General features: G+C 43.0%; 1 protein-coding gene across 3 annotated transcripts; it reads left to right on the forward strand.

Annotated features, from left to right (window-relative positions):
- Nucleotides 1-7,763: 7,763 nt before the first annotated feature.
- Nucleotides 7,764-92,592, forward strand: MAP9 (microtubule associated protein 9). Of its 3 annotated transcripts, none has more exons than XM_069977868.1 (14): nucleotides 7,764-7,866; nucleotides 13,244-13,375; nucleotides 20,718-20,814; nucleotides 29,790-30,098; nucleotides 32,342-32,559; nucleotides 48,610-48,724; nucleotides 56,431-56,645; nucleotides 60,600-60,658; nucleotides 64,904-65,063; nucleotides 79,854-79,943; nucleotides 82,163-82,324; nucleotides 85,232-85,377; nucleotides 88,380-88,512; nucleotides 92,416-92,592. In XM_069977868.1, exons 2-14 carry the CDS (start codon nucleotides 13,295-13,297, stop codon nucleotides 92,533-92,535), a joined length of 1,905 nt encoding a protein of 634 aa, XP_069833969.1. In that variant the 5' UTR covers nucleotides 7,764-7,866; nucleotides 13,244-13,294; the 3' UTR covers nucleotides 92,536-92,592. The 3 variants fall into 3 exon arrangements, with proteins under 3 accessions (XP_069833969.1, XP_069833970.1, XP_069833968.1); XM_069977867.1 differs by having other exon boundaries at nucleotides 7,767-7,945; XM_069977869.1 differs by lacking the exon at nucleotides 82,163-82,324 and having other exon boundaries at nucleotides 7,766-7,945.
- The last annotated feature ends 51,587 nt before the right edge of the window (nucleotides 92,593-144,179 follow it).

Consider the following 144,179-nt stretch of genomic DNA (forward strand, 5'->3'; position numbering starts at 1 on the left):
TCTGATTTTACACTGTAAGGGTGCATTCACACCTACAGGATCTGCAGCAGATTTGATGCTGTGTTCAGTTATTTAAATGAAATCTGCTGCAGAAAATCAGCTGCAGATCCTGTAGGTGTGAACGCACCATAAAACACAGAGATACAGCGTTTCACACAGTTTTATGTTGGAATGCCATAAAGAAATAGTATGTCCCAAATACAAATTTTACTTATTAAAAAAACTTAGGGGTAGTTCAGCAAAAAAATCAACTGGAGCCAGAAAGTGTCAAATATTTGTAATTTACTATTGAAACTCTCTTCCATTTCTTATGAGCTGCTGTATGTCCTGCAGGAAGTGATATTTTGGTGTTTGGGCAAGGGTTGCATGGACATTGCTAACGATGTCCATGCAGCCTTTACTGCCTGATCATCAAGCCGTGTAATAGGTCCAGTAAACTGCTAGTTTGGCGCCAGCCTACTGAAATAATCGGGCCCTATTACCCTGAGCGATTATCATCCATATTCGGCCAAGTATTGGCCGATGATTGTCTGGTGTAATAGCTGTGATGCGCGATGTCGACTGATCCTTATCTTTCAACACGTTGAAAATTTTTAGAATGAAAATGATGGTCTGCTGGCTGTGGCTCTGTGCAATTGGAGCGGCAGCAGCAGACTGCTGCTATCTCACGCAGGTCCCAGCACTTACCCCCCGCTGACAGCTAGCGGGGAATGAGGAGCAGACGAGCGGTGATCTGACAGGTCTGTGCTTGCTTGCTTCTAACCATCGGTGTCTTAGAGCAGTGATTTTCAACCTTTTTTGAGCCGCGGCACACTTTTTATATTTAAAAAATCCAACCAAAAATCCAACCAAAATAGCACAAAATCACACTAAAACAGTACATATTATACACATAGTTAATAATATAGATTCTAAATGTATTTATACTCACTCAGTGTGAAACCTGGGCCTGTTTTCTTCTCCCCCCTGTGCTTCTCTCCCCTACTTCTCTCCTGTGCTTCTCTCCACCATACTTCTCCCCCCTGCTTCTCTCCACCATACTTCTCCCCCCTGCTTCTCCGCCCTACTTCTCTCCTGTGCTTCTCTCCCCCATGCTTCTCTCCTGTGCTTCTCTCCCCCATGCTTCTCTCCACCATACTTCTCTCCCCCATACTTCTCCGCCCTACTTCTCTCCTGTGCTTCTCTCCCCCATGCTTCTCTCCTGTGCTTCTCTCCCCCATGCTTCTCTCCTGTGCTTCTCTCCCCCATGCTTCTCTCCTGTGCTTCTCTCCCCCCTACTTCTCTCCTGTGCTTCTCTCCACCATACTTCTCCCCCCTTCTTCTCTCCTGTGCTTCTCTCCACCATACTTCTCCCCCCTGCTTCTCTCCCCCATGCTTCTCTCCACCATACTTCTCTCCCCCCTGCTTCTCTCCACCAAACTTCTCTCCGCTGTTTCTCTCCCCCATCCCCATGTTTCTCTCCCCCCTGCTTCTCTCCCGTTTCTCCCTCATCCCCAGGTTTCTCTCCCCCATTGTTTTCTCCTGTTTCACAGGGGCACCATAGTTTGGGGAACTTTCCCCACGGCACACCCGAAGCATGGGGGAGAGAAGCACAGGAGAGAAGTAGGGCGGAGAAGTATGGGGGAGAGAAGCACAGGAGAGAAGTATGGTGGAGAGAAGCAGGGGAGAGAAGCCACGGCACACTGGTTGAAAATCACTGTTTTAGAGGGTGTGTCTGGATCTTGTCTCCTAGGTTTACCCCCTCCTGATGATGTCACTTCCTCTTTTAGCCCATACAGCCTTGTCATATACACATATGCATATACTGTATATCTGTTTCCACTTGCGGGAAGAAAATTTAACTTTATTTGGACATTTAGAGAGGTACGTTTACAGCAAGCTGACTTGTGCTGAACAATGCCACAGTCAGAAGGGCAGACAATAGCTGCTGGCTAACTATTCAAACATGGCAGATTTGTTTGCAGAAGTTTTCATTTTCTCGGGTATAAAGCCGCTGCCGCGGAAAATACATGCTGCGGGCTGCACAGGAGCTTTATATAGTGCTCCAGGGAACCAAATAAGCCAAATTGGGCTGATTTGTTCCCTTTAAAAATACAGCTCTATTACATGGGGGGGGGGTCAATTATATCTGTGAAGTCAGGCTGAATGCTTGTTCATGGGTCGATTGGTTATTTCTGATATGTTTAAAAATCTTCAGCCACACATCTCCTCTGTGTAATATGGGATGCTGTAAGATTATCGAGCTGTGTAATAATCTAAGTAAACAAATTCTAATCAATGAGATCAGAGCTTGTTTACCAGGCCTCTCAGGCTATGTAACATGGCCCTTAGTCCCATTTTTTTTTACCAGAATACCCCTATTAATGATATTATATTTAAGTGTGCTTCATTTGTAATATTATACATTATTTTAAGGCTGACCATTTTAAATGAATTAGAGGCTTTATAGGTGTATATTTTAATTACCTTAGAAGTCCTATTAAAGACTAGCAATATAAAAATGTGCAATATTGCACCTCCTTCACATCTATGAAATGCCCATTTAACAGAAAAAACATTTTCAAAAGGAAACAGCAATTTTAGAGTATTACTGCCACTACACTTGTTTTTTTTCTGTACTACTTGTGCCATCTAGTGTTAGTATTCACCAGTGATTTTTTATTTTTTTTTGTTTTATAGCAAAAAAAAAGTTATTTTTAGAATTTTTTAAAACATAAGGTACAAAATTGTGAACCATAAATTTCTGTAAATATATAGAAATAGCATTCTACTATAAATTTGAATAATATTTTATGTCCTTTTAGAGCAAAGATACTAGCTAACCTGCTCTACCTGTTCACTGCAGCGTCAACAGCCATGGAATCGTGAATACTCTGCACAGTCTGCTTGAATAAAGTATCCAGTACCTGCCCCATTCCTGCTGCCACTACCGATTCCCGGGCTGCCCATTCTAAGCCACTGTCAGTGTTTACATTACATTCAATGGCATTACGTTCCCATGGGAAATGGCCGCCATTTCCAGTCAGAGAAGCACATCATTGCATGTTTTCAAAACACGGACAGCATTTCCCAGATCTGGATCCTACTTTTCCAGGCACCTGGAGCAATACAGCACAGACTTCGAAGGCAGCTGAGCCGATGGCCGAGTCTAGCTAAACGCTTCGACGTACCATAAATTCGCTCATCCCTAGTCCCAAGTATTGGTAAATTCCATGCACAAGCCCTAATCTTAATTGGGCTCATGCACAGAACTCACAGATGCGTCGGAAGTTTCCACAATAACCTGATCTTTAGTGGGCACTTTATCTGCATGAAAGTTTAAAGCCAGAAAGAATAAAAAAAAAAAAAAAAAAAAAAGTATGACTAAACAGGGGGCACAAAGGAATGGGGGGGGGGGGGGGCTGGGAGGTGGTGCACATAGGGATACAGATGTAAGACTTAAGGGGCGCACATAGGGATAGGGGTGTAAGACTATACAGGGGGGCACATAAGGATAGGGTGTATGACTGTACAAGGGGCACATAGGGATTGGGGTGTATGACTATATAGGGAGCACATAGAGTTAGAGGTGTATGCAGGGGTGCACATAAGGATGGGTGTATGACTATACAGGGGGGGCACATAGGCATACAGATGTATGACTATACGGTGGGGACATAGGGAAAGGGGTGTATGACTACAGGGGGGCACATACACTACTGTTCAAAAGTTTGGGGTCACATTGAAATGTCCTTTTTTGAAGGAAAAGCACTGTACTTTTCAATGAAGATAACTTTAAACTAGTCCTAACTTTAAACAAATACACTCTATACATTGCTGATGTGGTAAATGACTATTCTAGCTGCAAATGTCTGGTTTTGGTGCAATATCTACATAGGTGTATAGAGGCCCATTTCCAGCAACTATCACTCCAGTGTTCTAATGGTACAATGTGTTTGCTCATTGGCTCAGAAGGCTAATTGATGATTAGAAAACCCTTGTGCAATCATGTTCACACATCTGAAAACAGTCTAGCTCGTTACAGAAGCTACAAAACTGACCTTCCTTTGAGCAGATTGTGTTTCTGGAGCATCACATTTGTGGGGTCAATTAAACGCTCAAAATGGCCAGAAAAAAGAGAAATTTCATCTGAAACTCGACAGTCTGTTCTTGTTCTTAGAAATGAAGGCTATTCCATACGAGAAATTGCTAAGAAATTGAAGATTTCCTACAACGCTGTGCACTACTCCCTTCAGAGGACAGCGCAAACAGGCTCTAACCAGAGTATAAAAAGAAGTGGGAGGCCGTGTTGCACAACTAAGCAAGAAGATAAGCACATTAGAGTCTCTAGTTTGAGAAACAGACGCCTCACAGGTCCCCAACTGGCATCTTTATTAAATAGTACCCGCAAAACACCAGTGTCAACATCTACAGTGAAGAGGCGGCTGCGGGATTTTGGCCTTCAGGGCAGAGTGGCAAAGAAAAAGCCATATCTGAGACTGGCCAATAAAAGAAAAAGATTAAGATGGGCAAAAGAACAGACATTGGACAGAGGAAGACTGGAAAAAAGTGTTGTGGACGGATGAATCCAAGTTTGAGGTGTTTGGATCACAAAGAAGAATGTTTGTGAGACTCAGAACAAATGAAAAGATGCTGGAAGAATGCCTGACGCCATCTGTTAAGCATGGTGGAGGGAATGTGATGGTCTGGGGTTGCTTTGGTGCTGGTAAGGTGGGAGACTTGTACAGGGTAAAAGGGATTCTGAATAAGGAAGGCTATCACTCAATTATGCAACGCCATGCCATACCCAGGGGATAGGGGTGTATGACTATACAGGGGGTCACATAGGGATAGAGGTGTATGACAGTACAGGGGGGCACATAGGAATAGGAGTGTATGACTATTTGAGGGGCACATAGGGATGGAGGTGTATGACTATATAGGGGGCACACAGGAATACGGGTGTATGACTATACAGAAAGTAAATCACAGGCATCTTATATAGCTAGGTACAGATATGTGAAAAACATTTCTGGTTCAGACCTCACTGCCACCAAAGTTGCATTAAAGGTTTATAACTAATAAAATTTTTTTTTTTTTTTTTTTTTTTAATATTAGTTATGAACCTGTAATGCGACTTTGGTGGCAGTGAGATCCGAACCAGAAATGTTTTTCTGTACCTGGCTATATAAGGGTCTATTCACACGTCAGTATATTTTTCCAATCCGCAAATTTCAGTCAGTATACAATCCGCAAATTCAGTCCGTATTGCATCCGTATTGCATCCGTATTGCTTCAGTAAAATACAGACCCCATAGAGTTGTATTGGATGTGTCAGTTACTGTCCGTACTAGGGTCTGTCCTTTTTTTTTTGCGGAACGGATTGCAGCCCAGTACACAACACGGATGTGTGTATAGGTCCATTGAAATACATTGGTCCTATATTATTGCGGATCCGCAATTGCGGACAGGAACAGGATGTGTGAATAGGGCCTAAGATGGTCTTTTGTAATGCGATGGTTAACCCCTTTCCGAAAGCAATCTGTATATATACGTTTCTACTGCACATACCCTGTGCAGTAGGAATGTATATATACATTCCTGACTGACGGGGCTTTCTGATGTGAGCGGGAGCGCTGCAGAGAGAGCGATCCCGCTCACATCAGTCTCCGGGGCCGCAGGTAATGAGAGTCAGCTGCAATCCTGTAGCCTACTCATTAACCCCTTAAATGCAGTGATCTATAGCGATTGCGGCGTTTAAAGTGCTCAGTGACAGATCAAGCATCTGTCACTGAGTGATCGGGACCCTCGCAGCCGTGCTGCGGTGGTCCCGATCGCATGTGCCGACATGCGGGGGTAAGCTCCTTACCTCCGTCCTGTCAGATCAGCGATCTGTGTGTAGAGTCTGGCTCTATACATAGATCGCCGATAACACTGATCTATGCTATGCTATGGCATAGCATAGATCAGTATATGCAATCTAATGATTGCATATTTTACAGTGAATTAAAGTGTAAAAAAAAAAAAATTTAATAAAAAAAGTTAACAGTATTTAAAAAAAAAAACACTTATAAACCCCTACCGATAAAAGTTAAAAAGACCCATTTGCCAATTATAAAAATAAAATAAATAAACATATTACATATAGCAGGGTGCGGAATTGTACTATTAAAATATATTTTTCCCGCACGGTGACGGTATTGGTATTTTCCCTGTATATTGCCCAACTCTAGTCAGGCATGATGGATTTTCACTGACCACCGTCCTGGACTAAAAATGAGCAAATCTACAAAAGGCTTCAAAGCAGACTGCAAAGCCCCCCAGCCACATGAGCAGAGTGCAGATAGGAACAAAGCCATTTGCTTCGTTTTGTAGATTGGCTCATCCCTTGTCTGGATAAGCCAGCACCAGAGAGATAACTGTTCGGCCACAGGCATTGGAGGTATAGAGGCTCTTTTAACCATCATAGTTACTGGCTACAGGATTATTATGGTGCACGCTGGGTTTTAGTTGGCTAGTCTCTGCTGCCTGATCTGTCTGTTCTGCCCTAAGTGATTTTGTGTTTTTCTGGATGTTTCCTCAATTCCCATTCCCTGCAGGACTACTACTTTCATCAGCCTCCGATACCTATAAAGAGTTGCTGGTTTTTGCTTCAGACATTTAAAGTGAATGTACCAATAGTACTTTATTATTTTATGTATAAACCGATGCCCTGGACCTTTTTTTGAACCACGGCCCAGTTCCAAAGCGCAGCACCAGTTTATTCCAGCTGGGCACAAATCACTGGAAGCAGCTAGCTGGCCCCTAGTCTGCCCTCGCCACTGTGACACGGCTCCATTAGAACCAATGGAGCTGCACCGCAGAGGGGAGATACCAAGTTACATTTTTTTGACCTGGTGAAAGGGGATTGCTAACAACTGTTAGAGCATATTCACACAGCAAAAATCAATGCAGAAAATTCTGTGTATCCCAGAAAGGACCCAGATTTTTTTTAAAGGATCCTGTCATAGAAATCAATGGGATCCGCTATTTTTTTCAGATTGTATCCTGTTTGGCTTCCGTATTTCCATAAAAAAAATACAGATGAGTTGTAATTGACATGTTGAAAAAAAGGATTTACATAAATACGGATACACTACATAAGCCCAGTCCGTATTTTTTTGCAGATTGTAGAGGGAATCTACGGACTTGAAAAAAATACTGAACGTGTCCATAAGGCCTTAAAGGGTATGTGCACACTGAGGAACCCGGGCGGATCACCTGCACAGATTCCGCAGCTCGCATCTCCGCTCATGCCACAGGCAGGCAGATTCCGCCGTCCACCTGAACGGGTTCATTCTTCAGGCAGATGGCGGAATCTGCCTGACCATAGAATGGAGTCTGTGCCAGGAATGAAGATTTGTGCAGCTGGAGTGCGGAATCCGCAGCGGGTGATCCTCTGTGTGCACAGTCCCCAAGAGCAATGTGACTGCTGTAGTGTCAGTACGATACAGAGCGGAGGCCATTACTCACTGACCAATATCTAATATCAGAACAATACTCCGCCGCTCTAGTCAGTGACTATGTCAGCACCTACAGCAGCCAAGTACACCGCACTGGTTTATGTGCACTGCTGCTGCACCATGCATGCTGCCCTGGAGGCCACAGGGCGATCTAGGAGAAGATACCGGAAACATCTCCACAACAGTCAGCTTCAGCGTGCACATACGGAGCCGATTACAGTCCACACAGCAGTGACAACCCAGGAGCGCCACAATACATGACGCAATAACGCGAGGCTCCGCCCACACGCAGGGACACGTGCTTCTTCCGTTACCTTGCGTCGTTGCCTAGTAACCACTACAGCTTCTCCTGTCTTGCCCCGAAAAAGATACCAGCTATAATCAGGTACCGGAAAATCACTAGCTATCTACCTGCCTCAGGGACCGTTCACGTGAGCAGCAGAGGGGCCTCAGTGCTATCAGAGGTAGGAAAGCACCGCACTGTTATAGCAGGGGACATGTAACACCTGAGCGCTGCGTGTAAACAGGCTCAGATCCCACAGATGGCAGTAAGCGCAGTATCTCCATCTGTACACGGCTGATGCCGCTCGGTGCCACATTACAGGATAGCAGTGCCCCCATGGGAGGCTTTTCAGCTGTTTCCACCATGTCACAGCCAGCCATAGGCTTTCATGGGAGTTGTAGAGAGACACAGGCTGGGGATCTAGACCTAGACTTCTATTACTATTATTATTATTATTGTTATTATTATTGTTATTATTATTGCATCTGATTTTAGGAGTGGCCACTTTATTAGAGCCCGCTGCCTTTTCCCAGTTGGCGCTTTCCAGTTCTGCAATCCTTCCTGTGACCCTGGGGGGCAGCGTCATATCTAGTGAGGACCTGTACTGTGGGTCAGTTGCAGGTTATCTTCACACACAGTAAAACACAAGCAAATACTGTACACCTCCCATAATGTACACCTCCCTCTCCCCTCTGTAGTTTTCCCCCCTATAATGTACACCTCCCTCTCCCCTCTGTAGTTCTTCCCCCTATAATGTACACCTCCCTCTCCCCTCTGCAGATAGTCCCCATACTGTATACATCCCCCTTTGCAGATAGTCCCCATACTGTATACATCCCCCTTTGCAGATAGTCCCCATACTGTATACCTCTCTTCACCATCTTTAGTTTTTCCCCATACTGTATACACTCCCCACTCTACAGTAAGCCCCCCATACTGTATATGTTCCACCTTCCTCTGTAGTTCTTCCCCCCATAATGTACACCTCCCTTTCCCCTCTGCAGATAGTCCCCATACTGTATACCTCTCTTCACCATCTTTAGTTTTTAACCACACTCCCCCCTCTACAATAAGCCCCCCCCCATACTGTATACGTTCCACCTCCCCTTTGTAATTGTTCCCCCATACTGTATACATCCCCCTCTGCAGATAGTCCCCATACTGTATACTTTCCTCCCCCCTTTGTTGTGTTCCCCCATACTATATACATCCCCCTCTGCAGGTAGTCCCCATACTGTATACTTTTTTACCATCTATAGTTTTTCGCCCATACTGTATACATCCCCCTCTGCAGATAGTCCCCATACTGTATATTTCTCTTCACCATCTTTAGTTTTTTTCCCTGATACTGTATACATCCCTTTCTGCAAGTAGTCCCTATACTGTATATGTCCCTCCCTCTCTGTAGTTCTTTCCCCATACCGTATACATCCTCCTATGCAAGTAGTCCCCATACTGTATACCTCCTTTACCCCTCTATAGTTGGCCCATGTACCCTCCATCCCCCCAGATTCATTGTACCTTACTGTGCATCTTCTTACCACTCCTGCCTTCCCTACAGTCTGTGTTTAGCAGGTTGGGGCGGAGCTAAACAAATCTGGCACTGATTGGCTGATCTATCAGGGATCTGATCCAAAAAATCCAAAAATCCTGCAAATTGAAGCTAGTTCTTATTTTTGGAGCAACATAGTAGTTCATACATGAAAGAAAAAAATTGACATTATTTTATACATTTTTGTTTCTTTTATTTTCTTCCAGTTTGGGGCAAACAAAGGGAAATAGGACAGCAAGATTCCAATGAATCCAGATCTCTGTTGCACCATATACTGATGTGCAGGTCAAAATATGGTGTAAGCAGCATGAATCAATGATCTCTTCATGCATCAATAGTAAGGGTCCATTCACATGTATAGGATCTGCAGCAGATCTGATGGTGCCGATTTGAAGCTACAGATATCATTGTAACTAAAAGAATGAACACGGCAAATCTGCAGCTTTATATCTGCACCAATAAATCTGCTGCAGATCCTATACATGTAACTAGACCCTTAAAGGGAATTTCTCAAGGCTTATGCTACCCAAATTGAAGGCAGCATAAACTAGTGACAGAAATGTTGAACAGAATGACTACTTATTGCTTACAGACAATGGACTTTGTGTCGCACCACTCCTTCCACCCAACGGCTAAATGACAACTGTCTGCCTATACACAGAATATATACACAGCATAGACAACTGCCAGTCAGCGGCTGGTAGGTAGAGAAAGCTGGTGCTCATGAATATCGAGGACTACTAAGCACACGCACATAATGGTGAAAACTAGTGTGCATTGCTTGTTAATCAGTAGAATATCTCCAGATCAGCTGCACAGAACAATGTAAGTGATACATCATTCTCTTCAACTTTCCTGTCAATAGTTTATGCTTCCCTTACATAAGACAGCATAAACCTACTGACAGAGTCTCTTCAAAGTAAATATTCTGACACTCTTAAGGTGGCCAGACACGCTTTAATAACTAATGGCCATGTGTTCAGCCTTCAGCTCTCTTTCCCATCTATGGGGAGGTGACGGGTTAGCTGCAACCAGAGTGCTATTGGGCAATGATTTTCCATCATGTCTATCCCCTGTCACCACCAACATCTGTTGGCGGTCATTCAGGAGAGCCCCATACACCGTATATTCATGGCCAAACCCACCGCAACCAACAAAAGTCCAAGGTGGGGAACTTATCATTGTTTTACATATTTCTTTGATGTATAAAAGTCACATTTTTTTTGCACAATTGCTTCATTGCGCAACTTTTCTAATGTTTATACCCCTCACAACTTTCATCGGAATATTTCTATTGGTATGTACATTTATTAGTGTAACATCTAATTCAATAAACTCAATTTTATTGAGCCACTCTGATCCGGCTTACACTTACATACTCACATCAGGTCATACTGCCTACCCAAGCCAGAGCTGCATTCACAATTCTTCTGGAATTCAGAGCTGCACTCGCAGTTCTGCTGAAATCCAGAGCTGCACTCACAGTTCTGCCCAAATCCAGAGCTGCACTCACAGTTCTGCCCAAATCCAGAGCTGCACTCACAGTTCTGCCGGAATGCAGAGCTGCACTCACAGTTCTGCCGGAATCCAGAGCTGCACTCACAGTTCTGCTGAAATCCAGAGCTGCTTTTACCATTTTGGGAAATACTAGGAATAGCTGCAGTAATTTCCCCATAATGTGCTGCTTTGTAACTTTCTACCAAGTTTTTAATAGGCAAATTGGACAAAAATCTTACCCATGGTTTTCAGAGAAACAGCTTTTCTGCCCCTTCTTCTCACAATGTTTCCCCATCTTGACATATTTTAGCGAGTGAGGGGGGATCATGTGAATGAAAATGGTGTAAATTATGCTCTAAAACGGTGCAACTGTGAAGATACACCATTTTTACAGGTGAAATGGCACATTTCCCATTTAGAACAATTATAAAGGGGTACTCTGGAGAGAATATTTTTCTTTCAGATCGATCGGTTTCAGAAAGTTATATAGCTTTGTCATTTACTTCTATTTTGAAATCTAAAGTCTTTCAGTACTTATCAGATGCTGTATGTCCTGCAGGAAGTGGTGTTTTCTTTTCTGTCTGACACAGTGCTCTCTGCTGCACCCCTGTTTGAGTCAGGAACTGTCCAGAGCAGGAGAGGTTTTCTCTGAGGGTTTACTGGTGAGTTCCTGTCACGGGCAGAGATGTCAGCAGAGAGCACTGTGTCAGACTGGAAAGTACTATAGAAAAAAACTGAAAAACAACATTTGGGAGCAGACCCGTTTCTGCAATGGGAACTGTTTCTAAACCAAAAGTCTCCCTTACACTCTGTGTGAAATCCACCACTTTCTTTTTAAACAACATCCAAGTAGTCTCAGGCCATGTTCACTTGGCTTAAGACACTGGTCGTTCTGTTCCCCGGCTGGGTCACAGAACGGCCGGTGCCAGAGAAGATAATCCTGGCTGGTATAACAGATGATCTTAATTTCTGATGAATTGGGATGCGAGCGCATTTGTGCGCCCGCGTGTGGCCGAGCCGTACGATCTATTTTGTGAACTGACAGGTTCTCTGCGGCCGCTGTTCAATGTCAGTTTATTGCAGCGCCACTAGGGATTCCGGCCGGAGTGTATACTATGTGGGAGATAAACACGGTGTAAAGTAGAACTGTCTCAGTTGCCCCTAGCAACCAGATTCCACTTTTTATTCCTCACAGACTCTTTGGAAAATGAAAGGTGGAATCCTATTGGTTGCTAGGGGCGACTGAGCCAGTTTCACTTTACACTATGTTTGATAAATCTCCCCCTTTGTGTATACACTCCGTCTGGGATTCCCTCAGCTGCAGCACAATGTAGGTATAGTATTAATCACGGTTAATACTTTACTTACATTGTGTGAACATAGCCTCACACTTAAAATCTGCTGCATTACCTGATAGCTCGCTGTGATGGCGGAAAAGATGCTGGTGTTCTTAGAGATCTACTCGGTATAAGGAGTTCCAGGCCCGGAGGAACTTGACTCCCGTCCTCAGTGAGTACCCGCTTAACATTGGACTATAGTAGAATGAATAACCTGTTATGATCAGAGTCCGTTCTTTTTATGTGATTTTCTTTTTGATTAGACAAAAAAGAAAACACCATTTTCTGCAGGACATACAGTAGCTGATAAGTACAGGACGACTTGAGATTTTTAAATAGAAGTAAATTACAAAAGTATATAACTTTATGAAACCTGTTGATTTGAAAGAAAACAATCGGAGTACCCCTTTAATAAATCCCCCCCCCCAAGGTCTTTGGGATGCTTTAGATAGCTTTTAGGACAAGGACACACATGGTACCTTGGATATATCCAGCTGAGCTTCCAGGATATAAAACAATGCATTTATTCCCTGAACAAAGAGTCAGAGAGGCTTTCCTAAGCTCCTGAATTGCTGAGAACTGAAACAAATCCCCCCTCCTTCTCCCATCTTAGTCTGCTTGATTGTTAGAGAGACGTATCCGCCAGCGGGTGCGAGCTTCTGAATCCGTGGAGGGTGTTCCGTTGAGCTTTCGTAGTGAGCACATACCCTTAGGCTATGTTCACACAATGTTTATGTTGGAGAAATCACGGCCGTTGTTGCAAATTGCAATTCTGATGCGGGCGTGCACGGATGCGCCAGCATCAGAATTCAGCGGTGGTAAAGATCATCCGGCCGGTACTGCAGTACCAGCCATGATGATCTGTTCTGACACCGGCCGTTCCGTGTCAGACAACATGTGAACATAGCCTTATACTGCCCAGCAAAGAAGAATGGAAGTCCGAAACTAAATGATGGCATCTGTAAAGCTATCTGGATTGTATTCCTGTTTCAGTGTGTATGGCATATTCACAGGATGTGTCCCACTCAGGAGTTATGGAAACAATGTAGATTGCTGTATATGTAAATCCTGGCTATATCTCTTATTATTACAGGAAGGGACCTAAGGCCACTCGCCACAAGAAAGCCTTTGTCTACCGTGAAATATGGACGATGAAGATGAAAACCTCACCACTTTCCTAGCCTACACAAAGAGCCCTAAGATAACAAAAAGAACTTCCTTTCAGGTATAGTAATTGTTATTTTTACCGCTTGCTTTCCAGATAGCAATGGTTTGTCCTCACTGATACGTCTGACACAGTGAAAGCATTCAGTATGTCTGCTGGATATACAATAGAGGCTGCCTTGTATCTTGTCGTTTCACTAGGATGCTGAACACTGGTTCCTATTGTGCTGATAGGCGGAATTGCCATAAGTAATGTTTTATTAGAAATGTTTATCTGTAGAGCCCGGAAAAACAATTTCTCATGTTCCCGTCAACAAATGTCCTGAGTGGGTTTGTTTTTCTAACAATCCTGAAATGAAAAAGAGAATGGAGGATGAAGGAGGATAAAAGCTATTAAATATGGCTATGGCTACAATGTTAGAGCTACAGAGCATACAAGGACATCACTCATGGGATTCTGATTAGGGGATTTCTGGCTAATAAAACACTATTTCAAGTACTCTAGTACAGCATTCTGAATTAAATGGATGCTACCATATTAAAGGGAATCTGTCAGCCCCCGGACACTACCTATGCTGCTGACAGTGTCCTGTAGCTGGCAGCCCCCTAGTAAGCATGGTGCCTTTTGGTAATTTTCCATTCCCTGGATTATGTACAGTCCTACTGTAATGAAGAGTCAAAGAGGAGTTGTTTGTGCCGTACTCTGGCAGCGTCACCACTCCTTCCTCCTCCCTCTTCTTCATGAATAATCAATGCTGCCTGGCCTCCTGCTCGCTCAGAGATTCAACTATATCTGAGTGTTTCCTTCAGACATAAACTGCCTCAGAGACACTGGGTGAAAGCTGAGCCAGCAGGAGGCCGAGCAGCATTGATTACTCATGAAGAAGAGGGAGGAGGAAGGAGTGGTGAGGTGTTCCAGAGTGTGGCACAAACAACAACTCTTCAGTACAGTAGAAGACATGAGATTGTACATAATCCACTGCACGGAAAATTGACAAAAAGCACCATGCTCACTAGGGGACTGCCAGCTACAGCAAATAGGACCCAGGAGCTGACAGATTGTCAAAAATGCAGTACAATTTAGAGGTAGCAAGTTACAGGGCAGATGGAACTAATCAGATTACATAGAGTTATATGCAATCACTAGAAGATGCCCAGGAACCAATCAAAGTAGACACTTATCTGTGATTGCTACGATTGGTCAGTCAGTGCGACTTGCAAAATTTTGAAACTTTCTAAGGTCCTAAAGAAATAAAAAAGGGTTTTTTTCGGGTATATTCACACGGACGGGCAGGTCCTGGCACCCGGAAGGTCCTGGCAGTTCCCATACACTACATACTTGCTGCGGTCTAAACGACCGCAGCGAGTATGTAATTATACCGCCCTTAACCCCTTCTGCTCCCGGCCGGCTCCCCCGCTGTGTATATACTTTACCTGTCCTCGCTGCACGGGTCCGGCGTCCTTCTCTCCCCCCCGGCCAATCAGTGGCTGCGGCTGGGCAACACACTGATTGGCCAGGAGAGCAGGACGCCGGACCCGTGCAGCGAGGACAGGTAAAGTATATACACAGCGGGGGAGCAGAAGGGGTTAAGGGCGGTATAATTACATACTCGCTGCGGTCGTTTAGACCGCAGCAAGTATGTAGTGTATGGGAACTGCCAGGACCTGCCGGGCCCGCCCGTGTGAATATACCCTTAGTGTATTACAAGCAGAATATTGAAAACTTTGAAAAATGCTAATTTTACTAAATTTTCATTACGCTTCACATTTTTTACTAAAGAAATGCATAGCCTATCACTCAACATTTACCACAAACATAACAGACAATATGTCACACAAAAAATCTCAGAATTAAATGGATAGGGAGACCGAGTCTTAAGTGGCTGCGTCGTCAAAGGATTAAAAAATTACCCCAACATATTCAGTAGATGACTGCATTCAGGAAATTAAGGTCAGGAGCATTATTTTAATATTTTGCCAACAAATGTGTGAAATGAATGGCCGAATTGTCATGCAGCCTGAGGATGAATGTGATTATAGTCACTGCCATTCATGGGAATCAGAAGCTTGAAAAAAATATTTGTATGGAGTCTTATAGTAAAAGTATTCAGAGATGCGTTTGTCCAGAACAAAGCAGTCTCTCTAGAAACACCTATTGATAGCTATGGAGAGGGAGAGTGTATCCAGGGGCCCCTAGTTCTTGGCAATGGTGAGATTCCTCGAGGGTGGACCCTGCCCAACCCCCTCCTCCCCTTATAACTTATTTAGTAATGAAAAGTAAACAAGAGTTGCTTTGTAAACTTAGATGGATAGTCTTCATATATGCCAGATTTATCAGAGTGTATACTGGTAAATGGTAAATCTTGCATATATGAAGACTGCCTAATCTAAGTGTAGAAGAGAAAATAGAACAGCGCTCCATAGCACAGATCAGGAGGTATGAACGAGTGGTGGGAGGATAGTATATGAGACTCTCACCTGATGCGGTTGTGCAATGGAGAGGCACAACACTCAACAAACGCATGGACTTAGACCGCTGCCACTCCCAGGTAAACCATCCAAGATGGGTATTTAGAAGCAAGATAAACGACCTTTCCCTGATGATCCAGTTTTCACCAGGGAGTGGGAATCTTTGATGGTGACGTGCTCTGCAGAGATGATGAAAACTTTAGCAGTAAAAAGGACTACGATTGCGAATCAAGCATTAATAGATGCTAAAGTTGTTATGGGTGAATTAAGTAAATATAGCAATTACTCGGAATATAGGAAGTTAGATAGATCCACTATGGATAGACTTAATTCTTTGGAACTTGATCTTATTAATCGTAAGGTCTCTAAGTTTGGTCGACACAGGGAGGATTATGCGACTGGTCAGGCACGTAAACAACGAAAAAAATTTATACGCACAGAAGGTTTAAATGAAGAAAACAAAAAACAGAGTTCTAAATCAGACAACAATATTCCTACACCCAATAGTCACAATAATTTTAAAAAACATTCTTTCCAGAGAGAGATACATCACAATCACTCTAGGTCAGAGCAGAAAAAATATGGGACTAATACCCGTACATTTGTTAACTCATACAGATATCCCAGAGAGTCTACATCTGACCCCTCCAGGCACGAGCAAACATTGTCCCTTGGGGGTATAAATAATAATCAAAAAAGATTCACTCATATGAACAATAAACCATCTAACTTCTTTAACAATCCAGAGCCCGAAATCGAAGATCCCAGGGAGACCATAGAAACACCTACAACTATCACTCCAAGTTCATCCAAGGAAACACTAGATGCGCAAACTGTATCTAGTGTGAACACCATATCTCATCCTCTCACCCTTTCCACTTCCCACACAATTCTTGATGTGGTGACCTCGGCCCCGGGTGCAATCGAAACTGAGGTCATGATCACCAACTCAGGTACCTTCGCGTTTTCCCAGATTTCAGTACATGATAATTCATTCGATGAATCTCTTGAGGGTGCGGTTGGAGGTGGTGAATCGGACATGTCCACCTCATTGTCTTTTTTAGGCTCCCGTCTCCCATGTGTAGACGTGGGGCCAACACACACCAAACAGTTGAAAACCATCACCTCACTCCCTGTTCACACAGAAGTAATAGCACTCATACCTTCCATCACGAGTCCCAAAGTCCAGAGAATCACCAACTACTTTCAGAAGATTCAGAAGGATCCCCTCCAGATACATACAGGAGGAGGAGGCGCAAAAAGAAAAATGTATTCAGAGGTTGTAAAGGGGGAAAGAGGGAGCAAAAAAGAAAAAACAGAACGAAAAACTACACTGTAACTTATACCAATACAGAAGAAGTAATAAATAAGTCTATAACAAATAAGTCTGAAACAATACAGATATTTAATTTATCCAAACACGTACTTAACTTTAATGAACAACGTCTGCTGGGAAGGGGTCTATCATTCTGCCCGGTATCCTTCCCTGATAACTATAACATATTTTTGGATATCAATAATTTTGTGAGGAAACTCACACTAAAACACCATTTTCTGCTGAAAGAGAAGGACAAGACCCTCCAGGAAGATACTAGTAATATAACCACTAACCCTAACTGCCTCGCAAATAGTAGCGATGAGTACAAACATGTAGATGTGAAAACTAGGTCTAATTTTTACCCTATTCAGAGTCGTGGCCATCATGTAGAAACCTTTTTATCCCTAATGTTAAATGATTTGAGAGACATTAATAAGGAAGTGATAATGGGTGACTACACAGATAATCTCACCAAAGGGGAACGTACAGCCTTAAAAAACTTAAAAAAGAATACAGATATTATTATCCGCCCCGCCGACAAGGGGGGGGGGGTACAGTATTACTTAATAGGGATGACTATCTATGTGAAGCATGGCGTATTTTATCAGATATACTTTACTATGAAAAGCTAGAGACGGATCCATCAGTAGAATATAAAGAATTGTATCACTCTCTAATACAAAGCGCAATTGATGCAAACATTCTGAATAGGAGAGAAAAAGATTTTTTAACTGCTTCTGATACCAACTTGGCTTATTTTTACTATCTACCGAAGATTCACAAATCACTCACTAATCCACCTGGTCGTCCTATTATTTCTGGTATTGGTTCTCTCACTTCTAATTTATCGCACTATGTGGATTTATTTTTGCAAAAATATGTGTGGAAATGACCTTCTTTTTTAAAAGATTCGTCTCAATTAATTTCTGAACTACAAACACTACAATTACCTTCTTATTATAATTTTGTCACTTTAGATGTATCTTCTTTATATTCAAATATTGATATCACTTTAGGACTCAAATCAACTCTTCACTACCTTGAAAATGATCCTGAATTGGATGAAAAGCAAATCAAATTTATTTATGATAGTATGAGTTTTATATTGGAACATAATGTATTTAATTTTGAAGATGTTATTTATCAACAGGTTCGTGGCTGTGCGATGGGCACTCGCTTCGCACCCAGCTTTACTAACCTCTTCATGGGGAGGTTCGAGGCGAGTGTCCTCGCGCAGTCTAGTGATTTTAAGAAATGTATTTTTTATCGGCGTTTCATAGACGACTTGTTCTTAATCTGGGTGGGATCGAAATCTGAAGCCCAATCCTTCGTAGAAAACCTAAACTGTAACCAGTGGGGCATAGAATTCACTCTTAATTTTGGAGCTGATGCCATTGATTTTTTAGACCTAGAGGTTTTTAAAACAGATGAACTTCATATTGCTACAAAAACTCATTTTAAAAGTGTTGATGTAAACAGTTTTTTAGATTTTAGTAGCTGTCACCTACCCTTATGGTTGAAAAATCTCCCCTTTGGTCAGTATCAAAGAATAAGAAAAAACTGTAGTTCGGAGAGCGACTATATACAGCAATCAAAAATTTTGGAAGAAAGGTTTATTAAGAAAGGTTACCCCAAAAGAATTTTAAAAAATGCATATAATCTAAATAAGTCCACAACACAAGGAAATATACTGAAAAAAATGAAGGAAAAAAGTAACACAAATATAAAGAAAAAGAAAACATTTAATAATGAATTTGGACTCCATTTTACGACCGAGTATAATTGTGGGGCTATGCAGATTAAGAAATATCTACAAAAAAAACTGGTCAATAGGGATGATCCTATTTTAAAATCTAGTATCCCAAAAAATCCCAATATAATTTTTCGAAGAACAAAGAGTCTACGTAATTACCTTGCCCCAAGTAGAATACCCAAAAGGGATACAAACAACGTCATACAGGCCAGAGATAAGAGGGATGGAGATAGAACACTAGGAACCGTGAAATGTTTCAATGCAAGGTGTCTCTGTTGTGATTGGATACCCCGAAATCCAGGTACTACTTTTACATCTCAGAGTACTGGAGAAATTTTTTCTGCCACAGGCCTTTCTAATTGCTCCACACAATTTGTAGTTTATCTTTTGGAGTGCTCATGTAGACTACAATATGTGGGACGCACTGTTCAGACACATCAAACATCGGTCAAATATCCGAAAAGGACATTTATTACATAGTGTCTCGAAACATTTTTTTCTAAAACATAACAGGGACCCCAAGCACCTTACTTTAACAATTTTAGAACACATCCCGGAGACACGCTGCAATAGATACAGGCACCTTATCAATCGTGAATCGTATTGGATCTTCAAATTATGCACTTTATCACCTTATGGTTTGAACGAAACTATTGAGAATGTCCGTTAAAAAAAAAAAAAATGAATGGTTGTTATATATATATATATATTTATTTTTATGGGTTTATGTATTCCATACTCGATTGTATATGTGTTTTTGTAATTGAAAGCTACCATCCCTTTGGTTCACTAGGGGTTAAAGTGTTCAACCTATCACTAAATGCTGATGTCATCAAGAAGGTGGATATATATGTAGGTAAAGTGGGTTGTGAGGCAGATGACACTTGAGAAAGAAACCAGTTCGGTTTGGAAACGCGTTGTGTCGCCATGAATGTTTTTATACAATAAATGTATTTTAATTAACTTCTTATGTCCATCTGGATCTGCGCCCGTACTTACCCTGGTTTGGAGAGGAGGTCATTTATCTTTAATCTAAGTGTAGACCAGATATTAGTCCACTTACTTTAAACCAGAATCAAGCCCCAAATTTTCGATTTTTTTGGCACATATTTGTCACGTACCTTTAACACATGCCTTTTTGACAACCCGCTGTGAAAGTGTCTAAAACGCCAGTCACGTGAGCAAGTTTTTGGCTTAGTATTTCTGAAACTGAGCAGTTTGTGAACTGTCTACGTACTGCCATGGTGAAAGTGTATCGGAAATGTACAAATGGCACTGTATTGAAATTGTGTCAGGTTTTCTTCTTTATCGACTGGATAGATGTGGGTGTGTTACCGGAAAAACACAAGTTGGTGTTGACACTTTTGTAGTCTGCGGAATGTTTTTTCCTGCCATTATCTGGGCCCTCTCATCTATATGGAAGAATCTCTCAACCAATTTGGGTATGAATTCATCCTGGCAGATCACCCACGCCCATACATGCTGAATGTCTTCACTGGGGTTGATTGGATCTTCCAGCAGAACATTGCGACATGTTACAGAGCTAAAAATGTCTGACATTGGTTGGAAGAGGATGTACAAGACTTCCAAGCACTTCACTGGTCCCCTAACTTCCCAGACTGGAACCCAATTGGGCTTCTTTGGAGCCACCTTGGTCATCATATCCTCCCCTTTCCAGCAGCTGTGGGATGCTCTGCCGCCATCATGGCTCTGGCTCCCTGCCTGTCTAGCTACTGTCTGTGCTGCATACGTTGGATTCTCTGCATATTAGATGGTGGTCATATTGATAGACTTGACTGTATAGTTTATTGATTAGAATGGATTTGTTCTTTTCTTCACATGATGTAACATTATCTGTTGTAGGACGAGCTAAAGAAAGCAGTTAGTGCTCGAGTGTCACGGCAGCAAGCTGTGGAAGAAGCTGAGTATTCGGATTACTCTGAAGAGTTTGAAAGCGACGGTATGTCAGGTTATGGGATTATTTCATGGGACAGCTGTTTTGTCTGCATTGATGGTGAAGGTTATTTAAATAGAAATATAGTAGAAACTTATACAGTTGTACCTTGGTTTAAGAGTAACTTGGATTAAGAGCGTTTTGGTTTAAGAGCTCACAGTTTTTCTGAATTTTGACTTGGTTTAACCCCTTAAGGACCGGGCCTGAAATGGCCTTAAGGACCAGAGCAAATTTTATGAATTTGACCAGTGTCACTTTATTCATTAATAACTTCGGGATGCTTTTACCTATCCGGCTGATTCTGAGATTGTTTTCTCGTGACATATTGTACTTCACATTTCTTGTAAATTGGAGTCGATACTTATAACGAATCTTTATGAAAAAACCCAAAATAGCGTGAAAAATTGTGAAAAAATGCATTTTTCCAACTTTAAAACTTTTCTGCTTATACAGAAAATGGTTATACCACATAAATTATATATTAAATAGCATTAGCAACATGTCTACTTTATGTTGGCGGCATTTATTAAACTATATTTCATTTTTTTTAGACAATAGGAAGCTTAAAACATTAGCAGCAAATTTCCAAATTTTCAGTAAAATTTCAAAATCAGATATTTTTAGGGAACTGTTCAGGTTTAAAGTGTATTTGAGGGGACTGTGTGTTAGAAAGCCCCACGAAGCACCCCATTTCAGAAACTGCACCCCCTAAACTCTGCAAAAGCACATCCAGAAAGTTTTTTAACCCTTTAGGGGAGTCACAGAAATAAAAGCTAAGTGTGTAAGAAATTTGAAAATTTTAATTTTCTGTGCAGAGATTTTATTGTAATCCAATATTTTTCATAATTATAAACCTATTACCAGAGAAATGCACCCCAATATTGATTGCCCCGTTTCTGCAGTTTATAGAAATACCCCATATGTGGCCCTATTGCGCTATTTGACGCAACCACAAGCCTCAGATATAAGGGAGCGCCTAGTGAATTTCAATGGCTCCGTTATTTTTGGTCATTTTTGACTGTACCACTTCAGGTTGGCAGAGGCTCTGGGGTGCCAAAACCTAAAAAACACCCCTAAAGGGACACCATTTAGAAAACTACACCCCTCAAGGAATGTAACAAGGGGTGCGGTGAGCATCTGGACCCCACAGGTGCTTCACAGATTTTCCAAACAATATGGCTTGAAAAAAGACTAAAGTATTTTTTACACTAAAATGTTGTTCTAGCCTTCAATTTTTCATTTTCACAAAGGGATAAAAGGAAAAAAAAAAACACAAAACATGTAGCGCAGTTTCTCCCGAGTACGGAAATACCCCACATGTGGACATAAAGTGCCAAGCGGGCGCAGGACGAGCCTCCAAAGGGAAGGAGCGCCAATTGGCTTTTGGAAGCTGGATTTCACTGGAATGGATTTCAAGGGCCATGTCGCATTTACAGAGCGCTCGTGCTGCCAAGACACTGGAAACCCCCCACAAGTGACCCCATTCTGGAAACTACACCCCTCAAGGAATCTAACAAGGGGTGCAGTGAGCATATGGACCCCACTGGTGACGGGCACAAATGTGGAACAATGTGACGTGAAAGGGAAAAATTTCATTTTTTCACTTTCATGGCACAAATGTGCCCGTCATCAAGGGGTTCATATCCTCACTGCACCCCTTGTTAGATTCCTTGAGGGGTGTAGTTTCCAGAATGGGGTCACTTGTGGGGGGTTTCCACTGTCCTGGCAGCACGAGGGCTCTGTAAATGCGACATGGCGTTCATCATCCATTCTAGCCAAATCCAACCTCCAAAATCCAAATGGTGCTCCTTCCCTTCGGAGGCTTGCCCTGCGCCCACATGACGCTTTATGTCTACATGTGGGGTATTTACGGACTCGGGGGAAATTGCTCTACATATATTGTGTGTTTTTTTCTCTTTTAACCCCTTGTGAAAATGATAAATTCAAGGCTAAACCAACATTATAGTGTAAAAAATGTAATATTTCATTTTCACGCCACATTGTTCCACATTTGTGCCCGTCACCAGTGGGGTCCATATGCTCACTACACCCCTTGTTACATTCCTTGAGGGGTGTAGTTTCCCTAATGGGGTCACTTGTGGGGGGTTTCAACTGTCTTGGCAACACAGAGGCCTTTTGAATGCAACATGGCCCCTCGAAATCCATTCCATCCAAATCCAGCCTTCAAAAACCAAATGGCGCACCTTCCCTTTGGAGGCTTACCCTGCATCGGCATGGCGCTTTATGTCCACATGTGGGGTATTTCCGTACTCAGGGGAAATTGCTCTACACATTGTGTTTTTTTTTATCTTTTAACCCCTTGTGAAAATGAAAAAATCAAGACAAGATCAATGATTTAGAGTAAAAATTAAAAAAAAAATTACACTAAATGTTGGTCTAGCCTTGATTTTTTTCCATTTCCACAAGGGGTTAAAAAAGAAAATGAACACAAAACGTGTAGGGTAGTTTCCCCTGAGTACGAAAATACCCCACATGTGGACATAATTTGCCATATGGGCACAGGGCAAGTCACTAAAAGGACAGAGCGCCATTTAGAGGCTGGAATGGGGGATGGAGGCCATGTCGCAATTACAAAGCTCCTGTGCTGCCAGAACAGTAGAAACCCCCCACAAGTGACCCAATTCTGGAAACTACACCCCATAAGGAATCTAACAAGGGGTGCAGTGAGCATATGGACCCCACTAGTGATGGGCACATGTGTAGAACATGTGCCGTGAAAATAAAAAATACCATTTTTTTCATTTTCACGTCCCAAATGTGGCCGTCACCAGGGGGCCATATACCCGCTGCCCCACTTGTTAGATTCCTTATGGGGTGTAGTTTCCAGAATGGGGTCACTTGTGGGGGGTTTCTACTGTCCTGGCCGCACAGAGGCTTTGTAATTGCATCATGGCATCCTCTAATGGGAATGGCGGCCATACCTACTTAGCTGTGGAAAAGTGACAATTCTAATTTATTTGGGGGTATTAGGCCAATTATTGGTTTATAAGGTTGGAAATGACAGGTGTCCATCAAATTCAACCTGTGTTGATCCAGAGGAAGGCAAAAAAACCCTCGTGAGGCAGACGACAGTAGCCTCATCACAGGGGAAAAATTCCTTCCCGACTCCATAATGGCGATCAGAATAATCCCTGGATCAACGTGACCCCTGAAATAGGAATAAGGGACAGAATTTAGATAATGTAGAACCCCGATGACGTGTGGTACGCCTTGAAGCGATCCAGTATACAGAGGCCGGGGTGATCAGGACAGGCGTCACACTGGGAAATGGTGTCCTTCCTGATCCCCCTGTTACCCCACACTCTGCACTTCTTCTGGGGTCTCCCTTTCTCCAGTGTGGGGGACGTCACCTGGAGAATGTTGTCCTGGTGCGATATGGGGTCCTTCATATCCAGAAGCGCTGGGTCCGCTCCATGGCTGCTAAATATTAGGGCTCTATTACTACTTCTGATATGTTCGGATCGTGCCGCAAGCTACAGTAGCTCGGGCAGCGAGGGACTGGAAGAGGGGGCGCTGGTATAAAAGTTATCCCCGTACAGGTGGTGGTGACCTTTATCCAGCAGTGGGAAGATCAGTTCCCGGACGATGTCCCCACTAACTCCGAGGATGGGGGGGGGGCGGGGGCATCTGGGGGCTGGATTCGAGTGTCCCTTCCTTCATACACTCTAAGGGTACGTGCACACTGCGGAATCGCGAAGGATAACCCTTTGTGCATTCCGCAGCTGGCACCCACCGGCTGACTGATGCGGGCGCGCGTCTCCGTCCGTGTCGTAGACTCCATTCTATGCACGGGCGGATTCCGCTCTGCGTCCAACGTGTTGATGGAATGACGGATGATGGAATCCGCCCGTGCATAGGATAGAGTCTATGACACGGGCGGAGACACGCCCCTGCATCAGTCCGCCGGCGGGTGCCAGCTGCGGAATGCACAAAGGGTTATCCTTCGCCATTCCGCAGTGTGCATGTACCCTAAATCTGTAAGTGTACCCTGAGGTACTCTCACAGAGTTTGTAGAATTTCACACCATACCGTCATCTCTTATTGGGACGGTACTGGCGGAAAAGACGTGTCTGGGGGGCAGCGTACGCTACGCTACTCCCAGACACGTCACTGGATGATGAGGAGGATGAGGATGAATGGAGGAACAAAGGACCCCCCATTCATCCTCACTGGCTGTTTCGGTGTCGGAGGCAATAATAACGTATGCGTCTGATACCGAAAACACCCTGGGGGCCATCTTTATATGGGGATTGGTATATGGGGTATGTAGTGGTGTAGTGTAAAACTTTATTCAATGTAGTGTGGTGTAATGTAGTGTTTTTTTACATGTTTTTTACAGTAAGTATACAAAAAAAACCTACGCCAAAAATGGTGTTGCTGACAAATGCCGCACTTATGTTCGGCACTTATCAGCAGACCGTGGCAGTAGGATATAAAAAAAAACCACCCTACGCCAAAAAGGAGGAGTTGCTGATTAGCAGCGCACTTTCGTGCGATGCTGATCAACACTCAGCGGCGATAGGGTGCGGAAAATAGAAAAAAAAAAATTGGGAAAAAAAAATTTTTTTTTACTACATTCTGAACATCCCTGTAGTGGCTGATACGTGTATTACACTTATCAGCCGCTAGGGGGCAGCAGAGCGCAAGATCCGAAAATAGACGACGCTGGAGCCGGAAAAAGACGAAAAAAGACGACGCTGGAGCCGGAAGAAGCCGATCGGGACTCACGGAAGAAGCCGAAGTCCCGACAAGATGGAGAGGACGCCGGGAACCCGGAAGACGCCGATCAGGACCCCGGGACAGGTGAGTAATGTACAAATACCTGCTCTGGACCCCTCAGCTACCTAGCTGAGGGGTCCGGAGCAGGTATTTATTACTTGTGGGGACTTTGATCGCCGTGAACGGCCGGCCGGCTGGCCGGCCGTTCACGGCGATCGGGACGGTGGTACCGTGACCACCATTACTTTTTACAGTAATGGCGGTCGGTGCCGTCCTCGGACAGCACCGACCGCCATTTTTTTCCGGGTCATCGGGCCACCGATGGCCTGGAAAGGTTCCGATCGCAGCTATGGGCTTATCAGCCAATAGCGGCGATCGTCGGCATGGGGGGGGTTAACAACCCTCCATGCCGACAGGGAGAGATGGCCTGCTATGTATTATAGCAGGCTATCTCCCCCGATCGGGACCCGGCCGGCCGCGGCGCCCGTTTAAAGGGCTGACGTACCGGTACGTCATGGGTCCTTAAGTGACAGTGATCCATGACGTGCCGGTACGTCATGGGTCCTTAAGAGGTTAAGAGCATTGCTTTGGTTTAAAGGACAACTCCGGCGAAAATTTTTTTTGGCTTATTTAACACACATTACAAAGTTATATAACTTTGTAATGTGGTTAAATACCCGGTCTGCCCCCCTTCCCCCACTTTCCGACTCCCGACCCCCCACCCCGGAAGTTAAAGAATGTATACATTACCTATTACGGTCGTCACGGTCCTCTTCTCCCAGGCGGCATCTGGTGACGGGTGACGTCAGAGCTGGGGGGCGGTCCGGGTCTTCTTCCTCTTCGGCGTCTTCATTGAGAGTGAATGGGAGAGAAAAGGCTGCTGGTGCACATGCGCACCAGCAGCCTTTTCATTGGCTGGAGCGCATCACATGGCTTCCAGCTTGCTCAGCCCTGATTGGCTGAGCTTGCTGGAAGCCATGTGATGCGCTCCAGCCAATGAAAAGGCTGCCGGTGCGCAAGCCTTTTCTCTCTCATGGACCCGGAAGCAAGAGACATCGCTGGATGGCGGACGCAGGTGACGGTGAGGCGGACGGCGGGCGAATGGAGTGGCGATCGTCACCGGAGGGATGGTGAGTATGGTGTCTATGTGTGTCTGTGTTTTTTTTTTTTTCTGGGGTCCCGCCGGAGTTGTCCTTTAAGAGCTCACTGTACTGGGTGGGAGGCAGAGCGGGGAAGGGGCATGGCCTGAACAGGGTGGTCTACAGCCCTGTACTCTGACCCAGGAAGTCTCCCTCATCTTCCAAATCATAGCAGATCTCTTCATAGCTGTAACCCCTTTCTCCCCGGACAGAGAGTGCTGCATTTATGTGCCCACATCTGCCCTGCTCCTTTATGCTCTCTGCAGTCTCTGTCAGCCCTTGTGTTTCCCATCCCTCTCCATTTCTGCTATAATGTGCCTGCACTCACACTCAGCTATACACACTACTGCTATACTGTGCCTGCACTCACACTCAGCCATTATGGGGATCTGCAGCTCTATCCTGTATCTACAAACTGTGGCTGTTATTTTTCAGCTTTATGCACTCACTATACATTATACTCCACATGCTGATTACCATACTGTACTGTAACTCATCACATATCTAGTATTTTCTAAATCTTTGTTTCATCTGTTTTACATGTTATTCAGAATTTAAAAAATCATTATTTTTGGGGTGTGGAACCAATTATCTGCATATCAGTGATGTCTTATAGGAAAATTTGCTTTGGTTTAAGAGTGGATTTGGATTACAAGCACGATCCCGGAACGAATTATGCTCGTAATCCAAGGCACCACTGTATATGTCAAGTTTCTATGTAAAAACAAATATTCTAAAAATTTTTGGGCAATATATTCCTATTCTTTTTCTTCCATATTTTGTATGATTACCTCTGCCCAATCTACAAATACAACAGATTTATCCCAGTGGCTTATGCCATTGGATAACTGGGGCATCTTAATACTGTCTAGTTTACGTTTGCACCATCTATTAGTTTTATACAAAAAATGTGGGCCAAAATTTGGCACATCATTGATGCATTCAAGCCCCTTTTTAATCGGAGTCACAATCACTTCCTGATATGCCACACCCTCTTGTCTCATTTATCTCTCCCCCTGTTTTCTGCCTGAGGCTGCCTATTTCCATACCCCACTGTAATACAAATCTTTGAACAGCCGGTCACAGCTTGGGCAAGAACAAATAAAAATTCAGTCAACAGCCATCTCTGCTGTTACCCCATACACATGAATGTTTGGTTTGGCCAATTGTAATGTGTTCTAAATGGAAAGAGGGTAAATAAGCTGCTGCCAGTCTACTCTGATGGTGGCTTATCTCCTAGAAACAAAGCACCAGGCAGCTGAAATTTAGTGTGACCATTTGTTCTCTGCCAGGGGAGAGGCCAGTAGTCCTGACTAAATCAGCGGGTTTGGACAGCGCTTTTAGTACTTTGTATTGGAGACTTTACTAATGTCATTAATCACCACAATGCAGTGGTGCCTTGGATTACGAGCATAATTCATTCCGGCACTGTGCTTGTAAACCAAATCCAATCTTAAACCAAAACAAATGTTCCCATAAGAAATCACCTGATTGGTTGTGCCTTGCAACCAATCAGATTCCACCTTTCATTTGCAAAAAGTCTGTGAGGAATGAAAGATGGAATCTGATTGGTTGCTAGGGGCAACTGGGCCAGTTTCACTTTACGCCATGTTTGATAAATCTCCCCCTTTGTGTTATTGCATAATTTTAAGTGACTTAAATAAAATGCATTGAAGTCTATGGAAAAACAGACGTCTTTTTCACACAGACTTCAATGCATTTTAGTCAAACTACGTAAAATGATGCAATAACAGACATCTTTTTAAACACAAAAACGGACATTGTGTGAACATAGCCATATGCAGACAAGTGGTTCCACACCCCAAAAATAATGATTTTTTTTATTCTGAATAACATGTAGAACGAATGAAACAAACAATGAGAAACAGCTGAATATGTCATATTATAAGTAAATGTGCAGTATAGTATCAGCATGTGGAGTATTATGTATAGTAGATGCAGAAGAATGAAAAAAAGCAGCAGTTTGTATTGTAGGACAGGATGGAGCTGCAGATCTCCATAATGCAGTAGTGTAGTACAACAGGCTAGAATAGAGAGCAGGGCTGCTGTAAGATGTCTGTGTGGTCACATGATAGCATTGGGGAAGGGGGTGGTGGTGTTCAGCATGGATCAATCAGGAAGAGAGAATCACAGAGCTGTGCAGGAGGACAGTGACAGAAACTTTGTATACAGCAGTGTTGTGAGTGCAGGCACATTATAGCAGCAGTGTGTATAGCTGAGTGTAAGTGCAGGCATATTATAGCAGGAATGGAGAGGATGGGAAAAACAAGAACTGACAGAGACTGCAGGGAGCATGAAGGAATGAGCAGCCATGAAGAGATTACCTACATAGTCCTGTCCCCTGATGTAAGCCCCAGCCTGAAGTGGATCTGCTATGATTTGGAAAGTGAGGGAGACTTCCCGGGTCAGAGTACAGGGCTGTGGACCCCGCTATGCAGACCATGCCCCTCCCCCACTCCCCCTTCCCACCCAGTACAGGGAGCTCTTAAACCCAAGCAATGCTCTTAAACCAAGTCACAATTTTGAAAAACTGTGAGCTCTTAAACCAAAACGCTCTTAATCCAAGTTAGTCTTAAACCATGGTACCACTGTACTTTGTAGGCAATTGCTATTTCCCTATTTGGAATCACCCAGAGCACAATTTCTTTATGTGTCCCTGTCATTTGGAAAAACTGTCAAAAGTTTTAATCAGTCTTACTAGACTATGATGAATTGTAGAGAACTACTGGTCAGCTATTCAGATGAATAGGACCAGCTTCTCTGTTCTTTGCACAGCCAAGTAAATGGGGGCAAGTCTTGAGGAGAGCAAAGCACATTCTATCAGTCAGTGTCGGTCTCACACTAGTTATATTATCCTAGAAATATGCCATGACCTTGTGAGATGATATATCTATTAGATGATACAGCCTTCGTATTGGGAATCTAGACGTGTAGCAAACCAATTCAGTATTTTTTTCACTGATTTCCTTGAGTTCAGTGATTACTGTGTTTTGTTGGTCAATTCAGTATTTTAACATAGTTTTTATGCTTTGTGCTTCTAACTAAAGTTTAATCCTGTTTTTTTTTTGTGCTTCATTTTAGATAGTTTAGATGATTCCTTTGGAAAGACAAAATTAATTCAGTCAAAAAAGCAAAAAGATCTGCAGAATTTCCACTTCTCTGACACTGAGGAGGATCTGTATGGAAAAACGTCTTTCCTTAAAAAAAGCAAACAAGACAAAAGCTTCAGCAAGTATTCTGACAAAAGCAAGAGTTCAGAAAATGTCAGCCAAGGAGACTTTGGAGAATCGAGACTCGCTGATGATGTAAAAACACAGCACAGACCAGATGACAATGAGAGAAAACCCATTCCAAAGCCCAGAAAATCCAGTATCAACAGCCCCCCTTCATGTAAGGCAGCTCTTTGAATATATATTAACCCAGTCCATTCAAGAGGTCTTAGGCTGTGTTCCCACAACGTCTTTTTAGGCGAAATAACAGATGTGTTTTTTTTTTATAATGATGGCCGTAAATAATGAACATGAACTAAAATTATTCAACCATTTGTAAATGGATTAATAAAATGCCAGTTTTTATTGATTTTGAAAACCTGTTAATACTGTTGTTTGCGTTATGGACTCAGCATTTATGAATATTATAACTAATCCTCAAAGAGGATACAGCTAGGAAAGGAAGGAAGGAAGTGTTATCACGGGGAAGCCAGCAGAGTAGCTCCTAATCTAATAAACTGCTGTAGTTAGTAGAAGTGGTATAGAAGAGCTGCAAAGAGCTCACAGGCGATCCAACTGCTGGGGATTCGGGGTTACTGTTCTCAAGATCACTGGGGCCCCAGCAGTCACACCCACTGCCATTTCGGATAGGGAATCATTTCTCCATGTAGAAATACCCCTATAAGAAAATGGTTTAAAAAAAAAGCTGTACTGCATTGCTGTTTTTTAGCACTAGATGGCGGCAAAATCTAGCAACCTAATTTTTTCATTTTTATTAAGGCACATAGTGCAGGTCTTTAGCACTAGATGGCAGCAAAGCTCTTTGAAATCATTTATTTTATTAAGCTATCAATGTCCTGTAAAAGTTTGGACTCTTCACTCTATAAAACCGGCTTAACACTTAGTAAGACAGCGGCTGTGTCACAGAACGGCCAATGTCAGTGAAGTTCACGCCGGCCAGATGAACTCCACTTCTTTTGATTTGGAATGTGGGCGCAGTCGGGTGTGCCCGCATTCCAAATCAACATATTAGACAATGTAAAGTGCGGCCGGAGCCGCACTTTACATTGTCTGCATTGTCAGTTTTGCGCGGCCGCTATTCAATGAATAGCGGCCGCCCAAAACTGGCATGTCAGTTTTCTATGTGGCCACATAGGATCCCGGCCGGAGTGTATACAGAGAGTATACACTCCGGCCGGGATTCCATAGGACACAATAGTATTTTTATTTTCAATAAATAGCGGCCAGTGTTGCAATGGCCGTTATTTATTGAAAATTTACGTTGTGGGAACTTAGCCTAAAGCTGCTCCAGTAGCAATATGCCTGATACCTAATATAGCTGCCCCCATAGGCTAGCTGGATCCTTTGATGCTACAAGCTTTGGGGGAATTTACTATTTACATTGTATGTACTGCGAAAACTGTGTAAGTTTTCATGTGCATAATTTACAAATAATTTTCAAATAATGTGACGTGATAAAGATTGCGCAAATGCACACAAAGGTGCACTAAAAATCTAAAATATGCCTGCTGACAGTTGGTGTAGATGTGTGCACCAAACTGCACATAATAAAGTTGGCTGTAAGACTAGCAATCAATATAAGAGTTCATGTTGCCCCACACACTTTTCACTTGGAAGGCAAACCAGGAACCAAAAGCACCTTTTTTTACTGCAAACATTTTTGACCAAAACTTCACAAGTACATTGTTGATAACACACACACACACACACACACACACACACAGGCGCAATATTACTTCAAATTACAAATTACTTTTGTTTGAAAATTCTAAGAAACCTGTCTCTTTATTCTTTAGTCATTGAGACTGCCAAAGATAGCTAAGTACAGCTGGACAGAGAATAAATTTTGATGGGACAACTGCATTAAAACGAATGTACCCATCAAGTGTTGCACATGAATAGAATCAATGGGAGTGGCATCATTGAGGGACGTGAGTAATAGACCGGCGCCATGCAAAGGAACCAGGCTGCAGTTTTAAAAAAGGGCCGCGGTACTGGCATCTCCGTGATTGGGTTGTTCTATGTGCAACACTTAAAGTGTATGTACCTGATGGTACATTCTCTTTAAACTAGAAGCAATTATCAGTGCCTTGTTGTTCTTGGAAATGTCAAAACTACTGGCTAGGTTTAGTGGAATATCGTACCTCATAACCCAGATCATAGCATTTTTTTATACCTTTCTAGAGTGGTAGGACGTGATAATCATATTTTTCTATAGCATCGTAGCATTTCTTTTAGCCACTAGGTGGCAACAAAGTATCTTTAAAAATGTGTGTGGTACTAGGCTCAAGGCCAACAATTTCACTTCATAAAGTCTTCACTACTCACTTAAAAGAAATTAATAAAATAACCACTATTATATGATTTACTTATAATAATGTATGTATTGTTATTCATGTCTAGGGCAAGGTCTTGGCATCTCCTTATCCGACAAAAGCTTTAAGCCGACTCCACAGCATAGAAACTTGTCTGGAAAAAGCAGTCACCTGGAAGACAAAGCGGAGGGAAAACGCTCCAGTGACAAAACGACTTCGCTCTCTGCCCCTTCTTCCCTAATGAGACTTAATGATAAAGTTTCTGCTTCTATGACACAGTCTTTCTCGGAGAGATGTAGCCCAGAGGTAATTACAATGTTCACAACTCTGTGCAGCTTTTTGACTGAAAGAAACGTTAGAACTCATTGCTTTAATTAGAACTATTTCCATTTTGTGCATTGTGTTTGGGAGCCTGCAGCCACAGTAAATGGTCCTCACCCGGGATTTCATCATTATGATTGTAGATGCAGGATAACAGTTGCAGACCGAGAATAAATGCTTGGAAAGAAAGAACTTTTTTTCCATGCAATTTGTACTTGATGGAAGTTATTCTCTAGGTCATTTAAGGTGACAATTTCCCATGGATGGCAGGTTAAATGTGTCTGTAGGAAGGAAGGTGCTGTGCCACAGGTTCTAAGCTAGATGTCTGGTGAGTGTAGTCTGCTGTGAAGCCTCCAATGCCACAAAGCACATCACTCCACAATCCTGTTAAACAAGGATGTCCAAGATGGGAACAGGTCTTCTGAAGTAATTCTTTTGCTTCATCTAACCTCTTGGTGACATATTCTGTACATTAACACAGGTGCAGGGATCCATAGGACAGAGGGAGAGGGCTCCTTCTGTCACCCCATCAGCCCCTTATTAGTAAGATTTCTTTGTTCTGATGGGTTGCCATGGTAGCTGGACCCTGAAGAAAGTTTCCATATATTCTGTGTGTATGCCTATTAGGCTGCAGACATAATCCACTGCCATACAGGAGTGTATTATTATAGCAATCAAACACTTGCATGATCTTGTGTTTTAGAAGGGAAAAAGTGTATATATATAAAAATGATTCAAAGGGAAAAAAGTTTTTCTTCCATTACATAAGTCGGTTGACATCTCCTTCGCCCACCCCTCCCTGCCTTGACTGATTGATGTACAGGTCTCACTGCTGGAAGCTGAGCCATGTATGTCAGTCAGTCTGAGCAGGGAAGGTGTGCGAATGCTACAGCATAGCACTGCCTTTGAACATAAGCTAGAGCTGACAGGTTTTTTATCTGCAAAAGTAATAAAGTGCAAAAAATATAAACTTTATTACATGTCATTTATACTACATGAATGCAGTAAAAATAAAACCCCAAAAAACAATGCTGGAACTGCTGTTTTATAACCTTCTCAAAGAGAAATGACAGATGCACCACCTCGTATGGGCGTGCAATAACCACGGTCCAATTACGTGTAAATTATATTTCATTTCCCAGAATCACGTATAAAATCTAATGGTGGTTTTAAAGGACAAGTGCCATGAAAAGCTATTTCCCAGTAATTGAAGCACATTACAAAGTGATATAACTGTGTAATATGCTTCAATCACCTATCTGCCTCCCTTCCCTGTCTTTTCCCCCCTCCACCCCCCACCAGGAAGTGTCCTAACTCACACAAACCTAATTACTGTCGTCACCGTCACCAGGCAGCTCCTTCTTGTGAGGATGAGTCATCAGCAGGAGGGCTGCTCTAGCTCCTGTTACACCAGCCTCCCCTCCCCAGTCCAAGTGATGGCTTGCAGTTGTTCAGCCAATGGGAGCTGAGCAAGCCTGTCACCTGACAAGGCAGGGGAGGGGGAGGCTAGTGTAACAGGAGAAGGAGCTGAGAGAAGAGCTTGGTGACGGTGACAACAGTAATTAGGTCTGTGTGAGTTTCTTACACTTCCTGGTGGGGGGTGGAGGGGGGAAAAGACAGGGAAGAGAGGCAGATAGATGATTGAAGCATATTACAGAGTTATATAACTTTGTAATGTGCTTCAATTACTGGGAAAAAGTTTTTCATGGCACTTGTCCTTTAAACGGAATGATTTATCGTTCGAATTTGCATGATAACGATCGAATTCGAACGATAATCGTACGTGTAAACGCAGCGAACGATCAAGCAACAAGCGAGAAATCGTTCATTTTGATCTTTCAACAAGTTCTCAAATCGTCGTTGATCGTTCGCAAAAAATTAGTAGATCGTTCCGTGTAAACATTCTTTCAACGATTTCACCTATGTGTGAGATAAACTTAAGCGATCGCATAACGATTTTTCCGTACGATGTATCGTTCCGTCTAAACGCTGATCGTTATAAAAAAAACATTGTTCATTCAAAATCGTTAATCGTGCGATTGGGCGAATTATCGCTCCGTGTAAAACCACCATAACTTTTATTAGATATGCATTAAAAGTAAAAAATGTATTAAAACAAGTGTTCTAAACATATGAAATCGGCACTTCACAATAGATCTAGGGTGTTGACCCTCTGATAGACTGGTACACTTAGGGATAGATTAACCCAAATGCATAAAGATGATACCAGTCTATCAGAGGGTCAACACCCTAGATCTGTTGTGAAGTGCCGATTTCATATGTGTAGAACACTTGTTTTAATATATTTTTTACTTTTAATGCATATCTAATAAAAGTTAGATTTTATTTGTAACCTTCTCACCCTTAAAAAATATATATATAATTTTTTCAATACATTATATGTACGGCAAAACTGCCAGCTTGATCTGCAAAAGGTAGAGATGAGCACAACTCGAACATGCTCAAGTCCAGTCATTCAGCATGTGACTGTTGATGGCTGTAGAAGTTGGGTGCATCCCTAGGGAGTATGGGTAAACATGGATGCTCGAGTTGTCCTCATCTCTAGCAATAAGCATCCCATATATAAATGCATGTACAAAAAATGAACAATGGATGCTTTTATTATATATATATATATATATATATATATATATATATATATATACAGTATATATATGTCATTCAGAAGTCTCAAAAGGTGCTCCACCAGAAGCCCTGAATGAACTAGAGACAGGTATTGGAAAGCCTCCTGTTAGCTGTACCCCTACCATGGTGCATACACTAGATAACTTCTTAGGTTAGATTCACTTCGCATCTGAGCTTCGTGTGAGGCCTCTGTTACAGGTTCTGCTCAGAACCACTACATAACGGACACCAACAGATCCAATAAGATCCCATTGACTTATATGGGGTCCATTGTGTTTTCTGCTGGTGTCCATCATGTTTCACAATTCTAATGGGACAACAAATATTGCATGCAGCATTATTTAAACAGAACCAGTGGCAGAGACTCCAAATCGAGCTCCAATATAAGTATGAACGCCTAAGAAAAATTGTAATATAGGGTTACCTTGCATGAATGGTGGTACAAAAAGAACCATTTAAGAAAACAAGCATCTGTCTTTAAAGGCCTGTAGAGATCTCAGTGACAGCCATCTCCAGACAGGTTTTCTTACCATTAGGAATACTGTACATATGCTACATATCACAGAAACTCCACTACATAGTCTGCCATTGTTTTCTGTTTAACAGAGAAAGTTTATCGCCTACAGTCTTCACTAGTTACTCCATCTAGATCTAGATTGATCTATCAGAAATTTTCCTTCAACTCATACATAACATAACTTTGGGTTCTTCCTAATAATAAGAAGCGGGCAACAGTCTACTAGTGAAAATGCTTTAACGTGAACTCCATTATAAATGTTAGAAATCTGATTTCACATTATATAGATTGTACAATGCTGCATAGAAACATGAAGCATGAATGTCAAGTGTTGTAATCCCAGGAGATATTTATGAGCGTTGGATGCATGCCAGATAGCTTAAGTATAAAGAATATATCATGATGAATCACATACAGTGTGTAAACACGTCTTCAGGCTATGACTTGTCATATTTGTCATTGACATCTGGTGATCTATTCACACATTCACCAGAGCGACACACAACAGGTTAGGTAACAACCATATTTATATACCTCCAACATATCCCACAGTGCTTCACAAATTTGGCATGTATTAAACAAGTAAAATGACAAATGTAACAAATGTTGAAAGAAATGAAAGGGGGGCTGTAAGAGCTTACACTCTAAATGGAATGGTAGGAGTGACACAATACAAATGAGGTGCTTACAGTCTTTAGACGAATATCCCCTTGTGTAACATAAATCTTCATAAAACTGTCACCGGCCACTATGGGAGCCAACAGGGATATAAAGTTCACAGACAGCTATCTGAGGACCTACCATACTATGGTTTTTGAATGGTAAACATAATACATAGTAACAGAAGTAGATGGAAAACATGTAGGCATGTGAAACCCTCTAAACATTTGGTAAAGATTGTTGTTGTATGATCAACAAATATGGTAGTAGTTTATTGTACTGACTTATCTGTATGTACCTTTTCAGTCTTCCCTCTTTGGCTGGATTTACACCTGGGTTCGAGGTTTCACCCTTTGATGTTTTCGACAAAAGTACAGAAGCATGCTGTGCTGTTTTGTCCATTAAATGGGTTATCCAGTGCTACAAAAACATGGCCACTTTCTTTCAGAGACAACACGACTCTTGTCTCCAGTTCAGGTGCGGTTTGCAATTAAAGGGGTTATCCAGCCGTACAAAAACATGGCCACTTTTTCCCCTCTCTTTTCTTCAGATTGGGTGGGGTTTGGAACTCGGTTCCATTGAAATAAATAGAACATAATTGCAAACCACACCTGAACTGGAGACAAGAGAAGGGGAAAAGTGGCCATGTTTTTTTAGCGTGGGATAACCCCTTTAAGCTCTATTCATTTTAATAAAACTAAGCAGCTAAACCCCACACGAGCTGGAGACAAGAATGGGGCTGTTTCTGGAAGAAAGTGGCTATGTTTTAATAGCGCTGAATAACCCTTTTACACCTAGTGAACTTCAAAAAGTCAGTGGGGAATGTTTGGTGCAATTCAGGTCTGATATGTAATGAATAGTGTTAAGTGAATTTGCTGAATGTACAGGTTTTAGCAAAAAATTTTCAGAACTAGGGACGGTCCGAACCTGCCAAAGTTCGGGTTCGTATGAACCCTAACGCTCGGCAGCAGATTCCCGCTATATTCCTGTGTATACAGCGGGAGGAACGCCTGGAAAACTGGGATACAGCCTATGGCTATGGCTGTATCCCAGTTTTCCAGGCGGTCCTCCCGCTGGATCCGCCCGCTACACGGAGCGGGCAGACAGCGAGAATCATTACCGAGGGTTCGGGTTCGTACGAACCCGAACTGAACTCGGTTCGGACCATCCCTAGTCAGAACCCCGCTGTATCATGGCTGTATCCATGTTTTCCAGGACACCCTAAGGATACACCCAACTCCTCCAGCCACCAGGAGTCAAATGCTGGGTTTCCAGGTTCAGGCTAATATTGCAGAACCTGAACTTCAGGCAAGATCACGCAGCACTAGTAATGAACCTACTGGCACACTGCAATTGACGTAAATGGAATCCCTTTGGGTATCTGTCCGCATCAGTTAGCGTCCTTTCTTAAACAGATTGTCCGGCTTAGTTGTGTGAAGTATAAGTATATAAACTACCAATATCATACAGCACTGATGCCTTTTCATCCATAATACAGGTGTATTTTGGATCTGTTTAATGTCCAAAAAATTACTTTATATAGTAAATATATTTGACACATGCATTCTGCTTTGTCTAATTTTAGCATCCTCCGTGTAATAAAATAGTAATAGTGTAGTTTTTCCTCTTGTCACATCTGATAATACCTGACTTATACCAGTGTTATGACATTGCATGCTGCTAGTGTTTCATACACACAAATCATGAATAAAGAAGATGTCACTTTAGGAGCTGTCACTTAGTAGATATCAAGATAAATGCATTGATATTACTTATATTATAGTAATATCTTTGGGCAATGTGGTTAAATGGTATAACATGTTACCAGGCCTGGTTGAGAAGGGGTTAATAGCATGAAGGAAGGGGCAGCATACTGATTGGCACAGCGGGAACTCCCAAAGCAAACCGGATCCTTGAGCAGGTACCGTATATGCTCTGTCCGGCGGGGGTTAACAGGGCGGTCTCCTTACATACTCGCAGCGGGATGTCCATGTATGGCTTCCCATATAAACTACAGGCCAGGGATCCACAGCAGATTTTGCTGCAAATTCACAGCGAGAAATTCTCTGCGGATCCGCCCTCTGTGTTTGTACCCTGAAGTGGTACCTTAAGTTACTGAGCACATGTAGGCAGAAGCCTGGCCCTTTCCCCTGCTTTGTCCCTACTGCTTAGGAAGGACATAAATCACTGTGTGTGGTGAGATTTCTTGATCATAAACAATATGCCAGAACGTCTTTAGTCAAAGCAAATAGTTGTGAGGGAGAAGGGAGGGAAGAACAATTGCAGATTTAGATGTCATTAAGGGTCTATAGAAAACTAAGTGAAAACTGCACTAGACAGCGGCAACTAAGACCACTCAGGAATATATCATTCTTTTATATTTTTGTTAAATTGTACCTGTCACTTCACATAACTTGCTAGGATAAGCTGTCCTGTGTATGTATATGAGGAGCAAGACTATATCTGCTCATTATATCACTAGAATGTACTAGCCTTATCAAAGAGTCTTGAAACACAGGACTAGCCAGATATCCCTCCGGTAAGGACCCAGCCAAGGAATGGCTCCTGTAAGGAAACCAACAAAACCACCAGTGGCACTATAATTCAATGTAATGACAAGGGAAAAAGCAAGGCCAGGTAACCATCCACATACAGCTGTTTCGGGGGGTTGCCCCTCATCAGTGTGGAGCAGGATTCTGGCTAGGTGGGAGCAATGCCTAATAGAGCCACAAGAGAGACAGATCGCTGATCTCAGGGAGACCAGCAAAACTACAACACTGCCGGCTGCTAGTGAAAGCGCTCAAAGCAGTGAAGTCCTAGGTGCATTGCCCCCTGGGAAACCTGAATATGCAAAAGAAGACTTCACTGCTTTGAGCGCTTTCACTAGCAGCCGGCAGTGTTGTCGTTTGGCTGGTCTCCCTGAGATCAGCGTTCTGTTTCTCTGCTGAGTAATATAGGCAGAATTAGCTTTGTGGCAGAATACCGCCTGCCTCAGTGTCACACAGTGTCTCCATCAGAGGGCTCATACACTCACTGTCTGCTCAAAGAATTGATGTGTCAGTTCTTGAGAGGAGAGTGACAGGAGCGGAGGCACGTGAGCCCTCCCATAGAGACACTGTGTGACACTCAGGCAGACGGGATTCCGCCTATATTGTGAACATACCCTAAAAACAACATCCTGCAATTCTACCTCACCATAGCAAACCTCGAGAAGTTCCCAGCACCGAGCAGTCTGACCTCTGCACCCATTGTGTTCTCAGGCCAGAAACCCTGGATCCTCTTTGTCTGCTATCTGTCTGCTTGCCAGCTCTTTCTACTTATTCATCACACCCCCCTCTGCTCCTCCTTCCTCTATAGGCATGTAAGGGAAGTGTAAGCCTCTGTTCACACTGCTTTACTCTGCTGTTGACGGCTTCGTGATGAATAGTTAAGAAGTGGGGGTTGTGGAGGGAGGAAAAGTGTGAATACAGAATAAAGAAACACCTTGGTTTATTAAGATCTACTTCAAAGTTTCTTATATTCACTTATAGATGTTTGAAATGACAGTACCACTTTGTGTCATCACATACCACTGGTCTCTCTAGTCTGCCTGTAGGTGTCTCACTTCTCTGCAATCTGCTGTTGCTGCTTGTTATTAGGAGAAATCTGTCTGTAGTAGCAGATCAGGAAAGGTCAGAGGAAGCGGGGGCAGTGTTTAGGATATGTTATGTGCAAGAAAGAGAAAAGAGAAGAGCCGAGGCCTCGTATCCGCAAGCCACTGCTGCAGTTGACTGACACAGTTCCTCAAAGATATATCAATTTCTTTATTCTCTGACACCCATAAAGCTCTTGGCAGCCGACCCTTGTGTAAATACCAGTATTGTTGCTGCTACAATCCACAATGCTGTAGTGTAATCTCCCCTCTCTTTACCTTCTCAGTAGCAGCAACAGTAACAGCTGATTGCTTAACCCTTTCCTTGCTGTGATCCTTCCCCAAAAAGCTTTGTATACATAAGGAATAGCCTTACCCCCTTTACATTATCCCTGTGGAAGTCTATGTGGAGCTCAGCAGATGCACCTGGTTTCTCCCTCCTTCTTTTGCATGTAGCTCATTATTTGTCCTGTCTTTATTTTGCTTGTGTTCATGGTTGGTGTCATTGTTTACTCACATTCAGATACTGTAGAGGGCTACGTGTAGGTATTATAAGTACGTGATTTATTGCTGCTACATAGGTTTATCTACCATAGCACTGCCACTTAATGCATTGGTACAGACAGTCCTGGCTTGATTTTTTTTATTGATTATGGGAAGTGCTGTATTCAACCAGAGTGGCATTTTGAGGTATATTTTACCTTACATCTCCATGGAGCTATGTTTTTTAGTGTTTTTATGTGAAAGCTAGATTTTTCTTATGTACATACTATTTTGTTTTTCATTCATGTATCAATAAAGCATATTGCACTTATTTGTCATTTGGTTTGCCAGCCTTTTGTGTATTACCTTCTACTTTTTGCTTCAGTATGGGTACCCTTCCACGTCTACATGCAATCTATAGTAGTGTATTGTGTAAATTATTGCCCAGCACAGTTCATAGAAACATAGAAGATTGTCGGCAGAAAAAGACCACTGGGTCCATCTAGTCTGCCCTTTTACTAATTCATTATTAAATTCTGTTATTGTAGATTTATCAACCACATTTGCTGGAAGTTTTTTTCAAGCATCTACTACTCTTACAGTAAAGTAATATTTTCTTAAATTGCTTCGGATCTTTCCCACAACTAACCTCTCACTGTTTCCTCTCGTTCTTGGACCAAACTTCAAGCAGATGTGGTTGGTAAATCTACAGCCTATTAAATTATATGGGAAACAGATCGCTGATCTCAGGGAGACCAGCCAAAGATAACACTGTCAGCTGCTGGTTAAAGCACTCAATGCAGTGAAATCCTAGGTTCATTACTCTCAGGGAAATACGAATATGCCAAAAAGAGCCCGGGGAGCCTAATTTAAGAGTCTCGGAACACAGGAGTAGCCAGATATCCCTCCGGAAAGAGCACAGCCAAGAGGTGGCTTCTGTAGGGAAACCACCAAAACCACCATATTAAGTGGCCCTATAAGTCAATGTAATGACAAGGGAAAAACTGAGGCCAGGTATCCATCCACAGACAGCTGTTTCAGGGTGTTGCCCCTCATCAGTGTGGAGCAGGATTCTGGCTAGGTGGGAGCAATGCCTAGTAGAGCCGTACAGGAAACAGATCACTGATCTCAGGGAGACCAGCCCTTCCCGGAGGGATATCTGGCTAGTCTTGTGTTTCAAGACTTTTAAATGAGGCTCCACATGCTCTTTTTTGCATAGCCTATTAAATTTTCACTTTCATTAAAACTATCACAAGCTAAATCAATGGGGGGTTGTGAAATAAAACATGTTTGCAATGTTGTCATGCTGTAAAACAAAGCTATACTTACTTGCAATCCAGGTCCAGTCTCCTGAAGGCAGCTTTTTACTCTTGTGCTGGTTGAAAAAAGAGACTAAACACAGGAGGTCCCAGCCAATCACATGACTGCTTCTCTGTGAGCATGCAGAGGGCTGGGGCCGCTTACATTTAGTCTCTTTTTATTCAATCAGCACAAGACTAAAAAAGCTGCCTTCAGGAGACTGGACCTGGATACAATTAAGAATAGCTTTGTTTTAAAGCATTATATTTTTAAACTTGCTTTATATCACATGACCTGTTGATTTAGATTTTGACAGTTATAACGACAGGTACACTTTATGTTCCATGTACTTTCACTAGCACTATGAGGACTGTGTGCTATGCTGTTATTGACTAGAGAAGTAAAAGAAAGGAAGTCCATGTTTGGCTACTATCAGTAAACGGCCCAGCTCAGGTTCTATCCACTGTAATGTAGGGAATAAGAAAATACTGTGCATCATGAAAGGGCTCTCATGTGCCCAGTAGCAGTAGTGAAAGCACTAAAATCCTTGTTAAGTATTCTGAATGGTTTATGTAACAAAGCCAAAAATCTTTTTAAATAACAGGTACACTGCTTTGATCATGTCCCGACTTCCCCTTCATCCAGACAATTACAGATTTAGTTGTATGCTCTCTTGATAAGTTTTATACTTTTGCATTGTCTTCCATTTTGTAGCCCTTCTTTGGAACCTTTGTATTTTTTTTTTTTTTTTTCAAATATATTTTATTGTTGGCAAAGCACAAAATAAAATATTGCAAGTCATTACAATGAAAATGTTATAATTCCGCGCAGGCAGATAATAATTACTTGTACAGAAAATATGAAGACTGGTATGCTTAGCCTTTCAACATATTATTAGCAATGAACCGAAAAACAGGAACCTTTCTAATGTATCAATATCTTTTTGTAGATGATACAGTAGATGTTTTGTAGATGATACAGTATTCCAGACGTGGTGTCACTAGAGCTCTATACAGCGGGATCACAATCTTCCTCTTCCTACTGGTTATATCTCTAGCTATACAGCCCAGCATTGGATTTGCTTTCCCCACCATCTGGTTACACTGGTGACTCATTTTGATAAAGCTGTCAGAAATCACTACCTCTAAATCCTTCTCTTTTGAAGTCTTTACTAACACAGAACTGTCGATACAGTATTCAGACAAAGATATTTTACATTTGGAAACATTGAACTGCAGTTTTCATTATTCCTTTTAATAAAACAAAATAGTTTTCCATAGACATCTTACAGTCACTTCCAGTAATATCCAGCCCTATATGTGCCATCGGCAAACAGACAAACCTTACCTTACAAACCTTTTCCTTACAAACATATTAAAAAGAATAAGTCCAAGAACAGATCCCTGTGGCACTTCACTTGTAACCAGTCTCTTCCCAGAATACACACCATTAATCACAACCCTCTGGCATATGCACTAGGAACAATTATGGCACAGCAAGCAATGGGTACCCACTAGATGGACTGGCACAGAGGATTCATGGTAGAAGATCTATTGGAGAGGTAGAGTAACCGGGCAGCAGAGTTGAAAATAGATTGGAGTGTTAAAGGGGTAGTGCGTTGCTACACATTAATTTACTAAATAACACACATCACATAGTTATACAACTTTGTAATGTGTGTTATTTAAGTTAATGACCCCCTTCCCCATGTTTCCCCCCACCCACGCTAGACCCAGAAAGTGTGGTGCATTATACTCATGACCCTGGCCGCCATCTTGGGACAATGACGTAATCTTCAGAAGGCCGGCCGGACCGCTCCAGCCCTCCCTCATGCAGGCCCCCCTCTGGCACGTCATCAGATGCTCAGCTGCGATTGGCTGAGCATAGTTATGAGGCGTAGGCATGAGGGAGGGCTGGAGAGGTCCGGCCGGCCTCCTGAAGATGACGTCATTGTCCCAGGATGGCGGCCGGGGTCGACAGTGATTATGTGAGTATAATGCATCACACTTCTGGGGTGGGGGGAACATGGGGAAGGGGGCCATTCACTTTAATAACACACATTACAAAGTTGTATAACTTTGTAATGTGTGTTATTTAGTGAATAAATGTGTAGCACTACACTACCCCTTTAAAAAGGAAGCTGCTGAGTTGGATGTTGCAGTAGTTTCGGCTTATGGTGAGAGTATATGCAAGCATTTTTGAATTTTACCCCAAGGCATAGGCTCATAGTGCTGTAAATCGATTTACAGTATTCTGATTGGTGGTTCTGATAGGACGGAATAGGATGAAAGAGACAGGTTGAATTCAGGTTTTATGTGTTGAGTTTCAGTAAGTGGGGGAAGAAGGAGTAGATAGCTAATAGACACTCTAGTACTTCAGATAGGGCAGTAACATTGGAGCTAGAGAGATCAATTGAAATGTCATCACATAGTTTAAAAACCATATGATTAGCCAGTGTCGGACTGGAGTGCCTTGGGCCCACCAGAGGAAATCATTCTTGGGGCCCACCCTTCAGCCACCATACTTATCTATGGTAACATTAATAAGGGTCCAGTTACACGGCGTGATATGGGGCAGTATGGGGCTGCAAACGATTGCTAATCAGCAGGGCAGGAATACACAGATGTGCGGCCGACAGCAATGATTTTTACAGCCGCACAAAAGATCAAATCAGCCGACTATAGGGCATTTGCTTGTCAGCTGATCTCTGGCACTGTTACATGGGGCTTCCCAGGAGCGCTTGTTACCGATAATTGGCCGGTGTAATTGGGCTATAAGACAATTTTCTTATCATGATAACACTTTATACTTAGATACAAAAGTCATACAGCTACCAATAACACCAGGATATAAAGAGCAAATATCCCCACACATATTACCGCCATACTATTACTGACCAGATCCTGTATACCAAAACTGATATTACCAATAATACCAGTATATAGGAAATATTATCACCATACATATTACCGCCATACTGGTGTTGACCAAATCCTGTATACTATGACCAATATTACCAGTATACAAGGGGGAAACATTACCGCCACACCACAACCATCACCACCATATTGTTACTGACCAAATCCAGTATACTAAATCCAATAAAACACACTACTAGATTACAAGTAACAGATAATACCACCACATACTGACTAACACCACCACATACTGACTAACACCACCACTGCTACTCACTAATACCACCACATACTGACTAACACCACCACATACTGACTAACACCACCACTGCTACTCACTAATACCACTACATACTGACTAACACTACCACATACTGACTTGATACCACCACATACTAACACCACCGCTGCTACTGACTAATACCACCACATACTGACTAACACCTCCACATACTGACTAATACCACCGCATACTGACTAACACTACCACATACTGACTAATACCACACATACTAACACCACCGCTGCTACTGACTAGTACCACCACATACTGACTAACACCACCACTGTTACTGAATAAAATCCTCTGTACACAGACCACTATCACCTCATACAGTCATATAGAGGCAGACCCAGCTCTACACAGGCTCTATACACCATATACATTAGAGTGCAGTAACATCAAGTGACTCACAGGAGACGTCTTCTCTGATCAGAGTTCTTCCCTTTTCATTTTCTTCTCCATCTGTCCTGGGCCGTTATGAGAACTTCTCCGAGCCACGAATCCACCGAATCTGCCAGAGAAATATATTAGGCTCCTCACTCTGGCACCATCCTCATCTCTATACACTGCACTGCACATCTGTATTGGACACTTTACTCCCTCTTTCAGTGGGTAGCCCTGACACTATGTAATATATATATATATATATATACATACATACATACACACATATATATATATATATATATATATATATATATATATATCCTCCCTCTCTGTAGACACCTTATATATGGTCCCTTGTTCAGTCTTCCATATAGATGGCCCCATGTGCATCTACTATAGTAGAAATCCCCCTCTGTGCAGTCTCCCTATAGTAGATGACAAACTCTATGCATCCCCTATATCAGGGGTATAGAACCTTGGCTCTCCAGCTGTTGCAAGACTACAACTCCCATCATGCCTGGACAGCCATAGCTAAAGCTGTCGTTTTGCAACAGCTGGAGAGCCAAGGTTCCCTATCACTGCCCTATAGTATATGACCCCCTCTGTGCATGCCCTATTGCATCCCCCCCGTGCTGTCTCCCTTATAAATGGCACCCCTATGTTGTCCCCCTTATAAATGGCTCCCCTGTGTTATCCATCCCCCATATAGATAGCCCCCTTATGTTGCCCATCCCCCATATAGATAGCCCCTTATGTTACCCATCCCCCATATAGATGGCCCCCTTTTGTTGTCCATCCCCCTATATAGCCCCCTTTTGTTGTCCATCCCCTATATAGCCCCCTTTTGTTGTCCATCCCGCTATATAGCCCCCTTCTGGTGTTCACCCCCCTATATAGCCCCCTTCTGTTGTTCTCCCCCCTATATAGCACCCTTCTGTTGTTCACCCCCCTATATAGCCACCTTCTGTTGTCCATCCCCCTATATAGCCCCCTTTCGTTGTCCATCCCCCTATATAGCCCCCTTCTGTTGTTCACCCCCCTATATAGCCCCCTTTTGTTGTCCATCCCCCTATACAGCCCCCTTTTGTTGTCCATCCCCCATATAGCACCCTTCTGTTGTTCACCCCCTATATAGCCCCCTTCTGTTGTCCACCCCCCTATAAAGCCCCCTTTTGTTGTCCACCCCCTAAACAGCCCCCTTTTGTTGTCCATCCCCCATATAGCCCCCTTCTGTTGTCCACCCCCATATATAGCCCCCTTCTGTTGTTCACCCCCCCTATATAGCCCCCTTCTGTTGTCCAGCCCCCATATATAGCCCCCTTCTGTTGTCCATCCCCCTATATAGCCCCCTTCTGATGTTCACCCCCCTATATAGCCCCCTTTTGTTGTCCATCCCCCTATACAGCCCCTTTTGTTGTCCATCCCCCATATAGCACCCTTCTGTTGTTCACCCCCTATATAGCCCCCTTCTGTTGTCCACCCCCCTATAAAGCCCCCTTTTGTTGTCCACCCCCTAAACAGCCCCCTTTTGTTGTCCATCCCCCATATAGCCCCCTTCTGTTGTCCACCCCCATATATAGCCCCCTTCTGTTGTTCACCCCCCCTATATAGCCCCCTTCTGTTGTCCAGCCCCCATATATAGCCCCCTTCTGTTGTCCATCCCCCTATATAGCCCCCTTCTGTTGTTCACCCCCCTATATAGCCCCCTTCTGTTGTTCACCCCCCTATATAGCCCCCTTTTGTTTTCCACCCCCCTATAAAGCCCCCTTTTCTTGTCCACCCCCTAAACAGCCCCCTTTTCTTGTCCATCCCCCTATATAGCCCCCGTCTGTTGTCCACCCCCCTATATAACCCCCTTCTGGTGTCCCCCCCATATAGCCCCCTTCTGTTGTTCTCCCCCCTTTATAGCCCCCTTCTGTTGTTCTCCCCCCTTTATAGCCCCCTTCTGTTGTTCTCCCCCCTATATAGCCCCCTTCTGTTGTTCTCCCCCCATATAACCCCCTTCTGTTGTTCTCCCCCCTTTATAGCCCCCTTCTGTTGTTTTCCCCCTATATAGCCCCCTTCTGTTGTTCTCCCCCCTATATAGCCCCCTTCTGTTGTTCTCCCCCCATATAACCCCCTTCTGTTGTTCACCCCCCTATATAGCCCCCTTCTGTTGTCCACCCCCCATATAACCCCCTTCTGTTGTCCACCCCCCTATAAAGCCCCCTTTTGTTGTCCACCCCCATAAACAGCCCCCTTTCGTTGTCCACCCCCATAAACAGCCCCCTTTCGTTGTCCACCCCCATAAACAGTCCTCTTTCGTTGTCCACCCCCATAAACAGCCCCCTTTCGTTGTCCACCCCCATAAACAGCCCCCTTTCGTTGTCCACCCCCATAAACAGCCCCCTTACGTTGTCTATCCCCCCATATAGCCCCCTTCTGTTGTCCCCCTCTGAAAAAAAAAAAAAACAACTCACCTTACAACACGCTCCCCCGTCGGTCGCGGGTGTCTTCTTTTATCTTCACACCAGCCGCATCCTGGGGAAGTCCCGGTACGCGCTCCCAGCCGGAAGTCCCAGCCGCCGCAGCGCACACTGAACTCAGAGGCGACTTGCTGCCCGGGACGTCCCCAGGATGCTGCGGATCTGTCGGGGGCGGGGGGCGGAGGTAACACTGACATTCTTGTGATCGCAAGCAAACGCTGCTTGCGGTCACAAGAGTGATTGACAGCGCGGGAAGCCTATGGCTTCTCGCGCTGTCAATCAGCACACTACATTTAACTGGAAGCGATTGTTGCGATCGCTTCCAGTTAAAAAGGAAGGTGCGGCACCCGGTGACCAAGTGGGCCCCCCAGGAGCACGGGGCCCCAGCTGGAGACCACATTGCTGCAGTCTCCAGCGCTGCGTCCCATGACGGGGGGGCGGGGCCCACACTCCAGCACGGGGCCCACCGGGGATTTCCCCGGCCCCCCGGTGGCCCAGTCCGAGCCTGGGATTAGCTGTCCTTGGCCAAGAGTATAAATAGAGAAGATCATGGGTCCAAGCACAGGGCCTTCAAGGGCCCCAACAGAACAGCTTTCAAGATGCTAACAATATTTGTAAGTATAAGGGAAGTTGAGGCAAAACTCTGGCACGTTGTATATGTCACCTATCTGTATTAACAGTTTTAAGTAAATTGTTAGAATATACTGTAATCTTTATATAGTTATCTCTAATCTGTTATCTGGCAGGGGGACCGGCTGTCGAGCCCACCATCACCAACATCAAGATTTAGGCCTCTGTCAGTAGCAGCTGACATGAATAATAAGACCATATCTAAGGAGGACAGAGCAGAGATACTAAAAGGTATGCATGACAAAATCACTGCAAGCCCCTCTTTGACTTTTTTCTATCATGTTCATTAGGAAGTGAAAATCTGGATTTATTTTTTTTAATTATTACGTCTTGGGAAAGTTTCATCCTTCTGGATTTCTAGGAATTACACTTAGATTGAAGTTCTACTTTTAAAGTAATTTTCCTGTGCTTTCCGTCACCCCCAGCTTAGTTACAATATTACTTGCTCACAAAATGATTTTTTATGCCTTTATATTGAACATTAATAATTGCATCAGCAGAAGTTTTATATCCTGCTTTGTGTGTGTATGTATCTTAGCAGAGCCAGGGCTTTCACTGTAGCAGAGCAAACTTTGCGATTTGACACAACTCATCATCTCTGGGTTTTCATTTATCTGCTGCTAAAACCTATTGAATTGTGTTACATTTTATCAGAAATTATATATATATATATATATATATATATATATATATATATATATATATATATTTCTACACTTTGCCTCAGATTTATTAAAACTATAATTCCTAAAGGGGTATACCAAGCATTTAGCTTTTTTATATATTGCTCAGGCTGTTCAGAAAATAATAAACAACACATACTCACCCAACACTCTTCCTAGGAGGTCCCCCTGTGACATGTTCTGGTACCCTGCTAAATGTTCTGGCTGCTACCAGCGGTTGGCTGAGGATGCTGTCAATACTCAGATAAGACTGTCTTGGAAGTAGCAGCAACAGTGTTCAGCAGAGGATCCAAAGATGTTACGGGGAGGTTCCTGAGGGAGTGTGTTGGGTGAGTATATTCACGCCACCAATACAAAAAAAGTTAAACCACTCACATTAGTACAAAAAAATTAAAAATTGTTTTGTTATTAAAATACCATAAAGACTTAAATAAGCAAACAACACTAACAATGGTCTGCAACTGCTGACATATGCCACTACAACAAGAAAAGGAGACTGAAGGTGGATAACGCTACTCAGATGCAAGTGACATATAATCTAAAGTGCATTACTATAGCAGCAGAGTATACAAGTGAACATACTACCTCATGCATACAGGGAAGCACATACATCACATTGCAAATACAGGTGTTACATGTAAACAATTCATCAGCTATACCGGTAAACACGTATCAGTGACTGGGCCCACACATAGCCCCAACGTTTTGGCAACAGCATTTATCGAGGGGTGTGTCACTTGCATCTAAGTAGCGTTTTCACTTTCAGCCCACTTTTCTTTTCTTAGTGTTATATGTCAGCAGTCGCATCCCATGGTTAGTGGTATTTGCGTATTTATGTCTTTATGGTGTTTTTAATAGTAAAATTATTTTTAATTTTTTCTGTATTAATGTAAATAGTTCAGCTATCATAGTCATCATAGACTACTGTGCCTTAAATATACAGTATACTCCTCTATCCAGTGTGCTTACAATCATTCCTGTTTAGAGGATCTCTGGCTATTATAATTTTGGTGTATAGTTAGTATGTTGTTCATTATTTTCTGTGTAGAATATATATAAAAAAAAGCTGAATGCCCCTTTAAAGGGGTTGGGCTATCTTCCAATAATTCAGATGGGAACCAGTGTGTTCCTACTCACTTTCTGTTTTGGAACTGGATGGGGCACGGGGGGTGAGACTGGCGTGGTGCTGAGACAAGCTGAATGTCTTCACGAAGATTTCAAGCCCTGAAGACATGTGTCACCTCAGTGGGAGACTGTGGGGAGAGTAAAGGCCCTATTCCATCAACAGATCTGACAACAGATTATCTGCCAAAGATTTGAAGCCAAACCCAGGAGTGGGTTTGAAAAGAGGAAAAATCCAGTCTTTCCTTTATGACCTGATCTCTGTTTATAGTCTGTTCCTGGGTTTGGCTTCAAATCTTTGGCAGATAATCTGTCGTCAGATCTGTTGGTGGAATAGGGCCTTTAATCTCCCCTAGGTCCTGACCACCTGACTGGCGGCTTTGCCTGGTCCCTGCTCTCATAGCTGAGAGCGATGATCAGGATCCTAGGTAACACTGTCAATATGACAACAAGACAAAGGAGCCACACCTGAAAAGAAAGCAATTTTACCAAGGCAATACATTTGCAAAACTGCTTTCCTTTGCATTCCCTATCTCCTAACAAAAGTTTAGGTGTTGGGAATACTCCTTTAAGGGCTGTTTTCATGGCTCAGTTACTGACCAAATGAATGTGCATAGGAGCTTTCATTTCAGAATTGACCTATGTGTAAAAAGTCCAACGATTAGTCGGCAAACAAGGGAATGCTTGTTTGTCAGCTGATTTTTGTAAGGCAGCCACACATTGCCCGTATATAAACAAGGATATGCTACAAGTGTCACTTGAGAAAGAAACCAGACCGGTTTAGAAACGCGTTGTGTCGCCATGAATGTTTTTATTACTAATAAATTTTAATACATCTCCTTGAGATCTGCGCCCGAACATACCCTGGTTGGAGGGAGGTCGTTTTTTTTATTTCTATCCATCTTGTATGGTTTACCTGGGAGCGGCAGCAATCATTTACATGCGGTTGTTAAGTGTTGTGCCTCCCCTTGCACAACCCCACCAGGTGAGAGTTTTTCAATCTTTTCTCTCACCTACCACATATCCCCCTGAGCTATGGAGCGCTGTTCCAATTTCTCTAGCCGTTTAGAATATCTGTTGCAGCTGACAAATTCCCTTTAAAGCATTACTGTAATTTCCTGTAATATTTTACAGGTCCTTACACATGTCCAAAGTTATTGATCACTCTGAGACCCACTGCGATCTCAAGATACAGTCTGCGGAAGTCAACGTCAGAGTGCTTCTCTCCCCAGCTGTCAATTTGACTCCTTAACTTCATTAGAGTCTATGGAGTGAACAAGTAGGGTGTCCGTGCACTTACCCCCAGTTGTATTTTAGGATTGCGGATTGTAGTGGGTCTCAGGAGTAAATTTTGACATGTCACTATGTCATGTCAGAAGTTTTTTTTTTTAAGGATTGGTACCCTATAATACCAGGAGTAGTATCTGTAAGTACACTAGGGTAGTTTTGGGTAGCACCTATCTTTATATTGACTGGAGTTCTCTTTATGATTTTGTGCTCCAGTCATCTTTCTTATGGTGGTTTTACACGGAGCGATAATTTTCCCGATCGCACGATTAATGATTTTGAATGAACAATGTTTTTTTTTATAACGATCAGCGTTTAGACGGAACGATACATCGTACGGAAAAATCGTTATGCGATCGTTTTGCGATCGCGTAAGCCTATCTCAAACATTGGGGAAATTGTTGAAAGAATGTTTACATGGAACGATCTGCGAATATTTTGCGAACGATCAACGATGATTTGAGAACATGTTGAAAGATCAAAATGAAGGATTTTTCGCTCGTCGCTTGATCGTTCGCAGCGTTTACACTAAACGATTATCGCTGAAATGCGATAGTTATCGTGCAAAAACTAACGATAATCGTTTTGTGTAAAAGGACCATTAGGCAGATCACATATCTATTTTTTGTCAAATAGGAGGTATACTTCGTGATACAGTATATACTTAAAAATGTCTGTTGACTTCAATGCGTCCAGAGTACAAAATAATAGTAACATTTTGGCATACTCTGGCCTTTTATATGTAATTTTTCATGTATAAGGTGTAAAATGTAATATGTTTTCCTGTGCAAAATTTGTATGCTGCTTGAAATACATTTTACAATAGCTGTCAATGGCTTTTGAATAACACTGTATACAATTCTATACATCACAGTCTTCTGTCTTATGGGGACAACTCCTATTATATACTTCAGATGGACCTGAAAACCAGATGTGAACAGAGGCTTCCTAACCTGACACAGCCATAGCTCTCACAACTTATATACATACCACATACCTCTCGGCTCCTGGGCTAATGGCTTTGACAGAGAATAAGCAATGAAAAGCTTTAGCTGCAGTTGTGCCTTTCACACATGACATCTCAATGTTCTTTTTTTGTCTCAACAATGACAAGTAAAATATCTTCTATATTTGCCACACACAGTTCGACAGATCTTATTTTGGGAGTTGGCCGTGATAATGTTATTGTTCTGTATTTCCTGCTATGAAAAACCACAACCTTTAAACAAGTTGCCAAGTCTCACAAAATGTTTACTATGATATTGCTCAGATGTTGGTCTATTCCTTTTTTGTCTTATTTTGCATCGAAACAATGTATATTAGCCATGTTAACAGTATTGCTGCATCGTGGGGGGTGGTTGTTGCATTTTTGCACCTTTCTTTAGTTGTTTCATAGATGTGTGGATTTTCCAGTTTTGCATCTGAAATCACCCGAAAGGGAAGATTACCTGGCATATTGTTTGTAGAAGTATAAAAACAGCCGACAATTTGTTAGCATTAAGACAGTTAAAGGAGAAAATGGCGTAAATTTTTATTAAAGTATTGTATTGCCCCCCCAAACGTTATACAAATATACACTTATTACAGGAAATGCTTTTAAAGTGCTTTTTTCCCTGCACTTACTACTGCATCAAGGCTTCACTTCCTGGCTAAAATGGTGATGTCACGAACCGACTCCCTGAGCTGTGCGGGCTGTGGCTGCTGGAGAGGATGATGGCAGAGGGATGCTCAGTGTCCCTCCAGTGCCCTGTGTCCCTCAGTGTCCCCCTGCCATCATCCTCTCCAGCAGCTACAGCCCGCACAGCTCTGGGAGTCGGGTCGTGACATCACTATTTTATCTAGGAAGTGAAGCCTTGATGCAGTAGTAAATGCAGGGAAAAAAGCACTTTATGGGTACAAACACACACAGTATACGTAGCCGATCTGCAGCAGATTTGATGGTACAGATTTGATGCTGTGTTCAGTTATTTAGATCTAATCTGCTGTATATCTGCTGCGTATTGCAGCAGAAAATACGCTGCGTATACGGTATGTGTGTTTGTACCCTAAAAGCATTTCCTGTGATAAGTGTATATTGGTGATTTGTATAACTTTTGGGGGGCAATACAATACTTTAATAAAAATTTTCGCTGGACTTCTCTTATAACTAAGATTATTTTTATCTTTGCTGAGGTACCTATGATCCATGACTGCTGACCACACTCTGGGTTTATTCACAGTCTGTAACCATGGAGTATAGGACCATGGAGTCTGCATAGGGGATTTAGACTGAGAAAAGTAGGATAGAAGCCTACAATGTTTGTATGTTGATGAAAACCTGTATTGTGCAAAAAAAAAAAAAAAATGCTGTGGAATCTGTTGGGGCTATACAAATAAATATTGATATTCTTTTTACAATGGACATCACATTTTGTTCCTGAAAAAGGGCTTGGTGGGTACAGTTCTGTAACACCCTACTGATTTACTATAGTGTGCAAGACATTTTTGGCTCCAAATTTGGTGCAACTCATACCCCCAGAAAAGAAGAGGACAAACAAATTATGATTCTTGCACCAGAGTATAAGATAACACTAGAACAAGGGGCAAAACAGGCTTGTCACTCAGCAGTTGCAAACAAGCAGAAATGAGTATATCTAGGCCTTATTCTCATATATGAATCTCACACATTACCCATTATATAAATGGAATATTATTGGAGAGTGCGTATGGTTGGCCCGCCAACTATTCCTTTATAATGGGAATATGGAATGGAAATTCTGCATCAACAACAGAATAATGACCAATGACGTCTATTCTTCTCCTTGTGATATTATTAGAGTATGCAGTCTGTTCTAGCTCTTAGCATTCTTTTTAAGAACTAGAAGAACATGTAAAAGATGCAGATTTATTTTATTGCATTCATAATACTCTGCTGGTAGATGATGTGACAGGACAAAGCCTGTGTCTAGCAGATGTTCACTTACTGAATGTTGTGTTCTGATCATAAATTGTGTTAGAAATCACTGTCGGAATACGTTTACCTCTGTGGATGGAATGGTGTGATTGCTTTGAAATGAGGATGAGCCACACTACACAGTAGAGAAATACCATTTTTTAACCTTTTCCCAAACAGAGACTTTACTTACTTAAAGAACTGTAAAAGTTTCATTTTGTGACATTTTCTAATTTACGCGGAATTAATCAAGCTATTGGTGGCTTCCTAGGTTAGCACTTCTATTTCTTAAAGGGGTTATCCAGCAAAAATGTTTTTCTTTCAAATAAACTGGCATCACAAAGTTATATAAATTTGTAATTTACTTCTATTTAAAAAATCTCAAGTCTTCCCATACTTATCAGCTGCTGTGTGTCCTGCAGAAAGTGGTGCTCTCTTTTCTGTCTGACACGGTGCTCTCTGCTGCCACCTCTATCCGAGACAGGAACTGTACAGAGCAGCAGAGGTTTTCTGTGGTGATTTGCTGCTGCTCTGGACAGTTCCTGTCTCAGACAGAGGTTGCAGCAGAGAGCACTGTGTCAGACTGAAAAGAGAACACCGCTTCCTGTAGGACATACAGCAGCTGATAAGTATGGAAAGACTGGAGATTTTTTAATTTTAGAAGTAAATTTTAAATCTGTATAACTTTATCTTAGAGCTCCTTTCCCAGTGCCTTCTATTCCTCGCTCAACAACACTTTTTGCTATTGCAGAGAAGAGGCATCTCAGCAGAACGTACCCATTCAGCCGATCACCGACTAAAGTGGGACAACACAGCGACTAGTGGCAGGTGGCCACACACATATATTTAATGATAATTGGGACTCAATTGATCAAAACATATTAAAAGATTTTTTTTTAATAATGAAGACATTATAACTAGAGATGAGTGAATTTACAATATAAACCAAAGGAAGGGCTTCGTAAGCTCGGCCGTCAGCTTATCAGCCGGCTGTTTTTGAACTCCGCTCTATGCAGCTCCACTTTGGGTGCCTGTAGAAGCTGGATCCAGTCCAGGGAAACTGGAAGAATTTTCCCAGGACTGGATCCAGCTTTTCCAGGCACTTAGAGCAGAGGGACATGGAGCAGCACAGAGTTCAAAGACAGCCGACTGCCAAGCTAACAAAGTGCTTTCCTTCTTTTATACTCACCTCTATTCATGACTTGAGCTTAAGAAAGCCAACACAAATGAGAAAGGGGCACATATAAATACTACAAACAGTAAGGGTACTATTACATGGATTGATAATCGGCCCGATTCGGCCGATTATCGTTCTGTGTAATAAAGACAACGATCAGCCAATGATCGTTGTCATTGGCTGATTGTTGATATAGGTTAGAACCTATAATTGTCAGGCGCTGCCTACGTGTAATAGCGGTGCGTGGCCGCCGACTGACTATCTACATTACCTATTCACGCTCCAGGGCTGCTGATGCGGTCCGCTTCTCCCCAGGTCCCGCGCGCTCTAGCTTCAGAGCGTCCTGTCTGAGCTGACAGGCCACTCAGCCAATCACAGGCCGGGGTGCCGCGGCCTGTGAATGGCTGAGCGGCCTTTCAGTTGACAGGCCGCTCTGAAGCTAGAGCGCGCAGGACCCGGGGAGAAGCGGACCGCATCAGCAGCCCTGGAGCGTGGATAGGTAAAGTATACCATCTAAGCAAGTGCTGCAAGTACATCGGTAACAATGTCCTTGCAGCCCTTGTTAAATGATTATCAGGCCGTGTAATAGGCCCAGTAAACGAGCACCGATCTAGCAGATCTGCGCTCATTTACAGTTGTTATCGGGCCCCCATTGGCCCGTCTAATAGTACCCTAACTGTGAGTCTAGAGTAACTGGTACCGTCATATATAATATATATATATTTCATCATTCTAGATCTACAGATGGGAAAAGTTGGCACTCATGTGAATATGGACTCAAGTGGCAGTGGAAGAAAATCTCCATCTCTTTTTGAAATGATGATCTCAGATGTAAAAGAAAAGTCTCTGTCGCAGGACACCAAAGATCCTTTTTCAGTCAAGAGTCATGAAAAGAGGCCCTTTGGTGAACAAAGAGAGGATAATGATAAAACCCAACAACATGATAAACAGGTAGGATTGCTGTTTCCAGTCAGGGTTTTGTGAATCCTGGTTATGCATCAGACCTTCTGGGGTCCCCCACTTTCACCAATTATGTGTATAAATGGGTTGTTTTTACCCCTTTGAATATCCATCTGCTTAGCAGCAGCCCCTGGACGCCCAGCTATGTAGGGTATTTCAGTGCAGCAGCATTCAAGTGAATAGGGCCAAATTCAAATTCCTGTACAGCTTTGAGCTAAAGAGTTGCTTTACGCTGCGTTAACACATTTATCTGACAGATTTTTTGAGGAACGACTAAAATTTCATTTCTTTTTAAATCCAGAGCTGGCTTTGGCTTCAAAAATCTGTCAGAAAAATCTCTCTGTGTAAACGCACAGTGAAAAACAGTGACGTGATCACAGCACTACACCAGCGCTGCTTCTTTAACTAAGGAAACCTAAGGATCTCCTTGGGTGCTTCTAGCCACCTGGCTATGCAAAGGGCTGCATCGGTCTGACTTACTTATTTAAGCCCCTATGCTACCTATTGTGACACGTCATCCCTATATCAATTAACTTACCTCTTTAAAAGCAAATTTTAACAGAATTTCCCCTTTACGGTATGTTTACAAGCATCTTTCTTTTACACACAGCGGGTTTAGTTACCTGAATTCAGCAGCAGATTTGATGCCCATTAGGGGGGATTTATTATTTTACTGGCATCATTTCCTGCGTCGGTTTTAATAATCTCCTGACGGCACAGAGGCTCTCAGTGTTTATGTTGAGGAGCAATTCCTAAAGGCCCTATTCCACAGAACTTTTTCGAACGATTATCGTTCATAAAATTGTTCAAACGACCGCTCGTTAACGATATTCGTTCAGTGGAATAGCTATAAACGAGCGATTGACAACAGCGAAATCGTCGTTGAGTCGTTCACTATCTTTTTTCAACATGTCAAAAAAAAATCGTTGGTCTTTCAACAATAATTCGCTAATCTTTTCGTTGAATAAAAAATCTTTCAGTCGTTCTTGAAATGTCTACCTACATTTCCCCACGTTTTAAACGACCATGTAACGATGTAACGACCGCAAAAAAATCGTTACACTACAGATATCGTTCACGTTCCCACACGTATTATTATTTGCTTAAAAAAAATCGTTAAATGCTCGTTAACGAGCGGTCGTTTGAGCGAGTCTATGAACGATAATCGTTTCGTGAAATAGGGCTATTAGTCTCTTTTTCTCTGCTGAAAAAATGATAAATGTGGCGCCACACCCACTGTTCCGCCCTCTTACCTGCCTCACTGGCATTAGTGTGACAAAGGATCGGGATGCAAATAATTTATTAATTGCAATTTTATTGCAAAACCATTGTGTGCAAATAGATTTATTCGCATCTCCACCCTTTGTGCTGAAAATGCACTTTGCGCCACTTAATAAATTTGAAGTCCCCCATTGACTTCAAAGGATAGCAAAGGTTTTACACTCCATGTCTCAGGTGCAAAACACCCAGCCTGCAGAGTGTAAGGAGATGAATATTGATGCATTTTGGAGGAAAATGCCAAGCTATTCAGACCGGAGCACTGAGGGGTAAGTGTTTGGGCCCTATTACACAGAGTGATAATCAGGCCAATTTGGCAGATTATCGCTTTGTGTAATAAAGACAACGATCTGCTGATGAAACGATCAGCTGATTGATGTTGTTTATTCCAACCTAAAAATTATCAGGGGCACGTGTCATAGAGATGAGTGACCGACGGCTGATGACTGTGTATAATTTATAATAAAGTTTACATACCTCTCAACGCTCCCGGTGTTCTCCTTGCTTCTGCCTGCTGTCCACAGCTGCTGGTCTAAAGTGACAAGTCACTGAGCCATTCACTAGCGGAGACGCGACCGCCACGGCCAGTGATTCAGATACTGGCTCTGAGGTTTGGCTCTGAAGGACAGCAGGCAGAAGCAAGGAGAACACTGAGAGCGTGGATAAGTATGTATAAACTTTATAATTAAATCAGCAAGATATAGTGATCAGGGCTTCCTAGTATTTTATTCCATTAGATGATAAAATCCATAGGAGAACAGACTAAAACGCCAGTCACATGCTTCAAGCAGAGTTACAGCTGTTTTCGCCCAATCATGAGTACTCTCCTAGTTTTTCTTCATATTTTACACTTTTGAAGCAAGGGCTGAAGGAACATCTCTAATAATTAAGCATATCTGCTATTGTTTACTGATCACTGATCGGGCTGTGTAATACGGCCCTTAGGCTGTGTTCCCACATTGCATTTATGCTAAGTCCCCAATGAGGAGCAGAACATGACACTCTTCTCTGCTGCACTAGCGTCCATGGCTAACAAATGTGGTTGTGAACTGCAGGCAAGAACTGGACAGGCAATCTAGGTCTAGGCCTGCAGGTCACAACTGCATACGCTTGCCATTATGGCTAAAGCAGCAGGAAAGAGCACCCACAAACTGCTCCTACATTGTGTTTTAACATTAATGAAATGTAGAAACACAGTCTATCACTTACTCCTCCTCTCCTGTCTGTATGGCCTGGCATCTTTTTCTGCACTGCAACATCTTGTAATCATGTGATGGTAATTTGAGTCTGTAATGCAACTGAAAATGCCAGAGACAGGAGCAGAAGGGGTAAATGCCAAGTCCTCATTGAGGAGCAGAACACCTGTCATTTTGACAGGAGTTCAGCTCCTCTACAATAAGCAGTAATATTTACAGATACCTGCTTACTGCCTGGCTCCCAAGAGTTAAGTGGCTAAGCACTGCTTAACCCCTTTGTTGCTGGGCAATGCATAGTTCACTTAAAGTGTCATTGTCATTTTGCTAAACTTTTGACATGTCAGAGAGACATGTCAAAAGTTTTGATCGGTCCGGGTTTAAGTGTTCAGACCTGTACCACATGGCAGCGTGTCCTCTACCCACTCTGTGTAAAAATAAAGGTGCTCCATAGACTTACATTATTAGTGGGTGTCTTTTTTTAATACAGAGTGCGGAGTTGGCTGATCATGTCAAAAGTTTTGCAAAACGACAGTGACACTTCAACCTAGTGGAGGGGGGGGGGGGGGGGGAGACAGTAAGCAACACTCTTTAACGTTAAACCCATTCTGAGCAGTGACTTTTTCACAGGAGTCTGTCCTCCTGTACTGTTAAAAACCTTGTACTATGCACCGCTGCTTACTGTGAAACATTTTTTCAGCATCTTGTGAAAATGCTATAATTCTTTTTACATGTCAGGACTTATATACTTTGTACTATGGTTGTTCTAAGACTGCTGCAGATACATGATCTTGTGCCCTGCTGATGAATCTATTGAACACTGTACTCGGGGTGTCCAATATTCATAAATCTCCCCAAAGTCTTTTTATTACTAAAGTTGTGTAAGTGGTTGAGGATCTGTATATTAGTTATTAAAGGGGTTATCCAGCGCTAAAAAAACATGGCCACTTTCCCCCTACTGTTGTCTCCAGTTTGGGTGGGATTTTGAAACTCCGTTCCATTGAAGTAAATGGAGCTTAATTGCGAACCACACCTGAACTGGAGACAACAGTAGGGGGAAAAGTGGCCATGTTTTTGTAGCGCTGGATAACCCCTTTAAGGGTGGGTTCACACAGGAGATCTGTTACGAGGTAAGGTCCTGGCAGGTTCCTGTGAATACATACTAGCAGTGGCTTCCTGCTCTCCCGCCCAGCCAATCAGTGGCTGCAGCTGGGCAACACACTGATTGGCTCAGCGGCAGAGCAGGAAGCCGGGACCCCGTGCAGCAAGGAAACAGGTAATGTATAATGTAACAGGCAGCAGTAGCCAATTAATGGTTTAAGGGGGCGGGTGATTACATACTCGCAGAGGTCTGCTGCGAGTCATTCTGTTTGAACCCACCCTTATAATCTTACTCTAGTGTTAATGCTTTTCAGTCCTTGTATTGTTCAATTACTTTGGTGAGTTCTAACTTCTAATTTATTTATTTTTTTAGCTTGATCATCAAAAGAACTTAAAAGGGACATTAGACTTAGGTGGATCTCAGTCAAACAGGTAATTGGAAAGTGATGAATATTCCTTCCTTCTATTTGGTGTCACTTTACTGTGGTCTTAAGGGTATATAGAGATCTATCTGATTTAGCTCTGACTCCCTTCGCATACTCTGGGCAAAACTTTTGCTCTGTACTCCTATTATCTTTAGGCACAGTACATCAGAATATGTGTGTGTGTAGAGTAAAATAGAATTGAAATAATGTTCACTAGGATTTACAGGGGATCTTTCTGATAGTTTTGTATAGTTTAAGCTTAGCAACAAGTAAAGGTTAAAGTGACACTGTCACCCCCTTTGGGCATTCTGACATCTCTACACAGGTGTAATGGGTAAATTTAGCGGTTTTCATACCTTATTTTATATCATACGTTATGGTGCTTGTTCAAGTAAAAAGTCATCTTTTAACAACTGCAGATTATGTTAAGTGGGCGGGGCCTCACAGCATTAGCGCCACTTAGCCCCACCCACAACACCACCGTTGGCCCCGCCCTCTCACCAACAATTGGAACAGGCTGGCCTAAAGGTCTAGGCCCCACCCCTTCTAGGTCGGCCCACCAATGGCCTCCAAGGGGGCGGGGCCAACGGTGTCGTTGTGGACGGGGCTATGTGACGCTACTGCCACGAGGCCCCGCCCACTTAACACAATCTGCAGTTCATAAAAGATTACTTTTTACTTAAACAAGCACCATGACGTATGATATAAAATAAGGTGTGAAAACTGCAAAATTTACCCATTACCCCTGTGTAGAGATGTCAGAATGCACAAAAGGGGGGTGACAGTGTCACTTTAAAAGTACCTTTATAGACCTTAGATTTGCAAATTTCTGTTTGTGAGTCAAGCAATGAATATTTTTGATCCCCTCAGGTCCCCATCATTTTTATACTATACTGCTGCCCTCTTAGGGTGGGTTCATACTGAGGAATTCTCGCAGATAATGTCAGCGGAATTCCGCTGTCTGTCCACGCATAGTGCCGCGCACCTTTCCGCCGTCTCCATAGACACCATTCTATGGGCCGGCGTATTCCGCTATCCGCCGCTATCGGCGGATAGCGGAATACGTCGGCCCATAGAATGGTGTCTATGAAGCCAGCGGAAAGGCACGCGGAATTCCACGGACATTATCCGCAAGAATTCCTCAGTATGAACCCACCCTAATCCTGCATTTCATTGGCAGCATTTGTGTTGTAGGGGATGTGGGGGAACTGATTAGTCTTGCCTACTGGACACTTGTCTTGTTGCTCATTTGCATATTTAAAAACATTTAAATTGTTTATCTTACAAGTAGAAGTTCTGAAAGCTAAAGGTCTATCTGATAAGACAGGGGTCCTTAACTGGCGGACCGTGGAGGCCAGGTGTCCAGACCCCTGCTGCAGCTCAGTATACCTGTATACGGAGCTGCACTGCTTCCTTTTCCTGATGCTGCGCTCTCCACAGGAACTGTGCAAATGTCAAAAGTTATTGATCAGAGCGGGTCTCATTCCATCAATGTTTTCTATGTAAGTTTATGAGAAAATATTGACGGAATGAGCTGCCAGCCAGGGAGTTGATTGTGCTGCCGCAATCTGTCTCTGGCTGTATCTTCTGATCGGAGCAGGTCTCAGAGGCCTACTGTCATATTTAACTTTTGACATGGCTGACGACATATCAAAAATTATTTTAAGTGACGCATACACTTTAAGGCTATGTTCACACTACATATGAGACCGGCCGTTCCGTGACCCCGGCCGGGTCACGGAACAGCCGGTCTCTGGCCGGATCATCTCGTACCGGCCGGATGATCTTTCTGGCCGCGGAGCTCTGATGCGGGCGCATCAGCGCGCGCCCACATCAGAGCTTTCCATAGCACACAGTAAAGCAAGCGGCTGGAGCCCCTCGCTTCACTGTGTGAACTGACAGGTCTTTCTGCAGCCGGAATTCACTGAATTCTGGCCACAGAAAACTGACATGTCAGTTATTTGCGGGGCCACACAGATCCCAGCCAGAGCGTATACGATGTGTGTATGCTCCGGCCGGGATCCCATTGCTTAATAGGCTGTGTTCCGCTGCACAAAAGCTACGGCCAATGTTGCCATCGGCAACAACGGCCGTAGTTTTACGTAGTGTGAACATAGCCTAAAAAAAGAAAAAAAAATCAGGGCTTGTTTACCAGGACAGGCCCAGGACATCTGGAGCATTGCCAAAAAAAAAATCTCACTCTGTCTGTTAATTGAACACCCCAGATTATGTGTCCACATTCTTGTTACTGCAGTTTGCAGGATGCCTTAGATGTAACCAAGTGGTCCTACTCAAACACGCCATTCTTGTTTATGAGATCTGTCATTGCCACTTATCTCCATTGGAGTGAACAGAACTGAGCAACACCTCAAGAGATGAAATCCCTCACAGCACAACCGAATACTAGTATTACTATTCTTTGCACTATGTTCTTGGAAAATTGTATTCAGTGCTTATATAACTTCCATAGAAACACTTAGACTATTTCCCTTTTTTCCTGGTTGTTTTGCTGCATTCTTGGCGGTATATGAGCTTGTCCTTAGCTTTCTTAAAGTTCTTTCTTTGTTTCCATTCTATCCCTATCCCCGTCGGGAAAACCATGATTAATATTTCATTCCAATAAAGTGTGGCAGATGTACCGTGTGCTTGTATTGCTCCACTGCCTTTCCAGAAATTCCATAAGACCGTGCCCCAAACACCAGGGCTTTCCTCCTATCAAGGGGCTGCAATCCTTATTCACGCCGAGCTGTGATTCAGAATTATTAAGTCTCCAGGCAAGGGAATGTCTCCATTAGGCTGTAAATATAGAATACTGTAGTTCATTAGTGTTGAACACAAATGTTTGCCCTTTAAAGCTTCTCATACTATCTCAAAGATGTTGGTTTTAGATGTGCATTTGTGAATTTCCTTCATTCTTATTTCAGGGTGGCTTGTACAGAGTATTGTTAAGTACTGAAATGGTTACAATAACTTAACTAACTGTAAAATAAATGTACATGCCAACTTCAATTCCTATAAGATGTGAATGCAATGAAATATATATGAAAGCAGTCTCATTGCACTCACAGCATCAAATATTCATTGGTTGCTGCTTTATGTGCTGAAGATTTCTTATCTGCCGCATTTAAGAGAATAGATTATAAATTTGTGTTATGTAAGTGGTCATATATATAGCGAACATCGTGGGTTTGCTGTAGTATGTTTCACTTTGTTCCTGCCCTATGCTGCTTTTACATCTGCAGTATTTAAATCTTAACTATGACAAATGGACATGCTCCCCCTAGTATCATGGGAAGATTTTTTTTAGCGAATATATTATTGTGGCTCAAAGACACGGCTTGCACTTTATCTATGAAGAAACTTTAGCCCCTTCACTGATGAGCTAAGCAGCTGCGTTTTGCTTTGTATGAAGCAAAACTGATCGGCTTTTAAATCCTGAGGCTAGCAGCTCCGTGAAGAGGGTGGATACAGCCTGAGGACCGCCTGAAAAATGCGTGAAAAACGTACCCATCATGTTCACGAAGCTGCAAGAATGCCATTCAGTTTTGCTTCGTACAAAGCAAAACAAGGCTGCTTCGCTCATCTCTAATCGGGATGTTTCAGGCTTTTGTGATCAGGACAGAATTTCACCTTTTGGAATGCTGCATTCCAAGTGTGTTTTTTGTTTGTTATTGTTCCACTGTTTTTGTTTTTTTGTGATTTTTAATTGTTTGTATTGTTTTTTTTCCTTTGTGCATAGCAATAGCAAATAAATATACATTGTATGATGTATGCCGCCGATGGAAAGATTTTAGCTATGGTTCTGGGACTACCATGAAAATGAAATTTAAAAATGCATACTCACCTACCTTGGTACTCTGGGACTCCCCCTGTGATGTCTTCCAGCTCTCCACTTGGTATTTTGTTACTTCCAAGATGGACCTATCTTGGAAGTAAGGGCCCGCTCAGCCAATGACTGACTGCAGCAGTGTCCTGCCTCAGTCAGTGTTTGGCTGAGCAAGCTGTTGCTGCTGAGAATTTAGGCCTACTAATAGCTGGTCTAAACTATGTATGAAATTTATCAAACACTTGATTTTTCATAATGTTAAACAGGTTTCTAATGATTTTAGAAGGAAATTTATTGCTATTCTCCTTTGTGACATCTTGGACAGATGGACAATATGGACAGAGCCTCCCAATGGATGAAGAACATTTGCTGTAGCACCTTGCTGTTAAATGGATATAGCTGTTAAGTTTGTTCTTCTTATTACAGATCCTTTTCTGCCCCACAAACCAAGAAGACTCCGAAACAGAGTACTCAGGTCTCTGCTAGGTCACGGTATTTGGGAACATTAGCGATACTGGACACATCTGGTAATAAAGAGAGTGGTGATGTGGAAGCGGCCGATATGCTGCGTGCTACTGTTTATCAGGTAACCATTTCCATAATACATTTATAAAACTGGAATAATTCAGTGATGCACAGAGAAAATATTAAATGAGGTCGCTCAATATCTGTGTTCTTCATGTGTCAGCAAACAACATTTCAATCAATTTCTTATGTCTTCCTCAGCAGGCTACCCTTTGTTTTTTGCTGCTGCTAGAACATCATAAGCCTTTTCTTTCTTTTTAACACAGGTGCTTAAAAAAACACAAAGTTCCATTATTAACGTGGTATTCAGTAGTAATAAGTAGATCATAGTAGGGATGCACAATGCACCGAAATATCGATACTACTATCGATATTTGGGGCAAAAAAATGGTTCGATACCAGGATTTCCTGGTATCGAAACTTTATGTTAATTAGCATTATAGCGCAGTTTAACAAAGTATAGAGCAGAGAACACGGCCGGCGGCTATCTGAGCGCCGGCCGTGTTCTCTGTGTGCCGCCCCCTGCTCCCACCTGTCACCTCCTCCGCACTCTCTCTCCATCCGTAGCCGGCACATAGCAATTGCTAGTGCCGGCTGTGTAACTGTGTAGATGCCGCTGTCACACTGACAGTGGCATTAACCCCTCCTGAGCCGCTCCGTATGCTGCAGGGGTCGGCTGCCAGACTCTGTTATCAGAGAGATGATTTATGTGGCATGTGGAGCTGCACGGAGGAGAGCGGGACGTCCGGGAGAGGAGGACAGAGAAGGCTGGAGGTGAGGAAGCTGAAGACGGAGAGCGGGGGTCGGGGAGAGGAGGACGGAGGAGAAGGCTGGAGGTGAGGAGGCTGAAGAGGGAGAGCGGGCGGTCCGGGAGAGAGGAGGACGGAGGAGAAGGGAGAGGAGGCTGAAGAGGGAAAGCGGGTGTCGGGGAGAGGAGGACGGAGGAGATGCGGCCACTCGATCTGGCTGCACTGTGAGGTGGGGGCCGCAGGACTGTGAGGAGGAGCGGCCAGGGCCCTCAGATAACTCCCGGCCAGACATCAGTGGGGGATGACCAGGAGGTCAGCCGTGCTCTGACGGGGGAGAGGGGCTGTAACCTGCAGATTACCCTGCCGCCCAGATCCTGGTCACCAAGCCCTGGAAGCACGAAATGTGCAACTACAACCCTCATCATCCCAATAGCTGAACTGTGTGTGTTACATTACTACAGCCCTCATCATCCCAATAGCTGAAGTTTGTGTTACATGACTACAGCCCCCACCATCCTCCTGGTAGCTGAAGTGTGTTTTACATGACTACAGCCCCCACCATCCCCTTGATAGCTGGTGTGTGTTACATGACTACAGCCCCCACCATCCCCCTGGTAGCTGAAGTGTGTTACATGACTACAGTCCCCACCATCCCCAAATAGCTGAAGTGTGTGTTACATGACTACAGCCCCCACCATCCCCTTGATAGCTGGTGTGTGTTACATGACTACAGCCCCCACCATCCTCCTGGTAGCTGAAGTGTGTTACATGACTACAGCCCCCACCATCCCCCTGGTAGCTGAACTGTGTGTGTTACATGACTACAGCCCCCACCATCCCCCTGGTAGCTGAAGTGTGTGTTACATGACTACAGCCCCCACCATCCCCCTGGTAGCTGAAGTGTGTGTTACATGACTACAGCCCCCACCATCCTCCTGGTAGCTGAAGTGTGTTACATGACTACAGCTCCCACCATCCTCCTGGTAGCTGAAGTGTGTTACATGACTACAGCTCCCACCATCCTCCTGGTAGCTGAAGTGTGTTTTACATGACTACAGCCCCCACCATCCCCTTGATAGCTGGTGTGTGTTACATGACTACAGCCCCCACCATCCCCCTGGTAGCTGAAGTGTGTTACATGACTACAGCCCCCACCATCCCCCTGGTAGCTGAAGTGTGTTACATGACTACAGTCCCCACCATCCCCAAATAGCTGAAGTGTGTGTTACATGACTACAGCCCCCACCATCCCCTTGATAGCTGGTGTGTGTTACATGACTACAGCCCCCACCATCCTCCTGGTAGCTGAAGTGTGTTACATGACTACAGCCCCCACCATCCCCCTGGTAGCTGAAGTGTGTGTGTTACATGACTACAGCCCCCACCATCCCCCTGGTAGCTGAACTGTGTGTGTTACATGACTACAGCCCCCACCATCCCCCTGGTAGCTGAAGTGTGTGTTACATGACTACAGCCCCCACCATCCTCCTGGTAGCTGAAGTGTGTTACATGACTACAGCTCCCACCATCCTCCTGGTAGCTGAAGTGTGTTACATGACTACAGCTCCCACCATCCTCCTGGTAGCTGAAGTGTGTTACATGACTACAGCCCCCACCATCCTCCTAGTAGCTGAACTGTGTGTGTTACATGACTACAGCCCCCACCATCCCCTTGATAGCTGGTGTGTGTTACATGACTACAACTCCCATCACCCCTAGCTAGCTAGTGTTACATGACTTCAATTTCTATTCTTGTGAGGGTTTTTTATGTAATTTATTCAGTATCGAATTGGTATCGAGCATTGAAAAAGTTGGTATTGGTATCGAACTCAAAATTCTGGTATCGTGACAACACTAGATCATAGATGTACGTTTCATTGAAAACGATTTGTTCACTTTGAAAACCTAAATAAGCTCAATTCACAGAGCACATTACATGCCCTACTTTCCTTATACATGATAGTAGGTACGTCAGAATAGTCAATAGTCAAAATAAGCAAAGGTCATCTAGTATGCCATTTAAACAGCATACTAAACAAATACAAAATTAAAGGGATTGGGGACATCATAGAGAGGGTTCAAAGTTCAGGGACTCTTGCCCTGGCAGATTAAAGCCATATATCTGTTACTTGGACAGCCATTCAATTATAACAGGGGAGTTAAGCAGCCTCCTGCATGGTCTCTTAGCTAGCTCAGTTTTTGAGTCTGTCACCATGATTGATACAGTTAACTTAGACCATCTATATAATGTGCATTTGGGGCACTCCAAAAAAAACACCCCTGATGCAAACTGAGCTGGTCCTGGAGTTATACTTTCATACCAAGGTGCCGTGGTTGCAGCAACTTCATCTTATCAGTCAAACGGGAAAGGCATATTGCAGAAATTACTAATTTGAAGAAAAGCTGTAACCATGAGAATGCAGTCCAGCCTTTAGGCACCATAGTATACTTTTTGTAGTTTTGTCATGCAAACCTCTGCTCATTCTATGGCTATGTTCACACACAGTAAGAGACCGGACAGTCTCTGAAAAGATCATCACGGGCAGTATTGCAGAACTGGCTTCTTGATGATCTTTAGGGCCGCAGAGTTCTCCCCACTGCATACTATGGAGCCTACGTCCAGAGCCGCTCGCTCCATAGTGTGTGCTGACATGGTTTTCTGCGGCCACTATTCAGTGAATAGCGGCCGCAGAAAACTGACATGTCAGTTTTCTATGGTGCCGCGAGAGATCCCAGCTAGAGCGTATACTATGTGTATACACTCCGGCTGGGATCCCATAGAAGGCAAGGCAACTTATGTTTTCGTACAAAGTACGGCCGTTGTTGCAGATTGCAACAATGGGCGTACTTTTACGAAAATATACATTGTGTGAACATAGCCTCTAACTGTATCAGTGTGCGTGCAGAAATAAGTGTCAGTCACTGAGTGGGACTGTCCACTGGACTTCTAAGCAGTGGCCTTAATGAAACAATTCCATTCCAGTTACTGTATTAGGAATTCCCACAAATCTGTATACCAATATGCTCATTCCCTTCTGTTCTATAACATGCTGCCTGCAGATAAAACAGCATTTTTATGGTAACGGCTTCCCTCTAAGTCAAGTGCCATTGATTGAGATGCTTGATGCTATTGATTGTTTTTATTTGTTTTTAATAAAAGCTAGGACCTATATATAATGCTGTATGTTCTTGGAATGAAAGGCAGAATATTGAAGAAAGTGACATACAGATGTCTGTGTTTGACTGAATAATGGAACATATCTTTAATACATAGATAGATATTGTGTCATATTAATTACACATCTTTCCATATGTATATCACATTCCCAACAGGTATTTACAATGCATAACGCTATTTTATGGTAATACCCAGGCTTAATACTCAATAGTCCCATCAAAAGAGATTTCATTCGAGGAAGCAAAATGCAAGTGCTGCAATACATAATAATCAGACCATGACTTCAGACATGTAGAACAATAGCATCTGGGTATTGATGGATCAGGAAATGCGTATAAACTGAATTGCTGCACTCAGACTAGTTCTAAAATAGGGCTTAACATCACATTTTGTACGGTAAGGTGACAGACTTCAAAAACTTTTTACTTCCTCAGATATTGTCATTTTAATGTCTAAAGCAATTCTTAGTCTTGAAAGTTCCTAAAAAACCTTTATAGGTCTTACATGAGTCACAAGATCTTTTTTAGTATTCCTCTTTATGCTGCTCACAGCTACTCTTGTGCTATCAGGAGGCTACCTTTTTTTATTGAAGCCATCATACAGTAGACCAAAAACTTAGAGGGGGAGATTTATAAAAGGGTGTAAATATACACCTGGTGTAAACTACCCACAGCAACCAATCACAGCTCATCTTTCAGCTCTGGTAAAATATAAAAGGAGCTGTGATTGGTTGCTGTGGGCAGTTTACACCAGGTGTATATTTACACCCTTTCATAAATCTCCCCCAGAGTGTTCTCAAGCAAATCTCAGGACTGAGACCAAATAAATCCACAATGTCATATGACACCAAATGAATGAATACAAAGAGGATGGATCTCACCAACAGCATCCTGTAGAGGTCTCCAGATATTTCATGAAGTCCAATTGTTCCAGTAAAGTATAGGATCCGCTGAGATGTGTTGTCATCAGGGCACCTCTGATACTGTAGTTACTTAGCGCTTTAAGGGTATGTGAAAACAATGAAAAGGACAACACTAATTTGAAATACCCCTGTTGCCTTACACTATAAGGCTATGTTCACACTACGTATATTTCAGGCAGTATTTGGTCCTCATGTCAGGTCCTCATAGCAACCAAAACCAGGATTGGATTGAAAGCACAGAAAGGCTCTGTTCACACAATGTTGAAACTGAGTGGATGGCCGCCATATAACGGTAAATAACTGCCATTATTTCAATATAACAGCCGTTGTTCTAAAATAACAGCAAATATTTGCCATTAAATGACAGCCATCCACTCAATTACAACATTATGTGAACAGAGCCTTTCTGTGTTTTCAATCCACTCCTGGTTTTGGTTGCTATGAGGACCTGACATGAGGACCAAATACTGCCTGAAATATACATAGTGTGAACATAGCCTAAGGCTATGTTCACACAACGTAAGGTTCATATTAATCACGGCCGTTGTTGCCGATTTGAAAAACGGCCGTGATTTATACGAACCTTACATTATGCTGCCTTCTGAGGAATCCCGTCCGGAGTGTATACACATAGTATACACCCCGACCGGGAACCCTAGCAGCGCCGCAAGAAACTGACATGTCAGTTTTCTGTGGCCGCTATTCATTGAATAGAGGCCGCAGAAAACCCTGTCAGTTCACACAATGGAGCGTGTGGCTCCAGTAGTGGGGAATTCTGATGCGGCCGTGCATTGAAACGTTCGCATCAGAATTCAGCATGCGGCCGCTACTGAATACTGGACGGGATGATCTTATCTGACACGGGCCGTTCCGTAACCCGGCCAGGTCACGGAACAGCTGGTGTCATACAGCGTCTAAACATGGCCTCATACTCACCCTGCCAACATGTTTCTTCCTCTTTAGAGATTTCTCAGTGAATGGAGAGTGGTGAACAAACTCAAGAATTATTAATACAAATATAAAGGGAAGTGCAGAGGAAACACAAAACTCTAAATGACATAGGCATTATGTGCTGAATACAACTGATTGGAGGCTAGACTTTCTCGCCTTTTTAAATGCCATATTTTACAAATCTCATTATACAATAAATATGCATTTTAATTTTATTACCTAAATTATTCCCACCTCATAGCCAATTGTTTTTATTTAAAAGCTCCCAAGAGGTTCTGGACGCCCAGCTACTAACTAATCTACAGTCCTTTTACGCATAGCAATTTGTCAGCCACACTGGCTGCTTATGAGTGCCGATCAGCGAGATTGGCCATAGTTTGCAGTGTCTTTACAAGGCACAAGAAATCGAGGAGCCAGGGCTGCACAAACGATCCTTGTATTGTTCGCTTACCCCTGGAAGCTGACAGCACAGATATGCAATTATCTGAGCTGAGTTTCTGTAATACCAATTTGGAAGAAAAAATATTTGTTTTTTGTAAAACCGCTGGAAGTCAATGGAAGTTTAGGATATGCCTTACACACATTGGTTTTTTTTGGGGTGGCATTTTTCTCTCCTCTCTGGCGTTTTTGAGGCGCTGTGGCAGTTTTACAAATTGTAGCAGGCTGAAGTTGTGGCTTTTTTTTTGACAAACTGTGGCGTTTTTTGCACCATAGAGGTAAAAGGGATTGTTCTGGTTGTCTCAAAAACGCCATTGCTGTGTGTATGGCATTTTTGTCACCTTTTGTAGTCGAGCAGCTAGGTCATGAGCAGAAAAAAAGGTTTCTCTGGCATTTTTTTTTTTGGTTGGGGGGGGGGAGGCCACACAAAAAGGAGGTGTGAGGGCACCCTGACATGATTAAAACTCCACTTTCAGTAACTATTGTACTTTGGAATAGTCCTGCTTTACCAGAATCTTATGCTTCAGTCCTTGCACAAATGCTCCATTCTAAATCAGCTTGTAAGTCTTTAGAGACTATTTTATATTTCTAGAGCCAAGTTCATATTTTTCAGTATTTCGATATTCTCTATATTTTCCTTGATATTTTTTCCATATTGGGTAAACCTCAAATGTTAAATATGTGTGGAGGTTTTAAGCCAAACGCCTTATGTTTTGTGTGAGCGTGTGTTGCATCTTTTTTCTTCAATAATGAAGAAAAGCTATATATAAAAAAATGTTTATTTTTTCAATTAACTATTACTAGAACTCTTCCAAAAAAGAGAAAGGTTATGCAAAACCAAGCTTGCACCATGACTTGCAGTTGTAATGCATGCATCAAATTACTTCTGAATTAGACTAGTGTGAGCCCAGCTCTAGGCTATGTTAACACGTCAAAAAAAAAAAAAGAAAAAGCGTGTCAGGTCCCCGGGGAACAAAAAGACACAGGGGGCCCCTGTGGCAAACACCCCCCACGCTGTCCCTACCTACTTGCAGTGCAGGTCCTAACTGACTGTCCGCAACTGGGCATCAGTTTCTGCACACAAATGAGTGTAAAACACAGACAAACAAAATACAGCACACAAAATAAGTAGTACAAACAGGCCAAGGAGAATACTAAACAATTAAGGGACGAAAGCCAGAGATGGTAACAGAAAGGGCAAACAAGGTACAATGACAGTAGACAAGGCAAAGTCACAAAAACACAGAGAAGGACAGGACCAAGAAGGCAGCAAGGAACGGAGGACCAAACAAATGGAGGACGAAAGCTAGAGATGCAACATGGTAAACGGAGAACCAAAATCCAGAGAAAGTAGCAAGCTGAACTAAGGGCAAAGCAGGGAACACTGAGGACTAAACGAGTCACACTGAGGACTAAGCAAGGATGCAGGATGATGTGCTGTGCTAGCTTCTATACAAAGACTGTTTTTTTCTCTCCCTGCTCACTCACCAGCCCCCCCCCCCCCCACGACCCTCCCCCCTCCATAGACCATAATGAACGCAGCAAACTTGTTTCTTGGGGGGGGGGGGGGCTAGAAAACAGCTTTTTAACTACAGAAAGAAACTTCTTTGACCTGAAAAACCATTACAGTGTTTCTTAAAATCACTTGTACTATTGATTTCTACAAAGATGTTTTAAATGACAGTTACACTTTATTGTGTAATGAAGCGTGATGCCATAAGATGTCTTGGAGATATTCTCTCCCATAAGCAGCCTTTTTATGACATCCAGTGAAGCAGCTCATGGTTTTCATATCTCCTTACATTGGAATATGGATTAGGGTTCCTGCAATGGGTGCTGCATTATGGCACACTACAGTGTGGAGCTTTTATGGAGCCATGAAGGATTTGTGTAAAGTCTAAAGTGTGCATGCAAATAATATTACAAGAGGTGCAGATTTCTTTATCCAATGCTATTATTTGTTGTAAAAGAATATGCTTATTTTATTTCCTTTTATAGGCCACTTCATTTCTTTCAGATGCGGATTTAGACACTGGTTGGGCTAAAACATTTTAGATACGTTAAATAAATCCTTTATTTATGTGCATTGGAATCTTTAGCAGTGTCTGTAAAATAAATTGCTAGCTGTGGGGCTTATGAATCATATCACAGGGATGATGCAGTGTGGCAGGAGAATGCACTTAAATGAAGCTTGAAAATGGAAAAAAAAATACAATAAAGTAAAAGTGCTGTCTGTGGAAATATAACATAAGAAGATATTGAGTTGACTTCTGTATCTACAAAATATTGTGTTTCTGGTTATAAAACCAAAAAATCTAAATACTGTACATAAATGAGTTATTATCACAAGCATTTTATTACTAATGTTCCATTTGCATTTTTGTTAGGAATTCTATTTTAGTCACTAAAATGAATTAAGAATATCTTTTCAACTGCTTCCATTAGACAAAGTTGATGCACACAGCTATTTTAGTAGCATAGTAATTATTATCTGTCATGTTCCACTTTGTGTAATGGCCAGTCTTGTAGTTCACCACAGTGCACATTGCTCCCCATTGATTTATGGTGGAGTCCCTAACAGATTCCATCAGATTAAGGGTGCGTTCACACGTACAGGATCTGCAGCAGATCTGCAGCAGGTTTGATGGCCCACAGTTGCTTTGCATTGAATCTGCAACTTCAAATCTGCGCCAGATCCTGTACGTGTGAACGCACCCTGAGGCTATGTTCACACTATGTATGTGTGCGGCTGTATTTTTTATGCGGCTGTAAATGTGCGGATGAAACTACGGCCGTGGGAAAAAATAGACATGCGGCTGAAAACATACGGTCATTTACTTGGAAATCTGGTTCAACTAAAAATAACAAATAAAATCTTAAGAAAGTGATGCAAACACCTCTGGATGCATCTGGGAAAGCAGGGAAACAGTTTACATGAATTGCTATTACCGGGGTTTGCGATCCTCTGCAGTATGCCGATGCCGATGCCTCTCATGGTTAATATGTTAATATATTGAATTAATAAAACACATTTTCGTTGTAATAAAGTCCCTTTCATTGTTCAATAATTAAATTTAAACGAATCCATAATTTTTAATTGCAGGGGGGACCCTATGCGGTTTTATTTTAAATAAATAAATAATTAAAAAAAAAACGCATAGGGTCCCCCCTATTTTTATAACCAGCCGGGTTAAAAACCAAACGACAGCAGCCTGGTAACACCAGGGTGGGAAGAGCCATTGGTTTAGGCCCTCCCCAGCCTAAATCTTACCAGCCTGCTGCCGCCCGGTCCAGGAGCGCCAATTTTGACGCTCCGGGACCACTGGCACCCGGCTCTTCCCAGTACCCCTGGTGGCATTGGGTACTGGGGTAATAATAGGGGGTTAGTGTTAGCCATTTTATACCGGCTAACACTAGGCCCCGACTTAGTAATGGATTCCGTCTATTAGACGGCTTCCACTACTAAGTCTATAAAGTAAAGAAATAAAGACAAGACACAAGGTAAAAAAAATTTTTTATTCAAATAAAAACACCCCCACACCCCTCATTGACCATTTTATTAAAAAAACAACAACAAACAACCGCTGGTCATCGACGTAGTCCACGTAATCCGACGTAATCCACAGGATACCGATATCTGAAAAACAAAAAGGGAGAAACACACAAAAAACACACAAACAGGAGCACAACACCCATCATTGTGAGCGGTGTTGTGCTCCTTACAGTATGCAGCATCTTTACAGATTGCTGCTTACAGTCTGGCCCCCAAGGGGTTAAGGGAGGATGTATTGCATCCCCCTTAACCCCTTGGGGGCCAGACTGATGTCAGACTGCACCCATCCCAGCAAGGAAGGGGTTAAGTGACCCCCCTTCCTTGCTGGGAGGGGTGCAGTGCTGGGGAGGGGGTGGGGAGAGCTCTATACTCACCCCGATGTTGTCTCTTCGCTGGTCCGCAGCACAATAAAGTCACTGTACTGCGGACCCGCTAATTATATGTGCGCTGAGCCGATCAGCCAATCAGCTGAGCGCACATATAATTCTAAATGTTTCTTCTAATAATGCTATTGTGATAACATAATTAGAAGAAACATTTGATGTTTTAATTAAAGTAAAGTGATGATTAGTACAGAATGCTCTATTGCCGGCAATATGAATTAACGGCTTACTGGAGTTTCCTGTACTAATTAATATTTAATTAATAAAACACATTTTCGTTGAAATAAAATCAGTTTCGTTGTTCAATAATTTAATTCTAACAAATCCATCATTGTGCAATTAAATATACTGTCAAAAAATAAATATATATATAAATATACATTTATTTATATATATATTTATTTTAACAGTATATTTAATTGCAAAATGATGGATTCCTTAGAATTAAATTATTGAACAACGAAAGGGACTTTATTACAAAGAAAATGTTTTATTAATTTAATATATTAACTATTAGAGGCATCGGCATTTGGCATCATTGCCGGCTATTTTTGAAGTACTCCGTACGGACCGCCTGTCAATCCACGGCCGCATTTCCAGCCGCAAACAATGGTCTTGTTCATTTTTTACGGGTCCGTTTACGATAGGGCCGTAGATTCATACATAGTGTGCACTGTGCAGCCGTATATCGTATACTTTCCAGCGTACGCATGAACCACCAAAAATACCGCCGCGCAAATACAGCCGCACAGTTACATAGTCTGAACCTAGCCTTAAAGGGGTAGTCCACCCAAAAAAAATTTCTTTCAAATCAACTGGTGCCATAAAGTGCCAGAGATTTGTAATTCACTTCTATTAAAAAATCTCAAGTCTTCCAGTACTTATGAGCTGCTGTGTGTCCAGCAGGAAGTGGTGTTTTCTTTCCTGTTTGACACAGTGCTTTCTGTTGCCTCCTCTGTCCATGTCAGGAACTGTCCAAAACAGGAGCAAATCCCCATAGAAAACCTCTCCTGCTGTCCAGACTGGAAATAATACAACTTTCTGTTGGGCATACAGCAGCTGATAAGTACTGGAAGGCTTGAGATTTTTTAATAGAAGTAAATTACAAATCTCTGGCACTTCATGGCAGCAATTGATTTGAAAGAAAAAATATTTGGGTGAACTACCCCTTTAAGAAGAAAAACGCTCTTTTGCATTTCAGAATAGTTGTTTATAATCACATTTCAGGTGTAGTTGGTGACCTCAATGCACAGACCAGACCAATGTGTATATATATATATATATATATACAGGTGGTCCTCGACTTACGACGTTGATCCGTTCTTGCGCGGCGTCGTAAACCGAATTTCGACGTAAGTCGGATCATACATTCATACAGTACTGTACCATAATAACAGTACTGTGCTGTAAACACTTAGCCTATCCTAACACCTACTGTATGCTAACGCAGTACCCTACATAAGTATCAATAAACACATAGGTACATCAGTTGGCATCAGCAGAGTCTGGCTTAGGTTTGGGAGCCATAATGCAGGGCGTTATAGCAGCCAGGAGACTCGTTTTTCTCAGTCTGGAACCTGTCACTGTATAGTATAGTACAGTACTGTACTGTATTCTTCCGCCACTGCACGTACTCGACTTACGAAGGAACCGCGTAGGTCGGAACAAGGCGTCGGAACAAAGCGTCGTAACCACGAAACGTCGTAACTCGAGACCGTCGTAACCCGAGGACCACCTGTATATATATACTGATAAGTATCAATTCTCTTCTTTCCTTATATTAATATGATCACTGATGAGTAGGAAATGTAAAATATACCTTTTATTTCTTATTCTTTAAAAACCAACGTGCCAAGAAAAAATTGTATATTTATAGATATTCAAAAAACAAAACACAAAAAACACAAAAGAAAGGCAAGTACGCAAAAGTTCATATGTGCTCTATATCAGGGCCGGCTCCAGGTTTTTGTGGGCCCTTGGTCGAGAGAGCCTCGGCGGGCCCCTTTGAATAGCAAATTATATGGCATCATTGTTAGAGGGTCTCTGGCTCTTGATTCTGTGTAGGGGATCAGCTGTGTTATATACTTATTACCCCCCCTCCTGTTTGAGTGTGTATATATCTATCTCTCGAGCACATATATACACACACTCATACAGTAGGAGGATAATAAGTATATAATACACTGCTGTATACCTACACAGAATGGAGAGATATATACACACTCATACAGAAGGATAAAAAGTATATACTACACTGCTGATTACCTTTTTCACCTCGGGGCACACCTACCAAATAAAGTTTGACAAAATAACAAAAAAAACAACAAACATAATTCGGTAACTCACAGGTGACGTCTTCTTTGATCTGATGCGATCGCTCTCTGTTTCCTCGCCATCCGGCCCAGACCACCATGATGATTTCTTCCAGCTACAATTCTTCTCTTCAGATTCTGTGAGACAAACATCTTAGGCTCCGCACATTTCCAGCAACTTCCTTCCCTTTTCCCCACCCATAGGCTCCTATACATTAGTAACTCCGCTGCTTGGTGTCATGTGCAGTAAAGTAAGAAGGTTTGTGTCCCCATGCTGTGCCCCCATATAGTAATAATGCCCTCTGTCCCCATAGTAATGCCCCCTGCTCTGCCCCATAGTAAATGACCCCTGCCCTGTCCCATAGTAGATGTCCCCTGCCCTGCCCCATAGTAGATGACCCCTGCCCTGTCCCATAGTAGATTCCCCCTGCCCTGTCCCATAGTAGATGACTCCTACCCTGTCCCATAGTAGATTCCCCCTGCCCTGTCCCATAGTAGATGACCCCTGCCCTGTCCCATAGTAGATGTCCCCTGCCCTGTCCCATAGTAGATGACCCCTGCCCTGTCCCATAGTAGATTTCCCCTGCCCTGTCCCATAGTAGATGACCCCTGCCCTGTCCCATAGTAGATTTCCCCTGCCCTGTCCCATAGTAGATGACCCCTGCCCTGTCCCATAGTAGATGACCCCTGCCCTGTCCCATAGTAAATGACCCCTGCCCTGTCCCATAGTAGATGACCCCTACCCTGTCCCATAGTAGATGACCCCTACCCTGTCCCATAGTAGATGACCCCTACCCTGTCCCATAGTAGATGGCCCCTGCCCCATAGTAGATGCCCCCTGCTCTGCCTTAACACAAAACAAAAAATCATACTCACCTAATCCAAGGGACGGTCCTCTTCTTCCTGGCTTCTCCCTTCTGCTAGCAGGGACGGATCCGCTAGCAGGCGCGATGACGTCATCGCTCTGCGCCTGCTGAGGGGATCACGTCCTGAAGCGCTGCGGAGGAAGGCCCAGCCCAGGACGTCATTGAGGACGTCGCATCCGCCCAGCAACGCCACACCCCCCGGATGTCGCCAGCAACGCGGCCCGCCGCATCCCCCGTACTCACTGTCGGCACGACAGTGAGTACGGGGGATGCGGCGGGCCCCATTGCTGGCGATATCCAGTGGCTCATTGCTCGGGCAAGTGCCGGGGGGCCCCTTGAGAGGCTGTGGGCCCCGGCACTTGCCCGAGTACGCCACGTGCTGACGCCGGCCCTGCTCTATATTGTCTTCACGGCCATCATCTCACTGCCCATGATTATTGTTAGCATTCTTATCTGGCACTCTTTGTCATATATGTCTGTACCAAAAAATATTGCTAAATGTCTCTATTGCACTATTATTATTGCACTTTGTTTACTATTGCACATACAGTTATTGCACTTTTTTACTTTGTTTCTTATTGCACATAACCTCTTCTTTTATTGCAACAGTTACTTAATAAAGTGCATAGTCCATCTTTTTATGTCATGCATAGTTTTTTCTTTAATGCATACATTTTTGTAAAGGTAAATAAATAACTTCCCTTTTTGGTTTGTCAGCATCCATTCAGATTTGTTATTGATAGCCCTATATATATATATATATATATATATATATATATATATATATATATATATATAATATATATTTTACTTCTCAAAACAAAATATTGAAACTGGCTATCTTTTCACAACCCTAGTCTCCAGTCAAAATAGAGCAGCACAGTTCCAACACAGTTCCAGTATTGTGGTAGTGCCTGCCTACTAAAATAACATGCATTAATGTAAGAAGACTTACTAATACACAAAGTGCAAAAACAAAAAACAAGGTACATAGAGTTATGCAATCTTTTCTGGCTTTCACCTAATGCTAATGTGAATGTATGATCAGTGGGATGTACTGTACATACACATCCGGTTGTGGGAAGTATGCATCCACTACAACGTTTTTGTTGTTCTGCACGCGGAGGTTATATATATATGGCAGTCTTGCATGTACTGTTCTGAAGTTCACACTTTATTATAAAATGAAATACACAGGAAAGCTGAATCCAGGATATTAGGCACATAATATAGGAAGTAATGGTAATTAGAATGAAATGAGCCGGATAGATTTTTGAATTCTCAGCAGGTTTTCCTCATTTATACAATATGCCAGTTCAGCAAACTGCTCCAAATATTGAGTTTGTTTTTGTTTGTAAGCGAATGGCTGGACACAATTTATTCCAGTTAATGTGTGTGTTATTATTGCTAACTCTGGAATTTTCTACAAGGTAACAAAATTTTAAGCCAAGCTTTTTTTGTCATTTCTAGTTAACTTAATATTAATATTTTCACTGCAGAACTGGCTGGAAAAGAAGAAATCATTTCTCCAGGAACTACAGAAAACAAAAAAGGCTGAAGAACAACTTGAGAAAGAAAAAGCAAGACAGGTAATATATTGTTGTTCTTAAAGGTCTGCTGTACCTAAATAAAATACAAAGAATCCAAGACTCTGTGGGACCAAAATGCTGCCTTATATTGCTCTACTTCCCCGGCAGATGAGTGAAGATGGCATGTTACCTTCAGCCAGATGCCCTCCATTTCTTATCATATACAGAGTTAGTGTTTCAGTGGGAATTTGCGAGGGCGATGCTGTATTAGTTGTGGGGACTTGAATAATAATTTCATTTGGGATACAATTACACTGCTGGAGAAGAGGTTGTCCTGCACACAGTATAGGTGTCTTGACATGGTATGGTAATAATTTTGTAAATAAATCTCCATTTAAAAATAATAATATAAAATAATTATGAATATTACTGTACATTCTGTCATATTACACTAAACTAAACTAAACAATTTTTTCAGTGTAACATAAATGCAAAAGAATAAACTGAAAGGTGACAAATACTTTTTTTTAACACTTAAGACAAAATAAAATCTTTCATCACTGAGCCTTGTACACCCATAAAAACTAATCAAAGGTCAACTTTCACGTCTTGTAAAATAAAGTTTCAGCTGTGACTGGTTGCTATGGGCAGTTTACAGTAGTTTCTATTTTACAGCCTTCCATAAATGTGGGCCAATGTAGAAACATAGAAGATTGTTGGCAGAAAAACACCACTTGGTCCATCTAGTCTGCCCATGTAGTATTTCCCTTATTATTATCTTTTAGGGTCCATTTACACAGAAAGATTATCTGACAGATTATCTGCCAAAGATTTTAAGCCAAAGCCAGGAATGAATTTGAAAAGAGAAATCTCAGTCTTTCCTTTATGACCTGATCTCTGTTTATAGTCTGTTCCTGGCTTTGGCTTCAAATCTTTGGCAGATAATCTGTCAGATAATCTTTCTGTGTAAATGGACCCTTCAGGTAGATATATGTTTATCCTAGACATGTTTACATTCTGGTATTGTAGATTTACCAACCACATCTGCTGGAAGATGTCTCTATCTCTATGTCTTGCAGCGGTGTCTGAAAGGCAATGTAACTTGTGTAGATGGTGTATTTTAAACAGGTGTTCCAAACGAGCACTTTATTATGGAGCATTTAGAATGTCACTGTCATTATAACTTTTAAAATTTAAATCAGCTTAAGGCTATGTTCACACTACGTAAAACAACGGCTGTAGTTTTTACCGCGAAACTACGGCCATTGTTTTGAGGATGATACGATATAGCAATTCGTACGAACTACGGTTCGAAAAATGAACATGTCATTTATTTGCGGCCGGTAATGTTACAACTACGGCCGAGGATTTCAATGCGGCCGCACGCGTGAAATTTATTTCGGCCAAATTAAACTTGATTTTAATGTAAAAAATTTACTGAGTGGTTTATTGGGCTAGTCGCAGTATTTCAATTAAATGACATGTTTCAGCCCGATTAAAAACATGCTAGGAGGCAATATTAAACAACGGCCGTTGTTTCACGACTAGCCCTTATGGTCGTAATTCTACGGCTGTTGTTTTGACCGCAAAATTCCGGCTGGTGAAAACAACGGCCATTGTTTTACGTAGTGTAAACATAGCCTAAATCAGCAGGGGATATGAAATAAAGCAAGTTTGCAATTTACATTCATTTTTTTAAGTTATTATGCTTTTAAACAAAGCTATACACACTTGTATTCAGGTCCAGTCTCCTGAAGGTGGCTTTTTAGTCTTGTGCTGGAAAAAAGACTAAACACAAGTCCTGGCCACTACAGAGTTTCATAGCCCAATGCGTCCGGCAATCAAATGACTTCTTTCTGAGAGCACAAATTTCCAGGGAAACACGGGACTTGTGTTTAAACCTTTTGAGAGACTAAACACAGGAAGTGCCTTGTTTTTCATGTTAACTAAAAAAATAATAAATAGCAAACATGCTTAATTTCTACTGTTGATTTATATTTTTAAAGTTATAATGAAAGGTACACTTTAAGCGGATGAGCGCTCTTTTCTTCTAATATCATGAACACGGGAAATGGAACCAAATAAACATGCTTGTATCAGTAGCTTTCATAGACTAACATTGAGTTGTCACTGCTCTTCTTCAAACAAAGACCACTGAACATTGAATATAATGTGTGTTCCTCAGATGCAGTCAGTGGCCCCAGATTACAAATGCTGCAAAAATATATCCATCACCTATTGATGAAATGAAAAATACACTTTAATGTTTGTGTCTGCAGGATAGCTCTATGAAAAAAGAAGAAGCAATTGCTGCTTTTATGGCCTGGAAAGCAGAGAAAAAGAAACAAATAAAACAGAGCCAAACAAAGCAAAAAATTGAAGAGAAGAAAAAAATTGAGGAATTTCAAGAAACTTTACATAGAGGGGAGGACTGTAAAAAGGTACAGGAAAATTAACTCCGGTTTTTTCCTCCCGCACCCCAGACTGCAAAAGAGCAAAAAGCAACAGAAACATAAAAAAAAAAAACTGAAATCTTTTTATTTTATTAACTATCTTTTTTTTATTTAGCAATTTTTCAAACCAAGAAAACAGGGGTGTTACAGAGGACAAGTCATGACAGTTGTACAATCGGTAGAAGTTGAGAGAGTAAAAGAATTAACAAGCAATGTACAGTGTATGAGAGGCGGTGGATGAAACATTAAAAAATTATTAGGACTTATCTACCAGCCTGGGTGTCCACCTAATCAACATCTGTTAACACATCTATTTTGAACTAAACCGGCCCAGCTGGGCCAACAGAGAACAAGAGGAAGTAAGAACAGAAATAGAGGGGAATAAAGAGAAGGGGACCTAAGGAGGGGGGGGGGGGGAAGGAAAGAAAAGGGGACTGTGAGGAGGGTAAGTGCAGGAGAAAAAAAAAAGGGGGGACAGACTGAAGTCTTTGAAGTGGTTGCAAGTATTCTATGAGTCAGTTTGCAACTTTTGACCCTATTTATTTTTATTTTTTTCCTTTTAGCTCTAGATTTTAATTTAAAGTGCCATTATAACTTTCAAAATCTAAATCAACAGTGGATGAAGGATAAAGCAAGTTTGCTATTTACATTAATATTTTTTTTTAGTTGTCATGCAAATAAACCTGCTGATATCTCCCTGCAGCTGCCTACCTCATCTTTTCAGTGCCGTTCTTATCTTCTTTTCTTTATAGGTCCCGAAATGTCGAAGAACTTAAATCAAAAAGAGATATGTGAATGAGCTTGTTAGGAGCACTTGGGTCTTACCTTGGCCCCAAAGTGCACCGTACCCTCTGTCCACTGCCATATTCAGTCAAACCTACCTATGCATATTCAATTATGCATAAGCAGGTCAATCTTTAGGTAGGTGTGACTAAAGGAGGAGGAGGACAGGTCAAATGGTGCACTGGGGGGCCAAGGAACGCCCCAGTGCTCCTAATTAGGTTATTTGCGCAAAGAAGACAGGCGCCGGAAAGATAAGGTATACGGCTGCAGGAAGATATCAGCAAATTAGTTTGCACAAACCTGCTGATCATTTCCATTTAAAACAAAGCTGTACTTACTTGAAATCTAGGTCCAGACTCCTGAAGGCAGACTTTTGGTCTTGTGCTGCATGAAAAAAAAGATACTGAACGCAGGAAGTCTCTGCCAGTATAGAGAGTCATGGCTCAATGTGTCACATGACTGCCTTCTCTGTGATTGTGCAGATGACTGGGACTTTCTGGGGTTTTTTCAACCAGCGCAAGACGAAAAAAGCTGCCTTTAGGAGACTGGACCTTGATTTCAAGTAAGTGTAGCTTTGTTTTAAGCATGATAACTAAAGATAAGTTTTTTTAAAGTTATGGCAATGCCCATTTAAGTACTAAAACTACCCAGTCTGGTTATCTGCTGTCTTTCTACTAGAATGTCATCTTCATTTTGTGACAAGCCACTAAGGAAGTTTAGAAGCTACTGTGTGAGAGGATTTTAACTGCATATTATGGTACCTTTAAGCATATACATGCTAAGGCTATGTTCACACTATGTAAAACTACGGCTGTAGTTCTCGCCGCAGAACTACGGCCGTAGTTTTGCGGGATGGGACATAGCTTTATTTTTAATGGGATCCCGGCCAGAGCGTACACACATCGTATGCACGGGATCACGTGCGGCGCCGGAAAAAACTGACATGTCAGTTTTTTGCGGCCGGAATTCACTGAAAGACTTGTCAGTTCACACAGTGATGCAAGCGGCCGCTTGCTTCACTGGGAACTATGGGAAGCTCTGATGCGGGCGCACGCTGATGCGCCCGCATCAGAGCTCCGCGGCCGGAAAGATCACCCGGCCAGTACTCAAGTACTGGCCGGGGTCACAGAATGGCCGGTTGTTCACGTAGTGTGAACATAGCCTAAAAGTAAAGGTACTTTAAAAGACCACTCAGTAAGGCTGCGACCTTACAGCTCCTTTTATTGGTCGTTTGAAGGCCGTTTTTTTAGATGGCTGTCATTTTGAGCCCAAATAGTAGTATTTCAATATAACGGCCTCAAATAGGCTGAAAAAAATACATTGTGTGGTTGCAGCCTTAGGCCATGGTCACATGGCGTAAGACACCGGCCAGTCTGTGACCCAGCAGGGTCACAGAACGGTCGGTGTCTGAGATGATCATCATTTCTGATTTTCATTTTCTGTTGATTTTCATTTCTGTTGAATTTGGATGTAGGCGAACCCGTGTGTGACAGCATCCCAATTTACCGCTGCAAACAATGAAGAGTGCATCTGGAGCCGCACACTCCATTGTGTGAACTGACATATTTTGTGTGGCCGCTATTCAATGAATAGCGGCCGCAGAAAACTGACATATTGCAACACTGGCAAATTGCAACAACGCCCGTGATTAATGTAAAACATACCTTGTGTGAACATGGCCTTAGGCTGCTTTCATGATGTGTTTTGCAGTGATTGTCAACAGGATTTCCGAACCTATACCTCTGGCAGATTCTTATGATGAGAGTCACAGTGGCATCCATTGCCCATAGGCTCCCATGTAGCATTGTAGGAAAATCAGTATTTTTTTTTTTGTGGATGTCTCTGTATACAGTAGCACAGCAGACTGTTTTGTTCTGTTTTTCATTTTCATGTATACATGCCTGTTATATGCCAGATGCACACCCTTTTGACCTCCCATCAGTATAATGGGGGTCTATGGATATGTTTGTTGTATACGCTGGGAGATTTCCATGCACACATGACAAATCAACACTGAAAATGCAGTATGGATGCAGCCTAGAGTTGCAGAAAGCCAAAAGAGCACATATGTAACAGCAAAGTTGAGAACTTTAATCAGACATCTGTTTTTAGGCTTTTGAGAAATGGAAAGAAGCTAAAGAAGACCATTTAAAAGAAAAGATCCTTAAAGAAAAGCATGCGGAAAGGGAGAAGAAGACAAAAGAGCAAAAAGCTGTCAAGGAGAAAGAAAGGGAAAACCTGTCTGCTTTTAAAAAATGGTAAGTTTCTTCTCAATTTTTTGTCCACATCATCCAGCCAATCTTCCTGTGTTATACCTTCTGGTCTTACCTTTAGCACTTGCTTTCTCATCCTATGCGTTTGCCCTGAGAGACCGTTCTACTTTCGAACTGTATGATGGGCGGTCTACAGAATAACAGCTGGTGACCTCACTGTGTCCCACTGGGATCCCCTGTGCACCCAATATTCCCCCCCCCCCCCTCAGAAGCCAGAGCCTACATGCATGGGCCTGTCCCTAAACTTTCAGTGGGCTTTGGTGAAGAAAAGTGGCCACTCCGCTCCCTTTTGCGTCTTACGCCATCGCTAGTGGTGGTTAATTGGATGCATGACTCCAGTCGTTACAGTAGGCTCCAACAGGAGATCTCCAGAGTGGTCGCCCAACAGAACCAGCAGATCACACAGCAGCTTCAGCAGTTGTCCGCTTTGTTGCAGTAGCTCCTTCTGGTTCAACAGGTTCCAGCAGCGCCTCCATCACCTCCGCTGCCGGTAGTGTCTCCCCTAGGGCCGAATCTATGCCTGGCACTGCCGACCAAATATGGTGATAATGCCAAGATGTGCAGAGGGTCCATCTCTCAGTGTACCATGCACGTCGAACTCATGGCCAACTAGTTCACTACGGAGTGTTCCAAGGTGGCATTTGTCATTAGCATCCTTGAGGGGAAGGCCTTGGCCTGGGAAGCACCACTGTGGGATCTGGATAATCCAGTCACCACTAATTTCCAGGCCTTCCTATCAGAGTTCTTGTTTGTGCTAAAGGAGCCAGCCTGAGTGTCTTCTGCAGAGACCACCCTCCATAACTTAAAACAGGGGAACTCTTCTGTTGGCAATTACACAATACAATTCCGCATGCTGGCTTCCAAACTCGACTGGAATAATGCTGCCCTAGTCGCCACCTTCAACAAGGGCCTTTCCAGTCGTGTAAAGGACGTCCTTTCCAGACAGGACCTTCAGTCGTCCTTGAATGATCTAATCCATCTAGATGTTCGTATTGAGTTTCGTTTCTCAAAGAGGGAGGAGGAGGTTCATTAAGAGCACGAGTTGGTCTGTCCTCACCACCAGCGTCCAAGGAGCTTATGCAGGTGGAGAGAATTTGCCTGAGGAGAGAACTCGCCGTCAGGAGCAGAACTTGTACTTCTATTGTGCCAGCCCGACCACTTCCACCAGAACTGTCCTCAGTGTCCACAGTGGTTAGGAAACTCCCACACCTAGACCTTGTAGAAGAGGCCTTCCTAGGTGTTAATGTGTCTTCTCCGTGTTTGTCTCTGGTAATCTCTGGTGTCTGTGGTGTCTCTGTGGTAATCTCTTCACCCTCTGGACAGAAACATCACTCTTCTGCCTTACTTGATTCCAGTTCTGTAGGCAACTGTGTCTATGCCTCCATGGTGCAGAAATGGCAATCTCCACAGGTTCGTTTGGCTAAACCACTGACCATCTGTTCTGTTATGGATTAATACCTGAGTGAGGTTGTCCATTTCCGATCCGAACCCGTAATCCTCCAGGTTGGCACACTACACAAAGAGGAGATCATCATTTACGTATTGCCTCGTTCCTCTTCAGCAATCCTGTTGTGTCTTCCTTTGCTGCAGCTTTATGCTCGTAGCCCGGATTGGAGGACCAGGGAGATCTGGATTGCTTCAACAGATGTCTGCGGACCTCTCACAGTGGGTAATCTTTGCCATCGTCGGACTCGCCTAAGCCATTGTCCGGCCCAGGACCAGGATTTTGCGGACATGTTCTCTGAGAAGCAGGCTGTTGCTACCCATTCATCATATAATTGCCCTATCGACCTCCTACCAGGCGCTATGTCCCCCTTGAGGAAAAGTGTACCCTCTCTTGGTTCCTGAGATGAAAGCCATGTCCGCTGACATCAAGGACAACCTGCAGAAAGCCTTTATTCACAAGTCCAAGGGCAAATACTCGGGCATTTCGCGTACCTGATTGTGCCTTTTATGTTATGCAACGTCCCCGCGGTCTTACAGGAATTTGTGAATGACGTCTTCCAGGATGTTCTTTACACCTGTGTCATCATGTCTATACAGATCATAAAAACCTCCATTATCTTCAAACAACTTAAAGTCTTAACCCCAGGCAAGCCAGATGGTCCCTATTAGATTTGACTTTGTCATCCACTTCCTTCTGGCGGAGAAGAACGTAACGTCTGATGTCTCTGCCACTTTGTCCCTGCCTGCCAATACAACTGTTCGAGTCTGCTTCTGTGGGCAGAGTTTTCCCAAAATCATATATATCCTATGTCTTCCAGGGTACCAGCCATGGACCAACTGGTCAAAGGCTTTCATTTGGGAACTGACTTGCCAATCCCTGTTTCATGCTTCCAGTCGGCTGAAGGCCCAGACAGACAAAAAGAGAAGACCTGCCATAAACCTTCTCTTCAGGTGACAAAATCTGCCAAGTATGTGCAGCTCAAGATTCCAAGCTACATGTTGGGCCCACAGTTTCCTGGAACATTTACAGTGCAGAAGAACTTCATCCCAGTGGCCTACAAACTTCGTCTGCCCCCCCACCATGCGGATTCCAAATTCCTTTCACCTCTCCTTCTTAAAGCCAATAATCCTCAACCGCTTTTCTAGTAAGTCCGTCAGTCCTCCTCCAGAGACAGTTTAACTGCTCCGGGACGCCAACACAAGTGTTCCCCCGCCCCACCCTGCTCTCAGTCCCCGGCAAGTTGTTTTTGTACGGACATGTCAAGAAGCAAACAACACCAGCAAGATGCTGATGCATTTAGGCCTAGAGACTGCACTTAATTATAGTAATATTTCTCCTAAGAAAATGTTCACTAGATGGAAATTTGCAAAGCAGAATTGACATATTGAAATAGGTAGGTATTTCAGAGAGACATAATGATATCAGGTTCTGTTCTAGGAGGTAGCATATGCCTTTATTGCTAAAAGTTTCTTTAGCTCTAGTTAGCTTCTATCTTATCAAATAAGTTATTTTTCCTATTTTCTTTTTTACCAAAACATAGGAATGACCGAAAGGAACATGTTTTAAAGGACAAGAAAAAACAAGAAATGTATGAGAACCAAAAGCTGAAGTCACTGCAAGCTGAAAAAGAGGAAAAGGACAAAAAAGCTATGGAAGTATATGAACAATGGCTTGTAAGTTACTGTCTAGATCCTTTTCAGTTTATTTGACCAGTTCTGTTGTAATTTTTGCTGTTTGTTATGTTTTCTTTGGGTGCACATTTAACTCTATTTCCTCTTACAGATTAGTCAAAATGGTTTTATAAGTGTTTCTAAAACCAGGAAATATGGGTTAGGGAAAAATCTGTTTAAAACATCAAGTATAACTTGGTGCACAGGAGGGGCAAGTAAAACAGGCCAGTGAAAGGGGATGTAAAATATAGAAGAGGAAACCTGATCTACTTATGATCTATAATGTATATGATACTTTTGGAGCTATAATCCAAACTGGCTACACTAATTATCCAGTCTGTCCACACAGTAGTGTTAGCCTATATTTGCCATAGGCTCTATGTTCACACATTATTTTTGTTTTTTTCTGTGTCAGCTCCACATCTGTTTTTTGCAAAAAAAATACTTATCAAAATACTACTTATAACCATAGTCCTAGATAAAGGCACTAATTCCTCCATCTTTTCAAATAAACCTGTCATGACCTTAGGATAGAGGCTACCCCTCCATAGCCATAGGTGATTGTTAAATGAAAAAGTTTCAAAAGGTGTTTTATGCTGCAGAGTGACATGGAGAATAGGATCAAAGAGAGGGCTACAGAAATAACTCAGTAGATAAGGTCTATTACTTTGGGGTAGAAAAATGTAATGGGTGTGCACCACCATGCCAATTTTTACTCAGACAAAATTTTTCCTGAAGTAGTCAGTTCATATTTCTATTATAACATGAAACTAAATGGGAAAAAATATTTACCTCTTCTCTTCAGCAATGTTTGTGGTTCAGCCTGTTAGTGCTTACTGCCCCAGGAAGAAGAAGAAAGTTTTTGGCATACAGCGTGCCACAGTCTTGTGCCCTGTGCTTTAAAAACTGCCTCTTCTTGTTTGGAAACAGTGTGGCAGTTGACAGCAAGCTAAGGCTGGGCATAGCAGCTTTGGTTTGCTGTCTACGGCAGGGGAAAGATTCCTAAGGTCTGGCAAAGCAAGTCCAGTCCAGGAAATTTACTAAAATTAATAAAGAGTAAAAATCTGGTTTGGACAGAACTTAAATACATTAGAATAGACATTATGGGAGGCTCAGTATTGCTAAGAGTTCCCGACACAGCTCAGCTATTTAAATAAGTTTTTTTAAAAAAATTATATATATATATATATATATATATATATTATATATACACTACCGCTCAAAAGTTTGGGGTCACCGAAACAATTTTGTGTTTTCCATGAAAAGTCACACTTCTTCACCACCATACGTTGTGAAATGAATAGAAAATAGAGTCAAGACATTGACAAGGTTAGAAATAATGATTTGTATTTGAAATAACATTGTTTTTACATCAAACTTTGCTTTCGTCAAAGAATCCTCCTTTTGCAGCAATTACAGCATTGCACACCTTTGGCATTCTACCTATTAATCTGTTGAGGTAAGCTGGAGAAATTGCACCCCACGCTTCTAGAAGCAGCTCCCACAAGTTGGATTGGTTGGATGGGCACTTCTGGCGTACCATACGGTCAAGCTGCTCCCTTAACACCTCATTGGGGTTCAGATCTGGTGACTGCGCTGGCCACTCCATTACCGATAGAATACCAGCTGCCTGCTTCTGCTTTAAATAGTTATTGCACAATTTGGAGGTGTGTTTAGGGTCATTGTCCTGTTGTGGAATGAAATTGGCTCCAATCAAGCGCTGTCCACTGGGTATTGCATGGCGTTGCAAAATTGAGTGATAGCCTTCCTTATTCAGAATCCCTTTTACCCTGTACAAATCTCCCACCTTACCAGCACCAAAGCAACCCCAGATCATCACATTACCTCCACCATGCTTAACAGATGGCGTCAGGCATTCTTTCAGCATCTTTTCATTTGTTCGGCTCACTTCACAAATTGGTTTTCCCACCATTTTACCTATTTAAACCCCACTGTGTGTAAATTTTTTATGGATCTGATGAAGAGAAGGTTCTTGAAACGCATAATCCATCTACTATTAAATACTTTTATCCTGAGCTACGTCTCCTATCATCCGTTGGGGAGTAGCAAACGGACAGCCAGTCAGCGCCTGATATTCCTGGTCACTCTACTTGTCGGGACCTCCCGCAGCGATCTCCAATCTGCATTCTTCTACCGGTTATCCGGAGCTTCAGAACGGGCTGCAGACGGCTTCTACTAATCTGCGCAAGGCGGTGTCGGGCTCGGAGCTCGTCCGCCGTAGGTGAGCGGCATCTTATGTGCCTTTTTATTATACAGTTTCAATACAGTATCACGCTATGTGCGCCCGCCGGTGCTCTCTGTCTTTCTAGCGTTTCATTTGTTCTGCGTCTCACAAACATTCTTCTTTGTGATCCAAACACCTCAAACTTGGATTCATCCGTCCACAACACTTTTTTCCAGTCTTCCTCTGTCCAATGTCTGTGTTCTTTTGCCCATCTTAATCTTTTTTTTTTATTGGCCAGTCTCAGATATGGCTTTTTCTTTGCCACTCTGCCCTGAAGCCCAAAATCCTGCAGCCACCTCTTCACTGTAGATGTTGTCACTGATGTTTTGCGGGTACTATTTAATAAAAATGCCAGTTGGGGACCTGTGAGGCGTCTGTTTCTCAAACTAGAGACTCTAATGTGCTTACCTTCTTGTTTAGTTGTCCAACGCGGCCTCCCACTTCTTTTTCTACTCTGGTTAGAGCCTGTTTGTGCTGTCCTCTGAAGGGAGTAGTACACACCGTTGTAGGAAATCTTCAATTTCTTAGCAATTTCTCGCATGGAATAGCCTTCATTTCTAAGAACAAGGATAGACTGTTGAGTTTCAGATGAAAGTTCTCTTTTTCTGTCCATTTTGAGCGTTTAATTGACCCCACAAATGTGATGCTCCAGAAACACAATCTGCTTAAAGGAAGGTCAGTTTTGTAGCCTCTGTAACAAGCTAGACTGTTTTCAGGTGTGTGAACATGATTGCACAAGGGTTTTCTAATCATCAATTAGCCTTCTGAGCCAATGAGCAAACACATTGTACCATTAGAACACTGGAGTGGTAGTTGCTGGAAATGGGCCTCTATACACCTATGTAGATATTGCACCATAAACCAGACATTTGCAGCTAGAATAGTCATTTACCACATTAGCAATGTATAGAGTGTTGTTTTTTTTAAAGTTAGGACTAGTTTAAAGTTATCTTCATTGAAAAGTACAGTGCTTTTCCTTCAAAAATAAGGACATTTCAATGTGACCCCAAACTTTTGAACGGTAGTGTATATATATATATATATATATATATATATATATATATATATATATATAAAGGAAATTTAAAAATATATAATTACTTATAATTATTTGCCAAATAATAAATCATAACCTACACATAGTACTTTGGTGAGTGTTTTAGCCTAGCCAGTAGTGTTTAAAAAACTGAGAAAAAGGTTGCAAATCTTTTAACCATTATTTTTTTTTCTCTGTTGGTTTTACTCCTAGTTTTGGCTGAAAATACTGACTAGGATACTATGTATGAACTCCTTATCATCTAGTAACAATAAAATGCTTTACCTAGTACGGATAAGAAAAAAAGCATCACTTTAGACCAGGGAAGAAGGAAAATATATAAGGGGAATGGATACATTTGAGAACATTGGCCCAGATTTACCAAAGTGTGCAAAATAGAAACTGGTGTAAACTGTGACTAGTAGCCATTCACAGGTTAGCTTTGACCCTGCCAAAACAGACATCTGAGCTGTGATTGGTTTCTGTGGGCAGTTTATATCAATTTTTTTATTTTACTTCTATTTTACACACAATCTGGACCATTGTTGCCTCCTATTAACTGAGAGGAAAACATGGCCAGGCCAGTCTGCTTGTTGTTAACCATAGTTTGCCTTGTCATTCACAGGAGAGAAAAGAATGGCAAGAAAAGATTGAAAGAAAGCAGAAGAAGAAGAAGGTTATTTTAGATAGTGACCCTCCACCTCCATGGAGTCCTCCAGGAAAAACAATCCCTGCAGGGAGATGATTATGATCTTCTTTCTATTATTTCCACAACTGATATAAATAGTCCCATCATCTTCCAGATGTGTGTACTTGCCTCATCTTTCAGATTTGTGTACTGAATTGCCTCATAACGACATTTGAATAGAACATTGTGTCACTGATCAGGTTTGGTTACAAAAACTCGAAATTTACAGTATGAGAAGAAGTTGCTCAATTTTTTCCAATTAAATTATATTTTGAGAGAAAGATGTACTCTACTTGTAAAAAATTATATATCTATACAGTTCAAGTCGTAAATTTCCACACTCCTTACGGATATCTTCACACAATGCTTAAATGCTGTGATTTCATGCTGCAAATTTTATGCTGCATTCATCGTATTATTTGAGTTGATTTACTAAAGTCTGCAGGATGATATAGAACACCTTGTTTTTGGAGTGAATGGATAGCTCCTTCTTGCTGAAGATTTAATGAGGAACGAAGCACACATACTCGCATATGGTGGGATTCAGCAGTCATCAGACTAGAATAGCTCTCTCTCCAAGCTATCTGCCCCAATGCTCTACATATCACCCACAGACTGATCTTACTTAGCCTTACCCCTCAGTCTCTTACTTAGCCTTACCCCTCAGTCAATCAAGTCTTTTAATATACTATAGCTGTAGCCATGTTTTCTAGGCAGCCTTAGGGCTGCATCCACCTTCTTCAGCCACTGTTAATCAAATGCAGAGCGTTTGGGTTCGGACAAACCCGAGCAGGCTCAAGTTGCACTCATCTCTACCAAGTATCTTTTTATCGAATTTGTGCAATAAGGAATGCTACACATGCCAACAAAGGTAACAAATTAAAGTCAAATAGATAGAACTTCTGCAGACACTGGTAATCAAATGCTGCGTGTTTGGCTTATTTCTAATAGTAACATTTTTATAGTTCTTATAAGGTATTGAATAGGTTAAAAAGGTACTGTACAAGATATTGTACTTGTTGTATAATATAGTTCTTATTGGTATTGAATAGGTTAAAAAGGTACTGTACAAGATATTGTACTTGTTGTATAATATCGTATTGTAAGCAAGTCATTGCACACACATATTTCTGGCCATGCATGCTGGACTTTCTGACAATGCACTACACACTCTCCTACCAACACTTTTTTTAAAACCTGTTAGTGGACTTAACCTCTGTATTTATTTACAAAATAAAGTCATCATGACTTCTCTTTCTTTATGCTTTCACCACCCCTTCCATTTTTTTCAATACCTCCTAATTATAGTCAAGGAAACTAGCTCAGCACTGGACTGTTTAAGTGTCACCCCAGTATCATCCAGAAAAATAAATTTGATCAGTTCAAAAAAAATTTTTTTATAGTTTGTACAGTTACAGTAGTCGGCCTTGATTATTCATGTTGTTTATACAGCTTTTATGCACTCCTATGTACCGTATTTTCCGTCGTATAAGATGACTTTTTAACACTGAAAAATCTTCTCAGAAGTCAGGGCTGTCTTATACGCCGGGTGTGGTCACAGCATATGGTGGGGGACTCACCTGTGACCCCTTCCCGGCAGGCGCGCATGTTTCCCATCATGATGAGACGCTCTGCTGACGGCACAGGCAGTGTCTCTGCATAACACTGCTTGGGCTAGTAACATGACGGGAGACGTGCGGCTGACGGGAAGGGTGACAGGTGAGTTGATTGTGGTTTTGTTTTGTTTTTCAACTTCAGTTAACCTCTGCCTGACTGCAGCAGGGCTCCAGCTAGTAAACTCTGCTGTGGTCAGGCAGGGGTTAATATTTTTCGGCATATAAGACAAACCCCTGAAAATTTTCTCAAGAGTCAGGGGTTATCTCATACACAGGAAAATATGGTATGTCCTTGGTAATAGACAACAAACATTCTGTTTAAGCTGGCAGTTAAACAAATTTTCAACGGTCCCCTTCTTGTTTGTAACATCAGTGTATGTGTTAGCATATAGAGGAAATCAAGTACAACTGCAGCATACAATTGTAAAGGGTGTACTTTTTGTCTGTTGTACAGTATGTGAAGGCAGATAGATTTACATACAAGCTGTACATCCAAAATTTTAGAAACATTTCTATTCAAACCTATTGCAGTCACATTTTTTCATTCTAGATTAATTTCCACAGTAAAAAAAATTGTTTGCTAAGTTGGACTTTACAAAAAAAAGTGGACTTTTTTTTTACAAAAAATAATTTTCACTACAGTAAAAAGTCTTCAAATTATTATTCTCTGGAATACTGCCTGTGCCATGCGCATCGCAGGAAAGACAGCGGGAGCTTAGGGAGTTAAATGCATGGCTCAAGTCGTGGTGTAGAGAAGAAGGGTTTGGGTTTTTAGAGCACTGGGCTGAATTTTCATTGGGGTACAAACTGTTTTCCGCAGATAATTTGCACCTTAATGGAAGGGGGTCCGCTGTGCTGGGGGAGAGAATCCTAGAAGGGGTGGAGAGGTTTTTAAACTAGGGATGTGGAGGGAAGACAATGTAGTGTGTAATATTGTGGCGGATAGGTTAGAGAGGGGACAGAACATTAAGGTGGGAGGAGAAGGGTCCTGTGGGGGGAGGATAAGAGCAGTGGATAGGGAGATCCATACAGTATGTTGCAGATGAGCAGTGGGGATGATTGTAGGAACAGCACTGTAATAAATCCTATTTCTTATAATGTAGCGGTTAAACTCGATGGTAATATAAAGTGTATGGTTACTAATGCCAGAAGTCTAGACAGCAAGATGGGGGAGCTAGAGGCCCTGATTCTGGAGGAGTCCATTGATGTGGTTGGTGTGACTGAGACATGGCTGGACTCTTCACATGACTGGGCTGTCAATATTCAGGGATTTGCGTTGTTCAGAAGGGACCGGGTGGGCAGAAGGGGAGGAGGAGTATGTCTGTATGTCAGAAATGATATTAAAGTAAGTGCAAAAGATGCAATAGTGGGCGATGACTGTGATGATGTGGAAGCATTGGGGGTAGAACTACAGAAGGAGGTAAAGAGTGAAAAAATTATTCTTGGTGTAATCTATAGACCCCCCAACATTACTGAGGAGGTAGATGGTCAGTTGAATAGACAAATAGAGCGGGCTGCCCGGGAGGGGACAGTAGTGGTAATGGGGGACCTCAACTACCCAGATATAGATTGGGGTCACAGTTCAGCTAAAACCACAAAGGGGAGGAAATTTCATAACCTCCTGCAGGATAATTTTCTGGGACAGTTTGTGGAGGAGCCAACTAGAAGTGATGCCTTGTTGGATCTGGTTACTTCTAACAATGCTGAGCTGGTTGGGGATGTCACTGTCCATGAACACCTGGGTAATACTGACCACAATATAGTGACTTTTAGCTTAAAGTGTAGAAAAGAAAAACATGTTGGGAGGGCAAAAACTCTTAATTTTAAAAGGGCCTGAAAAGTGGCTGAACTTCAGGGCATAGATTGGGAGCGGCTGCTGTCACATACTGATACAGCTAATAAATGGGAAATCTTCAAATCCACATTAAATAACTGTACTGCCAAATATATTCCTATGGGTAACAAATATAAACGGTTAAAATCCAATCCCATATGGCTTACAACCAAGGTTAGAAGGGCTATAAATGAGAAAAAAGGGGCATTCAAAAAATACAAATCAGAGGGGTCAGCTTTAGTCTTTAAACATTACAAAGAAGTCAACAAAATTTGTAAAAATGTAACAGAAATTCACAATGAAAGACAGGTAGCCATAGATAGGAAAAGAAACCTCAAATAATTCTTCAAATATATTAATGCAAAAAAAAAAACAAGGTCAGAGCTTGTCAGACCCCTAAATAATGGTGACGGGGAGTTAATAACTGCGGATCAGGAGAAAGCTGAGTTACTTATTGGGTTCTTCAATTCTGTATATACAAAAGAAGAGGATGGAGCTGTGGTGGGTGGGGCCAGTACTGAGGTGGGTGGGGCCAGTGCTGCTAACACATGTAATGTACTGAACTAGTTTACTATAGATATGGTCCAAGATAAATTAAATAAACTCAATGTATCCAAAGCTCCAGGGCCTGATGGATTACACCCCAGAGTTCTTAGGGAACTCAGTTCTGTAATTTCTCTACTCTTCTATGAAATATTTAGTGATTCTTTGCTTACTGGTATTGTACCGAGGGACTGGCGTAAGTCAAATGTAATGCCGATTTTCTAAAAAGGCTCTCGAACTTCCCCAGGTAACTATAGACCCGTATGCTTAGCGTCCATTGTGAGGAAACTATTTGAGGGGCTTATAAGGGACTACATCCAGGAATATGTAGTGGCTAATAGTATTATAAGTGATAACCAGCCTGGTTTTACTAAAGATAGAAGCTGTCAAACCAACCTGATATGTTTCTACGAAGAGGTGAGTAGAAGCCTGGATGGGGGCGCAGCTGTGGATATTGTGTACCTGGATTTTGCTAAAGCGTTTTAAACAGTTCCTCATGGACGTCTAATGGGTAAGTTAAAGTCTATCGGTTTGGAAAGTTTAATGTGTAACTGGATTGAAAACTGGCTTAATAATCGTACCCAGAGAGTGGTGGTCAATGATTCCTACTCCGAATGGTCCCCGGTAATAAGTGGTGTACCCCAAGGGTCAGTACTGGGCCCTCTTCTGTTTAACTTGTTTATTAATGATATTGAGAATGGAATTAACAGCATTGTTTCTATCTTTGCAGATGACACCAAGCTTTGTAGTACAGTACAGTCTATGGAGGATGTGCAGATGTTACAGGATGACTTAGACACACTGAGTGTTTGGGCGTCCACTTGGCAAATGAGGTTCAATGTGGATAAATGTAAAGTTATGCACCTGGGTACTAATAACCCGCATGCATCATATGTCCTGGGGGGAGTTACTCTGGGAGAGTCGCTGATGGAGAAGGATCTGGGTGTACTTGTAGATAATAGACTACAGAACAGCACACAATGTCAGTCAGCTGCTTCTAAGGCCAGCAGCATATTGTCATGCATTAAAACAGGCATGGACTCTCGGGACAGGGATATAATATTACCGCTTTATAAAGCTTTGGTGCGGCCTCATCTGGAGTATGCTGTCCAATTTTGGAACCCGATTCATAAAAAGGATATTCTAGAGCTGGAGAGGGTACAAAGGCAACTAAACTAATAAGGGGAATAGAGCATCTTAGTTATGAGGAGAGATTAAAAGAATTAAATTTGTTTAGTCTGGAGAAGAGACGTTTAAGGGGAGATATGATTAATTTATTTAAATATATAAATGACCCCTACAAAAATTATGGGGAAAAGATGTTCCAGGTAAAACCCCCTCAAAGGACAAGGGGGCACTGCCTCCGCCTGGAGAAAAGAAGGTTTAATCTCTGGAGGCGACAAGCCTTCTTTACAATGAGAACTGTGAATCTGTGGAACAGTCTACCCCAGAATCTGGTCAAAGAAAAAACAGTAGAAGGCTTCAAAACAGGGCTAGACAAGTTCTTAGACCAAAATAATATAAATGTATATGTATAGAACCTATCACCCCTCCCCCTTCCCTGTATCCATCCCCTCCTTGGTTGAACTTGATGGACATGTGTCTTTTTTCAACCCTATTAACTGTTACTATTATGAAATGAAGACAAGGAATAAATAAAAATGCCTTGTTTTGATTACATGAAACATAACATTTAGTGGCCTTGTTTTCATATGCTGTGAGGCTGGTTTAACACTGGCAAAACATTTTGCAAAAATGGCAAAAAAAAAAAAAAAAAAAAATATATATATATATATATATATATATAGATATAGATATATATATATATATATATATATATATATATATATATATATATATATATATATATATATATATATATATATATGGGCTTGGTGGGGTTTTTCTCTCCTCTCTGGCATTTTTCTGGTTTTGCGGCAGTTTTTCCAAAACACAACATGGTGAGGGATTGACTTTTTTCTGCAAACTGCAGAATTTCTCTTCTATAGAGCTCAACAAAATTTTGTTCATCTCAAAACTGCCAAAGGCAAAAAAAAAGAGAGAAGTCACACCTTGAGTCAAAAACCATAACAAATGGCAAGATAATCTGTGGTAGTTTTTGGAGGCCACAGAAAAACTGTCTAGGATCACCCTTACAACACTATCCAAAGTAACGTTTTTTTTGTCTGCTTTAATGTACACTAAGGAGCTTTTCTAATTAAAATTTTCTTTAAATTATGATAAAAAGCAATATCAATAATTTTGGGACAATAATGAAAAAAATTTGAAAAATATTCAAGAAATATACACAACACAGTAGAAGAGAGTGCAAGCCAATAAAGAAAAATGTAAAAATTATTTTGCTATCACTTCATTTTTTAAAAAACATTTAGAACCTTTAAAAACCTAATTTCAGGTTTTATTTATTTATATTTGGTTATTCTGATATTTTTAAATTTTTGTTTAAAAGTTTTAGATGCCAAACATCTTTTACAAAGTGAACAAAACAAATGACCCAAAAAGATTTTAAATTATACACATCTATAGATCTGATTTATGACATGAAGACATCTGCAGCATTTACTGTGAACTTTTAAATGATCATAGTTATAATCATAATAACGTGCATAAGAACCTCAAGCTATAATACATCATGTATACTTTTACAGACACCGGGAAAAAGTCCACTATTTTTACAGACTGTCTAGGAATTTACAAAACGTAATGTCAATTTCTAAATAATCCATGAAGGCATGTTAATAATGAACAAAAGATTACAAATGTTTTTCCGACTGAAACTTATTTTTAAAGTGTCACTGTCGTTATAACTTTCGAAATCTAAATCAACAGTAGATATAAAGCAAATTTGCAATTTACATTTGCATTTTTTTTTATTTTTTATTATGACAGCAAAGCTATACTTACCAGAAATCCAGGTCCAGTGTCAGGAACTTACCTTGCCTGGCTCCAGCGGCGTCTCCTTCCAGCTCGGCTCTGGCGGTCGGCTCGGGAGCGCGCTGTCGCTCTGCCAGCCGGAGCCGAGTGACGTCACAGAGATCCGACGGTGTCCCTAGCAACCGGGGACGCCGTGGGCTCACGTGACTGTCAACCGGCCGGTACCCAGTACCTCCCGAACCACCCGTTCAGCTCCCCGATAACTTCTCGAGGGACCGTAGTAAATTTCGTACCTCTTGGGAGGGGTGCAAGTTGTTTTTTAGGTTACGACCACGCTCCTCAGGTGATGAGACCTAGAGAGTGGGCATTATCATGTCCCTCCTCCAAGGACCACCACAGGTATGGGCCTTTTCTCTACCACCTGACTCTCCTGACCTAAGGACCATCGACCAGTTCTTTGTATCGCTGGGACTACTGTACGATGACCCGGACAGTGCAGCCAATGCTGAACGTCAGCTGACTGGGTTGAGACAGGGCCATCGTCCAGTGGAAGAGTACTGCTCTGAGTTCAGGCAGTGGAGCTGTCTCTCCACATGGAACGACTCAGCCCTCCGATTTCAGTTTCGGGTGGGTCTTAGTGACCGACTGAAGGACATGTTGGTAGCATACCCCACTCCCGACTCGTTTGAAGAGAGCATGACACTAGCTATCCGAGTTGACCGAAGATTAAGGGATCGACAGAAGGAGAAGGGTACTTCTGACCATTCCAGAACCCCTATCTCTCCTATCCTGTCCTCCAAACCTCCCCTTCCTGTCTCACCCACTTCTGAGGAGCAGATGCAGGTAGACTCCATAGATGCCAAGGCCCGACGAGCCAATCGCCTGCAGAATAATCTGTGTTTTTACCGTGGGAAGACAGGACACCAGGTTCGGCAATGTCCCACCAAGCCGGGGTCTCCGACGGAAAACTTCAGCGCCTGAGAGACTATCGAGGGGGGGTCTCAGGCGCACAGGTAACCTTCAAAAATAGGCTGTTGTTGCCTATTTCTTTGGTGTTGGGAAATAAAAGTATTAGCGGGTATGCCCAGATCGATTCTGGATCATCAGCAAATTTTATTAATCCCATGTTTTTTTCAGGCTTAGAGGTATGTCCCTTGCTGCTCCAGCGTCCAGTTAATGTCACTGAAGCAGACTCTGCTCCCTTTGCCCAGTGTAATGTACGGTATAAGACCCCCTGCATGGAGGTTAAAGTAGGGTCCGTCCATGTTGAAAATCTTGATTTTCTTATTATGCATAATCTATCGTCTGATGTTATCTTGGGATTACCCTGGCTGGATGCTCATAACCCTGTCTTTGATTTGTCCAGCAGGGAACTTGTGCTTCCCATTGTATCGCTGTGTCCCTTGCAGAATGCTCCCCGGCGGAGGGGGAGATTCCCGAATTCTTGTTGGATTATTCTGATGTGTTCGACGAAAAGGCGGTGGACGGGTTGCTACCCCATAGGCCGTATGATTGTGCCATTGATTTAGTTCCCGATGCCAAATATCCTCGAGGTTGAGTATTTTATTTGTCCTGCCCTGAGAGAGAAGCTATGCGAGAGTACATAAAGGACAGCCTATGCAAGGGCCACATATGTCCATCCTCTTCTCCTATGGGTGCAGGCTTCTTTTTTGTGGGCAAGAAAGATGGGGGTCTCCGGCCCTGTATTGATTACCGGGAACTAAACAAAATTACTGTTAAAAACCAACACCCACTACCGTGAATTCCAGATCTGTTTAATCAAATTGTGGGCGCTAAATGGTTTTCCAAGGTTGATTTGCGGGGGGCTTATAATTTAATCAGAATCAGGGAAGGTGACGAGTGGAAGACCGCCTTCAATACCCCAGAGGGCCACTTCGAGTACCTTGTTATGCCCTTTGGGTTATACAATGCCCCGGCTGTCTTCCAACACTTTGTTAATGAGATCTTCCGTGAGCACCTTAGACGTTTTCTTGTTGTCTACCTTGATGACATATTGATCTTTTCCTCAGATTGGTCTTACCACGTAAAGCAGGTTCGCATGGTAATGGAGCTTCTGAGACAAAATAATCTTTGCGCCAAGGTGTCGAAATGCCAATTCGGTATCCAGGAGGTCTCGTTTGTGGGCTATAACATCACTCCCATTTCGTTTGGTATGGACCCCCTTAAAGTAGCTGCCATTGAAAATTGGGAACGAACTAATAACCTGAAAGCCTTACAAAGGTTTTTAGGTTTCGCTAATTATTACAGGAAATTTATTAAGGGGTTCTCAGTTATAGCTAAACCTCTCACAGATTTAACCAGAAAGGGGGCGGATCCGGTACACTGGTCCACAGAGGCAATCATGGCATTCAACACCCTTCAGCACTGTTTTTCAGAGGCTCCAGTACTATCCCAACCTGACTTCGAGCGCCCATTTATTGTAGAGGTGGCTGCGTCCGAGGTAGGTGTGGGAGCAGTTTTATCCCAGGGAACCGACACTCTTACCCATCTTCGGCCAGTTGCGTACTTCTCGAGGAAGTTCTCTCAAGCGGAGCGCAACTACGATATTGAGAATAGAGAATTACTGGCTATCAAGATGGCATTTGATGAGTGGAGGCATTTCTTGGAAGGTGCCAAACATAAAGTCATTGTGTTGACGGATCATAAGAATCTCATTTATCTCGATACTGCCAAACGTCTCTCTCCACGTCAGGCCTGATGGGCCTTATCTTTTACTAGATTTGACTTTGAGATCACATATCAACCTGGCTCTGGTAATATCAAAGCAGATGCCCTCTCTCACAGCTTTGATCTCGAAGACATTCCTGAGAAACAGGTCGATACGATCTTAAAACCTGGTGTTGTGGTATCCGTCCTGCAACCGGATCTGGTTACGCTTGTTGCTGAGTCTCAGGATTTAGCCCCCCATAACACTCCTGATTCCCTCCTATTTGTGCCGCCGAACCTTCGCCTCCGGGTTTTGGAGGAAATTCATAGTTCCGTTTTGGCAGGACATCCAGGGATAGCAGGCACAAAATATTTGCTCTCGCGTCATTTCTGGTGGCCAACCTGGGGCCGAGATGTTAAATCATTTGTCGAAGCGTGTGAGGTCTGTGCTAGGTCCAGGGTTCCCCGTAGGCCACCGGAGGGATTGTTACATCCTCTGCCGGTCCCTACGAGACCTTGGACACATATATCTATGGATTTTATTACCGACTTACCAGTATCTAGGAGTAAGACTGTCATTTGGGTAGTGGTGGATCGGTTTTCTAAAATGTGTCACCTTATTCCACTGCGTAAACTCCCTAGCGCTCGTTTGCTGGCCACGTTGATTATCAGTCATATTCCACGTTTACATGGTGTCCCGGAGAACATTGTTTCCTATAGAGGTGTCCAGTTTGTGGCCAAATTCTGGAGGGAGTTCTGTGGTAAGCTGGGGATCTCTTTGTCCTTCTCGTCTGCCTTCCATCCCCAGACGAATGGACAAACTGAGAGGATCAACCAGTCTTTGGAGCAATTCCTAAAATGTTTTGTAGCTGATACGCAGGATAGATGGCGAGATTTCATTTCTCTAGCTGAATTTGCTATTAACAACCATGAACAACGTTCTACTAATATGTCACCTTTTTTTTTGTAATTATGGTTTCAATCCCAGGTATTCGTCTGTTCACTCTGCAGAATCTGTTAATCCTTTAGCTGAGACTATCTTTTCTAAACTGTGCACAGTTTGGGCCCAAGCTCATCAGAGCTTGGTTAAAGCCCAAGAGTCTTACCAAAAATTTGCTAACAAAAGACGCATATCTGGCCATCAATATGTAGTAGGTGATAAGGTCTGGCTCTCTACTCGAAATCTTAAATTAAAGGGGTATTCCAGGGAAAATCAATAATTTAGCAAAGGAAAGGGTTAACCAAGGTTAACCCTTTCCTAATTTACTTACCTGTTGTTTTTTGGCCCCCCAAGGAGATCTCCGGTCCGGTCACGTGATCTTGCAGCTTGTGGCTCGGATCCTCTTCTCCTTCCGGTTCGGTGACGTCACCCAGCCGGCGTCGCTCTCCGTCTCATTAGCAGTAGAGCACTGAACCCTGACTGGCTTGGAAGCGTGCAGCCAATCAGGGTTCAGTGCTCTGCATCCCCACACGCTTCAGAGTGGGGTCCCCTGAGGCTGCAGTAAATTATCATGGGTCGTCGGGCTCAGTGCCGGTCACCAGTTACATGGGCTGGCACTGCACTACAGCAGGTGAATGCGGGGTCTGGCGTCCATCATCACTCCGCAGAACCCCCACTCCCACCCCACCTTGTCAGCGATGCCGACCGAGTCCCGGGAGGGGATGCGGCGGGCGGCATTACTTCATTCATAGCTACCAGACACCCGGCTGCCCGCCGCATCCCTTCCCCCCAGGGACTCAGGGTCGGCATCAGTGGGGAAGTAATGTGTATCGGCTGCTGATCCCCCCCGGCCCCCCCTCCCTGTGTCCCTGTCAGAGATCGCTCACCCCCACCCCCGGAGCGTGCCGCTGGCCCCGATCTCGGCACTGGTCTGAAGCACCTGTACTCAGCTGACAGGCGCTGTGTACGGAGCAAGAAATCTCTCCTGCCTCACTCACACAGAGCCTGTCAGCTGAGTACAGGTGCCTGAGACCAGTGCCAAGATCGGGGCCAGCCGCGCTCCGGGGGGTGGGGGTGAGCGATCTCTGACAGGGACACAGGGAGGAGGGGGGGGCCGGGGGGGATCAGCAGCAAATACATATTACTTTGCAGGACTTCCCCCCTCCTCCCTGTGTCCCTGTCAGAGATCGCTCACCCCCACCCCCGGAGCGTGCTGCTGGCCCCGATCTCGGCACTGGTCTCAGGCACTCAGCTGACAGGCTCTGTGTGAGTGAGGCAGGAGAGATTTCTTGCTCCGTACACACCCTGTCAGCTGAGTACAGGTGCTTGAGACCAGTGCAGAGATCGGGGCCAGCAGCACGCTCCGGGGGTGGGGGTGAGCGATCTCTGACAGGGACACAGGGAGGGGGGCCGGGGGGATCAGCAGCCGATACACATTACTTCCCCACCGATGCCGACCCTGAGTCCCTGGGGGGAAGGGTTGCGGCGGGCACCCGGGTGTCTGGTAGCTATGAATGAAGTAATGCCGCCCGCCGCATCCCCTCCCGGGACTCGGTCGGCATCGCTGACAAGGTGGGGGGGGGGTTCTGCGGAGTGATGATTGACGCCAGACCCCGCATTCACCTGCTGTAGTGCAGTGCCGGCCCATGTAACTGGTGACCGGCACTGAGCCCGACGACCCCTGATAATTTACTGCAGCCTCAGGGGACCCCCACTCTGAAGTGTGTGGGGATGCAGAGCACTGAACCCTGATTGGCTGCACGCTACCAAGCCAGTCAGGGTTCAGTGCTCTGCTGCTAATGAGACGGAGAGCGACGCCGGCCGGGTGACGTCACCGAACCGGAAGGAGAAGAGGATCCGAGCCACAAGCTGCAAGATCACGTGACCGGACTGGAGATCTCCTTGGGGGGGCCAAAAAACAACAGGTAAGTATATTAGGAAAGTGTTAACCTTGGTTAACCCTTTCCTTTGCTAAATTATTGATTTTCCCTGGAATACCCCTTTAAGGGTACAATCTGGGAAGCTGGCGCTCAAATACATTGGGCCGTATACTATTGTAGAGATCATTAACCCGGTTACTTTCAGACTTAAACTACCTGCGTCTTTTCATAAGGTTCTGCTGAAAAAGTATGTGCCACCGGTGTCCCCGTCGCCTCCCCCTGCTCCACTTATCATGCAGGGCGAGTTGGAGTATGAGGTGGAGCGAATTCTGAACTCCCGTTGGGTACAGGGCTCATTACAGTATCTGGTCCACTGGAAGGGCTTTGGACCAAAGGAGCGTACATGGGTGGCACTTAGGGACGTGCACGCTCCTCAGTTGCTCCGACGATACCATGCTCAGAACCCGTCTAAGCCTGGTCCAGTGGATAAAGGTCCTGAGGCCCCTCATAAGAGGGGGGGGGGTAATGTCAGGAACTTGCCTGGCTCCAGCGGCGTCTCCTTACATCTCGGCTCCGGCGGTCGGCTCAGGAGCGCGCGGTCGCTCCACCCGCCGGAGCCGAGTGATGTCACGGAGACCCGACAGCGTCCCTAGCAACCGGGGACGCCGTGGGCTTACGTGACTGTCAGCCGGCCGACACGCAGCTGCAGTGTCTTCCGGTCGCCCGGCCAGTGAGGCTGGACTCAGGAGGCCGGACCAATCAGCCTTTGGTCCGGGCTCCTGGTCCAGTATAAAGTTCAATCATTGCCAGTAATAAATCGCTGGCTATTAGGTTAACCCCTGGTCCCAGCTCTCCCCAGTCTATTCCTGCGTTCCCCGTCCTATTCCCTTCTGCCTGTTTTCTCGTGTTCCTGACCTCCCGCCTGACCTGTGACTATTCTTTGCTTGCCGATTCTGTACTGCGTTGCCCGTGTGGTTTGACCTGGCTTGTTCACTACTCTCTATTGTGTTTTGTCCGTCTGTCGTGTTTTGTGTCCCACGTACTCCGTGCAGGGAACGTCTTCGTGGTTGTCCGCGACCGCTTAGGGTCGACTGAGGCAATTAGGCAGGGACAGTGGGTGGATTCAGATCAGGGCCCACTGTCTGGTCGTGTTTGTCCCCGCTGACATCCAGTCTCCTTAGTCTTTTGTTGGCCAGTACAGTGTCATGGCTCAATGCGTCCATCAATCACATGACTGCCTTTTCTGTAAGCGCTCAGATGACCTGGGAAACACTGGATTTCCTGTTTTCTGAGCCAGAATACAGGAAGTGGCGTGTTTTCTATGATAACTTAAAAAAAAATGGAAATTGTAAACTTTCTTTATAACACCTCTACTGTTGATTTAGATTTTGAAAGTTATAACAACAGTGACACTTTAATATATGTTTGTTTAATATTTTTGCAAAGTTAACAGCTATGGACACCTTTGCATTGACTTTTCTATTGTTCTTTTACTCCTGAAATGCACAATTAGGGTAGCTTCGCACGTACCATTTTGCAGCAGACATGATGGCAGCAGATCCTCAGCAGATTTGATCTAAATAACTGAACAGAGCATCAAATCTGCTCCATCAAATCTGCTGCGGATCCCGTATGCAAATTAAGCAAATTTCTAAATAGTCTTAATGGAGTCTTTGAATTAAGTGTTTGCTACTTTGAAGTCTTTGCAACTCAATCACATAGTTAGCAGTGCTACTGTTTTTTAAAAAGATCTCAGAGCACACTTCTCCTGTCTGTGCAAACTCTTTCTACTCCTCCCATGTCTCCTGTCAGTATTGGCTAGAAACTTCATGAAAAAACCCCATCATTTTGCTGTTGCGGAGTGCATCATTTAACTGGTGGTGCCGATTTTATAAGAAATCTATTGGCTTGCTGTTCTGCCTATCGTATCTGTTTGTTACAGGGAGCATTTTGAGGATAAAGAAAGTACGGAACAGCAGCTCAGAGTGGGTTTGGAGGGCAAGCATTTTCTGTCCCTTTTTTAAATAGGGACAGAAAATCCATTAAAATAACATGTATTGCATATATTTTTTTTACTGATTAGAGCCCAATACTGAAACTTTTTTTAAAATCTATTTCTGTTGTAATTTTTTTTTATTTTTAGAACAGCCATTCTGCCTGATGTTTTTTTTCAACAACATTAAGAGATATGCTTTACAGCAAGCCCCATGGAAATAGACACCAAGAGACGCTAGCTGTCCTATTGACATAAATAGGAAACATTACTGGGCATACTCTGTAACTGCTGAAGAAATCATTCCAGAAGGACTTTATAAAAAATTAAGAGATTTAAGTATTTTTACATTTTCTATCTAATATCTTTCTTTCATGCAGCTTGGTATGTGTTGGCGATGATTAAAAACAAGCTGCCTTAGTGTTTTTACGTTCTGCCAGTTATGCAAATGTCATTTTAAATGTTCTTTTAACAAATTTAGAATGTCTAAATAAATGTAAATGCAGAATTACTATCTTATATTAACTTCTGTAACTTATTTATTTATTTTTATATTTGTATAGCCAATTGTATAGAAAATAACTAGCTATTGTTTAAAAGATTTTTTAAATGTAAAGCAGAAATTGAACAACTGTCTGGAAACAAGTTACATAGTTAATACGGTTAAAAAAGACACCTGTCCATCAAGTTCAACCAAGGAGGGGATGGATGATGGGTAGGTTCTATACATTTGCATTAACCCCTTAACGACATCGGGCGTAAATTTACGCCCCCGCGCCCTGGTACTTAGCGCAAATGGACAAAAATGTACGCCGATGTTTCCCCGATCGCTGTGTGTTCACACACAGCGGTCGGGGAAGATGGCCTGTTATAATGTATAGCAGGCCATCTCTGCTCGTCGACACGGGGGGGGATTAACCCCTCCCGTGCCGACGATCGCTGCTATAGGCTGATCAATACAGATCAGCATATAGCAGCTAAATTCAGCTTTCCGGGTCATCGGTGACCCGGTGTCCCGGAAAGCACTGGCGATTGGTGCTGTCCGAGACAGCACCAATCACCATTAGTGTCTGGGGAAAAGATGGCGCCGATGCCAGCCCCACGATCGCCGTGATAGGCCGGCCAGTACCGGCCGGCCCATCACGGCGATCAAAGCGTTAAAAAACAATGTCCCCAGGTTCTGCACCTCTCAGCTAGGTAGCTGAGGGGTGCAGAACAGGTGAGTATAGTGTAGGTGCACTATACTCACCAGATCTGGTCTGATGCAGGCGTGTGTCTCTGCCCGTGTCATAGATTCCATTCTATGCACGGGCGGATTCCGTTGTCCGTCCAAAGAATGAACACGTTCATTCTTTGGACAGAGGGCGGAATCCGCCCGTGCATAGAATGGAGTATGACACGGACGGAGACGCGCGCCTCCATCAGTCCGCCGGTGGGTGCCAGCTGCGGAATGCACAAAGGGTTATCCTTCGCCATTCCGCAGTGTGCACGTACCCTTAGAGTGTATAATGGAAGGGACACCCGAATCAAGCCCCCAGATGTCCCTCCCCATCCTCGGAGTTAGTGGGAAGATCGTTGGGGAACTGATCTTCCCACTGCTGGATAAAGGTTACCACCTGTACGAGGATAACTTTTATACCAGCACCCCCTCTTCCGGTCCCTCGCTGCCCGAGCTACTGTAGATTGCGGCACAATCCGAAAATATCAGAAGCTGTAATAGAGCCCTAATATTTAGCAGCCATGGAGCGGACCCAGCGCTTCTGGATATGAAGGACCCGGTATCGCACCAGGGCAACATTTTCCAGGTGACGTCCCCCACATTGGAAAACAGGAGACCCCAGAAGAAGTGCAGAGTGTGGTGTAACAGGGGGATCAGGAAGGACACCATTTTCCAATGTGACACCTGTCCTGATCACCCCGGCCTCTGCATACTGGATCGCTTCAAGGCGTACTACACGTCATTGGGATTCTACATTATCTAAATTCTGTCCCTTATTCCTATTTCAGGGGTCACGTTGATCCAGGGATTATTCTGATTGCCATTATGGAGTCGGGAAGGAATTTGTCCCCTGTGATGAAGCTACTGTCGTCTGCCTCACAAGGTTTTTTTTGCCTTCCTCTGGATCAACACAGGTTGAATTTGATGGACACCTGTCATTTTCAACCTTATAAACTAATAATTGGCCTAATACCCCCAAATAAATTAGAATTGTTGCTTTTCCCCAGCTAAATAGATATGGCCGCCATTGCCATTAGAGGATGCCATGATGCAATTATAAAGCCTCTGTGCTGCCAGTGCAGTAGAAAATCCCCACAAGTGACCCCATTCTGGAAACTACACCCCTAAAGGAATCTAACGAGGAGGGCAGCGGGGATATGGCCCCCTGTTGACGGGCAAATTTGTGGCGTGAAAATGAAAAAAATTTATTTTTTATTTTCACACCACATGTTCCACATAAGTGCCCGTCACCAATGGGGTCCATATGCTCACTGCACCCCTTGTTGGATTCCTAATGGGGTGTAGTTTCCAGAATGGGGTCACTTGTGGGGGGTTTCTACTGTCCTGGCAGCACAGGAACTTTTTAATTGCGACATGGCCTCCATCCTCCATTCCAGCCTCTAAATGGCGCTCTGTCCCTTTGGTGGCTTGCCCTGTGCCCATATGGCACATTATGCCCACATGTGGGGTATTTTCGTACTCGGGAAATTACCCTACACGATTTGTGTTCACTTTCTTTTTTAACCCCTTGTGGAAAAGGAAAAAATCAAGGCTAGACTAACATATAGTGTAAAAAATGTTTAATTTTTACACTAAATCATTGATCTTGTCTTGATTTTTTTCATTTTCACAAGGGGTTAAAAGATAAAAAAAACACAAAATGTGTAGAGCAATTTCCCCTGAGTATGGAAATACCCCACATGTGGATATAAAGTGCCATGCGGGTGCAGGGTAAGCCTCCAAAGGGAAGGATCGCCATTTGGCTTTTGAAGGCTGGATTTGGCTGGAATGGATTTCGAGGGCCTTGTTGCATTTGAAAGGCCTCTGTGTTGCCAAGATAGTTGAACCCCCCCACAAGTGACCCCATTATGGAAATACACCCCTCAGGGAATGTAACAAGGGGTGTAGTGAGCATATGGACCCCACTGGTGACGAGCACAAATGTGGAACAATATGTCGTGAAAATGAAATATTACATTTTTTACACTATAATGTTGGTTTAGCCTTAAATTTTTCATTTTCACAAGAGGTTAAAAGAGAAAAAAACACACAAAATGTGTAGAGCAATTTTCCCCGAGTCCGTAAATACCCCACATGTGGACATAAAGCGCCATGTGGGCGCAGGGCAAGCCTCCGAAGGGAAGGAGCGCCATTTGGATTTTGGAGGTTGGATTTGGCGAGAATGGATGATGAACGCCATGTCGCATTTACAGAGCCCTCGTGCTGCCAAAACACTGGAAACCCCCCACAAGTGACCTATTCTGGAAAATACACCCCTCAAGGAATCTAACAAGGGGTGCAGTGAGGATATGGACCCCTTGATGACGGGCACATTTGTGCTGTGAAAGTGAAAAAATGAAAATTTTCACTTTCACGTCACATTGTTCCACATTTGTGCCCGTCACCAGTGAAGTCCATATCCTCATTGCACCCCTTGTTAGATTCCTTGAGGGGTGTAGTTTCAAGAATGTGGTCACTTGTGGGAGGTTTCCAGTGTTTTGGCAGCACGAGGGCTCTGTAAATGCGACATGACCCTTGAAATCAATTCCAGTAAAATCCAGCTTCCAAAAGCCAATTGGCGCTCCTTCCCTTTGGAGGCTCGTCCTGTGCCCGCTTGGCACTTTATGTCCACATGTGGGGTATTTCTGTACTCGGGAGAAACTGCGCTACACGTTTGGTGTTTTTTTTTTTCTTTTATCCCGTTGTAAAAATGAAAAATGAAGGCTAGAACATTTTAGTGTAAAAAATAGAATTTTTCCATTTTTATCCCACATTGTTCTGAAAATCTGTGAAGCACCTGTGGGGTCCAGATGCTCACCGCACCCCTTGAGGGGTGTAGTTTTCTAAATGGTGTCCCTTTAGTGGTGTTTTTTATGTTTTGGCACCCCAGAGCCTCTGCCAACCTGAAGTGGTACAGTCAAAAATGAACAAATATAACGGAGGCGTTGAAATTCACTAGGCGCTCCCTTATATCTGAGGCTTGTGGTTGGGTCAAATAGCGCAATAGGGCCACATATGGGGTATTTCTATAAACTGCAGAAACGGGGCAATCAATATTGGGGTGCATTTCTCTGGTAATAGGTTTATCATTATGAAAGATATTGGATTACAATAAAATCTCTGCACAGAAAATAAAAATTTTCAAATTTCTTACACACTTAGCTTTTATTTCTGTGACTCCCCTAAAGGGTTAAAAAACTTTCTGGATGTGCTTTTGCAGAGTTTGGGGGTGCAGTTTCTGAAATGGGGTGCTTTGTGGGGCTTTCTAACATACAGTCCCCTCAAATACACTTTAAATCTGAACAGGTCCCTAAAAATATCTGATTTTGAAATTTTACTGAAAATTTGGAAAATTGCTGCTAATGTTTTAAGCTTTCTATTGTCTAAAAAAAATGAAATATAGTTTAATAAAAGCTATCAACATAAAGTAGACATGTTGCTAATGCTATTTAATATATAATTTATGTGGCATAACCATTTTCTGTATAAGCAGAAAGGTTTCAAAGTTGGAAAAATGCATTTTTTCAAAATTTTTCACGTTATTTTGGTGTTTTTCATAAAGATTCATTATGAGTATCGACTCCATTTTACCAGAAATGTAAAGTACCATATGTCACGAGAAAACAATCTCAGAATCGGCCGGATAGGTAAAAGCATCCCGAAGTTAAATATTTATCATCACTACAAACCAAAATACAAAAGTTGGAGGAGAGCCTTAAGTCGTTAACGTCAGAGGAAGACTTCACAATATCACTTGAGAGAGTCAAGAATTCCCTCACCAAACATGAGAGATATTCACGAAGTTAAGAAAAGGAAATGGAGAAGAGATACTAGACACTATGACTTGGGGAATGTGTACTCATGGAACACTGAGGCCAATACTGCAAATGTCGGACGTTGTACAAAGAGGAATTGGATACAGAGTGATAATTCGAACATAGATTCACCAGGTGACCATGCTAACCCAGTGACGTCAATCATATTGTAGAAAAATGCCAGAGGCCAACGTAATGTTCGTCGTTTCACAGTGTACTCTCCCAACATTTTATTCATAACATCAACTCAGCCTTTTGTTTTGTTGTAGTATTTTATTATCTCTGGCTTGGCTGCTAGTGTGTTTTCAACTTCGCCCTTCATGTGCATAGATGATAGAAGCATGACTGATTTTTTCGTCTTTGGTACATATGAACAGGCTGTTGCATCATCATTGTAGGCAAAATTTGTCGCGTTTACAGGCCTTTCTTTGGCAGGCTGCATGTTGCTAGGTAGGAACCTTTTGTTTTTTTTCTCACTGTACCAACTAGTGTCGAGTTCAATACCTTAGCTAGTTCCATGGTTGTAAAAAAGTTATCGGTAGTGACATTTCTTCCAGAGCCTTTATATGAGCTCACTAGGTCCAATACTGTACGCTCACCAATGTTTACTTGTCGAGGACTATCAGTTGGTTTCCCAGTGTGGAACTGACCTGGTAATGGGTAGGCGTTTGACGAGTCACAAGCCCAGAAAATCTTTATGCCATATTTAGCTGGTTCTGAAGGTATATATTGGGTAAATTTATACTGGTATATACTGGGTAAAATATGCACATGAACAAAATAATGATTATATCTGGAAAGAACAGCACATTTGTAGCTGAATGAACTTTAGTTTCTGAAACCAAGTAAAGGAGAAAGTCTTCCCACAGTGGATTTATATGAAGATACAATTGTACCTCTGCAGCCTGTTAACGTTGTAAAATTATGCAGCCTGACAAAGGTTAAGCTACGTGACCTGGATGCTACACAAGTTAAATTTGTGGCATCTATGGACATAGCCAACCTGTACACGTCAATTAGCCATGAGAAAGGTATTAACGCTATTGCAAATGTACTACAATCATCAAAATTCTCTGAACCCTGTCAATCTTTCTTGTTGCAACTGCTTGATCTGGTACTATCTTGTAATTTTTTTTATGTTTGAGAGCAGTATCTCTTTGCAGAAGAAGGGAACCGCAATGGGGTCCAATGTCGCGCCTTCTTTTGCTAATCTGTACGTGGCTTCCCTGGAAGAGACGCACATCTATGTGTCCCACCATGCTCAACATATTGTGGGCTGGTGGAGATACATAGATGATGTGTTTCTGGCATGGGGGGTGATGAAGAAGGCCTTATTTTATTTAATCAGTCCCTCAATGGTATAGATCCGGACATTCAGTTCACTATCATTTATTCTGAGAACGAGGTCCAATTTTTGGACACCTTCGTGTATTGAGACAATGCCATCTTTATGACCAAACTTTACACAAAACCCACAGACAAAAACACCCTACTAAAATTTGAATCTAACCATCCCAAAAACACTATACGTTCTTTACCCAAGAGTCAATTTATGCGCATTAGGAGGATTGTCACTGATGACACCACATTCCAACAATCTCCAAATACACTGACAATTTCCACAAATTGGGTTATCCGAGACACTTAACCCAAAAATATATTCAGGAGCTGTCTAACATGCCACAGGAGAATCTCCTATGTAAAAGGGATAGATCTGACAGAGGATAGAATTCCCTTTGTTACACAGTATAACGGCATGAATGGCAGCATAGCCAGAATTATACGAAAACATTGAGGGGTTCCTAGAGATCGTGAGCTTCCAAAATAGACCCATCCTGTCCTACAAAAGAGCCCCTAATTTAAGAAATTGTCTAGTCCATGCTAATGTCTCTTCCCCCAAACCGACACAGCTACTGCTGGGCCCACTAAGACCGGGATGCAATACATGTAGGAGGTGTATCAAATGCAAATATGTAGTTAAAGGTGACATATTTACACACCCTACAACTAACAAGAGGTACCCAATAAAACAACATATTACATGTGATACGGATTGGGTAGTCTACATCATTATGTGCCCATGTAAACTACTCTATGTAGGTGAAACCTCTCTAGATATGAAAACTTGTCTCACCCAACATAGGTATACGATACGCAAAAACAAACTTTACTGAGTGTAACCATCAGGAACAGGATCTTCGGGTTACCTTTGTTGAGCACATTACCCCCCAATTAGAGGTTGTGATAGACTGGCCAAATTGAAAAAAAGAGAACTTTTTTGGATCTACGAGCTAAATAGCCTGAAACCTAATGGTTTAAATGTGGACTTCAAGATTACTTCTAGATTTTGTAAATAATATCTCCTGTGACCCAATGGGGTTGTATTTTTTTTCTTCAGTGAGTTGTACCATTGTACAGTATATATGGCTTATAATAGGATTACATTATACTTACCATCTTTTTGTATTTTTTCAGAATACCTTTCTTCTGTGGAAACTTCACCACATGATGACCCCACCTATTTGAGAACTCTTTTTTGTTTAATCTGTCTTCAAGATCGATTCAGACCTGACAACATACAGTGTCCACGCGGTTACTGTTTCGGCCGATTTGAAACCTGAAAGTTCAGGTGTGGGATGCCGAGGATTAAGTGTAAGAGATACCATGATACACAGTGCCATGGATCGGGAGTCTCTGGACACGAGGTGATAACGCATGCAGCTTTCAGCAGCCCGAGGTCACTCGTTTCCTGGCAACCCCAATACATGGAGGAGTATGGTGATCATGTCCCGAGGTGGTCGATAGGGTGTGCACACACCCTCGGTGAACATGGATGCACCCTACAGTTTGTTCAATATTTACTGCACGTATGTTTACACAGTATCATTTTGTATCAGTGAAAAGGCGTGAATAGAGTTCACCCAATCACGTGGGGTACCCAGCACGTCACTGACTTGGTGGTCCACATTGGTTCAATCCTGCGCATGGGCCCTAGGTCCTACACAACGCTTATTACTCCATCTCCGTAAATAGGACTTTATTGGACTTTTATGGACTTTATGATATCCTGTACACATTGTACACGTATGTGGGTGGATTTTTTTTAACACCATTGTATTCACTGTGAGATTTGTGTATTACTATCACATAACACATGTTTTACCTAGTTACCACTTGTTTTGTTTACTAGCAGTTGCTATGATACACTAATTAATGATTTGTAACCACTGATGTTAATTCTGTTTGCTGTGTATAAATTGAAACACTATGCCATAGGTACTACTGACACTGCTTGAAAAAGACCTCATTGCGAGGTCGAAACGTTGCGGTTTTAGGCAAATAAACCACTAGTTTTTTCACGATTTTTGTGAGTGCCACGGCTTCTCTGTTGTGTATACATAAGCACCTGTGGTTAAAAGGGTGTATGCCAGAAGGAACAGAGCTATTTTATCTAAAGTAGTGCTGCACTTAAGATTTTTCTCAACTTCTATAATAGCTACAGTGCTACTCCTTCTGTATAAATATATAGCAGCTTTCTTGAAAACTTAGTGACCATTTAATATACTCAGGCTGTACTCACTGTTATGATAACACTTTATTATGCTGTTGTTAAATGATTTGCTGATTGGTGGAGTATGTTACCATAATTAGACAGATGAAAGCCATTGTGTTCTTTCACAGTATTAACCCTTTAAGGACCGGGGCAATTTTGATTTTTGCGATTTTGTTTTTTCCTCCTTGTGCATAAAAGGCCATAGCAGTTGCATTTTTTCACCTAGAATCCCACATAAGCCCTTATCTTTTGCGCCACTAATTTTACTTTGCAATGACAGGCTGAATTTTTGCATAAAATACACTGCAAAAGCAGGAAAAAATTCAATGTGTGGTGAAATTGAAAAAAAAAAACACATTTAGTGTTTTTAGTGGATATGTGTTTTTACACCGTTCGCCCTGGGGTAAAACTGACTTGTTATATATGTTTCACAAGTCGTTACGATTAAAACAATATGTAACATGTATAACTTTTCTTGTATCTGATGGCCTGTAAAAAATTAAAACCATTGTTTACAAATATACGTTCCTTAAAATCGCTCCATTCCCAGGCTTATAGCGCTTTTATCCTTTGGTCTATGGGGCTGTGTCAGGTGTCATTTTTTGCGCCATGACATTTTCTTTCTATCGGTACCTTGATTGCGCATATACGACTTTTTGATCTCTTTTTATTAACATTTTTCTGGATTTGATGCGACCACAAATGCGCAATTTTGCACTTTGGGATTTTTCAGCGCTTACGCAGTTTACCATACGAGATCAGGAGTATGATTAATTAATATTTCGGGCGATTACGCACGCGGCGATACCAAACATGTTTGTTTATTTATTTATTTACTTTTATTAATAACCTGGGAAAAGGGGGGTGATTCAGACTTTTATTAGGGGAGGGGGCTTTTTATTAATAATGACACTTTTTTTTTTACTTTTACACTTATACTACAAGCCCCCCTAGGGGACTTCTAGTATAAGTGCTTTGATCTCTCATAGAGATCTCTGCAGCATAGATATGCTGCAGAGATCCATGAGATAGGCACTCGTTTACTTCTGGCTGCTGCAGCCGAAAGTAAACGAGTGCCGAGCCCGGGACGGCGCCATCTTGGAGCGGTCCCCGGCTGGCTTCAGAAACGGAGATCGCTCCTCCGGGACAACGTCCCGGAGGAGCGATCTCCCCAATAGACACCAGGGATGACGCTGCAAACGGTAATCGGATGCAGCTGTCAACTTTGACAGCTGCATCCGATTACTGTATTAGCGGGCACGGCGATCGGACCGTGCCCGCTAATACCTGCGGTCCTGAGCTACAAGCGGCACCCGGGACCGCCGCGGTCCAGAGCGCGGCCGCCGCGCGGCCACGCTCTGGATGTCCTTACCGACCGCAGGGCGTAAATATACACCCGCGGTCGTTAAGGGGTTAATATTATGTTGATAAAGCTGTATACAGTTAATATACATGGGCATATTTAGTAACAATTTACAAACAAGACTTTAACACTGTAATGGTGAACAGGGACATCATTGCTGGCTGTAACAATAAGCCTTAATCTAAGTATAGCTCAATATTTTTAAGTTATATGCTGACATTTGTTTGAGATTAATATTAGTTAAAATGCTCCTGGCATTTCAACTCCTACAGAAATCAATTTACATAATTGCAAAACATTTTAACAACACGTTGCGGAGATCTTCTGGCAACAATTAGTTATGGAAATTATCTTGTAGAGGGTGTTAAAGCTGAGATATAAAGCTATGAGGTCTTTAGCTACCAGTTTATAATTGTCTTATCTTGAGTTACAAATGTTTTGCCATAAGCCATATATAGCATTGTTATTCAGTGATGGACACATGCAGAATATCGGTTCCAATTTCACTTTATGTCTCACTAACACAAAGATTTCTGAGGATGAGACTTGAAATTCAGTGGGCACTCGACTGACAGGCAATAGTAGAGTATACCAAATCCATATATAATAGGGGGTTAACAGGGCTGTCACTTACATACTCGCAGCGGGATTCTATGTATTCTCATAGAAACTAACAGGTAAAGGAACCGCTGTGGGATTTCGCTGTGAATTTGCAGTGTGAAATCCGCTGCAGATCCGTTCTTTGTGAATATGGCCTTAGGGCCCTATTCTACAATAACGATGATCGGCCCATTTGGCCTGATTCGGCCAATTATCGTTCGGTGAAATAGAGAGAACGATCAGCCGATGATCGTGTCATCGTCTGATCCTTCATTTAGGGCCAGACCTAAAATCATCGTTCCCCCACCGCGCATAGCTACGGTTGAATAGCGGTGCATGGCAGGCGACCGACGATTTGACAAGCAGCAGCAGCAGCATACATTACCTGTCCAGGCTTCTTCTCCGCGCTGTCTTCATCCCCAGGTCCCGCGTGCTCTATCTTCTGAATGGCCGGTCAGCTGACGGAGCGCTCAGACAATCACAGGCCGGGACCGCTGCGGCCTGTGATTGGCTGAGTGTGGCCTGTCAGCTGACCGGCCATTCAGAAGATAGAGCGCGTGGGACCCGGGGATGAAGACAAGATGAAGACGGGGATGAAGCAGAGAAGAAGCCTGGACAGGTAATGTATGATGCTGCAAGGGCTGCAAGGACATCGGTAACGATGTCCCTGCAGCCCTCGCTCAACGATCATCGAGCCTTTGAATAGGCCCAGTAAACGAGCGGCGATCTAGCAGATCGCCGCTCATTTACATCATTGATCGGGCCCTCCTCGGCCCGTGGAATAGGACCCTTAGTTTTTCAATATAATGAACAACCTGAGGCACCTGGTGATGCTGATCATATTTCAGTGCACAGACAAGACAGTGTAGCTCAAGGAGACACGCGGTACCTTTCATATATCCAGCTGGGGCCAATAGAGTCAAAGAGGCTTCTCCAAGCTCCTGAATAGCTACAAGCTGTAATGCCTCCTCTCCCCCCCTCCATGCTTGGTTGACACCTGGAAGCTGAGTCACAAGCAGGGTCAGATATCGGAGGACTCTTTGTTTGTACTATGGAATAAAAATCACTTTCTATGTTCTGGAAGCAAAGACAGATATATGAAAGGCACTATGGGGGAGATTTATCAAAGGGTGTAAACTTTAGACTGGTGCAAACTGCCCACAGCAACCAATGACAACTCCTCTTTCCTTTCACCAGAGCTGGAAGCTGAGCTGTGATTGGTTGCTGTGGGCAGTTTTCACCAGTCCTTTGATAAATCTCCCCCCATGTGTCTCCTTGAGCTAACAGTTATCTAACAGTATCACTAGTTTGGAAAGTGAGGTTCCCTTTAATGCATTTGGCTTCTATCTTCTAAGTAGCACTGAGGAGACAAGCACCTTGAGGCACATTTATCTCGGTCTCCATTAGAGATTAGCAAATTTACAATAAGGCTACATTCACACAGAGCAAAAGGAGCGGATTACGCGAGGAAATATTTCCGCCTGAAATCAACTGACGCTGAATTCCGAGCAGAATATAAGCAGAATGCAAGCAGAATCCCTGCGTATTCTGCTAGGAAAGTGTTCAGCTCGTTATCAGCTCTTGACAAATTCAGCGCAGAATACTCGAGAAAGCGGATTAGTTCAGTGCGGAAATTCCATTGTGTGAACTGCAGAGCAGAATTTCCATTCAACACAATGGAAATTAGCTCTGCACCTATTTTAACGGCTGAAATTGCAGCGCTGATTCAACGCAGAAATTCAGCTGCTTTTGCTCTGTGCGAACGAGCTCTAATAAATAGAAGCACTTCATTAGCTTTAAAATCCGCTCATCAGCTTGCTTCCATTTAACTGACTGCCGCTTCTCCCTGGGTGCTGAGAAAAGCTGGATCTAGTCCTGGGAAACTTCTCCCAGTTTCCCAGGACCAGATCAAGCTTTTCCCAGCCCCCGTTGTTTGTGTGCCTTATTAAAACCTGCATGGGGCATAGTGGAGAAGATTTAACTAAGACTTGTGTCTAGTCTTGATCCATAATATTCAATTATATTTAGTGGGTTTTGTAGTCTGTAAAAAAAAACCTTGTAGACTTAAAGAGAGTAAAAAATATTCTTAATATCTGTCCTCACTGACTACAGTGCAGAACCTAAATAAACCTTATATCCAGGGGCGTAGCTAAGGGCTGATGGGCCCTGGTGCAAAATTTTAGTCCCCCCCCCCTTATAGTCACTCTAAGGTGACACCCCCTAATGTGGCACTGTGTCCCCTCATGTACTGTACTACTGCCCCCTATTATTAATTGACTGTACTGTGTCATTCTCTAATTGTTTTCTAACCTTTGAATCAACAGATGTATCCCTCCCTGTGTCCCCTGTATATAGCAGATCAGTATCCCTTCCTGTGTCCACTGTATTTAGCAGATCAGTATCCCTTCCTGTGTCCCCTGTATATAGCAGATTAGTATCCCTTCCTGTTTCCCCTGTATATAGCAGACCAGTATCCCTCCCTGTGTCCCCTGTATATACAGTAGCAGACCAGTATCCCTCCCTGTGTCCCCCTGTATATAGCAGACCAGTATCCCCCGCTATGCCCCCTGTATATAGCAGACCAGTACTCCTCCATGTGCCCCCTGTATATAGCAGACCAGTATCCCTCCCTGTGTCCCCCTGTATATAGCAGACCAGTATCCCTCTCTGTGTCCCCCTGTATATAGCAGACCAGTATCCCTCCCTGTGCCCCTGTATATAGCAGACCAGTACTCCTCATGTGCCCCCGTATATAGCAGATGGGTACTCCTCCCTGTGCCCCCTGTATATAGCAGAACAGTATCCCTCCATGTGCCCCTGTATATAGCAGACCAGTACTCCTTCCTGTGCCCCTGTATATAGCAGAACAGTATCCCTCCATGTGCCCCCAGTATATAGCAGACCCGTACTCCTTCCTGTGCCCCCTGTATGTAGCAGAACAGTATCCCTCCATGTGCCCCCAGTATATAGCAGACCAGTACTCCTCCCTGTGCCCCCTGTATGTAGCAGAACAGTATCCCTCCATGGGCCCCCTGTATATAGCAGACCAGTACTCCTCCCTGTGCCCCTGTATATAGCAGACCAGTACTCCTCCCTGTGCCCCTGTATATAGCAGAACAGTATTCCTGCACAGTATATGCTGCACTCCTCTCCTCCATGGTATAAGCAGGATCCTGCAGGGCTGAGGCTCCTCCCCCTGGTCGGATTACAGCCCCATACCCCTCAGCCCTGCAGGATCCAGTTTACACCACTGAGAAGAGGAGGATCGCAGCGTCCCTGCATTCAGCACCTCACCTCAGAGGAACTTGAGTGGATCCGTGCTGCTGCAATCCTCTCATCTTCTCATCACTGTAGGCTCCTGCAGGGTGGAGGCCCCTCCCCCAGACCAGGTAACGACCCCATACTCACTAATTCCTTCCTTTTCTGCTGCACAGCGCTGTGACCTGGCCTGGGGGAGGGGCCTCCACCCTGCAGGAGCCACTTACAGTGATGAGGAGATGACAGCAAGTGCCATCAGTTATGTCAGTGGAGCTGGGGACATAGTGCGTGGGCTGGGGGCCCACAGGAGGAAGTGGGGGCAGCGGGCCATGGTGACCGTTGCGACCCCTATAGCTACGCCACTGCTTATATCTATGGCCCTGAATGTGTATATATTCTGTAAAGTATATATTCATAGCATGGTTAAACAAACTTAGATACTAGCCCAAGGGGCACACACATTTGGATACGTACAGAAAATATTTATTTATGTAGTACAAGCATATATCGTGTATTTGGAGTATTGTAATCTTATTTACCTTAGATGTCCACAGTGCACATCTCTGAGGGCACACCACATGTACTGGATGTCTTTGTCATCCAACTGGAAGCCTGTTGTTAGAAATTTCAGTCCCACCATTGTAAACATCTCTGATGATTATTTCCCTAATATATCTTTATAGAAGTCATTGCTTTGTTACTGTGATAAAGACCTCCTTGTCCCCTGCATAGACACAGATTAAAACGTAACATTATGCCACTAGACGCCTGTTGGAGTTCATTGTGTTAACAGTATGCTGTAAGTTCCTAAGCTCTCTCTAGTGGTAACTGCAGGAAGTCGGAATGTCATCTTTTTAATCTATTTCCTGCAGGGAATTTGGAGATCTTTACGAATATAGCTTCAGCTGCTATTAAGACATATTAAGAAATGAATTCAGAATTTCTAACCTATTATATTAACCCCTTAAGGACAGAGCCTGAAATGGCCTTAAGGACTGCGTCAATTTAAATTTTTGCTTTTTCATATTTTCCTCACCTTCTAAGAGCTGTAACTCTTTTATTTTTCCATCTACAGGACCATGTAAGGGCTTGTTTTCTCTACAAGTGTACTTTGTAATGCCGTCTTTCAGTCTACCACAAAATTTAAGACGAAACCCCCAAAATATCATTCATAACATCGGGGGAAAACAATACCATTCCGCGTGTTAGTGTTTACGTAATGCACATCACGGTAAAACTGACATGATATCTTTATTCTATAGGTCAGTCTGAAGACAATGATATGCATGTTTATATAGCTTTTCTAATGTTTTACTATTTTTTTAACAGTTTAGGTGTGATAATAATTTTTTTCACCTACAAAGCTGTATGGGGCATCATTTTTGGTGCCCCGATCACTACTTTTTACTAGTATCATATTTGTGTAGATTGGACGTATTGATCACTTAATTAACTTAATTTTTTTTTGTTTACGCCGTTCACCATGCGGGAATAATACTGGTTTATTTTAATAGTTCGGACAATTAGGCATGCTGCAGTATAATGTATTTATTTATTTTTATATGTTTTATTTATAAAATGTGAAAGGGGGGATTTAAACTTATTGGGGGAGGGGCTATGACACATTTTTTAAAACTTTTAAAAAATATTTAAATTTGACACTTTTTTCATTGGATTACTAACACTGATCATTGCTATACCACAGCATTACACATCCATAGCTGCTTCTACGGTCAGGAAGTCAGGAAACACAGGTGAGGAATCATTTTAGGAGGCTTAAGGAAATCATCAGTATTTCCTAGCCCCCCCCCAAAAAAAAAAAAAAAGATTATACTCACCTGCTGCAGGCTGCAGCACTGTCCTCCTCCAGATTCTCCTTCATTCTTCTGGCTCTGTGTGCGCCGCAATGCTGGGGGTAGGTAGCAGCCTCGACCAACAAGTGCTTCCGGCCCGGTCCATCACAGTGCTGCATTTAACTGTATGCACTCCTGATTAGGAGCGTGCACATTTAGAGTGCCAGCGCCAGCACCTGTCTGGGTGCTGGCGGAGGCCAGGGCCAGTTGTATTCTCCTCCAGCTTGTCCATTACTCTTCTGGCTCTGTGCGCACATGAGTGAAGTCAATCGAGTGTCGTAATGTTGGGGAGTGGTAGCAGCGTTTGTGGCTTGAGGTATAATGTTGCCTCAGCCCACAAGAGTGATTGACAGGGTCAGGAGCCAATGGCTCCAAGCCCAGCCAATCACAGCGCCACATTTAACTGTATCCATTCCTGATAAGGAGTTAAAGGACTGCACCAGCACCCAGCAGCACTTGCCTGGCCTCCATGCAATGCATCTGGAATTCCAGACAGATTCCAGAGCTGTCAGGAATTCTGGATGTCACCATAGGTTTTTTTTGGCATAGACACTCTGCAGGAAAGATTCTAAAGGGTATCCATGCCTAATAGAATATGGGTCCAGAAATTTACCTGGATTTCTTATCTGGAAATTTCATGGACGTGTGCAGGGGTCTTTACTCTTTTGCTTACAACTCTAATTTTAATTGTTTGCATAACATTATGGGGGAGATTTATGAAAGTGTGTAAATTTACACCTGGTGTAAGCAGCCAATCACGGCTCCGCTTTTAACTGTGGTAAAATATAAAAGGAGCTGTGATTGGTTGCTGTGGGCAGTTAACACCAGGTGTAAATTTACACCCTTTCATAAATCTCCCTTTATGTGTTTATTTTTAAAAATATTAGTAACATAGGGCAAAACAAGAGATGGAAATATGGTTTTAGATCGACTCTGTACCCACAATCTCCCCCCCCCCCCCTCAAACCACTTGTACAGTCAGATAGCTGCTTTTAATCCAAGATCTGTCCTGGGGTCCGTTCGGCAGGCGATGCAGTTATTGTCCTAAAAAACAACTTTTAATTTTGCAGCTCTGTGTCTAATTGGTGTGGCCTAAAGTGTCTATGCTCTAGGCTTGCAACCCATCCCTCCTCCCCACCCTCTTCATCATTAGGAATGCCCTAAGTAGTATTTCTCCTATTCATCACTTGTCTGAACACTGCACAGATGCCTTAACCATCCAGCACATGTGCAGTGTTGAGACAAGTGATGATTAGGAGAAATCCTGCCTGGGGCATTCCTAATAATGAGGAGGGCAGGGAGGAGGGATGGAGAAGCGGTGCAGGCCTAATTCATAGACACTCTAGGCCAAGCCAATTTGACACAGTGCTGCAAGTTTAAAAGTATTTTTTAGGACAATAACTGCATCACCTGCCAAATGGATCCCAGGACAGTTCTTGGATTAAAAGCAGCTATCCAACAGTACAAGCGGCCCGGGGGGGGGGGGGGGAGTTGTGGGTACAGAGTCACTTTAAGAGACAGTCTGTAAGCTAAATGTGCAATGAGTCATTTTCAGTTGCTGCTTTCTTATAAGAAATATCGTAAAGAGTATTCTAAGATAACCAGAAAATCCATGGAAAGTCAGTGAAAATCAATAAATCATTACTAGGTATTTCAGTGAGTATACTGTAGTTAGGAGATAATAGGAGATGGTCACCCTCAGTTTGTCACTTTCAATTAACTACAAAAAACTATTTTTCCTGAATTATTTTGGCTTACTGGGATCAAAAGCTAAACATCAAACTGAGGACTTTATCTACACTGCTTTTCTGGTGAAATTTTAGAGTCTGGCAAAGTTCACACATGTTATTCATCAGTTTCACTGTTTCAGTTTCAGTATGTTTAATTTTAACCCCTTGCCTGCCATTATGCCTTTTTACGGCAGTCACTTATTCCGACCAAATACGTCTTTTTTAGAGATGAGCGAACCTTGAGCATGCTCGAGTCGATTCGAACTCAAACTTTCGGCATTTGATTAGCGGTGGCTGCTGAACTTAAATAAAGCCCTAAGGCTATGTGGAAAACATGGATATAGTCATTGGCTGTATCCATGTTTTCCAGACAACCTTAGAGCTTTATCCAAGTTCAGCAGCCCCTGCTGATCGTTCTGGTTCGGATCGACTCGAACCCGGTTCGCTCATCTCTAGTCTTTTTACATCATGATCAGAATATAGATACAGCGCCAGTGCACCAGCATTGTAGGAGATCAGCTGTCAGTATTACAGCCGGCTTCCTCTGAAATTACCCAAAGCAGAGAATCATGCGTAGTTTAAACCGTTACTTGCCGCTGTCAATTTTTAATGCAGCATGTAATGGGTTTCCAATCAGGGCCATACTCACCTGATCAGAAGGCCAGCAACAAGGTTTTGCTTCTAAACTGGCTTCTACACAGCCATGCCAATCCCAGGTCCCTGCAGCAGAAAAGGGGAGAGAGCCAGACTCAGGTGTCCTTCTGCGTGAGGCCTTCACTGGTGACAGTTCCACAGACATAGCGGCAGCTGTCACAGACCAGCTCAGCTGTGCAACACTCTGCACAGGATCCACAAGCTTGTGGGGGGCAAAGTGCATCAGGTACTGTGGCTAGAAATACAGGGGTCAATATAAACCCTGTAAGGGGTGCTAAAGGGGTGTACTTAGCTTAAGTTTAGTTTCAACTGTGGATGATGTACAGGCTACACTTGCTATACAAGTGTGACAGATTCACCATCTTTACAGAATCCATGACAGTAATATCTGAATTAGAGGGTTAGCGGAGGTGACCAAAGCTGCAGGTATTACACCAACTCTTCAGGATCTGTTTGCTTCCATCCTTAAACGTTCACCGGGCAACAAATTTAAAATTGACCATGCTCAACCGCACCTTAGGCCCAGTGCCCAGGGATGTGAATCAGCCATGTGAGGTCATTTGCTGGCTTCACCATTATAAAAGTGAAATAAGAAATCATGAGGACCATTTGCAATACAGATTTTGTTGATCTAGATGGTGCTCATCTGATATTTCTCCAGGAATTGTCCAGAACAACATTGTCCCAAAGGCGTGCCCTCAAGCCCTTGCTGGAACTGCTGTGAGAACATGAAATACCATACTGGTGGGGCTTTCTTTTCCAGCTGGTGGTCCATAGAAATGCCCGGAGAATTCACCCATTTGCCTCTCACCGTTGGATCTTACACTATCTGACTGGGACCCGATGCTGACAATTTCCAATAGGCCGTCGTCCTGCTGGTCATGCTGCGCCTGGTGACTGAGGGTATTTTGGGGGGCCTGTTATTCTAAGATTAATAATGGTGCCTTCTTTTTCTCTCTCAGGGCATTTTCTTTTTCAAACTGTACAGTGGACATTCAGATCTGTTGCATATGGTTTTTCATGTTTTCCAATGCTAAACCACTGTTAACATAATGATGTCTTGGTTAGTTATAGCAGCTTTTTAGGGGTCCATTTGGATAAGGGCTAAAGGCTATTTTGCACTTTTATATTTTGCATATGTTCTGACTGCAGGTTCAGTCTCTCTTCAGCTTTCTCTCAATCTCTTTTATTTCTGTTACTCTTCTGCTGTCCCTTTTTTTCTTTCCCTTTTTGTTGTCTGGGCAGACGTCAAGATAGCATCTCTCAATGTTAGGGGCCTTACCCCGCAGAAGCGTTCTCAGATCCCCTACTCCATGCACAGACAAAAGGTGCAGATGTTGCTTTTACAGGAAACACACTTTAACCCCTAGGAGCATGCTTCCTAGCAGGTGGGGGACAGCTGAAATCAGCAGCGCGGCCCTCACCGTCAATGACAGGCTGCACCACTGATCGCCTATGGCATAGCAGTGATCCAAGGGGACTTTAAAAGTGTTAAAAAAAAAGTAAAAATGTTTTTACTAATACCCCAAAGCCCCTCCCCCAATAAAATTTAAAATCACCCCCTATCCCATTATAGAAATAAAACATATAAAAAAAATTAAAATAAAACTAATAAACATATTATAAACCGTAGCGTGCATAATTGCCCTATTTAACTCCCAGCCCGAGGGGCATCTTCTGTCCTGGCTAAAATATGGGCAATTTGCCTTTTATATCCGGACTCTCTTTCCAAGGGGTACATACACATCAATCATCACAGATTTTTATAACCTGGTAACTGCAACAGCTGCAAACCCTCATTGTATTTCATTTTTTTCCAGATTATGGCTAGGGCTGCCAATCCTTACATGTCCTTTTTTGATCAGTGGGAAAGCGAGCTCAATACTTTATTCAACAGTCTCTCCAAAAAATTTGTGAGCTTTCTCATGGTCTCTCTGTGGCTTCTAAAGCGAAGGAGAAGAATTATAAAATCATCTCTAGATGGTATAACTATCCAGTCACCCTGCACAAAATGTTTCCTGAGGCCTCAGATCGCTGTTGGCGTTGCCTGTCAGAGGCAGGAGACATGCTGCACATTTGGTGCGCTTGCCCAGGTATACATGACTTCTGGGACAAGATTCTGGCAATTTAGAACCGGAGCGGAACTACCGCCATAGCAGCCATAGCGACTGCTAGGGGGCCTGGGGGCCTGCGGAGCCCTGGGGCAGCACAGAGAGGGAGAAACATAAGAGACATGGGGGTCACATGACCTGTGTCACATGACCCGCAGGTCCTGAAATTTACTGTTAAGAGATTGTGCCTGAGGAGAAGAGGGAGGACAAAGCTATAACTTCTGTGTGGGTGAGTATATATATATATATATATATATATATATATATCAGTGGCGAAAATAGGTGGAGGTAGGGGGGGCGGTTGCTCCCGGGCCCACACTGGCAGGGGCCCACTGAGGTCTCAGACGCTTAATGCTGTCTGCAAAAGCTATTTCTTTTTCAGACAGCCTTAGCACCTGTGTAGTGGGCCGCTAAGACGGCAACAGCACCTGGCAGTAGCGGGCCCCCTCAGCCGTCGAATGCCATGCCAGGCCAGGGCTGGATCTTCTCCCTGTTCTCTTCTCTTCCTCCTCCATGCTTCTTCCTGCTCTGATGCTGGACCCTGATGCAGGACAGCAACTGAAGGGATCCTGTCGTCTATGGCTGCCAGGGACTGAGAAGAAGTCCAGCAGCAGCTCTGACACTGTAAGTAATCATCAACAGTGTCTGTTATGGTGCTGGGAGTTGTCAGGTACAAGGACTGTGTGAAAGGACACACACACACACCTATATAGCTCCTCCTGGTCATTTGATCACTGCTTTATATATATAGTGTATATATTTATATATATATATATATATATATATATATAGATGGCTAACCCTGGTCACTTGGTCACTAGTGATGAGCGAGCATGCTCTTCCGAGCTTGGTACTCGATCGAGTATTAGGGTACTCGATGGTACTCGTTACTCGGACGAGCATCTCGCGATACTCGAGAAAATCTCATCATCCGTTTTCTGTAAGTTTGGGCGCTATTTCTCAGCCAATAAACATGCAGGAGACTCTTTGGTACATCCTGCGATCACGTGGGACCCATACATGTCGATAGCAGCGATTGGTTGGCCAGATCAGATGACCCTGCCATATAAAACTCGGCGCCAGCAGTACTCGCTTAAAGGGAATTATTCACCCCGTGGCCCCGGCAGAAACTGACATGCAGTGACATTGAAAGTGAAAGTTCAATATACTTACCACATCGCTCCCAGTCCCGTCCTGGATCCCGTTGTTGACTCGGAGAAATCGCCGATTCTTCTTTTCACGCCCATTATGGTAATGAGCGCCGGGATTGACGCCGGGTCTTCTTCCTCCTCGTCTTTTTTCTTCTCGCCGGTGGGGTGATCCCAGCCAGGTCCAAGAGGTACGTTTATCTATTAGTACTGAGGGGCACAAGACCCAAATACCTAAATTTATTTGGCGGCTTTAAAACTTAACCTTTATTGCTCGTCTAAAATTTTTTCAAACTCCAAACAACATATAACTTAGACACACAGTGCATAAGTGAATTAAAAGTGTGGTGAGGTATGGAACATTAACAATTGTTCCTGATGTCCAGGGATATCTCTATGGTTATTGTACTTAGTGCGGTTATTAATAGTGTCCTGGCCTTGGACACTTAACTGATGAACGTATAGTTCTATCGGCCTGACAGTACTAGACTGGTGGTGATAAGCAAGACACTCCACCAGGCTAAACCGCACTATATGTCACTAACCCCTTAAATCTAAATAGCACCGTGACTACCGTCTATCAGGTGCTGACTGAAGCCTCGTATGACCGATGGCTTCCACATGGGATTTAGTATACGCATATCCCCATTGTACTGACTTAATCAGGTAACATAATCCCACACATTAAAACCTTAATCTGCCTAAACTAACATGTTTCGTCAGTACCTCACTGACTTTCTCAAAGCTCACTGGCAAAACTGTTCCTGGTCCGTACCGCCCTCTTATTTAAAGGCAGGATCGAGCCAGATCAAGGGTGTTTGGGGAGGCAAAGGGAGATTACGCCGGCCAATAACGCTCAGTTACGTCACTAGTATGCTTTGCTGATAGGCTAGCCGTACCAGAAGTAGCTGATTGATTTATACGTCACATCCGTCAGGAGTGAAAATCTCTTAGTGTAGAGTGTTATTGCGCCTGCGCTGGGACTTAGTCTTAATCTCATAGATCTCAATGCGCATGTTCTTACACTTAGCGTTACTATGATTAGCTACATGTCAACTGCGCAGATGTCAACACTTTAATTTTCTGGCTGCGACTGGTAAGTGACTGCGCATGTCATTGGACTTTAACTCAAATTGGAACATTGTACTAAATATCATTTAAGAGCGTACAGTTCTTCAGAAATGTATAAGCTTTTATTATACTATTATATATGCTATTATTTACTTCTTATGTTCCAATATTAATACTGCGAGGTGATCACAATTCTTTGTTGGTCCTCCCAGGGTACCTTGGTAATCGAGACACCACAACAATGTTTTTATCCCTTCGCACTAACTGTAAATTATATTATATCATAGACGATAGTAATTTTCATAAAAACGGAGCATAAGTAAAACCCTCATTGAGACCGTGAGGGGACAAGGTATGTAATTTGTATATCCACTGAGCCTCAACTTGCAGAATTCTTGTCTCCAAATTTCCTCTTCTGGGCCCTAATTTAACTACCTGTATACCCCATACTTTCAAACATTTTGGATTACCATCATGTTTTTCATTTACGTGTTTTGCTACGCTAGTTTCTACTCCATGATGGATGTTGATGATATGTGATCCTAATCTCCGTCGTAGTTGTTGCCTACATAGGTGAGTTCACAGGGGCATTTTATGGCGTAAATAACGTTTGTAGTTTGACAATTAATAAAATCACGAATTTTATATTTTTTGGCGTCATTGGTGTTAACAAACTCTTTTGTTTTCACCATGTATTGTCAGAAGGTACACATCCCACACGGATGTGACCCTGTAATACTGGTTTTTAACCAAGCGGCACCTGTCTCTTCTGTGGTCGCAAAATGGCTATGTACGAGGAGATCACGAAGATTTTTCCCCCTCCTGTATGCCACTGAGGGGGAAGGAGAAATCACCTCTTTCAGATCCGGGTCTGCAGTCAGGAGTGGCCAATATTTGGATAGTATTTGTCGCACTTTCCAGTGTGCCGCATCATACGTGCCAATGCACCGTATAGTTTTGGATGTTATTTTATTTTGATTGGTGTTCAACAGGCTATCTCTTGATGCCTTTTTAGCCCTATTGTACGCCCTATGGAGAACCTTTTTTGGGTACCCCTTCTCTGTAAATCTATGGAGGAGTTCTTGACTTTTTTTTTCGAAACTAGCCTCATCAGAGCAGTTCCTTCTAGCTCTTAAATACTGCCCTATAGGTATCCCTCTTCTAAGTGGGGCCGGATGGTCGCTATCCCAAGTCAAAAAACTGTTTGTGGATGTTTTCTTGCGATAAATCTCAGTGGATACACCTCCTTCTGCGTTGATCCTGATTTTTAGGTCCAGGAAATTTAATTCTTTCTCGTGTATCTCACTAGGTAACTTTAAACCAAGATCGTTAGTGTTCAATGTGTTAACAAATTCCTGAAAAGAATCAGTGTCACCCTCCCACAAAATTAACACATCATCTATATACCTTGCCCACAGTGAAATGTGTTCCGTGTAGTGACTCAGTTTGTCATTAAAGACATGTTAAGACTCCCAACACCCAAGAAAAAGATTAGCGTAATTTGGTGCACAAGCCGTGCCCATCGCAGTCCCGGTGGTCTGTAAATAATATTTTTTATCAAAAGTGAAAAAGTTGTGAGTAAGAGTGAAGGAGAGAAGTTGTAGAACAAATTGATTATGTGAGGTGAAGGATGTGCCTTTCGTTTTCAAAAAGTGTTCTACCACCTTTAAACCCAAACTGTGTTGTATACTTGTATATAATGCTTCTACATCTAAACTCGCGATCTTGGTTTCTGGGGATACAACAATTTCCTGTAACTTCTTAACCGTCTCCTTTGTATCTTTTAGAAAGGATGGCAGGGTACTCACAAAGGGTGCCAAGATTTGGTCAATATATTTGCTTGCTCTCTCAGTGAGACTGCTATTCCCTGAAACTATGGGACGTCCCGGTATAGGTATGCGTTCCTTGTGCAGTTTAGGCAATGCATAAAAGGTTGCCAAAGTAGGTGTAGGATTGAAAAGTACCCTAAACTCGTCATCTGTAATCAAATTGTTACCCTTTGCTTCATTTAGCATAGTCTTCAATTCCGAGAGGTATTGTTTGGTTGGATCACTTTGAAGGATCTGGTAAGTATTCCTATCTTCCAAGAAGTCCAATGTCATCCTTTTATAGTCCTCTTCATTTTGGATAACCAGATTCCCTCCTTTATCGGATGGTTTAATAGTTATTCCCTGTCTTTTTACCAAATTATTAAGCAATGTTCTTTCCCTTGTGGATAGATTAGAGTTATGGTCAGTTATTTTACATTTAATTTGTTCAATTTCGTTACACACCAAGTGTACAAATCGGTCCACGGTATGTACTGTGGCCAGAGCGGGTGTGAACTGCTATCTAGGCTTAAGTGTGGTTGCCGGGGCCTCAAAGTTACTTATCCCTGTCTCGTTCTCTACTTGTAGGTCAAAAAGGGAGGATAACGCCTCCCTCTCCCTCCTACTCATTGTGGATTCTTGTAATTGACGGTTTTTGTAATATTTATGCAGCACCAATTTCCTGGCGAATAGATGAACGTCTTTCACCCAGGTGAAACTGTCAAACTTCGGTGTTGGTGTATAGGATAATCCTTTTTTAAGGACTTTTAATTCTTCCTCACTGAATGTTATGCTCGACAGATTGCATATTTGTGGTTGATTTATAGATGATTTTTTAGTTACGCTCGATATGTGTATCCCCACTTGGTCCTGTCCCGAACTTGGGCTCCGGTCATCTCTAAAAAAGGCTTTTGTTGTAATTGTGTTGGGGCCATCAATTGTTGTTGTATTTGCCCTTGTGATTGTGCTGTCATTTGTGGTGGAAATGACAGTGGTTGAGAGTTGTTTTGTTGTGTTACCATTTGTAATGGATAGCTTGCAAATCAGGACATCATGAACAATTGTTAATGTTCCATACCTCACCACACTTTTAATTCACTTATGCACTGTGTGTCTACGTTATATGTTGTTTGGAGTTTGAAAATTTTTTAGACGAGCAATAAAGGTTAAGTTTTAAAGCCGCCAAGTAAATTTAGGTATTTGGGTCTTGTGCCCCTCAGTACTAAGTGACAGTCGTTTTCGGCGCATGCGCAGTTCACAATTGAAGCTGCTCCGCAGCTTCACTGTTTACTGCGTGTGCGCCGATTTTCTCGACCACGTATCCTTTTTACCACGCAGGCGCAGAAGAGGTGACGAGACCATCGCAACGGCGCCTGCGCGGGACTGTGTCAGAAGACTGAAGACGTCAATCAAGTTCCAGGAGGCGTGGATGGGCGGCGACGAGAAGAGGACCTCATGAATAAGTTGGACTCGTCCGTCGTTTTCTATGGACGTTGGACTCATCTTAGCTCATTACCATAATGGGTGCGAAAAGAAGAATCAGCGATTTCTCCGTGTCAACAACGGGATCTGGGACGGGACCGGGAGCGATTTGGTAAGTATATTTACCTTTATGTCACTGTATGTCAGTTTCTGCCGGGGCCACGGGGTGAATGGTTCCCTTTAAGACGCATGCTGTGAGAGATTAGAGACAGAGCTGCTGCTGGTCAGGGGGAGCGTCAATGTAGGATTTAGCGTTCCAGTAGGCAGGGTATATACTAGCAATACAAACAAAAAGCCCTTTTCAGGGCTTCAAATCATTTTTTAATAGTATTACTACAGACTGCTAGCTGGGACTATCACTTCATAGACTGATTGACGTGACTATAACTTTCATATTGACATGTCAGCCTCCTTATCACCAACAGTTGCCAAAATAGGGCAGAGGTGGTCAGGTCATCACCTTTTTGTTTCTGTTTGTCTATCCGGGAAGTGATGATCAGGAAGGAACAGATGCCGCACTATGCTGAGGGCCCTCTGCCCCTTCCTTTAAGCAAGTAGGGTTAGGGTCAGCACTTGGACCCTAACAAGTTTGGTGACATGTCAGAAATTTGGAAATGATGGTTACCCTTCAGTTTAATTTGTTGGGATACTGTATATACATATTGTAAGTTTGCACAGTATGAGAGAGAAATCTATCTAGCTCTGCTCATGCTTGTTTGTTAGCACTTAAACCAGTTAGCACCTAGAATTGTCACATTAGTCAACTAGGGAATGGGATGTCACTATTGTTGGGTGACTGTTTTCAGTTCATAGTTCACACTGTAAAAGTTTAAAGTTATGCACTTATCTCACTTTTCATTGGTTGTTGTTTGATTGCACAGTTTGTGTTCACTTTTACCACTTTGATAGTTTAGAAAGATGTATGCTTCCCCCCCCCCCAAACATTTGCACTATTATGTATCACACCACCCCTTACTAAGACACCATGTATAGATATATTATACTTTTTTCTTAATTTAATATTTTCTTATTTTTTCTTAAAGGGGAACTCCGGATCGAGGCAAGAAAAAATGAAACTTCTGCAGAAGCATATAGCATTATTTATTACCTATCTATCCTAGTTTTGAAACTACCAAAAATCCATTTGTTTTGTGATTTTTTGTTCTGTTTTTGTGTTTCTGTATTTCCTGGTTGAGCAGATGTACTCAGTACTACAGGTTCCAGAATGCATTGCTGTCCCTCTGTTTTAACCAGGCTGTTGCATAGAATTAGGCATAATGGTGCCATTAGGCAGCCTCAGAGGCATGCATACATGCTGCCCCTGCTGTTTCCTGTGCATTTCCGTTGTGTTTCCATCATTTTCTGAGGTTGACAGGTTTTCACACGACCTTCCCTCTACCAAACTTGAGTCTCCTGCAAAAATACTCGAGTCTCTCATTGACTTCAATGGGGTTTGTTACTCGAAACGAGCACTCGAGTATCGGAAAATACTTGTCTCGAGTAACAAGCACCCGGGCATTTTAGTACTCGCTCATCACTATTGGTCACTGATTATATATACACACACACACACACACGTCTCCTCCTAGTCAATTGATTACTGCTCTATATACACTCACCGGCCACTTTATTAGGTACACCATGCTAGTAACGGGTTGGACCCCCTTTTGCCTTCAGAACTGCCTCAATTCTTCGTGGCATAGATTCAACAAGGTGCTGGAAGAATTCCTCAGAGATTTTGGTCCATATTGACATGATGGCATCACACAGTTGCCGCAGATTTGTCTGCTGCACATCCATGATGCGAATCTCCCGTTCCACCACATCCCAAAGATTCTCTATTGGATTGAGATCTGGTGACTGTGGAGGCCATTTGAGTACAGTGAACTCATTGTCATGTTCAAGAAACCAGTCTGAGATGATTCTAGCTTTATGACATGGCGCATTATCCTGCTGAAAGTAGCCATCAGATGTTGGGTACATTGTGGTCATAAAGGGATGGACATGGTCAGCAACAATACTCAGGTAGGCTGTGGCACTGCAACGATGCTCAATTGGTACCAAGGGGCCCAAAGAGTGCCAAGAAAATATTCCCTACACCATGACACCACCACCACCAGCCTGAACCGTTGATACAAGGCAGGATGGATCCATGCTTTCATGTTGTTGACGCCAAATTCTGACCCTACCATCCGAATGTCGCAGCAGAAATCGAGACTCATCAGACCAGGCAACGTTTTTCCAATCTTCTACTGTCCAATTTCGATGAGCTTGTGCAAATTGTAGCCTCAGTTTCCCGTTCTTAGCTGAAAGGAGTGGCACCCGGTGTGGTCTTCTGCTGCTGTAGCCCATCTGCCTCAAAGTTCGCCGTACTGTGCATTCAGAGATGCTCTTTTGCCTACCTTGGTTGTAACGGTTGTCTATTTGAGTCACTGTTGCCTTTCTATCAGCTCGAACCAGTCTGCCCGTTCTCCTCTGACCTCTGGCATCAACAAGGCATTTCCGCCCACAGAACTGCCGCTCACTGGATGTTTGTTTTTTTTTGCACCATTCTCTGTAAACCCTAGAGATGGTTGTGTGTGAAAATCCCAGTAGATCAGCAGTTTCTGAAATACTCAGACCAGCCCTTCTGGCACCAACAACCATGCCACGTTCAATGGCACTCAAATCACCTTTCTTCCCCATACTGATGCTCGGTTTGAACTGCAGGAGATTGTCTTGACCATGTCTACATGCCTAAATGCACTGAGTTGCCGCCATGTGATTGGCTGATTAGAAATAATAAAGTGGCCGGTGAGTGTATATACACATGTGGCTCCTCCTGGTCAATTGATCACTGCCGTGTATGTGTATATGCATATATATATATATATATATATATATATATATATATATATATGGCTGCACCTGGTCATTTGGGCACTGCTGTATATACACTCACCGGCCACTTTATTAGGTACACCATGCTAGTAACGGGTTGGACCCCCTTTTGCCTTCAGAACTGCCTCAATTCTTCGTGGCATAGATACAACAAGGTGCTGGAAGCATTCCTCAGAGATTTTGGTCCATATTGACATGATGGCATCACACAGTTGCCGCAGATTTGTCGGCTGCACATCCATGATGCGAATCTCCCGTTCCACCACATCCCAAAGATGCTCTATTGGATTGAGATCTGGTGACTGTGGGACCATTTGAGTACAGTGAACTCATTGTCATGTTCAAGCAGAAATCGAGACTCATCAGACCAGGCAACATTTTTCCAATCTTTTACTGTCCAATTTCGATGAGCTTGTGCAAATTGTAGCCTCAGTTTCCTGTTCTTAGCTGAAAGGAGTGGCACCCGGTGTGGTCTTCTGCTGCTGTTGCCCATCTGCCTCCAAGTTCGACGTACTGTGCGTTCAGAGATGCTCTTCTGCCTACCTTGGTTGTAACGGTTGGATATTTGAGTCACTGTTGCCTTTCTATCAGCTCGAACCAGTCTGCCCGTTCTCCTCTGACCTCTGGCATCAACAAGGCATTTCCGCCCACAGAACTGCCGCTCACTGGATGTTTTTTCTTTTTTGGACCATTCTCTGTAAACCCTAGAGATGGTTGTGCGTGAAAATCCCAGTAGATCAGCAGTTTCTGAAATACTCAGACCAGCCCTTCTGGCACCAACAACCATGCCATGTTCAAAGGCACTCAAATCACCTTTCTTCTCCATACTGATGCTCGGTTTGAACTGCAGGAGATTGTCTTGACCATGTCTACATGCCTAAATGCACTGAGTTGCCGCCATGTGATTGGCTGATTAGAAATTAAGTGGTAACGTGCAGTTGGACAGGTGTACCTAATAAAGTGGCCGGGAAGTGTATATATACACTTCTTCACCACCATACGTTGTGAAGTGAATAGAAAATAGAGTCAAGACATTGACAAGGTTAGAAATAATGATTTGTATTTGAAATAACATTGTTTTTACATCAAACTTTGCTTTCGTCAAAGAATCCTCCTTTTGCAGCAATTACAGCATAGCGTACCTTTGGCATTCTAGCTATTAATCTGTTGAGGTAAGCTGGAAAAATTGCACCCCACGCTTCTAGAAGCAGCTCCCACAAGTTGGATTAGTTGGATGGGCACTTCTGGCGTACCATACGGTCAAGCTGCTCCCACAACAGCTCAATGGGGTTCAAATCTGGTGACTGCGCTGGCCACTCCATTACCGATAGAATACCAGCTGCCTGCTTCTGCTGTAAATAGTTCTTACACAATTTGGAGGTGTGTTTAGGGTCATTGTCCTGTAGTAGGATGAAATTGGCTCCAATCAAGCGCTGTCCACTGGGTATGGCATGGCGTTGCAAAATTGAGTGATAGCCTTCCTTATTCAGAATCCCTTTTACCCTGTACAAATCTCCCACCTTACCAGCACCAAAGCAACCCCAGTCCATCACATTACCTCCACCATGCTTAACAGATGGCGTCAGGCATTCTTCCAGCATCTTTTCATTTGTTCTGCGTCTCACAAACATTCTTCTTTGTGATCCAAACACCTCAAACTTGGATTTATCCGAACACAACACTTTTTTCCAGTCTTCCTCTGTCCAATGTCTGTGTTCTTTTGCCCATCTTAATCTTTTTCTTTTATTGGCCAGTCTCAGGTATGGCTTTTTCTTTGCCACTCTGCCCTGAAGCCCAAAATCCCGCAGCCGCCTCTTCACTGTACATGTTGACACTGGTGTTTTGCGGGTACTATTTAATGAAGATGCCAGTTGGGGACGTGTGAGGCGTCTGTTTCTCAAACTAGAGACTCTAATGTGCTTATCTTCTTGCTTAGTTGTGCAACGCGGCCTCCCACTTCTTTTTCTACTCTGGTTAGAGCCTGTTTGTGCTGTCCTCTGAAGGGAGTAGTACACACCGTTGTAGGAAATCTTCAATTTCTTAGCAATTTCTCGCATGGAATAGCCTTCATTTCTAAGAACAAGAATAGACTGTCGAGTTTCAGATGAAAGTTCTCTTTTTCTGGCCATTTTGAGCGTTTAATTGACCCCACAAATGTGATGCTCCAGAAACTCAATCTGCTCAAAGGAAGGTCAGTTTTGTAGCTTCTGTAACGAGCTAGACTGTTTTCAGATGTGTGAACATGATTGCACAAGGGTTTTCTAATCATCAATTAGCCTTCTGAGCCAATGAGCAAACACATTGTACCATTAGAACACTGGAGTGATAGTTGCTGGAAATGGGCCTCTATACACCTATGTAGATATTGCACCAAAAAACAGACATTTGCAGCTAGAAAAGTCATTTACCACATTAGCAATGCATAGAGTGTATTTCTTTAAAGTTAGGACTAGTTTAAAGTTATCTTTATTGAAAATTACAGTGCTTTTCCTTCAAAAATAAGGACATTTCAATGTTACCCCAAACTTTTGAACGGCAGTGTAAATATATATATACACATACATACAGCAGTGTCCAGCAGGAGCCATATATATGTATATACAACCGTGTCCAAGTGACCAGCAGGAGCTACATATTGTATATACAGCAGTGACCAGCAGGAGCCATTTATATATATACACTGTATATATACAGCAATGACCAAGTGACCAACAGGAGCCATATATATATATATATATATATATATACAGCTCTGCTGGAGGGACTGAGTGTGACACTCTTGCTGTAGTCAGTATAATGGATCACAACCAGCTCACCCCTTTTAATGTCTAAAAGTTTATTACCTATACCACTATTATTTTAGGCAAAGATAATCTGGTTAAAAGAGTTCTCCAGAATTAAGAAAAAAAATAGTTGCTTTCTTCCAAAACAGCGCCCCCCTTGCTCTTAGGTTGTGTGTGGTATTACAACTTGGTTCTATTCACTTCAGTCGAATACCACACACAAACTGAGGACAAGAGTGGTGCTGTCTGTGGAAGAAAGCAGCTATATTTTTCTAATCTTAAGCACTTTTAATTTTTTTGTGGTTATATATGTATAATGTAGAAGCCTCTTACACTGCTCTTACACTATCCTTATTCACTATGAGTAATGTTGAAGAATATAGCCTTTATTTAAAAATCTTTGTCACCTGCTGAGGTTCCCAATGGGTAAGGTTGGTTGGGGGGCCCACTCAGACTCACTTGCCCCCCCTAGGCTGAACCCCTAGCTACGCCCCTGATATATCTGTATGTATGTACGTCTGTGTCAGTGGAGTGAGTGTGTCTGTGTATGCAGCAGCTGCTATTCATGCTGGGCACTGTTCCCCTTTCCCCATTACACATGGATGATGTTCCCCCTATACTGTATATTGTCCCATTTTGCACTTTTATCAGGTAATTGACAGGTCTTCTTTCAAAGAGTTTCTGCAAAGCTGCTATTCATGCTGGATTCTGATTTTAATGTTATGATCATCTACAACATGATCTCTGTACTGGAAGATGTCTTCCCTCTATCCTGTCCCCCTTGTGGTCCTTCTACGGTATAATTACACATAAAGTCCACTTCCAAAGATGTTCTGCAACAGCTGATAGTAATGCTGGATTCATTATTAATCACAAGGGCCCCCACCACACACTGAAGGCTTCACAAATGTTGTCCCTTTATGTTACACTTCAGCTTACTTCAGCAGTTAGGTGATTGGCGGTTTTGCTTCTAAAGATGTTCTGCAGCAGTTGCTATAGGTGCTAAGGTTTAATCTTTATTTAAATATTTGCATAATATTGTATAGAATGTATTTACATGTAAATCCCAAGTGTGAATAAAATGACCAGTGCTCCATGCAAACGATTGAGTATGTAAAAAAAAATACACAGGACAGATTGGTGACGTCTCAAACAGTGATATATACCAATATGCTCTGGATCTACACACACGCAGTCGAGGGGTTGATAAAGGCAGATATCGAAACATGCTTCAGTGCAGGAGTGTGTGGTGATTGCATTGATCACTGCTAAGATCCGATCTCAAGATAGAGCCAAGGGGGGGGTGGGGGGGGGGGTGGTGGTGTAGATTTCAGTCATGATTTACACTAAGCCTCCTCCCCGCAGAAATCTCATGGCAAGTTTTGCAGCAAGATCTGCTACAAGGTAAGGTCTTGGCAGGTCCCTCTGAATACATACTAGCGGCGGTCTGAAAGACCACTGCGAGTATGTAATTCACCCGCCCCCTTAACCCCTTAATCGTCTGCCACTGTCTGTATACATTACCTGTCTCCTTGCTGCACGGGGTCCCGGCTTCCTGCTCTGCCACCCAGCCAATTAGTGGCTCCCAGAGCTGTGCGGGCTGTGGCTGCTGGAGAGGATGATGGCAGGAGGATGCTCAGTGTCCCTTCAGTGCCCTGTGTCCCTCAGTGTCCCCCTGCCATCATCCTCTCCAGCAGCCACAGCCCGCACAGCTCTGGGAGTCGGGTCGTGACATCACTATGTTATCCAGGAAGTGAAGCCTTGATGCAGTAGTAAGTGCAGGAAAAAAGTACTTTATAAGCATTTCCCATAATGAGTGTATATTGGTGATTTGTATAACTTTTGGGGGCAATACAATACTTTAATAAAAATTTTCCTTCCTTTAAAGTGTTACTGTCGTTCTAACTTTCAAAATTTAAATCAACAGTAGCTGTGATATAAAGCAAGTTTGCAATTCACTTTTTTTTAGTTATCATTGAAAGCACGGCACTTCCTGTTTTCTGACTTTTTTTCTAAAAAAAAAAAAACAGGAAGTCCTGTGTATCTCAGGCCATCTATCTGAGCGCTCATAGAGAAGGAAGTCATGTGATTGACAGACATATTGAGCCGTGACTCTCTGTGATGGCCAGAATTCCTGTGTTTTTTCAACAAGCACAAGTCATAAAATCTGCCTTCAGGAGACTGGACCTGGATTTCTGGTAAGTTCAGCTTTGATTTAGATTTAAAAAATTATAACGACAGTGACACTTAACCCCTAGACGACCCTGGGCGTACCCGTACGCCCAGAGGTCGCTAGGGGTGTTCAGAGCGGGGCCGCGGGACGATCCCTGTGTCTGGCACCGGCCGGGGTCTGCGCCATAATGGCACTGATCCTGGCTCGGCACTCTATTGCTTTCGGCTGCTGCAGCCGAAAGCAATAGAGTGTCTATCTCATTGGTCTATGCTGTATAACTATACTGCATAGATCTCAATGAGAGATCAATGTGGCTATACTAGAATACCCCTCCCCTCATAAAAGTTTGAATCACCACCCTTTTCCCATGTTATAAGTGAATAAAAATAAATAAATAAACATCTTTGATATCTCCGCATGCGTAATGGCCCAAACTATTAATTTATTTAAATTCTGATCTCGCACGATAAACGGCGTAAGCGCGAAAAAATCCCAAAGTGCGAAATTGCGCATTTTTGGTCGCATCAAATCCAGAAAAATTGTAATAAAAAGCGATCAAAAAGTCGCATATGTGCAATCAAGGTACCGATAGAAAGAACACATCATGTCGCAAAAAATTACGCCTCACACAGCCCCATAGACCAAAGGATAAAAGAGCTATAAGCTATAATATAGTGATGCAAAAAATAAGGGCTCATGTGGGTTTCTAGGTGAAAAAATGCAACTGCTATGGCCTTTTAAGCACAAGGAGGAAAAAACTAAAACGCAAAAATTAAAATTGTCCCGGTCCTCTAAGGGTTAACGGAGTTGGACATTCAGGGGGAGAGGGGGGGGGGGCATTTAAAAGTTTGCTATGGGGCCCAGCCAATTCTAGCTAAGCCCCTGTTTAGAACGCATATTCTGAAAAGAATGTTGTCAATGCACCTCAGCTGGTCTTGCTGTAAAAACTGTCTGGATTTTTCGCCTAAATTTAAAAAAGGGATCCTTTGGCACTTTCTGACAGCCACTTGCATGGTCATTCCCTGACGCTGGAAAACACCCACTATACCCACAATTGCGGAATGGATAGTGGAACTTATAGAACTTGGTAAAATGGAAGAAATCATTGCTGATGCCCATACCCATTCGGAAAAGTTTGATAAACTGAGGTTTCTCTGGCGCACATACTTGGAATTTTCATATCTTGTTGGTTTCATCTTCATAACTTGTTAGCTACTAGTCCCTTGCGGCCTTGAGCTTCTGATTCATTGAACACGGTTGACCATGGTGTCTGCTCTCCCCTTCTTCCCCTGATTATGGAGGTTTCTTGATTCCTCTTCTTTTCTCCCCGCTTTGCTTTTTCTCCTTTCCTTTTTTCTTACCTTCTCAGTTGTTATTGTAATATTTGTCATTGTTCTGCTGAAACAGTGATGATATAGCACAAATGTTCCATGCTGATAGGTTGTGTTTGTGTGTCCTTATTCTTCTTTTATACGTTTTGAAAAATGTCTGGCACCTTATGACTTGCAGGTTGTTTTTTCTCATTTTATGCTCTTGTGATGTAAACTGGATTCTTCTATGGTTGCATTACACATTATATAAACATTAAAAAAGTCATTTATGTTCCTATACCAGAGACTATTGCAACCAGGGAAAAAACTGTGCAGCTTATAGTCACTTTAATGGAAACTGCCTACCTAGCGGTGCCTCACCAGAAACTAGGGGTGCCTCACAGTTTGAGCCTCAGCCTCACAGTTTGAAAAGCACTGAAATACATTGCACTACAGTTTATACACAGTATAGTATGGTACATGCTGCAGAATTGCTGTATTTTGACAATCCACCTTAGAAATAATGTCATAAAAGAAATCGAAAAATTAAATATATATATAATATGTGCTCCGCTTGCATTCGTTGTGCTCTGCTTTCATCAAATCTGTCAGTGTTCAGTGTTTTTTTGACTGAACATAAAATTTGTTTGTGTACAAATTCGTTGTTCGCACATCTGTTTTTTTTTTGTTTTTTTTTTTACCTTATAGTCAATGATAACAAACTGATGTACAATAGTCATTTTTTTAAAGCCAAAATGCCAATATTATTGCGGTCAGTCTGCTCATCAGTTTGTGCTTATCCATTCATTTAATATGGATGGATCCATTCATGAATGAGACAAACGCAGGTGGGAACCTGAAATAGTTTCAGAAATTGGTGTAAGGTATTATGCCAACCTACAAAACCTTGTCATCCAGTTTTTAATGGCATCGCTCAGTTTAGTAAACAAAGGTAAATTCTAAGCATTATGTACAGTGATGAAAGGATTATTGGAATATTATAACTCACATTCTACTTTGTTGCATCCTGTATTGCTGCAATATATCACTCAAGTTCACTCTGCATCTGTGTGATCTGAGCCTCTAATCTCTGAGAGGAAGGGAATTTAGCTATTGAAAACTATCTGGCGTTTGCCTATGGCAGAATGTTACTTAATTTATTTAAGTTGATCTTAAACTGGGACACTGTGATGAATGCAAACTTGAAATCCATTGATATGTGGACTTTTAGGCCAAGCCCATAACATTGAGCCTAGTCCCGAAAAGGACTTTTGGAACGACAGTATTTGGCTAAGTAGTGTATAATTAAGAATTAAGTACAGTGGTACCTTGGTTTAAGAGTAACTTGGTTTAAGAACGTTTTGGTTTAAGAGCTCACAGTTTTTCAAACTTGTGATTTGGTTTAAAAGCATTGCTTTGGTTTAAAAGCTCCCTGAACTGGGAGCGCGAGTGGAGGGGGGGGGGGGGGGCATGGTCTGTATAGCGGGATCTACAGCACTGTACTCTGACCCAGGAAGTCTCCCTTGCCTTCCAAATCATAGCAGATCCACTTCAGGCTGGGGCTTACATCAGGGGACAGGACTGTGGAGGTAATCTCTCCATAGCTGTAACCAGTGGCGTAGCTACCGCGGGCCCCGCAAGGCCCTCCCGATCAATCACTCTTGTGACCGCAAGCATTGTTTTGCTTGCGGTCACAAGAGTCTGGCTCTGTCTTCCCCCGGCTGCTGCGTAGCTGCCGGGGGTGTCGCGTCTTACCCCCGGCAGCACGCGCATCCCAGAGCTCCCTGCGTGCCTTGGGCCCTGACTTCTGGTTCCGGCGCGCAGGGAGCTCTGGAATGCGCGTGCTGCCAGGGGTAAGACGCGACACCCCCAGCAGCCGTGCAGCAGCCGGGGACAGACCAGGAGGAGTGAGGATCAACGTGGGAGCGCGTTGTCAGGTGAGTTAAGTTTTGTTTTGTTTTTTATCAGCCTGCACGGGTGGGGGGAAAGAGGGGGGCATCTATGAGGGTGGGGGGAAAGAGGGGGGGCATCTATGAGGGTGGGGGGAAAGAGGGGGGGCATCTATGAGGGTGTGGGGAAAGGGGACCATCTATAAGGGAGGGTGGGGGGAGAGGGGGCCATCTATAAGGGAGGGTGGGGGGAGAGGGGACCATCTATAAGGGAGGGTGGGGGGAGAGGGGGCCATCTATAAGGGAGGGTGGGGGGAGAGGGGACCATCTATAAGGGAGGGTGGGGGGAGAGGGGACCATCCATAAGGGAAGGTGAGGAGAGAGGGGGCCATCTATAAGGGAGGGGGTAGAGGGGGCCATCTATAAGGGAGGGTGGGGGGAGAGGGGGCCATCTATAAGGGAGGGTGGGGGGAGAGGGGGCCATCTATAAGGGAGGGTGGGGGGAGAGGGGACCATCTATAAGGGAGGGTGGGGGGAGAGGGGACCATCCATAAGGGAAGGTGAGGAGAGAGGGGGCCATCTATAAGGGAGGGGGTAGAGGGGGCCATCTATAAGGCAGGGGGTAGAGGGGGC

Source organism: Dendropsophus ebraccatus, chromosome 7 (genome assembly GCF_027789765.1).
Source record: "Dendropsophus ebraccatus isolate aDenEbr1 chromosome 7, aDenEbr1.pat, whole genome shotgun sequence".
Lineage (NCBI taxonomy): Eukaryota > Metazoa > Chordata > Amphibia > Anura > Hylidae > Dendropsophus > Dendropsophus ebraccatus.

Bases quoted from the DNA above. Each gene is read 5' to 3' on its own strand.
- MAP9 (XM_069977868.1), top strand. From the start codon at position 13,295: ATGGACGATGAAGATGAAAACCTCACCACTTTCCTAGCCTACACAAAG. The intron at 65,064-79,853 runs GTAACCATTTCC...TTTTCACTGCAG, and splicing joins TGCGTGCTACTGTTTATCAG to AACTGGCTGGAAAAGAAGAA. The intron at 88,513-92,415 runs GTAAGTTACTGT...TGTCATTCACAG, and splicing joins AAGTATATGAACAATGGCTT to GAGAGAAAAGAATGGCAAGA.